This window comes from Dendropsophus ebraccatus, chromosome 9 (assembly GCF_027789765.1).
Source record: "Dendropsophus ebraccatus isolate aDenEbr1 chromosome 9, aDenEbr1.pat, whole genome shotgun sequence".
Taxonomy (NCBI): Eukaryota; Metazoa; Chordata; class Amphibia; order Anura; family Hylidae; genus Dendropsophus; species Dendropsophus ebraccatus.
This window is the reverse complement of record NC_091462.1, coordinates 54711742-54826997: the sequence shown is the minus strand read 5'-3', so window position 1 is coordinate 54826997 and position 115256 is coordinate 54711742. Positions and strand designations below refer to the sequence as shown.

The 115256-nt window shown below is 42.0% G+C and overlaps 1 protein-coding gene and 1 long non-coding RNA gene across 25 annotated transcripts; one reads left to right on the top strand and one right to left on the bottom strand.

Annotated features, from left to right (window-relative positions):
* Positions 1–25203: 25203 nt before the first annotated feature.
* On the bottom strand, positions 25204–113024 carry ABI2 (abl interactor 2). 24 transcript variants are annotated; one of them, XM_069983380.1, is made up of 13 exons: positions 112632–113022; positions 77030–77197; positions 73154–73330; positions 67687–67704; positions 66823–66920; positions 63395–63544; positions 60935–61056; positions 58429–58611; positions 54165–54323; positions 47105–47209; positions 27665–27751; positions 26738–26911; positions 25204–25541 (listed from the first exon to the last, which is right to left on the bottom strand). In XM_069983380.1, exons 1-13 carry the CDS (start codon positions 112746–112748, stop codon positions 25366–25368), a joined length of 1734 nt encoding a protein of 577 aa, XP_069839481.1. In that variant the 5' UTR covers positions 112749–113022; the 3' UTR covers positions 25204–25365. The 24 variants fall into 24 exon arrangements, with proteins under 24 accessions (XP_069839481.1, XP_069839480.1, XP_069839487.1 ...); XM_069983379.1 differs by having other exon boundaries at positions 60935–61059; positions 112632–113021; XM_069983386.1 differs by lacking the exon at positions 63395–63544 and having other exon boundaries at positions 60935–61059; positions 112632–113023.
* Positions 113006–114970, top strand: LOC138801014 (uncharacterized). Its single transcript, XR_011364552.1, has 2 exons — positions 113006–113157; positions 114630–114970. It is a non-coding gene; the product is annotated as an uncharacterized lncRNA (long non-coding RNA).
* The last annotated feature ends 286 nt before the right edge of the window (positions 114971–115256 follow it).

Here is a 115256-nt window from a genome sequence, read left to right as displayed (position 1 = left end):
CTGGATATCTGCACCCACATAAAAGTGTAATCTTTACCTACAAAAACTTAGTTCATCATAATACTTAAAAGAATCCAGTCCTTACCAGAAATCATCTGATATTTCGTATATTATTTTGAAAATTATGAATTAAAATGCAAACTCGTTTTGACTTGTGCTGCCTCCTTCCCAGTTTCACCCTGAAAAGAAACAGTCTTTATCGATGTTAGAATGATGTTATCAAATCTATATATATATATAAAACTTTATGAATGCTAAACATAACTTTTACATGAGCATGCTGCATAACACTAAAACCGTGGAAATACAAATTATAAGTTCTTGTTTCCACTGTCACTGGGGGGGTCATAAACAGCAGTTTTTATAGCAGACAACTACTTGCTGTTCTTAAACGTGCTCTAGATTGATCAAAGCCAATTGATGATTTGATGCTTTGTGTCAATGCACATTTGCACCTTGTTGATGCATAATCACCACTGTATTAGCTAAATCTTTAAATACCTATTTAAGGCGTATGTACAGACACATTTATGTCCAATTTTTAAACTATATTTGCAGGTAAAAAAAAATTTTTTGCAAATGTATAAGAATATTACTGCACATAGGTGCAAAAGAATATCTAGATTACTCATTGGTACTTTAGGGCCAGTTCAGATAGGAGTTTAATCCTCCTGGGTACAATTTACAGGATCATATTGCTTATGTGCTGGGTACACCTACACATTATATGCACTTTTTGTTGTGCGAATGTCTGTAGGTGGATGAAATGTCCATGTGACAGGACCCTTAATCTTATAAGGAGCAGAATGCTTTCTTATGATGCTAAAATTAAAGTGACCCAGTAAAAGGGAACTGCAGCTACAAATGAATTGTTACATTAATAAAGGGTTTATCCCACAGTTTACATTTTTCACCTGTCCACACAGCAACAGTGATAAGTGTCTGATCGCTGTGGGCCCCAATGGTTGATAGAAGAGGAGTCCAGTGCCCAGCCAGAACACAGTTGACCATTGCTCTATATGGAAAAAAAAAAATTAATCCCCCCAGCGACCATACATTTATTACGTATACTGGGGATAGATGATAATTTTTAAGTGTGGGAAAGGCCCTTTTAAGCCCTTTTTTAAATAAAATATTTTTATTGTATATAAATTTAAGTAAACATTTGGCTCTAGTAATGTTGTGGGAAATGGTAACTGTTCACTGTTGCTACACAGTGTAATCTCTCTATTGCCCTGCATATTCATTTAATATTGCTGAAATATCTGCAAGACTTATACAATAAATATACACAATGACAGAATAGAACATGTGTCTTGTTGTCATGATGTTTCAGGTTTCACCAGTGAGATTGATTTGGATCTGTTTAAGGCAACTCACTGCTGTATTTTATTTGTTAGCATGGCACCCTCTGTCTACAGGGTGGCCAATGCTCCATTCACTAGCTGTGCACTCTCATTATCTGCATTGGTAGGGGTCACTGCAAACTCTACTTAATTGTTAGTACATACCTTCTCAGAATGTGTTTCGTTACTTTTAGTTTTTGTTTTTTGTTCCTGAACCTCCTTTGTTGTCCTGTTTTTGAGTGATTTTCATTTCAGCTCATGCATCTGCATGTATATATTATATATGTTTGTATATTCTATCTGATATATAATGCACTGCCGCCTCCTGCTGCTTCAAAGGCTTCATTAAGATCCCCTCCTTTGTCACCTGCTCACCTTAGTAAGTGTGTTGTCTCCAAAAAGACTAAAATAGAAAAGGCACTGCATCCAAATGGTGCACGCAACCACTGATATTGTGCTGTGCGGCTTTCAAAGAATACAATAGACTCATGGCTATAGAAATCTGTATTCATGAGTACAGTGCTTCTACTAACCCTGTCAATAATGATTGATGGGCTGGGGCTCTCACTGGTGGGAGGGTTACATAAGAATGCTTCCCTCCTGAATATAGCAGATTCACAGTTATGAGTCCGCTGTATGCCTTGATTATTCTGGCAATATCGCAGGGCTATTGGTTAATGCTTGGGGGCTTGGTTTCAATCCTATGCATTTCTAGGTATGTGAGAACATGGCCTTGCTCCACTTCAAACGTCCAGTCGGGAAAGAGGAAGAGTAAAAGTTTAGAATTGTGACTTTGAACAGAATTTTTGCCAGCTCACCTCTCTTGTGAATGTTCTCTTGTTTGCACAGATCCACTTCAATGTTAAGCAATGTGATTATCAGTAGTAGAAAAACAAACGATCCAGCAGACTTGAATGTAGCAGAAAAGTTTCACATCCCATTTATTAATAATAAATCACCACATGGTACACAGTCCCCCAGCACAAAAACGCCGACGTGTTTCGAGTGTGGTATTTGCACTCTTACTCTTGGCTATCTTTACTCTACTGAGCCGTGATATAAATCCATATAGCCCTTTACTCAATCAAGCGTGGCTGGTGTGATTCACTCCCACCTACCACACGTGCAGACTACATCTAATCAGTATCTAATCATTAGCTCACTGTGGAAAACAACACTTAACCCTATCTATACTGGTTAATATCTTAATCATATAACAATGCATAAAATAATACGTAGAATACCAACAACAGGAAACATAATTGTACTTAGATAAATATAACAGAGACACATATTTTAATAATGTAAAAATAATTCTATAATTCTATTATATATGTATTTATATCACGGCTCAGTAGAGTAAAGATAGCCAAGAGTAAGAGTGCAAATACTGCACTCGAAACACGTCAGCATTTTTGTGCTGGGGGACTGTGTACAAGTGTACCATGTGGTGATTTATTATTAATAAATGGGATGTGAAACTTTTCTGCTACATTCAAGTCTGCTGGATCGTTTGTTTTTCTACTACTTTGAACAGAAGTTTGGCTAGATTTGGCACAAGATACTAATACTCAGCTAATCACTGGCAAAGGCAGAACCCTACTGTAGCCAGTGATAGGCTGAGAAGCAATTTCTCATGCGTGCACCAGTAAGTGCTAACAAGACGAGACAATATAAAGACTTCAAGAAGAAAGGGGGGGGGGGGGAGGGAGACACAAAAAGGGCAAAAAAGAAGTCATGAGGGAGATATGCATGACACTAAGTAGTTGTAGTCTGTCTAATATAGAAATCATCCCAAGCAGACCAAACTTTGGAACAGTTCCACACAAGTCCTGTTGGGCAGAAAGGTACTCCAAGCGCCTAACCTCCTGTATTCAGTTGCTGAGTTCCACGGCAGTTGGGATCGACCTATGTTTCCAATAGGTGGCCAACAGACGTTTTGCCGCTGTCAGCATGTGTAAAAGTAGCCAGGTCGCATTCTTGCGCCAACCCTTGGGAGGAACATCCAGAAGATAAAAGAGAGGGGGTCAAGGTGGACAAATTGGCCTAGCACTGCAACCAACCCCTAAAAGCCCTCCCAATAGGACTTCAGGAGGGGACAATCCCAGAAAATGTGAGGGAGCGTACCCACCCCTGAGAGGCAGCTCCAACATACTTGGGGCGTTGCAGAATAGAGGCTATGGAGAAGGGCCAGGGTGTGATACAAAAAGAAAAAGATTTTATATTGATTCTTTTTGTACAAGACCTCCTCCCATTTTGTCATATAATGGTGTTTCAGTTGAGAATAGAATAGATACAGATGCCATCATGTGTAGGGGCAGCCCTTACATAGCCTTTCAAAAGATTGGTTTTGGAAACGGCCTGTTGCCTGTGATTACAGATGCAACATAAGGAATGTGCTCATAAAAGGCCGCTGCCCTCAGTGGGAGATCACGTCTATCTCTGAGGACTGAAAAGGGTAGCACACGTCTAGTAAAGGGATCCACCACTTCATCATAATGAAAGGATTTAGACGCCTGCCATGGAGCAATGTGCTCTCTAGTACAACTAGTATAAAGAAATGGAGTAAGAAGGGATGGGTTGGACTTTAAAGAGAAAGTTTTATTGGCACTAAGCCAAACGTCCCTCATATGTTTCATCAGACTAAGCAAGACAACCGGTGGTTTAGGCGTCCCTTGAGACCATATCAATTTACTAGGATGTATAGGGGCCATCCATAATTTTTCCACTTCTGTCCACATCCAGGGAGCGCGGTCCAACAAGGCACGCGTCGCAGATGGACAGCTAAGTAATACTTGTGGATGCCAGGAACTGCTAAACCACCCCATGTCTTGCTGGCATACAACACTGTTTGGGATACCCTGTGACGGCCTCCACCCCATATGAAGTTAAGAATATCCCAGTGTCTCTAGGAGGTAAAGAAAGCAAAGCAATATGGTCATTTTAACGGCACTAATCCTGCCCAACAATGACCACTTAGAGAGCTGGGCCATGATGTCCCAGAACAAGGAAGGGAAATTGTGAGCCCATAAGCTACGATATATAGAGGAGTGATGTTTGTTCCAGATAACAGAGAGAGTTGACCTGCCAATTATATGGAAGACTGGAAGTCAGCAATCAATTAATGTGGGAGATTTATAGGCAACACTTCTGTCTTATGTGCTTTGATTTTATATCCCGAGAGGGTACCGTAGGCATCAGTCAGGGAATGCAGGTTAGGGAGTCAACAAAATGTCATGCGCGAATAGCGAAAGTTTAAAGTGTCACTGTCGTTATAACTTTCAAAATCTAAATCAACAGTAGATGTGATATAAAGCAAGTTTGCAATTTACAGTCACTTCCTGTTTTATGATTTTTTTTTTTTCCTCAAAAAACAGGAAACAGTCAGAAAACAAGAAGTCCTATGTATCTCAGGTCATCTGAGTGCTCACAGAGAGAAGGCAGTCATGTGATTGATTGACACACTGAGCTGTGACTCTCTGTACTGTCCGGAATTCCTGTTTTTAGTCAGTTTTTTTTCAACCAGCACAAGTCAGAATGTAAATTGCAAACTTGCTTTATTTCACTATATCTATCATATATCTACTGTTTATTCACTATATCTATCATATATCTACTGTTTATTCACTATATCTATCATATATCTACTGTTGATTTAGATTTTGAAAGTTATTACAACAGTGACACTTTAAATTCTCTATTCTGAACCTGCACCCCCTGAACATCAGGACGGGGTGCGCGGACACATAGTCCACGCGATTCATCATTTTTTTAACTGAAAGATACGCCGAAAATCTACTCCACCTTTCAGGTAGCGTAGGTTTTCGGCTGTGCGCACCGATGCGCACGGGATTTATGTAGAGGCAGTACGCCTCTACATAAATCTCCATAGCGCCGGAGATGCGGGGACATTTATAAGTCTGGTGTAAAACACGTCGGACTTAATAAATGTCCCCCTATGTGTCTTGGGTTATATTGCATCATCTGGCTTAATTCTGTCCAATTCTTCCTCCAATCTCCTCTTCCCATTTTTTTTTTTTTCGCAGTATTAGTATAACTTGGTGTAAAACCGCCAATTCCCTTTCCTTACTCCTATCTATTTTATCCAAAACTTGAAGTAATTTGTTCCTAAAATACTCCTCTGTTTTCTGTGCTTGTAACACGTGTTGTATTGCTCTGTAACATAAAAATGACTATCTATTAGCCCAAAATTGTCTCTCATATTAGCCTAACGACTTCACCACAGATGTAGTGCTATAACCACATCGGCCAGGGTCTTATTAGGTTTTACCTTTTTGACAAAATACTTCTGATTTTGGAAAAAAAAAGTCTATGTTGGGACTGTTATGTTAAATATAAAGAGTAATTTTCTTGTGCCTCTTTCAGCAGTAATAGGCTGTATCCATGTTTTCCAGGCAGTCCTTGGGCTGCATTCACCTGTTCCAGGCAGCAGGATTTAAATGCCGATTGTTTGGGTTTGTGAGAACCTAACATTTGGCAAGTTCGCTCATGACTAGCTTATGTCTAGCTCATATATATGATTTGCCAAAACTGAACATATGAAAAACAGCTTCCATAGAGGTCATATAAATGACTAAAAAGCATAAGAATAGCATCCTACAGCAGTGCGCTTTCATTGGAGCAATAATACTTCTGGTGCATTATTGCCTTTCTGGCGTTCAGGTGCATGGCGTCGCTCCCCTGAGCACACTGAGACTGAGGAGGGGTTGCGCTTTTTTTTTCAAGCCTAAATTCTGACTGGGTTCTTTGCCTGCGGCCTTACTGGCATGCAATCCAAGCCAACCTGTTCAGCCCAGGTACTCCCCCCATCACAGGAGTTCATCCTCGCCTCTCCCCAGATTGTCCCTGAGAGAGCCACCAGAGGCATGTACTTCTACTGGGCTGTTGGAAAGAGGCAGCAGCTAGGGAGGGGAAAGAATGGAATGCCGACAGCAGCGTAGCCCCTATAATTTCTTTACTTCTCCAGCTACAGAGCTGTGTGAGGGCTCATTTTTGCACTGATTTAAGATGATTAGGGGATTTTTATAAGAAATTTATGTTATAATCAATCATTAGGTTGCTTATACTGTTAGCATTACAGGTCCTTCTAAAAAAAATTAGCATATAGTGCTAAAGTGCATTATTTTCCATAATGTAATGATAAAAATTAAACTTACATATAGTTTAGAATCATTGCACACCAACTGAAATATTTCAGGTCTTTTATTGTTTTAATACTGATGATTTTGGCATACAGCTCATGAAAACTCCAAAATCCTATCTCAAAAAATTAGCATATTTCATCCGACCAATAAAAGAAAAGTGTTTTTAATTAAAAAAAAGTCAACCTTTAAATAATTATGTTCAGTTATGCACTCAATACTTGGTCGGGAATCCTTTTGCAGAAATAACTGCTTCAATGCGGCGTGGCATGGAGGCAATCAGCCTGTGGCACTGCTCAGGTGTTATGGAGGCCCAGGATGCTTTGATAGCGGCCTTAAGCTCATCCAGAGTGTTGGGTCTTGCGCCTCTCATTTTTCTCTTCACAATATCCCACAGATTCTCTATGTGGTTCAGGTTAGGAGAGTTGGCAGGCCAATTGAGCACACTAACACCATGGTCAGTAAACCATTTACCAGTGGTTTTGGCACTGTGAGCAGGTGCCAGGTCATGCTGAAAAATGAAATCTTCATCTCCATAAAGTTTTTCAGCCGATGGAAGCATGAAGTGCTCCAAAATCTCCTGATAGCTAGCTGCATTGACCCTGCCCTTGATAAAACACAGTGGACCAACACCTGCAGCTGACATGGCACCCCAGACCATCACTGACTGTGGGTACTTGACACTGGACTTCAGGCATTTTGGCATTTCCTTCTCCCCAATCTTCCTCCAGACTCATGCAAAATTTGCATTCATCAGAAAAAAAGTACTTGGGACCACTGAGCAACAGTCCAATGCTGCTTCTCTGTAGCCCAGGTCAGGCGCTTCTTCTGCTGTTTCTGGTTCAAAAGTGGCATGACCTGGGGAATGCGGCACCTGTAGCCCATTTCCTGCACACGCCTGTGCACAGTGGCTCTGGATGTTTCTACTCCAGACTCAGTCCACTGCTTCCGCAGGTCCATCAAGGTCTGGAATTGGTCCTTCTCCACAATCTTCCTCAGGGTCCGGTCACCTCTCCTCGTTGTGCAGCGTTTTCTGCCACATTTTTTCCTTCCCACAGACTTCCCATTGAGGTGCCTTGATACAGCACAATGGGAACAGGCTATTTGTTTAGAAATTTCTTTCTGGGTCTTACCCTCTTGCTTGAGGGTGTCAATGATGGCCTTCTGGACAGCAGTCAGGTCGGCAGTCTTACCCAAGATGGCTGTTTGGAGTAATGAACCAGGCTGGTAGTTTTTAAAAGCCTCAGGTATCTTTTGCAGGTGTTTAGAGTTAATTAGTTGATTCAGATGATTAGGTTAACAGCTCGTTTAGGGAACCTTTTCATGATATGCTAATTTTTTGAGATAGGATTTTTGGGTTTTCATGAGCTGTATGTCAAAATCATCAGGATTAAAACAATAAAAGACCTGAAATATTTCAGTTGGTGTGCAATGATTCTAAAATATATGAAAGTTTAATTTTTATCATTACATTATGGAAAATAATGAACTTTAGCACTATATTATCTAATTTTATATATAATATATATATATATAATATATAATTTTTTTAGAAGGACCTGTAATGCTTTGGTAGTAAAGCCCGGGTCAGCCTCTGAGCAAACCAATTAGCACCTGACAATTGAGTTTGGTTTGGTGCCAATTAGACACCAAATACTCATGTCACCTGTCATTTAGCCATTTAAAGGGAGAGACTGCTATATATTGCACCATTTAAAGAGTCAAATGACTAACATGACTGTGATAACTGATTTCAGTCATTAGTGGTGAGTGCTGCAGATAGCATCCAAAACTTTGTGTATGGCTGTTTGTAACCTAAAAGTAAAGATGGTGGCTGATCAGAGGTCACATGACCCAGATGCAGTTATTAAACATGTGGACACAGTAGTACTGTGATGAAACATGATGTAGGAATACTGCTGAAGAGGGTATATTATATGGGAGGAGGATTATGGAAGTGCTTCTTTAATAAACCCTTTTGGACTCCTTGTTGAGCAGCTTCTGAGTGGGGATGTGTTGTTTGGTTACCCTGTACATGAATCTGATGATTGCTAAATGTTTATTTGACAAAATTAAAATATCTTTATTTTGTGTTCCCAAACATAAGTGAAAAAATTATCATACAATGGTGAAGATCTTGTGTAATCTAACTGGGATAACTAGATAAAAGTGGATCCTAGTGTAAGATATCAGTATATAATGTGAATTCCAAAGTGAAAGCCTTTTCTTACACCCCCCCCCCCCCCCCCCCCCCCCCTCAGGTACAGGTTAGAGACAGGTTAATTGTTTAGTTGATTTATTGCTAATTAAAGGGGTTGGCCACTTTACAGTAAAATAGGTCAGTACAAAGTATTAGTAAGTGTGCTCAATGTATATACTGACAGCAGCTCCCTGTGTACCTCATAGAGCTAAAATCAGACTCCCCTTTACCAGGCTGGGCTGCCCTGTTCTGTTTTGTTTCAGTCTACAAAATGGCCGACATGGCATGTGACCAAGCCCTGTCCACTGTGTTCTCCATAGACATATATAAGCTCAGCGGTGGATACTAGGGGGTGGGGCATGTTCACATGCTTCTCCGTGTAAGCAATCTTATGGACCAAAACACCACATAGCAGGGCAGCCCAGCCTGGAGGAGGGGAGTCTGATATTAGCTCTATGAGGTACACAGGGAGCTGCTGTCAGTATATACAGTGAGTACGCTTACTAATACTGTACACTGACCTATTTTACTATAAAGTGGCCAACCCCTTTAAGTATCCACCTTCTAAAGCAATCACCAGACCAGGAACCACTGTATTTTTCTTTCTTTCTCATCTAAGGTTCTGTCTGAGACGGGTTGTTCTGACCTGATTCGCGAGTCTTAAACATAAAACTAAAGAAAAGGGTGAAGATTGCTTTGTTTCACCTCAGCTTGCTTGTCAAAGATGCCTTGGTGTATCTACCACTAGGGATGATCGAATGTCGGAAAATCTTAGGTTAGATCTAACTCAAACCTTCCGCATTTGATTCCTGATCCCTTCCCAGTCCTTGAGGAAGGAGGAGACAGCCTGGGTACTGCCTGCAATTCCAGGATTCAGCCTATTACCCGAGCTGTCTCCTCCTAGCCCACGGACCAGGAAGGCATCGGGAATCAAATGCGGAAGGTTCGAATTTGATAAGATTCGAATAAGATTTTTCGATGTTCAATCATCTCTACCACCGCAGAGGCTGTTTAAGAAGTTGTTCATTTTGGGCTGGCTTGGTAAAGGTTAAAGGGGTACTCCGGCCAAAGTTTACTGTCTTTGAAGCTCTGCTGCCGGAAGTCTTGTACTCGTGGTAAGGATGCTTTCATCATGGCTGCGTTGCAGAGCCACCATTTTGTGCTGTGACATCAGCTGCAGTGGGTGTCTCAGGATCATATATGTGCCACCCTCCTTTTCAGATGCAGGGCTTATGTGCCTACAGCCTGACAAAGCAGACCCATTGGCTCCGCCTCCCCTGTGACATTCTTGGTTACATCACATGAACTCATTTCCTCCTGGCTTCCTGTTATGTCATGAAATGGGCGTTTACTACCTGACCCATCTGATGGATTGCCTGCTCAACCAATCAGTCAGTGACTGCATAGGTGTCCTGGTGAGCAGGCAATCCATCAGCCAGGTCATGATTTTACAGGAGGGAGAGCTGGAGGAGGCCGGTAGGGGTCTGGGAACGGTAATGCAGCACTGTGGGAGCATGGGTAAATATACATTGTTTACATTGTACATTTTACATTGTTTTTTCTTTTTTCTTTGAAACTAATTGTACAAAATATTAGGACTCGTTATCAGGACACTCAGATGGCTTTACAATATATAATCAGTATTAAAGGGGAACTATCAGCAGGTTAGACTAATATAACCTGTTAATAGCTCAGCATTGTGCACGGGTGGCTGAGGATGAAGGTATGTCTCTTACCTTTTATCCTTGTTTATCCCTGTTCCCATGCAGTTTGCAACAGTCCCGTACTGTTTGTAGTGTAATCTCCAGAGGGTGATAAGAGGTGTCTCCTGCATAATAGGGAGCTCTCAGCAGGTTAGATTCACCTAATGTGCTGAAAGTTGCCCTTTAGATTGTGCAGACCAGGAAAAAGTTGCAAATTTTGCCTTTTCCCCGGAATGCACAGCACTCACCAAATAGGTAGGAAGGAGGCACAGCCTCCCCACACACCAAATTTGCTCTGTAAAGTATACACCCTATTGTTTCTATAATCGAACTGAGGAAACAAGTGACAAATACTGTTAAGAAAATCATCTAATGCCCCTCTCAGACCATTCTTTTCACTTGGCAGAGGAATCCTTTTATTTTTGCATGTCCCCTCAGGGGAGTGGATAATCAGAAGGCCGAGTAGGAAAATTAAAATTAGATGGTAATTACCCTGTTAATTGGATTTTCGTAGTCTCCATGACAGCAGACTTGTTATTTCCTCCCTAATTGTAAATATAAATTTGGCATAAAATTCTACATTTTCCCTGTGTTCTCTGTTACTGACTGAGGATTACAGTGAATATTTTCCATCTCATGTTTAGCCTATTATTTAACTACTTTCAGGTGCTGAATGTTAATGACTGAAGGGGTTGTTTTAATATGTATATATTAACTAAATTGCATATTTCCCTTACAGTTTTCCTCAGCTGCCAGATGTGCCATTACATTGAATGTGTCAGCTGTAACTATTGTGCAAAAGTTGGGAGTACAGACTTTTGTGTGTATTTAGGATGTGTACATATACTAAGTTAATATGGATACACAATTTAAAAAACATACAGTGGTGCCTTGGATTACGAGCATAATTCATTCCAGGACCATGCTTGGAATCCAAATCACTTTTAAACCAAAGAAAATTTTGCCATAAGAAATAATTGAAATGCAGAAAATTTGTTCCCCACCCCAAAAATATATATTTTTTTTATTCTGAATAACTTGTAAAACAAATGAAACAAAGATTTAGAAACAACTGAATATGTGATATTATAAGTTACTGTACAGTATAGCAATCAGCATGTGAAGTATAATAAGTACATAAACCTTAAAAAAAACAGCAGCAGTTTGTAGACACAGGATGGAACTGCAGTAGTATAGTACAACAAGCTAGAACAGAGAAGCAGGGCTGCTGTCAGAGGTCTGCGTGGTCACATGACAAAAAGAGGGATGGGGTGTGTGCAGCATGGACTAATCAGGAAGTGAGAATCACAGAGCTGTGCAGGAGGAATGTGACAGAAATTTCTTTATACAGCAGTGTGAATGCCTGAGTGTAAGTGCAGGCACATTATAGTTGAAACTGAGAGGATGGGAAACAAGAGGGATGATAGACACTGCAGGGAGCATGAAGAAATGAGCAGGGCAGATGTGGACACACAGAGGGGTTACAGCTATGAAGAGATTATCTCCACAGTCCTGTCCCCTGCTCCAAGCCTCAGCCTGAGATGGATCTGCCATTTGGTGAGGGAGATTTCCTGGGTCAGAGTACAGTGCTGTAGACTCCTACAGTGGATGTAGACTATATTTCCTATCATGCATTTCCCTGATTGATCCATTTGTGTACTCACCCCCTTAGCTTTCTTTCCTGCCCACTGCTGTCATTACTATTGCACAGTTAACACAGGACTGTCATTTTACCTGATTTTGCATCACATCACCCCAATATGTATTCCATACTAGCTGTATGATGTAGCAGAGACGAGCGCATGGTGTAGCTATGTGCTGCATAATGGGCAACTGTTTACCCGGGTTAGGGGTGTAGTGTAGATTTAGATCTCTGCTTGCTGACTGTAAATGAAAACATTATAGTTCCATCCAGACTCTAAGAGCATCGATAACACAATTTGCAGAGCTGTGACACAAAGACAGGTACATATGCCTGCATTCACTGTCAGCAAGCAGAGATAGAACTATAACTTTTTATATTATAGAAAACTAGGCTTAGGGACACATATAAGTCTATGTAAGCAGTACAGGTGCATGGAGATTATGCAGATAATGTCTCCTGGGGTTCGGTTTACTAAGTCAATAGCCAGCTAACCCAGCCCCCAGAGAGGGGATCACATGTCCTGTGACTACAAAGGGAGGGGGGAAGAGGGAGTTGAGTGTGGTCACAGTGGACCCAGAGTAGAGGATTTTAGACATCAAGAGCAGATAAGAACGAGAAAAAAAAAAGGGAAAGGGTGCAAAGTTATACATGTATATTAGACATAGGGTGGTATTGGGAAGGTGGATTGTTTAGAATATTGTTTTTGTTACTCCGATAACACCTTTAAATATAATAAAGAACCATAAACTGAAGTTGTGTAGAGCTTTCAGATTTGAAGTTAGAAAGGAACTTGGCTTCTACATTATGAAGGAATTTACAGTATTAAAGGGAACCTGTCACCCCTCGTGCCGGGGTGACAGGCTCCCGACCCCCCGTTAGAGCCCCATATACTTACCTAATCCCGCCGGGTCCCGCTTCTGGAGGTGGTCGGGTGACGGAGATCTCAGCCGCTGCAGCCCGGCGCGCGCTGAGAGATGAGTCCGACACCCATAGAGAATGACAGGAGAGTCCAGCGCTCCGTCATTCTCTATGGGTGTCGGACTCATCTCTCAGCGCGCGCGCCGGGCTGCAGCGGCTGAGATCTCCGTCACCCGACCACCTCCAGAAGCGGGACCCGGCGGGATTAGGTAAGTATATGGGGCTCTAACGGGGGGTCGGGAGCCTGTCACCCCGTGCGGGGGGGGGGGGGGGGGGGTGACAGGTTCCCTTTAAAGCAAAGCGCTTTGTTAACTCTGTTTACCAGTCGTCTGACGTTGAGCTCTGTGCCGCTCTTCCCCAGGTACCTGAAAAAGCTGGATCCAGTACTAGGAAACTTCTCCTTGCTTCCCAGGACTGGATTCAGCTTTTCCTGGCACCTGGAGTGGCACAGAGTTTAAAGGCATCTCTAGGGCTTTACTCTTGATCAGTGTAATAGGGTAATATTTACTGCATGGCTTTTTGGGCAATAAAAAAAAAAAAAAAAACTAACAAAACACTGCAGCCAGATCTGGGGCGGGCATCAATACCCGTAAGGAGTTTTTGAGCTTTTTTTTTTTTTTTTTTTTTTTTTAAGTTTTTTTTTTTTTTTTAAATCACAGAATGCTTGGTATAGAGTTGTTCCTTACACAGACTTCTACTGTGTGTCCCCAAAGTGTCTTATATGAATGTTTGCTCCCATAGATGCGCTAGGTCTTATTTTTCCATGAAGAAGAATTCACACATAACATGCACAGCAGGGACAGAGTTATGGTTTGGTGGCTTCCGCCAGCAGGGGGAGCTCCCCACAACACATGGGTAGTGTACGGTATGGCAGCAGGTGACAGCTTAGTGGCAGACTGCAGCTCTACATCTGGTGGTAGGGGACAGGCCTCTTGATGCCTTGCCTGCACATTTACAAGTGACATCCGTGGAGAGGAACCTCAGGCTTGGCGGCAGGCGACTGTCTTCAAGTCCTACATGCAGCGGCTCTGCAATGGATGGTAAAGGTAGGGGACAATGGCAGCGGGCTAAAAAGAATCACAGCTGCGGGCTCTGGTATTCTGTTCTGTGGGCATGCTTCCAAACAAAAACTTTGCTAGGTCGTATTTCGGGGGAGGTCTTATATTTAGCAATTCAGCAAAACCTCTACTAGGTCTTATTTTCGGAGTTGGGGGGGAGCATGTAAGGATGTTGGCAATTTTTTTTTTTTGCCTCAATAATTCAGTAGAAATCCTTGAGTCACATGATGAAAGAATCACATGTGATAAAAAAAAAAAAAACATAGCATTATGTCAAGAAAGCAATTTAAGGTATGATTTTTTTTTTCTCTACTGTCAAAAGTATCGCACCTAAAATACTTTGCCATTTCAGGCATTAAAGTTTTGACCATCATCTGGATTTTGCTAGCCACTAGAGATAAGTGAACCTATGGGGGGAGGGGGGGGGGGAGATTTATGAAAACTGGGGTACTTAGTGAATCCTGCTGCAAAAAGGGGGTGGGGCTTAATATAAGAGACGTATGCCTCTTAGTGAATCTGGTCGGTCTTCCGAATCTGCGTCCGGCATACCAAATCTACTGCTTCCAGCAGGTGTAGATTTGCTTCAGGCGAAAATCATGATAAATGGGGCGTGGGAGGAGGCCACGCCTCCTCCCCACCTCATCACGCCCCCGCAAGCTCCGCCAGCAGGAAGGGGTGAATCTGCACCTTCTCCCTGGCGTATGTTTTGTAAATCCCCCCCCCATAGTATCTAACTTTTTTCAGGCACCCTGAGAGAAGTTCAAAAGAAGGAGCCTGAAAGCAGACAGCCAAGCATAACAAATGGTTTTGCTTAGTTACTGCTATAGATTCACTCATCTCTAATGGTACAACACTATCTGTTGCTATATACCTCTAATAGGTAAATCCCTTTATATCTCTGGAAGGCATACAATTACTGTCGCCATAATGTGTCACAACTACAATAATCCTAAATACACACAAAACAGCAAACTGTGCTTTAATACTTTTTATTTATTTAGGACTTTAACAGGAGTTCTTAATACACAGCAATATTCATTCAAAGAGTGAGGGGGAACAGTTCTCCATGTCACTTTGAGGTGATTTATTGGCACGTAGTATAAACAGAAATTGTGGCAAAAAGCTGACCAAATCTTAGCAAGAAACCGGTCTCCTGCTTTGTACATATTAGGAGAAGAAATATCATGCCAGTCTTGTGAAGGAACACCAGGAAAAAGAAAATGTAATGGAAACCCAAGATCTAGTGCTGCTCGGTGTAGCATTATCTTGTCATCGGTTCAATGCTTCAGTGTATTCTATTACAGTTATAAGCTACTTCCACCCTTATTGTTCTTGTGGTATAATAACTATAATTAATATAAATCTACCTTACCTTCCAAAGCCACTGTCAGCTTGATAATCCCTCACCACCCCAATGTCCCAGCTGCATTACTTTACAGTTCTTTAAGAATAGCTCTGATCACTTGACAGCGCTTTTCAGAAACATTTTCATGCACACAAATCACTTTGTATTTAACTATTGTATGGTAAATATTTACAGCTGTTACCATCTGGATATATACTTTCTTCTTGGTACATCTATGCCCTACAAGTAAATCACTGTAGGACACTAAAAGGCCTGTCATAGTACAGATGTGAATAGAAGCCGACCCTAACACACTTTACTAAGTCCACCAATCACATCCATTAGGCACTTTGTAGAACATATTAGTTGCACTTTCTTTAATAAAGAGATACAGTTATATAGAAAGGATTTTTTGCCCCAGTCTCACCCATTAGTGATTTCTGTAGGGGTAAAGTGTGTGGAGAACACAATTCTACATCAGGCTTTGTAAACTTGTAGCATGAATGCATGAGGTGAAGGGGAAAAAAAACACATTTGTTCATTAATTCAAAGATAAATCAGATGTACAATTTACTGTCCTCTTGAGTAGTCTCAATTACTGTTTTTTTAAGCATGTTTAACTTTAATGAAGCTACTTTCAACGTAGTGTCTAGTCTTGTATACATCACGTTGCGGCTGATTTATTTTTGTGCATCTGGAAACATTTTCATTAGAAATTGTGGTGGGGTTTAAGACTAGCATTTTCCCCTTCGCCACAATTCCATTTCTCTTTTCTGCTTTGATAACAGAGGAACAGAACCTAGAGGATCTGTCACATTCCCCACTAATGCAATAGCTTTTTATTGTGCTCCGTTTTCAGCAAAACCATCAGTGTTGTTTTTTTGGACAGACCAAATTTGTTCATGCTGATTTCTCATTCATCAAAAAAAAAAAAAAAATGTAATTTTTTTTTTTTTTTTTTTTTTTACACATTGTAGTTCATAATTACTGATCTACATGGAAGGTACTTCCGTTCATGTCCATTTGAAAATTATTCATCATAATTTTTTTTTTTTTGAGCATGTGCAGAAGTAGTGAGAAACCAGCAAGAAAAATAAACAGATGGAAACTGAAGCAAACTTAAGCACGAAGGTCTGTTTATGCCAAAATGCAAACATAGCATTAAAAAAAAAAATCCAGATAATTTTGCAATCCGTCTGCACTCATCTATTCATTTAATATAGATTTATTCATTCATGAATAAGGCAGGGTAGGTTCTTACCTGCGTTTGTCTCATGAATGGATCTGCCCATTTTAAGTGAACAGATAAGCTCAAACCGATTGCAAAACAATCTGTTTTAATTATTATTACATTTTGGCTTTGAAAACTTTTGTACATCAGTTTGCACATCAGTCCTTCATGGTTTCTAACTTCTACGCATGCTCAATAGTATAAAAAACGAATGACAGATAACATGCAAAAGGACGTGAACAGAAACACCTTTCATTGATATCTTATCATTGACTATAATGCTATACAGTATTTGTAAAAAAAAAAAAAAAGGGTGTGAGGAGAATAGACACCGTTTAAGTGTTTTGTACAGACAAATAAAAATTAAGCATGAACAAATTATATGTCTATCCAAAAAACTCACAGATTTGATTAAAATGGAGCACAAAAAAAATGCAATGAAATTAATGGGTAATATGACTGATCCGGTAGGTTCCATTTCTCCATTATCAAAACTAAAAAGAGGAACGAAACTGTGGCAGAAGGTAAAATTTTAAGCAAGTCAGAAAGTTTTTATTGTGCAGATAAACAGCAAAACTAAAAACTAGGCGTAGATAGGTGTTTACATCTGCCCCATTATTCCCTGTTTGCAGCAGACAAGTGCAGTTCTATCACTGGCTGTAAGAACTAGGACTGGCTGTAAGAACCAGGACTAAAGACCCTATTCCACCGGACGAATATCGTTTGCTTAATCGTTAACGATTAATGATCTCAAACGAACGCTATTGCGAAAGACCTGAAAATGTTCACTTATTTCCATGGAACGATATTCGTTACTTATGATCGTAATTGCGATCGTTTTTTCTTCGCTATTTATTCGCTATTGCGTTCGTATCTATTGTGAACGACCGCACGATGTCTTATTCAATGTGAACGATTTGCGAACGTTTTGCGAACGAGCAACGATAAAAATAGGTCCAGGTCTTATAAAGCGATCAACGATTTCTCGTTCGGCCGTTAATCGTTAACTGCATTTCAACCGAACAATTATCGTTTGGATTCGAACGATTTAACGATAATCTGAACGATAATCGTCCGGTGGAATAGGGCCCTAAGGTTGAGTAGAGATGAGCAACCCACGAGCACACTTGGGTTCGTCCAAACATGAACGCTCTGCATTTGATTGGCTGAAGAAGTTGGATGCAGCCTAAGGCTGCCTGGAAAACACGCACAGACCAGTAAAAAAAAAAAAGTCACACATTCTTGAGCAAAGCCCTGGCTTGTCCACTCTGGAGAACAAACCAGTGTGAACCCCAATGTAAACAAACTGTTGTAGTACTTGCCTAAATCCTGTGGCTAATAAAGGGAGGAGTCCAAACTAAACCCAATACTGATTGTCTATCCTCAGGATTATATGCATGTTTTTTTTTAAGCCAAAAGTGTGACTAAAGCCTATTGAAAAAAAACATTCCATAAAAATGTAAAATATTAAACAGACTTGTACCTGTCCTTTCTGTACAGCTGGGAGTGTTTTGAAAATCAGTAATTTCTCCATATATTATAACGTATGATGTACCACAATTATTAATCCTTCTTCAATAGTCACCATACTGTCCATTTCTGCCAGTTAAGAAACTGACTACTAAACACTGTGCTTTATATTACAAAAGATGTGCTTAATAAAACTAAGGACATTCTGCAGTACATCATGTAGATCGTAAATGAGCTGAGACACAATACTGCATATGGAGAGACATAATTGCCAATATTTTATTTACCTAGTATGTGGCTTACCATGTATGCTTAATAAGAAGCAGAAGACACAAAAGTAATCCTAAAAAACAAACAAACAGAAAAGTAGCCACAGGGGGCAATAAGGCTTCCCTAAAATTTTGCACAGCATTCTTTTAGGCTAAACAACCAACCAAAAGACTACCAGCATTTTTCCTTCTTTATTACGCACTCTCTAATTTTAGTGTATATTAGTATAGGCTTTTTATTTGGATAAAAATGCCAATATGCATGTAGACATGAAGTTTTTACAGCCCCTTAGAAAGACCAAAAACACTCCACAAATGCTCTTTACTTGCTGCAATTTTGCAAAACTAAAAAGCATAATGACACCAAAATGCCCCCCCCCCCCCCCCCAAGGAAAACAAAACAAAAAAAAAAAAAAAAACACCCACCAAACTCAAATGTGGGTATTTTCTTTTATGCTTCCCTATTGACACACTGGCTACACTGTAATAAGAAGAAGAAAAAAAAAAAAAAAAACAATGTGCCAATTTGCCATTTTTATTTGCTTCCAAAGTATGATGCTAGGAAACTGTATGCTCTATATAAAATTAGTCCTTCATTTACACTATCTTGGGTTGGGAATACATTCAATTTATTAACATTGATACATCATGGTTACCAAAATATTTATGTAGCTGTATTACCTTTGGGGCCTTGTGCTACAACACTGCTAGATTCTCTCAGTTTTTTGTATGTATAACAACTGCCTAAAACTAGGGCTGCTGCTATCACCATGAAGGAACTCTAGCAGAATCCTCAACATGTAGATGGTTTATCTCTTATATTGTGATGTGCTATTGGGTCCACTCTTTTATATCATATAACATACTGCATACACGCCATAGAAATCAGGGAGAGGCACTCCCTGTTCCCTAGGCTCATAAAACAGACTACATAAGGCGTATGTACTGTGTACTACTTCTATTGATGTGTAACAGTGACAAAATATATTTTGTAATGAAACATACATGATTTAGGCTACCTTTCCACAGCAGTATTTTACACCTGTAATTGTAAGCCAAAACTAGGAGTAAAGAACATAAGGAAAAGAAAAAAAATGTATGTCTTCCATATTTTCGACCCCCTCCTAGTACACATTCTGATGCAAAATACTGACCTAAATACTGCTGTGTGAAGGTCGACTTCAAATGATAACCCTTAGCTTAAGTAAAAAAAATAAAAAAAAATCTTTAACCTTCAAGTTCAGTGAATCTTAAGGACCCTAAGTTCTTTAGAATTTTGCCGGCTGTACCCATGGGTTTGGCTATCGGTATAAGGGGCTCTCCTGGCTACGCTGTGACTATATTGTATCTGCTTAATTTTTATATAGTTTAGTGTTTGATTACTTTGTCACTTTAACAGGTTAGTTATGAAGGCACCTACAGACTCCTATAGGAAATAACCAAAAAACATAGGCCTCAGAAGGAAAGATTTAGGCACAGTGGTTGTGTTATTGGACATCCGTGGTTTCAATACAACATTTAACTCCCCCTTGAAATCAAAGCTTACTTTTACTACTTTAAGTGTAACTGTCATTTAAAATATTTTTGCAGAAATGAATAGTACAAGAGATTTTAAGAAACTAACAGGTTTCATTAGGCATAAAAGACACAGCCCGCACCGCTCTGGGAGTTGGGTCGTGACATCACCATGTTATCCAGGAAGTGAAGCATTGATGCAGTAGTAAGTGCAGGGAAAAAAAGCACTTTGGGGGGCATTTATTAAGTCCGGTGTTCTTTACGCCAGACTTAAAAATGCCCCCGCAGCTCCGGCGCTACAGAGATTTATGTAGAGGCGGACTGCCTCTACATAAATCCGGTGCGCACCGCCAAAAACCTACGCCAGCTGAGGACTGGAGTAGGTTTTCGGCGTATATTTGGGCGGAACAGATGGTAAATCGCGCGGACTCTGAGTCTGTGCCCTCCGTTCCGCCCACTACACGCCCCCTTTCCGCCCCCCTGGCGTACTCGGCGGAAAGTGCCGATTTGCGAATATTTTATTCGCAAATCGGCCATTTGCGTATAAAAAAAATACGCAAATCGGCACTTTCCGCCGAAAATCATCCACTCGCAGGATGATACATGTGGCCCTTTATGTGCATTTCCTGTAATAAAGCGTATATTGGTAATTTGTATAACTTTTGGGGGGCAATACAATACTTGAATAAAAAGTTTCGCTGAACTTCTCCTTTAGGGTGGGTTCACACTACGGAATTCTCGCGGATAAACTCAGCGGAATTCCACGCGCACGGCCGCGCGCCTTTCCGCCGGCTCCATAGACACCATTCTATGGGCCGGCGTATTCCGCTATCCACTGAAAGTGTCATGTCACTTCTTTCGGCGGATAGCAGAATATGCCGGCCCATAGAATGGTGTCTATGGAACCGGCGGAAAGGTGCGCGCGGACACACAACGGAATTCCGCTGAGTTTATCCGCGAGAATTCCGTAGTGTGAACCCACTCTTAAGCATTTTTGTTGATTTTGTTTCTAATTTTTCATGTTACTATCTATATTTTAACATAATTCTGAAATCTTAGTTTTTCAGTCTGACCACTAAGCCTAAAAATAAGATGACACTTCCTGTTCTGGTGATCTCAACAGGAGGATTACAATGACAGATGACATATCACAGGATCCACTCATCACAATGGGGAACATTTATCAAGACTGTTGTACCTGTATGCCAGTCTTGGCAAATCTGATGGGGTTAATGAGGACGGGGATTTTTTTTAAGAGGTACAAATCTCTTGGTAAACCGAGCGGGACCTGACCTGTGCCTGTTGCATGGACAGATGCCAAAATCTACACCAGCTCCACAGCAGGCGTACGAGGGCTCTCACTGATAAATGTCCCCCAATAGGTATAGGTCACAGGACCTCTCCCCCCGGTCTCTGCACAATGACATAACTTCTGCACAGAACAGAAAATATTTCCATAGAGGTCACTTAGAGTCACCTATAGTTCATTGTTTTTTATGTCCATGTAGCTGTTGTAAAGCATCTCTCTAAATGCTTTTAACAGAGCAGGTCAGCTCATGCAATATGGCTGCCCCATGATGATAAAGTGTTTCATGTTACAAATAAAAAAAGGTTTCATTTAAATTAAAAAAAATAAATAAATCACAATCTGAGAATGAAAACTGACTAGAGGAAACCAATGTTTCAGGATCTGGCACTTATCAGCAAAAATAAATACATATTCTAGGTGACACATTCCCTTGAAACATGAGAGAGAGGCCACTAATAGTTTTGTAATGTATGCTGTTGTATGACCCATTTGTTCCTGCAAGACTCTGATCTTCTCAATGTTTGCATTTATTGAGTTTAATAATAATTATAAGCTTGATCATATATGGTACCTCCCCCCAGGGCCGGCGTCAGCACCCGGCTAACTAGGGCAAATGCCGTGGCCCAGTCCCGTCTGTTACTACATTTTTTTTGTTAGTAAAAAAAAAAAAAAGTGTAGTAACAAAGGGGACTGGGCCCCTAGAGGCAACATGTGACAGTTAGGGGCCTGCCGATACATACTGGGGTCCCCGGGCACCTGTCTTCCTTCACAAATCTTCCCTACAGCCGATTAGGAAAGAGAAGGACCTTTGAGTGTGAAGGACCTTTGATGATGTCACGGGTCATGTGATCGGACACCTGACCTGATAGAGGGCAGCATGGTAGGCTCTGCAAACTGATAGTGTTCTGTATGTGCTGGGGCTTCTAGTTGTTTTGTGTATAGAGGTCCTGCTGTAATATATACATCTATTACAGCAGGATATATATATTACAGCAGGACATATATATATATATATATATATAAAAAAAAATTTTTTTTTACAGCAGGACCTCTTTACATAAAACAAATAGATATCTGTATCTATCTATCTATCTCCTATCTATCTCCTATCTATTTCTCTCTCACCATGGTCTCACCATGTTCATATAAAACATATATATATCATGCTGGTGCTGCTAGTTCTCCTGTATACAGCTCCTGCTGTGTGTGTGTGTGTGTATGTATGTATATATACACATACACACACACAGCAGGAGCTGTATACAGGAGAACTAGCAGCACCAGCATGATATATTATATATATATATATATATATATATATATATATATATATATATAATCCTGTGACTGGGTCTGACTCCTCCAGAGTCCTGACTACCACAGAGATCAGGAGATACAGGAGGAGAAAGATATGCAGCAGCCGCATGTTTCTTTTGCTGCAAATCTTTCCTCGACTGTCTCTCCATGATTTTCTCCTCAAAGGGGCCCGCCGAGGCTCTGTCGCCCAAGGGCCCACAAAAAGCTGGAGCCGGCCCTGGCATCAGTAGATCTCAAGGAAAATGTTGGATTATAAATTCCCTTAACTTGGCTGCTACTGTATTTGCAGTGGATTTACCACATGAAACATTCTGTGTGAAATGCCAGAGGCTGGAGAAGGTATCCTCCTGCCATGTGAGCAAAGTGGTAGTGGTACCACTACCTTAGTGGTAAGTTATAGTTACTATACAACTAACTGCAACAATACCAAGCATCGCCGGCAACTACTTTACATTTGTCACACCAGACAGGAGGTTAAACTTCGAGAATACTGAAACATTTTCAGATACAGGACTCTGCTCTATGTTACAGTGGTGTTATAATATAAAGTGGTGTTAAAAGGATGATTTCCACTTTCTACAGCAGAAACTTGATATCATTAATGAAGTGCAACTATACTGCCATCAAACTGTATCTTCAATATAATTAAAGTACTGACATGTATATGGGAACTGGCCTTTAGCCATAGTATAAAAAAGGGGGTCATTTCTACGGAGACTTAATTAATAAGTCCCCCTGGTGTTTATACTGTTCATAAGGATTTTCCAAGATTAGAAAAAGCAAAACTACTTTAATGCAAAAACAGCATCATCCCTGTCCTCAGAATGTGTGTGGTATTACATTTAGGCTCCGTTCGCTTCAGTAGAACTGAGCTGCAAAACAAACACAGAAACGTAGGGACAAGAGTGGTGCTGTTTCTAAGCCTGTTTAACCGCTTTAACGTAGTCAGTACAATAATTATTTCTGCAAAACTTGAGCCCCAATGTTGTTCTAGCTTCAAATAGGACATTATTCATGTTGTTGTCGAATATACTTTGCTATCAGATAGCGCATGTAAATATAGAACTGTGCTCATAAATATCAGCAGCTATGTAGGTCTCAAAGATCTGTGTGCTGCATAGATGTCACACAGCCCTGGGAGTATTAGTCACACTGCAGGAATAGCTAGCCTCCTTACTCCACATACAGCATGTGCTCCTTTCTATCCAATCACAGCCCAGCTGGAGGCCTCCGATCGGCTGCACTATGTCACCAGCCTAACCCAGCTAATCTGGAAGCTGCAGGGTATGCATATAAATACTGCAAGGTTACTTAAATTACACAGATAGGATGCAACCTACAAACTCATTCTGAACATTAACTATTATCACAAAGAAATGTACCAGTTCCTAGAATGGATGATTGATTAATATGTGACAAATATCGACTTCCACAGCCACCACCATCTGCAATTACTTTAGGCTGAAGAAAGCGATAAAAAGGCAAATGATTCCTGAGGTCACTACTAGGCTGCAGACACCTGGCAAGTGTTAGAACAATAGCAAATAATGCCAGGTCGGTTTCATTATTATTATTTTTTTGCAAATCTTTACGATTGTCTCTTATGCAATACCAGGAGTGCCACTAGAAATGGCCTGAGGCACAATGAAAGAAGGTGAAACTATTAGGTCATCTCCTTGAAGAGTAGAGCATGATCTTAGAAACTTTTATTTGGGTTCTATCATTTACTAAAAACACCTTTATTAATAGTTGTTACCTGAATCTGTAATCCTGCAAGAATGGAGCCATAAAACACTGCAGAGATCACCAACTGGAGAACTCATCTGATTAAAACAGAAAGTGACAGGTCATGAGCTTCTGTTACTTATTTCATTGAGGACTGTACATTAATTTTATATAAGATGCGTCTCTTCCAGGAGGCATTCCAGCCTTCAGCGCTCACATACACATTCCAGAAGTCATCAGTATTTTAGAGGCCAAAACAGGACTGAATACAAAAGTAGAGTAGTTCATCTCTTGCCATTATATTTCACTTGGATTTTAGATCCAGTCTTTGTTTTAGCTTACAAATATGGAAGCATGATAATGACCAAATCTGCAATGTGGCAAAAAGGCCTAAAGTAATAATTTACTTGTAAATTACAAATCTATAACACTTGATATCCCAGCACAAATTCATGCTGCATTAAAAATATGTTTCTATTTGTGCTGCAAAAAATGATAAAATGAAAAGCTAAAAGTGTGCTTAGGTTTTGTGGGTCATTGGTATAAATGGCTGATTATCTTTGGGTTGTTCCAACTCAATTCAACAGCTGCCAATTTCTACGATAACTTGGAGGAAGAGCTTAGGACCCTTGTCCTAGGTTCTGGTTGTAAAAAGTTCTTTGGTGTTCTCAAGGTAAACACAAATGACCTATATATCCACCCCTAACAGCTGAAGGTATATTATCACAAGCTTGTAAGGTAGTTAAGCTTCCTTCAATTTAGAGGGAAACAACCCTAAACATTTTAAGAGTTAAAAACACTACATACTTGACATTGGCAGAAATGAATCTCTTTACTTTAGATACATATACATGATCATAATAAGGGGGAAGTTGAGCTCATAAATGTCATAGACCCATTCATTTCTTCTTGAGAAATCCTGTGTCCAAATTAAGTCAATTAGCCAGAACTGCCCCGGAGCAGCAGGAAGATCACATCTGATCAAACAACTTGTATCACTATTTCTTTTAATGGTCAGAAACAAAAAGGAACAAAATGAAGTATCTCAAATGACAATGATCTTCTTCAGTTTATAGGGTGGCCCCCCAGGGGCTCATGGAAGTCTGGGAAGCCTCAACGGATCTGTTCAGGGACATGTGTGTTCTTGGGTCATCATTCAGAATAGTGCATGATTGACTCCACATAGTTGCCTGGGAAAAGCCCTGTCACCCCATTCATGACTCCCTCGTACCACCCATCGTCATTCTTCTTAATGACATAGATGATGGCTCCTTCCTGAAAGGAGAGCTCGTCTTCTTTATCTTTTGTATAGTCGTAAATTGCCACAACTAGGAAAGAAATACAAATAAATATCATATCACTTGGGTATTGTAAATGGGATGAATTTACTTATGCAGATAGTATGTGAAGTCTGAAATAGTAGTCTTCACTAGTGTCCATAAAAAAATAAGTAAATTATAGACCCCACTTTGACCTTATACATCAACCTTCCTTCAAGGACTGATACTGGATTTATGTTTTTATGATTAAATGGAATACGTCAGCTAATGTGATCCACACAAGTAGATACAATAACAACCATAAAAAGAGCTCTAAGTTCTGTGTAATCACATGGCGCATCTTCCCTCTCTTGAAAATGACCATGTGATGCTGTTTTTGATAAATTTTTGTAGCTGTTGGAGTGGCTGAGAGGATGCATGTAATACACAATGTGACTCCACAGTGATTTCTTTCACATTTTCAGTGGGATATTTTGCAAAAACAATCTGCAGGTATTCACAGTATCAGCAAACCAGATGTGATTTTTTTTTTTCTTCAAATTAAGAAACACACCTATTATTGAATTGTATTGGTTTTCTAGTTTGATCCTTTCCCACCCTGGCAGCTTTAATGCTCAGCAATGCACAATATCTGCCTGTGATCACACAAATTACCCTCTTATCCACATCCTGTCTTCTTCGCAATAATAATAATAATAATAATAATAATAATAATAATGTCAACAGCGCCTTAGAATGTAGTGAGCCAACATGGATTTCATCCTAAAAACTCATACAGTTTTTGTGCTATGAGTGAATTCCAAGGAACTGGAAATATATAGGAAAGAATTATACTTTGTCCTTCTACCCAGCACTGGGGCTGGCAGGTTCCCTTTAAGGACAAAGTATAATTATTTCCTATATATTTCCAGTTCCTTGAAATTCACTCATAGCACAAAAACTGTATGAATTTTTAGGATGAAATCCATGTTGGCTCACTACATTCTAAGGCGCTGATCTCTCCGTCCCGGGACCGGCTCCAGGCGCAGGACTTAGAGAGAAGGAATAAGTATAAGGGTCTCTAGCAGGAGGTCGGGTGGCCTTCACCCCAGCACAGGGGGTGACAGGTCTCCTTTAATCCGCTACTGGTTTTGTCTAAAATGATAAAAGCTTTTCAGTCAATGCTTAGTCTAGTGTAAATGCTACACTAAAGGTTTCCCCTGTGTATTGGAGGCAAGAAACGTAACAAAAATCTTTTTATATACCCTTCTCTAAGTAGGTCCTTGGTGCCCAAGGTGGGTCTTCTTCAGCATATGGGTCACTGTACTCTACTACAGCAGCTTCCTCCTCTTCATAGTCTTCTGGAGGTGGAGGCGGTGGGGGAGATTCATCAAATACAGGCTCTTCTGCAGGAGGGGGTGGAGGTGGAGTCTCTGAAACTAAGCAAGCAAAATACGAGATCAAATATCAAATTGGGGGATGGGTAATTTAATATAATTGTTATGTAAATCTTAGCAAAAACTGATTTATCACAGGATTTTTGACAACTCCGGCATATGTAGACTGTTAAGCCTAAGTTTTGGCCAACTGTTATTTAGCTAAATTAACTTTAGAATTGTGTGCCAACATTTTGGCACATTTAAAGGGGCTATCCTGCGTTAGAAAAAGTTTTTTTTTATGGATATATCTACAACACCAAAAACTGGGGGAGATTTATCAAGACTGGCATACACATATGCCAAAAATAAGTAAAGACCAGCCCCCTCTTCTCCAGCCGGATTTAGTAAGAGACAAACACCTCCTCATAAAGCTGTCCAGCCCTTTGCCTGGCGCAGGCATTGCAGAACAAATCTACACCTGCCCAAGAGAAGATTTGTATCTAGATTTCCATACATGCCACAGGAGTCAGTGGGAGGGCAGATTGGTACACAAAAGTCTACAGGACAACCTCCAGTGCACCAAACCACCTAATTTACAGGAAGAAAAAAAATATCATTAAAAGGGCAGCAGACTCCCTGTCACCTGCTGTATTAAAATCTCTCAGCAGGTTAGATCCACTTAACTTGTCGTTAGATTTACTTTAAAACATATTTTACTTTGTGCTATAAAAAATAAATAAATAAGCGGTTTTAAAAAGAATTTAAAATTGTTGACAAATTACTGAATGACGACTTCAAGGCTCAGATACTTACTGTTTTCTTGAACTCTAGCCACAAATCCCATAAGAGGTAACTGTGGAGTCACCTGTAGTATAGAAGGAGGTGGAGGCGCATGTGATACTGCAAGGAAAGGAGATGCTATTAGTGAATGCTATTTATACTAGACCTGAGTATATTGAAGACATTACTTAGGTCAGACATACCAGCATCAATAAAGGTTTTCCAGGGTAAAAAAAAAGGTAAAGTATGCTGCTCTTTAGCAAGCTACATGGCATTTTACCACCTAGGAATTGCAACATGCTCTTTTCTACAAATAATAATGTACATTATTAATGTACTCTTTTTTTCTTGTTACTTTTTAATTTTGCAGAAGGGGGGGAGGGGGGTCCTTTTTCTTTTTTTTTTGCAGTGGCCCACTGAATGGGAAAATAAAACAGTATTCTGCACTCTTCTGAACACCTGAATGGTATACTGCAACAACAAAGGTGAAAACTCTTAAGTCGCTACAAAATGAAACAAAGCCTATAGACATATTTAAAATATGCACAAGGAGCTTTTCCCTGCATACACCCCAAATGTAGGACACTGATGCACTGTGCACATAGCCTTAGGGAAAACTTTGTTGGTCTCTGTTCATGAATGGATCCTTCTATAACAGAAAAGCACAAAAGATGGGCAAACTGAGCAAAATTATTATTATTTTTTTTTTAAATGTTCCGTCTGCATTTTGGCTTAAAAAAAATGGACTGTTTACAATTGTTTGCCCCCGTTGGCATCCGTTTGCATATCAGTTTATGTTCCTTTCTGGTTTCTCACTACTGCCACGCATGCTCAGTGAAAAAAAAAACCTGATGGTGACAGATACGGCTATGTTCACACTGAATTTTTGCTGTCTATTTGACATATACTGTATGCTTAAAAGGAAAAAAAACACGGATGCAAAACCGTGCTAAAAATGGATGCTGATGTATGCAATACTGCAGGATCTGTAACCCATGGACTTACATTATAAAAAAAGATGCCTTGAAATTGATCCTTTTTTGTTTTTGTCTTTTTAATGTACACAACGATGTGGTTGACCATGTTTTCCTGTATGTTAAAATTAAACGTACTGGAACATATGCAAAAACACAGTGTAAACCTAGCTAAACTTGAAAATGTGTGTGAATGAATATACCTTACATTTAAATAAATAGTCATTATCCCCTTCACGTCAGCAATCTGTATATATACGTTCCTTCTGCACATGCCCCATGCAGCAGGAGCGTATATATTTACGTTCCTGACTGTAAGGGGCTGTTAGATAAGTGCAGGATCGCTGCAGTGAGAGCGGTCCTGCACGCATCAGTGTGTCAGGAGCGGGAGATAATGACAGGCAGTTGCTGCCTGTCATTAACCCCTAAACGCAACTATCTATAGCGTTCGCGAAGTTTAAACGGAACGATTGTCATTTGAATCGTTCGCATTTGAGCAAGAATCGGCTTGTGTAAACACAGTAAACGATCAAGCAACGAGTGAGAAATCGTTCATTTTGAACTTTCAACATGTCCTCAAATCATCGCTGGTCGTTTGCTAAAAATTTGCAGATCGAATCACCCTGTGTATGAGATGGGGTTAAGCAATCTTAAAACGATTGCAATAACAAATTTTCCAAACGATAGTGTTCCGTCTAAAAGCTGATCGTTATAAAAAACACATCATTACTTCAAAATCGTTATTCGTTCGATTGTGCGAATTATCGCTCCCTGTAAACGCAGCATACGGTAGACAGTGACAGGACAAGCACCTGTCACTGACTGATTGGGACAAGCCCGATGGCTTGTACTGACGGGCGGGGGTGGGCCACTCGCCTCTGTCCTGTATAGGAGAAAACCACGGCACTTGATGTTGCAAGAATAAGTGAGAATTTTTATTTAGCAAATAGATACAAGGTATTTACTTCGACCGTACATAAGAAATGCAAGATATGAGACCAAATAACATATGGTGCGACCCTGTGACCCTTCTCCCTGCATACAGCACATGAGAGACCGCATTGCCTGAGGAAGGTCCATAGCGGACCGAAACGTCGCACCATATGTTATTTGGTCTCATATCTTGCATTTCTTATGTACGGTCGGAGTAAATACCTTGTATCTATTTGCTAAATAAAAATTCTCACTTATTCTTGCAACATCGAGTGCCATGGTTTTCTCCTATACAAGACTTATGGTTGAAGAAACCAGTTACCACTGAGCACCGGCTTTACAATTACAGGCAGAGGTGTGCAGCACTGATCCTACACAACTCACCTCTGTCCTGTCGGATGGGTGACCTGTGTATAGAGTCTACTCTCAGGCACACTATGAACAGATTGCCGATAACACAGATCTATGCTAGATCAGTATTTGCAATCTAATGATTGCATGTTTTACAGTAAAAAAAAAAAAAAGTAAAAAGTGTACTTAATTAAAAAAAAATTTTAAAAGTTTTAAAAGCCCCCCCCAAAATAAAAGTTTAAAATACCTCCTTGCCCATTACAAAAATAAAAATATGTAAAAAAAAATTTTTAACAAACACTACATATCGTAGCGTGCGGAATTGTCTGATCTATTAAAGTAGAACACTATTGATGAAAAATTTTATAATGGTGAATTTGGCCTTTTAAATTCAAAACTTTGTCAGCCCTTAATTCCACAAGAAGCATTTCCTGACTGTAAAAAATTATTACAGGAGCTACAAATAGATTCTGTGAGGAGACAAAATGATTCAATGGATTTAAGACTAAACAAAACATAACGTTTAAAAAATAAGAAAATATAGCTCTGCATACAAAGAATTGCTAGCAACCAGCCATTTAAATCATCACTAGTCAGCCTAACATCATTATGTGTAAACAAAAAAATGCAGCCGACTATAATGAAGTAAATGGACCTAATAATAATCAAGCAATTGTTTGTGTGGCCTGGCTGCACAAATAATTGTGCCTTGTTAGGGCGTGTTTCTACATATGTATTTGAAATGCCTTCTGAACGCAGTAGAAACCACACCACATTTCTCCCACAATATCCACACAATGTTGCTGGGATGATTGGTACCATCACCTGACTACATGGGGCACAATTATAATGGAAAAATTTGTACAGCTTCTGTGTTTTCGACCCACAGTTTTGGTTGAAAAAAGGCTGACGGAAATACTATGTGTGAATATAGCCTTAAGGTTGGGCTGTGTAATAAAGTCGAGCTCAGTCTAAATGAGACAATGCACCATATGTAAAAACATACAGTGTACAGACCAGAAACGGAACACAAGAGCTATAGAAATAAATACAATGCACAATAAGGAAAAAAAATTGCATTCAAATGTATACTTTGCCTATATTTTGACGCCAACATTTGCACAGTAAATCCATCACAATATGTAAAACACTCACATTTTGCAATTTTATAATTGTAGAGTTCTTCAGGTGGCGCATTTTTTCCCATATCAAACTGTACGCTCTGTAAGTGCTCAAAAGACTTCTCCAAAACAGTAAAATAGATGGGCACCCAGCTGCAAAAGCTATTTCTCGGTAGCGGAGAGGGCTGCGCACTAGCATTTTACTAGAAAGATTCTATGCGCTTAGCAGTCATGGAGAAAAAAAAAAAAAGGCAGTTTCCCAAAGGAAAAAAGGAGTGTATAGCTTTTCAAATAATAAAATATACATAATAGGTTGGAGCTACAACCGGAGACCTCTGCACACAAGGTTCAAAAGTTACAGTACCCGCTCCAACAAAGAACACAACACTTATGGTAAGCAGAGCAGTGGAGTCGGAAAAAATTTACCGACTCCAACTTTACCAAAAAAAAAATAAAAAATCTTTAAATATAAATTTAGATTTGAGTTTTGATATGAATTTTTTTTATATTTTGTTCATCAATATATTTTACTAGAAAATGTACCCGGCGCTGCCCGGGTATAAAGTGTCAGTGTGTTAATTAGATTTGTTCTAAGGTGCCCAGGAGGCCAAGCTAAAGGTATTGTTTATCAGTGGAATTAGTGTATACCTGTAGTGCATAGTTGGAGGGGTTCTGTATACCCACAATGTATAGTTTTTAGGGGTCTCGCATATCTGTAGTGCATAGTTGGGGGGGGGCTGTATACCTATAGTGTATAGTTGGGGGGGGTCCTGTATACCTGTAGTGTGTATTTGGGGGGGCTGTATACCTGTAGTGTATAGTTGAGGGAGGTCCTGTATACCTGCAGTGTACAGTTTGTGAAGGTCCTGTATACCTGTACTGTATAGTTCGGGGGTCCTGTATACCTGTACTGTATAGTTCGGGGGTCCTGTATACCTGTAGTATATAGTTGGTGCTGTATACCTGTAATGTATAGTTGGTGGAAGTCTTGTATACCTGTAGTTTATAGTTTGAGGGTCCTGGATACCTGTAATGTATAATTGGTGGAGGTCTTGTATACCTGTAGTATATAGTTCGGGGGTCCTGTATACCTGTAGTAAATAGATTGAGGGTCCTGTATAACTATAGTATAGAGTTGGTGGAGGTCCTGTATACCTGTAGTGTATAGTTTGGGGTCCTATATACCTGTAGTATATAGCTGGTGGAGTTCCTGTATACCTGTAGTATATTTGGGGTCCTGCATACTTGTAGTATAGAGTTGGTGAAGGTGCTGTATACCTGTATTACAGAGTTGGTGTAGGTCCTGTATACCTGTAGTGTATAGCTTTGAGGTCCTATATACCTGTAGTATATAGTTGGTGAAGTTCCTGTATAACTGTAGTGTATAGTTTTGGGGTCCTGTATACCTGTAGTGTATAGTTTGGGGTCCTGTATACCTGTAGTATATAGTTGGTGGAAGTCCTGTATACCTGAAGTATATAGTTGGTGGAGGTCCTGTATACCTGTAGTATATAGTTTTGGGGTCCTGTATACCTGTAGTATATAGTTTTGTGGAGGTCCCGTGCACATGTAGTGTATAGTTTTGGGGTCCTGTATACCTGTAGTGTCCTGTATACCTGCAGGGTTGTATTTACCCGTATGGCAGTGTTATTCAGTCACAGTGTGTCGGTATTCGTCAGGTCTGGTATGGCGGTGTTATCCAGTCACAGTATGGCGGTATTGGTCAGGTCTGGTGTGGCGGTGTTATCCAGTCACGGTATGGTGGTATTGGTCAGGTCTGGTATAGCAGTGTTATCCAGTCACAGTATGGCAGTATTGGTCAGGTCTGATATGATGGTGTTATCCAGTCACAGTATGGCGGTATTGGTCAGGTCTGGTGTGGCGGTGTTAGCCAGTCACAGTTTGCTGGTATTGGTCAGGTCTGGTATGGCAGTGTTATCCAGTCACAGTATGGCGGTATTGGTCAGGTCTGGTATGACAGTGTTATCCAGCACATTATAGCGTTATTGGTCAGGTCTGGTGTGGCGTGTTATCCATTCACAGTATGGCGGTATTGGTCAGGTCTGGTATGACAGTGTTATCCAGTCACAGTATGGCGGTATTGGTCAGGTCTGGTGTGGCAGTGTTATCCAGTCACAGTATGGCGGTATTGGTCAGGTCTGGTGTGGCAGTGTTATCCAGTCACAGTATGGCGGTATTGGTCAGGTCTGGTGTGGCGGTGTTACCCAGTCACATTATGGCGGTATTGGTCAGGTCTGGTGTGGCAGTGTTACCCAGTCACAGTTTGGTATACCTGTTGTGCCCTGTATATACATGTACTGTATGAATGGAGTAGGGGGCCCTGTATATACATGTAATGTATGGATGGAGTAGGGGGTCCTGTATATACATGTACTGTATAGATGGAGTAGGGGGTCCTGTATACATGTACTGTATAGATGGAGTAGGGGGTCCTGTATATACATGTACTGTATAGATGGAGTAGGGGGTCCTGTATACATGTACTGTATAGATGGAGTAGGGGGTCCTGTATATACATGTACTGTATAGATTGAGTAGGGGGTCCTGTATACATGTACTGTATAGATGGAGTAGGGGGTCCTGTATATACATGTACTGTATAGATGGAGTAGGGGGTCCTGTATACATGTACTGTATAGATGGAGTAGGGGGACCTGTATATACATGTACTGTATAGATGGAGTAGGGGTCCTGTATACATGTACTGTATAGATGGAGTTGGGGGTCCTGTATATACATGTACTGTATAGATGGAGTAGGGGGCCCTGTATATACATGTACTGTATAGATGGAGTAGGGGGTCCTGTATATACATGTACTGTATAGATGGAGTAGGGGGTCCTGTATATACATGTACTGTATAGATGGAGTAGGGGGTCTACCAGTTATTACTGTGGATGTTGTGAGGCAGCTTCCCTAGCAACCATTGCTCCCTGTGAAAATGAAAGCAGTAATCCTATTGGTTGCTAAGGCTCCAACTGCCGTGTCTGCTGCAGCTAATTATATCACCTGTGTTTGCAGTGAGGAGATTTTCCCATTCATCTCTATGGGGCGCCTCTCTTTCCCCTCCCCCTCCCCTCCTGTACATCTGGCAGGGACGGGACCTTCGCAATAACCTTCCCGGGCACCCAATGTATCTGTGTGCCAAATTTGGGGTCAAACGGTTCAGGCGTTTGGAAGTCTATAGAGGACAGACAGACAGAAGGACAGACAGACAGACTTTGATTTTTATGATATAGATGAGCAACATTCTAATTGGACACTGGCCCTATTAGATAAGGGTGGTCGGGGAAAAGTTGTCGGTCACTATTTGGCAGTTTGTTTCTGAGCTGGAAGAGTCCATTGTGTGGGGGGAGATCTGTGCTGTTCTCTTCCTGGATGCTGGATGACTGTATATGAGCAGCAGTGTAATATGAAGATATCCTGTGTAATATAGAGGAGGAGGAGAAGACATAAGTAGTGTAGCAGTAACCTCTGTCCTCAATGTGGTGTTTTTTGCAGTGTTCTATGGTGGCTGCAGCAGTGTGTGTGTGTGTGTGTGTGTGTGTTTGTGTGTGTGAGATTAAAAGGAGAAGTCCAGCAAAATTTTTTATTAAAGTATTGTATTGCCCCTCAAAATTTATACAAATCACTTATATACATTCATCATGGTAAATGCACAAAAAGTACTTTTTTCCCTGCACTTACTGCTGCATCAAGGCTTTACTTCCTGGATAAAATGGTGATGTCACGACCCGACTTCCAGAGCTGTACGGTCTGTGGCTGCTAGTAATGATGGCAAGGGACACTGAGCATCCCTCTGCCATCATCCTCTCCAGCAGCCACAGCCCGCACTGCTCTGGGAGTCGGGTTGTGACATCACCATTTTATCCAGGAACTGAAGCCTTGATGCAGTAGTAAGTGCAGGGGGGAAAAAAGCACTTAAGTGCATTTCCCGCAATAAGTGTATATCGGTGATTTGTATAACTTTTGGAGGGGCAATACAATACTTAAAAAAAAAAAAAAATTGCCAGACCTCTCCTTTGAAGTGGTATTCTGGGCAACATTGAAAAATCCAGGGGGGGCAGGGGGTGGTTGGTTAATAATAAAGTCCTATTTACCCATCCCCGTGCCCCCAAAGTACAACGTGCAATGCGCTCCCAATCCTATGATGTCATGACCCCACTCAGCCAGTGAGTGAGGCAGGACACAGCTGTATTCAATGACTGGCTGAGCGGGTAGTTCCTGTGGGTCCGCGATGATTCAGGAGCGCGGAAACTGACAGAGAGCTGATACATTTGGGCCTATGTCTAACCTCTATATCACTATGTGTGACCCCTCTATATCACTATGGCTGAGTCCTTTTTCACAGGTATCTGGCATTGTTAGCAGTGTTTCTTTGTGTATGGTGAATATTTAGTTAGAAACATAGAAGACTGTCGGCAGGAAAAGACTACCTGCTCCATTTAGTCTAGTTCTGAGTTGTTCAGGACATGGAGGCTTGAGACTGGCTGCATCCACTGCATACACAGGAGAAGCTGCTTTATATCTTTCTTTATTCATATAGAAGTCACCCCAGGATCATGTAGGACATTATACAGAAGCTGCTGAGCCAGTGTGATAAATAACTCCCCTGGTATATGACTGGCCATTTATGAAGGAGAAGGATTCAGAGTTGGGAGTCAGTCCTCATAAAATTCAGGAGTCGGATCTGCAGCTTACAGACTCCACAGCCCTGATGGTAAGCATGCCGCAGCACACCGTCTGGTGTGGAGTTTAAGCTAGACAAAACAATAAGTAAGGCTCGGTTCAGACTGCTATTAGAGGTATACATCAGCATACTGGCAAAAAGGTATGCCAACACACACTATAGCAGGCCAATTCAAATGAATTTAACAAACATTGTCTGCTAGTGACTGCGACTGGGTTATTTCCTGAACATATACTTTTATTCTTTAAGACTCAAAAGCACAACAGACCACACATTCAAATCCTAAATATCAAAAGCATAAATTTAGGAAAGGAACTAAACATAGTCACTGATAGATAACAATTGGTGCATAGACCTGCCATGGTTTGCAGGTATGCCTTATACAACATATACCCTGGGCATAGGAAATTAATACGGTCTGAGGGCAGAAATCAGATTGAAACAATAAAAAAATTTTTAAAAGTATTCCAGCATAAATATTGCATACAACACCATAGAGCACCATTGGTGTAGATTTAATAAGGCTTCAATGGTTCTGTCAGGGGCTACCATTTCAGATGCTGATTAAAAAAAAACAAAAAAACCTGGTCAAAATGGCACAGCATTCAGTTCTATACCGCCAAGTAAAATGCTGCGTATTGTGACTGAAAAAGACAGTACCTATTTAGTGGGGTCTGTCCGGACTGCGTGTCCAGTATGCAGGGTATCCGGCACTGTTGTTTGTCTGTGAGCAGTCGGGCCCCCACAGTGCAGTGACAACAGTAAGTCTCTGGCAGACATGTATTGTGTGATGGGATCCCACATGACAGGAGTCAGCTTTTTACTTTATAGTGTTTATAATTACAGTCTTATATGATTTTCTCCTCCATCTACAAGGGGTGTTAGCAAAGAAACATCACACTCTTGAGAACAGGCAAAACTAAAGTTACAGTTACATGGTCAGTGGCTTTTTGTGAGGCTTTCGGTTGATAAGGGTATTTTTACTGGAACAGAACAGGGATCATATAGTTTGCTACCATATTAAGAAGGTAAAAGCTGTAAAAGTTCGGCAACGTTATCCAAACCCAAATGCTCTTCGTTTCATTCCCCGCAGCTGCAGAAGTTGGATGCCGCCCTAGAGCTGGAAAATATCGATACAGCCAAATGTGAACTGTCAGACCGCAACCGATTAGGAGAAGTACTGTGGAGAGGGTATACCTTTCTCAATATCCCTCATTAAAAATATTCTATTCTATAATTTTATTAAAAGATTAAAGTTTGTAAACTAAAAGTAAACTAAATGTGCATGGCTTGGGTATGCTTCAGTATACTTTGGCATACCATTCTGCTGGTATGGCAACATACAAATCAATTATAGTGTGCGTCTTGAGTGAGAAATACACCTTAGGCTGGGTTCACACTACATTTTTCCTATCCGATGAAAAAGATGGATGCATATGCGTGCATCTGTTTTGATCTGCTTTTCCATTGACTTCGAAGAGAGGATCAAAGCGGATCGGTTTTTTTAATGTACACAAAAACGTAGTTTACCTGATTTTTGTGTCCGTTAAAAAAACTGATCTGTTTTTATCTTCTTTTTTTTTATAATGGAAGTCAACGGAAAAACGGATCAAAACGGATGCACGAAAAATGCATCTGTTTTGAAAAAAATGGATAGTAAAAACAGTGTGAAACCAGCATTAGAGAGAGCAAGGGGTTAAGTTGTACACAGTAGATTAAAAAGACAGAAGGGTGACAATGCTTGTAGAGAAGCACACACCGACTGTACAAAGGGAAGAAAGCACAGAGAAGGCAGTTTGCAGAGGAGAATCTCACAGACTATGTACCAGAGTAGAAAGACGACAATGCTCATTCACAAAGCAAGACCTCACATCCAGCATGAGAAAAATCATAATCTATGAGTAGGCTGCAAACAGAGTAACAGTGTCTGAAAAATATAGCCTGACTAGGGTTTTCTTCTGCAATCTGAAGGCAAAAAAAAAAGCTGAAGAAGGACTTAAATATACTATTTCACAATAGGCATAATGCTGTGAACTGCAAGAGGCAGCCACAATTACAGATTAACATGTGGTTTATGTCTTAATTTATTCTTAACCAGACAAAATTGCATAATACAACTTGTGATTCATGACATTTAAGACTATGGTACACAGCAGATTTATTTGTGGGTAGCTTGGACCTACACTGTTTCAGCTGTCCCTGCAACAGCACATAATCCAGCCATAGGGAACACCAACTTGGTCAGAAGTAGCTGGACAGATATGGAATCTGTTTTTAATAAATGTATCACACAGCAGACACCTTCAGACAGGCTCAGTGGAGACCGACTGCCAGTACCTCCTGGAAATTGTAGTTGCACAGAGCCCATCTTAGTTATCAAAACAATACAGGCACATGGAGAATTAGTAAGTCTATGGGGCCGATTTACTAATGTTGTCCCATGAGAAAAATCCCAAAATGTGGGTGTGTACTTGTCAATGTGTACTTGTCAAAGTGTCAATGTCGTTATAACTTTTAAAAATCTAAATCAACAGTAGATGTGAAATAAAGCAAGCTTGCAAATTAGTGTCATTATTTATTTATTCAAAAGAACACAGCACTTCTTTTTTCTTTTCTTCTTCAGAAAACAGAAAGTCCTGTGTTTCCCTGAGCATTTACAGAGAAGGCAGCCATATGACTGATGGACACATCGAGCCATGACACTCTAATAGCCAGAATTCATGTGTTTAGTCTCTTTTTTTCTTTTTCAACCAGCTCAAGACTAAAGAGCTGCCTTCATGAGACTGGACCGGGATTTCTGGTAAATATGGCTCTGTTTTACAACATGATAGTAAAAAAAAAATAATAATAAATGTACATTGCAAACTTGCTTTATATCACATCTTCTGTTCATTTAGAAAGTTATAATGACAGTGACACTTTAAACCGACAGATTTTGACAGATTCTCTCTTCTAGAATAGAGAACAGGATGGTGGGATTTTAGCAATATAAATACCTGTAAATTAGAAAGGAAATAATATAACACAGGCTACAGCAAAACTAGAAAATGGATGTTAGTAAATGAGGCCCAATAAGCTTCAAAGGGGTAGTGCGGCATTTAACATTTATTCACCAAACAACTCACATTACAAAGTTATACAACTTTGTAATGTGTGTTATTTAAGTGAATGGCCCCCTTCCCTATGTCCCCCCACCCCACCCCGGAAGTGTGGTGCATTATACTCACCGACTTCGGCCACCTTCTTGGGTCGACAACGTCATCTTCGGGAGGCCGGCCGTCCCCTCTGCCGCGTCATCAGCTGCTCAGCCGCGATTGGCTGAGCACAGTTATGCACCACACTTCTGGGGTGGGGGGAAAACGGGGGAGGGGGGGCCATTCACTTAAACACACATCACTAGGCTGGGTTCACACTACGTATATTTCAGTCAGTAGTGTGGTCCTCATATTGCAACCAAAACCAGGAGTGGATTGAAAACACAGAAAGGTTCTGTTCACACAATGTTGAAATTGAGTGGATGGCCGTCATTTAATGGCAAATATTTGCTGTTATTTTAAAACAACGGCTGTGGTATTAAAATAATGGCCGCTATTTACTGTTATATGGCGGCCATCCAAAGTGTGGTGAAATTGAAAAAAAAAAATTTCTTTTATTTGGGGGGGGAATGTGTTTTTACGCCATTCGCCTTGGGGTAAAACTGACTTGTTGTGCATGTTCCTCAAGTCGTTACGATTAAAACGATATATAACATGTATAACTTTTCTTTTATCTGATGGCCTGTTAAAAATTCTAACCATTGTTAACAAATATACGTTCCTTAAAATCGCTCTATTCCCAGGCTTATAACGCTTTTATCCTTTGGTCTATAGGGCTGTGTGGGGTGTCATTTTTTGCGCCATGATGTTTACTTTCTATCGGTACCTTGACTGCGCACATACAACTTTTTGATCGCTTTTTATTACATTTTTTCTGGATTTGATGCGACCAAAAATGCGCAACTTTGCACTTTGGGATTTTTTTGCGCTTATGCCGTTTACCGTGCGAGATCAGTAATATGATTAATAGTTCGGGCGATTACGCACGCGGCGATAGCAAACATGTTTATTTATTTATTTACTTTTATTTAAAACCTGGGAAAAGGGGGCTGATTCACACTTTTATTAGGGGAGGGGGCTTTTTACTAATAACAATATTTTTTTTTTTTTTACACACATATACTAGAAGCCCCCCTGGGGGACTTCTAGCATATACACTTTGATCTCTCATTGAGATCTTTGCTGTATAGTTATACAGCAAAGATCAATGAGATCGGCACTCGTTTGCTTTCGGCTGCTGCAGCCGAAAACAAACAAGTGCCGATCCGGGGACGGCGCCATCTTGGTGCGGTCCCCGGCCAGCAGCAGTAACGGAGATCACTCCTCCGTGACAACGATCTCCCCCACTAGGCACCAGGGAAGTGCTGCATCCGGTAATCAGATGCAGCTGTCATGTTTGACAGCTGCATCTGATTACTGTATTAGCGGGCAAGGCAATCAGCTACAAGCGGCACCCAGGACCGCGGTGGTTCAGAGCGGGGTCGCCCCGCAGCCCCGCTTTGAACACCTCTTACGGGCGCATGATGTACCGGTACGTCATGCGTCCTTAAGAGGTTGACGTTTCACACTCATTAAAAATTTTTTTTTGCAGAAATCAATAGTCCAGGCGATTTTAAGAAACTTTGTAATTGGGTTTATTAGCCGAAAAATGAATTCTTATCATGAAAAAGCTGTTTGAAGCTCTCCCCCTGCCTTCATTGTTCTCCTATGGAGAGAGGGAAATGAGACACCAAATCAGGACAAGAGTTAATCTCCTCTGACAGTCAGCACTGACCTCTTAGACCTCTGAATAAAGCTTTCACCCAGCTCCATGCTTGTAATTCTTTGTTCTCTGCTCTCTGCTGCCGACTCATGTCCCTCCTCCCCCCTTCCCTCTCTATAGAACATATAGGGTTGTGTCTGATGCAACACGTCACAATTTTCTGATATTTTGCTGTCAATGGAAAAGACGAGAGGAGGGGGGATGCAGATAATAGCATATTTGCCTAATAAACACAATTACAAAGTTTCTTAAAATCGCCTGGACTATTGATTTCTGGGAAAAAAATAAAAATAAAAAATACGACAGTGACTCTTTAGTTGAGCTGGGAATACCCCTTTATGCCAGTTTTATAATACAGTATTGCAGCGGATTTTACACTGCGAGTTCTGCAGGGAAATCCACTGCAATACTAATCAATATACAATTTACATACTTGCAGTGGATTTTTCACTGATATAACCCCTAACTGAAAACTGAAAAAAATAAAATAAACATGCTTCCTAGGCTGTCCAGGAAGGATCTCCAAGTTACCAAGGTGTTTCCTAGAAGATTCTCCCCACCTCTGGATGACCTTTATTTATAGATCTCCCCCTATTTGCAGGAAAGGAAAAAAAAACCACTGGGGCTGCCTTGATGACTTGATGCCCTGTTTCCAGCCAAGTTTCTAACTATGATTCCATGACACTGAATCTTATACATGATTGTGCCCAAATCTTTTGATCGCCTGGGTCTTCACTGCTGTGGTAGTAGTGTGCTTCACTTCCCCACTGTCAAAAATCTCTGTCCAGCTGCCCCACTATACTTGGAGCTACTTAGACAAAGATTGCTGCGAGCCAGGGTATGAAATGCTTAACCCCTTAAGGACGGGGCCCATTTTCGTTTTTGCGTTTTCGTTTTTTTCTCCTTGTGTTTAAAAGGCCATAGCACTTGCATTTTTCCACCTAAAAACCCATATGAGCCCTTATTTTTTGTGTCACCAATTGTACTTTGCAATAACAGGCTGAATTTTTGCAACCAGAAAAAAAAATTGCAACCAGAAAAAAATTCAAAGTGTGGTGAAATTGAAAAAAAAAAAACGCATTTCTTTTATTTGGGGGAACAGTGTTTTTACGCCATTTGCCCTGGGGTAAAACTGACTTGTTCCTCAAGTCGTTACGATTAAAACGATATATAACATGTATAACTTATATTGTATCTGATGGCCTATAAAAAATTCCAACCATTGTTAACAAATATACGTTCCTTAAAAATCGCTCCATTCCCAGGCTTATAACGCTTTTATTCTTGGGTCTATGGGGCTGTGTCAGGTGTCATTTTTTGCGCCATGATGTGTTCTTTCTATCGGTACCTTGATTGCGCGTATACGACTTTTTGATCGCTTTTTATTACATTTTTTCGGGATTTGATGCGACCAAAAATGCGCAATTTTGCACTTTGGGATTTTTTTGCACTGACGCCGTTTACCGTGCGAGATCAGGAATGTGATTAATTAATAGTTCGGGAGATTACGCACGCGGTGATACCAAACATGTTTATTTATTTATTTGTTTACTTTTCTTTAAAACCTGGGAAAAGGGGGGTGATTCAGACTTTTATTAGGGGATAGGGGATTAGGGATTAGGGGATTTACTATAAACACTTTTTTTTTTACACATATACTAGAAGCCCCCCTAGAGCCGGGGACAGCGCCATCTTGGACGAGTCCCCGGCCGGCATCAGTAACGGAGATCGCTCCTCCGGGACAACTTCCCGGAGGAGCGATCTCCCCCACTAGACCCCAGGGAAAGGTTGCCTCCGGTAATCGGAGGCAGCTGTCAACTTTGACAGCTGCCTCCGATTAGCTAATTAGCGGGCACGGCGATCAGACCGTGCCCGCTAATAGCGGCGGTCCCGGGCTACACGCGGCACCCGGAACCGCTGCGCTTCAAAGCGGGGTCGCCGCGCGGCCCCCGTTCTGAAGTGCTAATGAGGACATATGACGTATGGGTACGTCATATGTCCTTATAAGGTTAAAGGACAACTACGGCAAAAATCTATTTTGTAATATGTTATTTCATAAGCATATTTGGACAAATCTCTAATATACATTAATAATGGGAAATGCACATATACTGCTATTTCCCTCAATTTAGTAGATCAGGCAGGCTTCAATTTCTCAACAAAAAATAAAGTGATGTCACGACCTGGTCCCAGCAGGGGGCATAGTATGTGCAGAAATTACATGTAAAAAATTATAACAGGGCCCTTCCTGTGCTTACTGCTGCAAGGCCAGGAGCAGTGACGGGTGCGGTAGCGCAATCATGCATACATGTTCAATAATCCCGAGTCCTGGAGACTAACAATCTGCTCCTTACTTGCTATTATCTAATCAGTCTCCTTCCACAAGTTCTTAGTCTGCTGCGTTTTCCTATAGACATAGCAAACTCTTTCTGAGCTGTTCTGTTCATCCCCTTTGGAGATGACTCATGAAAAAAGCGCCCCAGACTGCTTGTCTCCCCGTCGGAGGTCAAGTAGTTGGCCACCTCACTGTGATTAACCCGGCATCAGAGAGCAGATACAGCCGGCCAGGGATGCTGTTTACATGAGTATCGCCGGAGAGAGAGGGAGCTCAGGCACAGTTTTTAATGTCTGGAGCAGAAGGCAGCCGAACGGGGAAGGAGAATGATAAGATAACACGTATGGAGCAGACTGTTAGTCTCCAGGAGGGGGAATTATTGAACATGTATTTTACCTAACCAGATAACGCTTTTAAATTTTAGTCTGACTACCTAGGCAGCAAAAGCTGTTAAAACGATCCTGATAAAGTTTTGACCATTATCAAGAAAACTGGAATCAAAATGTCATGTATTTAAAAAGGTAGTATAGTTTTAACGAATACCACACCTGAAGTGTTAAGTATGGAGCCAAGGAAAGCGGGAAACCTTATCAGTAATAGGACATATATAACATGAAAATTGACCCATCCAAGCAGTTAGTTTGTTTGTTTAATTGAAAAAAATATATATACAAATTATTTTTTAATTTTTTTTTGCAGCTGTTAAATGACGTCACTGTAACAAATCCACACTGTATGGCTAGTACATAGCTTTTCTCTTCCAGATTAATACGACAGCACTCTAAAGGTGGAAATGAGTTTACACTATGAAATATATAAGAATTCATCAGGGAGAAGCTACGCTTGTGAACAAGTATCTGCAGAAAGCAATGGAAAAATAACTAGTATGGACTAGATGTTTGTTCAGAGAAGAAAAATGATTGTTAAGATGGCAGAAGTGAGAAGTCTAATTATTTAGAAGCAGTTAGAACTATTTTAGCACTAAGACAATCTATAAAGGCTATAGATGCTTTAGTGTAGCTTCACACATACAGGATCCTCAGCAGATTTGATTGTGCAGATCCGCCACAGATTTGACTAAATAACTGAGCATAGCATTTAATCTGCGCCATCAAACTGACTGTATTCACACTGCATTTTTGCAGTCGTTTAATGTATCCGTTTTTAAATGGTTTAAAGAAACGAATCTCTGTTCTGATTTTTTTTTTTTTAATAATCAACGTCAAGGTAAAGACGGAGCCAAGTGGATTGCACAAAATTGCATCAGTTTTTTCAGCCATTTTGTTTCCATAAAACATATACTTTGAACAGACTGCAAAAACGCAGTGTCAACCCAGCCTAACTTGCTGAATTAGATGCAAAATGAAGCAACTTTCTAGACAGTCCTAACAAAAACTTTGCCACCATATTGTGGTGGCTCAGAGAAGAAAAATCAGATGTGCATCCTACTTTCTCAGAATATGGTGTCAAAGTATGGGAGAGATATCACATGTGATGGCCAATGGTAGTATGATTTTGTCTGTGAAACTGCTGTATCATCGGCAAAACCATAGTTATTGCCCATTACATGCAAACTGGATTTGGTCCACATGCAACAGCTGTGTCATGAGACTGTACCCTCTGTGTTAGAGGCTGCAGCCTAGAGAGAAAGGGGACTTACACAGCAGATCAAAAAGTGTGGACAGATTGGAAGGCATACATGAAGGGCAGCTTAATAGGCTGTACATAGGGAGAAATGTACACAAAAGGCAAACTCAGGGCTCCTGAACACAAAGCCACCCAACACACAGAAGAAACTGAACATAGCAGCAGTTTTCAAACTAAAAGTCAGGTGGTCTAAAATAAATGGAAGAATGAAGATAGGAGACCCAAATATAGTTGCATTTTTCCATTCCAAAATGTACTTATAGCCTTCAATGTCACTGTGCTAGTACTATGTGGCACTATAGATGAGCTGTAATATTTAGCAAACAATGTCTAACACCACAATGTGTCTTTATTACATATGTTGAGTTTCATAACATTTTACTGCTAGATTTAAGTATTTGCTATGGCTAGGGGCACTGTGTGTGCCTGAAAACCAAAGACTTGTGTATGTTAACCTGTCTGGATTGTAATCTTGCACCATTACATAAAATAATGTGAGACCTCTTTAAATTTATCACCTAGGTTTTCTTTTACTGATCAGAAAGAGATACTAAATCTTGTTCTTTTATTCGAATCGGTTTCTATTTTCTGAATATCCTTTCTTTTATTTCACCTTTTGTACATTGTTATGGTGGCTGCCATCTTGCTTGAGCTGTGTTTACAGGAGCCACCCCATGGCTGGGGCCTTCCCGGAGAGATATCCTGGCAGTCCTGTGTTTTAAGACTCTGAAATGAGGCTCCACATGCTCTTTTTTTAATATTTGTATTTCCTAAGGAACAATGCACTTGGAATTTCACTTTACTGATCTCTTTAACTGGCAGCCGACAGTGTTATCTTTGGCTGGTCTCCCTTAGATCAGTGATATACTAGGCATTGCTCCCACCTAGTCAGAATCCTGCTCCACACTTATGAAGGGCAACACACCGAAACAGCTGTATGTGGATGGATACCTGGCCTTGGTTTTTCCCTTGTCATTACATTGACTTACAGGGCCACTTAATATGGTGGTTTTGGTGGTTTCCCTACAGGTGTCACCCCTTGGCTGGGCCCTTCCCAGAGGGATATCTGGCTAGTCCTGTGTTTTGAGACTCTTAAATGAGGCTTCAGTGGCTCATTTTTGAATATTTCTATTTCCCAGGGATGTACACTGTATGCACCTAGGATTTCACTGTACTGAGCTCTTTAACTGGCAGCCAATAGTATTATCTTTGGATGGTCTCCCCGAAATCAGTGATCTGTTTCCCGTAGTACTCCTCTTATCACCACAGACAGAACAGGAAGTCTCAGATAAGTTTTTACCCCAGTGTTAAGAATGAAAACTGCAATATTTTAGGATTATTTTATAATATAGGTAGTAACAAGGAAAATTAGAAAACACATAACCAAAATACTTAAAAATATATGTTTAACATAAAATCATTATTTATAAATAGGTCATTTTCTAGGGGGGTTGGCCACTTTATAGTAAAATTGTTCAGTGGACAGTATTAGTAAGTGTACTCACAGCACTTACAGACAGCAGCTCCCTGTGGCTTATTAAGGATAGGGCTGCACGATTATTACTAGCAATTTAATGGCCACATGATTATCGAGCCATGTAATAGCAGATTAGGCCATCTAATATGCCTTTTATACCAATAGACAGATAAAAGGTGATGGTCAGAGCACATTTTCTCACCTAACCTGCACAGTGACCTCTGCAAAGGTCCCGAAGCATAAGTCAATAGGATCCCCTCCAGTCTGTTCTTTTCTTTTCCCATGGGTTTGCTGTAAATTATCTCTCTAAATGCTGTGCAGAAAGCTAAGGCAATATATCTGCATCTGCCCTCATAATTATGAAGAACAGATTTATAATTACAAAATAGAAACAGATTAGAAAACAAGCATTTCAGTATCTGGGTCTTATTGTTGAACAAATGTAAGGGCCATGTTTCCTTTAGGCATATGTTACGTAAGAAAACTACTCCAGAGAGTGCGACACACTGGCAGTGAGAAGGATAAATTTGGTGCTCCAGTGCACTCTTACTTTAGACTAGCATAAAAAAAAAAATCAGTCACGATAAATTACCCCCTATGTTCCTAAGTACTGTGTTTTTTTCAGTTCCCTTTAACCTCACTTACTCTACCCTTTATGTATCATTACTTGCCACGCTAACTATTCCACCACCCTATGCTGCAAACCTTCACTAGACATTCTGAATCTTGACCAAAGAAAATAGAACAGTCACCAGGGCTGATGTCAGCGGGTTTTTAATCATCGCTAATTGCAGAATAAAGGCTCTTCAATGTAAACCTGAAAATTGGAGGCAGCTGTCTCTTCACACTATGTTCAGCTTGCATAGAACTCCTACACAGGCTGATATAGTCACACATATCCTGTATCATGCGCTTAACTTGCTGCATAAGCATTTGGTCATTTTTCATTTTACTTTTAGGCTTATGTTTTCACCAGATAAGAAATCAGTGACATAAAACTTATAAAGCTTTAACTTATTTTAGATCACACTGGTATTTTATATGACTGGTCAATAAATCGTACTGACCTAGCACTTTTTTCACCCTCACATTTCTTGCAATTGCTGGCTGCTTCATGTCCCTTTTGTTTACCAGTCTGACAAGCATTCCACAGAAAAGAACAGGTGGTCTATCTGTGAGCCAGAAAGTTAGAGTAATATTAGAGAATTCAGAGGTCTAAAGAGGGGTTAACAAAGGTAGAGCAAGACTTAGAAGCCAGGCAGAAAAATGTAGAATGTGGTGGATGGATACCCTAAAATGAAGGAAAACAAGAAAGGGAATTGTTAAAAAAAAGTGTACAGATCTATATATCAATGTGAGATTGATTCACTGACAAGATGTGCATGAAGGGGTCTGAGGTCTTTAAAATACATAAAGAAAGTTACAGAGACCATAACAGCAACTTGACCAGTAATGGCTGCATTGCTTCTAAATGTTATTCTGAACCTGGGGCTCTATATAGCACATCAGTGAATCAAGCCCATTGTAACATTTAGTAGCAAAGTCTATACGAACATTAGCTGAATGTTATTAAATGTGTAAGTAAGGGTAGACATACAGTGTGTGAACTTTAGCATTTAAATGGGTATTCCCATATCAAATAGCATTGTTTAACTTGTAGGACTCATTTATCTAAATACATTCATTTAGCAAACTTGTCTCCTTTCCCTAATCTGCTGCTCTTTTCCTCTCATTGTTGACAACTCGTTGTCTGGGTTAAAGATCACCATTTTGCTCTCAAAACAGTGGTCCAGTATAATATATACATTATACGGCTATGTTCACACTACATAAATTCTGTAATAATCAACAACGCCCGTGATTACTACGGAAGTTACATTGTGCTACCGTGTATGGAATCCCGGCCGGAGTGTATACACTCCAGCCGGGATCCCTGGTGGCACCGCAAAAAACTGACATGTCAGTTTTCTGCGACCGCTATTCACTGAATAGCCACCGCAGACAACCTCTCAGTGCACACAATGGAGCGTGCGGCTCCCACTGCAAGCTCCATTGTGAGCGGTGGCAAATTGGGATGTAGGCGCGCAAGGATGCACCCGCATCCCAATTCATCAAGAGTAAAGATCATTCGGGTGGTAGTGCAGTACCAGCCGGGATGATCTTCTCTGACACCGGCCAGGTCCCAGAATGGTCGGTGTCTTACAAAGTGGGAACATGGCCTACTATAGTACTATATACTATATATTATACAAATGTTTATATATTATATACACAATATATATACACAATGGGGGAGATTTATCAAACATAATGTAAAGTGAAACTGGCTCAGTTGCCCCTGGCAACCAATCAGATTCCACCTTTCATTTTCTTAAGTCTGTGAGGAATGAAAAGTGGGTTGCTAGGTGCAACTGAGCCAGTTTCACTTTACACCATGTTTGATAAATTCCCCCCAATATCTCTATATGTCTACATTATAGCTATATATACAGCAGCCACACCACTATTTTTAAAGCAGAGTGGTGGTCTGTTACCTAGACAATGAGTAGTCAACAATGAGTGAAAAAGAGCAGCACATCAGGAGAGAAATGAATGTAATTGCAAAAACATTTAACTTGACTATCCCTACAAGTATAACTATGAGATGGGGATATCCCTTTAATTAAAACCCACGGAATAGGATTTCACAAATAAAATAAAAGTTAAATATAGTAGAAAGAAGGGAGCGAGGAATTATACTAAATCATAATATTATACACATCAGCGACTCCAACAAACTACTTGCTAACTACTACTACTGTGCTAACACAACACTATAGGGCTTACAATTGAGGATCAGGAAAAAATATTATGTACCTGTTTATTTAGTATACCAGAAAAAAGAAAACAGATGTGGCAGCAGAAAAGTAAGAGAAGGAAAGGGATGGGGAAGATAAAGGAATAGTTATAGTGGTGCAGTCTACATGCAAGGTTCTAGGTCACATCATTCCCAAAGATTGTGGTTTGCAAAGAAAAAGTTTCACGTGGCGCAGTGACAACAGTGACAGTAGTAAAAAGTGAATCTAGTGAGAACAGGTAAAGGTATGCCAGACACTTCCACACATCGGATCATCAGTGGAATCATGCTTAAAGTTCTGAGATCCACCAGCATTACTCCAATCTGTACGGGTGACAACAGGGAGGTAAGGTAGTCATACAAGGGTAGATGTTTAACAATCTATGAAAAGGAAAGGGCTGGGTTACTGCGAGGAGATTTCCCAAACTGTATGATGCCAGAAGTTGTGTTTATTCATGAACAACTCTGGGAAGATTCAGAAATCACCACACTAGAGGATAATCTCCCTAGGTTTTCACTACAGGAGAGCGCAACTCACTCATGCTCAAGTCCGATTGGTCGGTGGCTAAAGTTGTTGGATGAAGCCCTAGGGAGTCCTGAAAGATATGGATACAGCCATAGGCATGCTCGAGTTGGGCTCATCTGGTTCACATTGTGTTTTTGCAATCCCTTTTTTCCATCCATTTTATGCAAAAAAAAATGGATGAAAAAACAGATGCATTTGAGCACATGCATTTTGATCCGTTTTTACATTGACTTCCATAATAAAAAAAAAGGATAAACGAAATCCTATTTTTAGCGCAAACAAAAACATGTTCGACCACATATTTGTGTACGCTAAAAAAAAGGATGTTTTGATCAGTTTTTTTTTATAAAATGGAAAAATGGATCAAAACGGATGCATTCAAATGCATCTGCACTCGCAAAAAAAAAAACAGACTGCAAAAACGCAGTGTGAACCCAGTCTAAATATTACAGATGTGTCACAATACATTGTCTCATAGCTGAACATTCTGCTGCATAAACCATACCTCCCTCAAATAAAGGAAAATAATTGTCATTGATCACAAATGCTTTCCAGATCAAGTAGAGGGAAACATGACGTCAATTCTTTGGGCGGACGGCGGATTAAGCTTTAAAATATTACTAAGTCTAGAAGAAAGGCAGAATTTGGACACCACCAGGCGGACTCCACTTGAAATTTCTTCCCAACTTCCAAACTGTGCACATACGCATATATAGTGGAAATTAAATATTCTATGCAATGAAAATGCCATCACGCAAAGCTGATCTGTTATCTTTGGTACCGGCTTGGTGAAGAATACAGTTTATTATTAGTAAAGTCTGTGCCTCAAAAGTCTGATAAGTAATAATTAGAATATATTTACTAATGTTTCCATCATTTCTATTTTCTTAACACTGAGTGATTCCATAATTTTGTTCTTCCAATTGATCAGGAAAACATCTGCATTGGTTAAAATAATCTACATTGTATGAGGGGTGGTTTATGGACCCAGAAAGTTCAGCTATTAAATATTGTTTTATTTAGATATGTGATTTATCAACTTGCTACAGAAAACACTGCTGTATGAGCACCTTTAATAATGTTTGCCAGTGGCCAAAAAATATGGCCCTATATAGAAAGACTAAGCAAACCTAATATAATCCCAATAACAACCTCTAAAATCTGATCAATAATGCCAAAATCTCACTGCAGCTTGATATTTAAAGCGTACCTTTTAGTAAAGAAACTGCTAAAGTGCACAGCTAAAGGACTTCACTTCACATGTACTAGCAAAGGCTGAAGCCAGCACAATGACTTCCATTATCAGCCATTGTCAGACCTTCATCTTGTCTCCGCGTCTCATGAAGGAGTAACTGCATACACTAGCATTTTTTGAGGGAATATATTGGTGTAAATAATGTTATCACTTTGCCAGAGGACTTTTGGCCCTTCCAAGGAGGAGACTGTATTGGCAGACTGGCCAAATTTTTCGGGTTTCGGCAATGTTCTCCGAACCTGAATACTCGCCATTTGACTCCCTGCATCTGGAGGTAACCATATTTTCCAGGACTCCCTATTGCTGCATCCGACTTCTCCAGGCAGTGGAAGTCAAATGCTGAGCAGTTGGTTTCAAAGAACGTTGCTAACCCTAAACAGTTCGACAAGTCTGCTTAACACTAAACCTAATTACAGCTAAAACTTCTTTGCAAATCTAACCAAGATCAGCAATATTCACTTTGTACTCGGGCCTTCAGGTAACTGCCCAGTAGCACCTAAACATTTGCGCTGTTGTTGTTCTTAAATGTTTGCTTGAAGAAAAAAAACCTTCACACTAGTTAATTCCAGCACAGTAATATACAGCCAAAGCACATAGCTCTACAGAGCCAATGTATTATACACTGGATACAGGATAGGTTCAACAGAAGGTGTAAAAGGTTAGTGAAGCCAAGTGTAGAAATGGTTAAAAGCATACGCCTATCCCATTTCTAGTCCAGGAGATGAAGGGATCGACAAATATTGATTTTGAACTTTAGGTCAGAGGGGTAGGTGAACTGAATTTGGGTGCACATAATACATATTTCACACATTTTCTTATGTACATACATATCCCGATACACATGCAGAACAGGCAAGGTGAGGAAAGAACATAGCATTCATTGATGGGACAGCATGCCCTATTGAGAACATACGTACTGTCCTTGTTGAGAACAGAGAGCATGCCATCTCTGCAGAATTATACGAGCATTTCAGGGAGCAGATTATTTCCCATGTGACTGGCACAAATAAAAGCGTAATGCCAAATCCTACAGGCCGGTAACCCGACAATGCATCCCGAACCAGGATCAAGTTTCACAGTAATATTTATCTTTGCATATTTATGACTAGAACTTTCATAACAATAAAACTGAAATCTACCTATGCAGTAAATTAAAACATATGGTATTGTCAGATAGAAAACACATGGGCATCTGCCAAATGAGGGAGACGTGAATGAAGAGAGATCATGATACAAGCTGTCAGACAAAAAACAGAACTGGGAAGGAAAGAAGAGGACAGCAGCACAGGACACCTCGGTAATATGTTGCACAGTTGCAATTAATTTCTTGTTTTTCAGTTTAGTCAGACTTGGTTCACAAACCTCAGTACAGGACAGTAACTGGACCCTTTGCGAACTAGGTAACATATATTTATGCTTACAAACCCAGTAAGATGCAAATGACATCATACCATGCTGCCCGTGTAAAGTGTGGAGTGCTGTTACCCGTCCTGACATTATACATCCTACTAAACTAAGCAATAATCCAGATCAGTTATCTGCTTACATATACATCAGCATTGTTCAATAATCTGGAGAATTATTCATTACCTTTTTTATAAGAGGCATTTTCAATAAAACAGGATTTACAATAGCATTAAGGACATGTAATTAGCATTTTAAACAGTTTACAGAAGTCTGTACCAGATAGTACAACTAAATAACACATCTAATTATAAGCAACTTTGAATAAAAATAAAAAAAAATCATACTTTTGTGCATTGATGGATAACCCCTTTAAAAGGGGATTGCCAAGTCCCACCCACTTGGCAAACACCATAAAGCTGTAAAAAATAAAGTCACAAAGCTTTGTGCAACATAGGGGGTTGTGCACATATTTGCATTTTTCCGATATGGTTGATAGCCTCTCCCCTCTCACAATGTTTTAAAAATGAAGTCTATCAGCAGCCCCTTAAAATGGGTAAAGCAATTTAAACATATCACAGTGAATGGCACTGCTACCTGCGTGACTATAACAAAAAAAGTTGTAATCACCTTCACAGTGTGATCACAAGGGAGCCCCCATCCCGTCCCTCTGCGCTTCAGTGCAAGCTCTGGCTTCTACCCGGGAGATCACTAGAGTCTGGGACACTGCACAGAAAGGCGCTGCCCAGATGGCACCTGTGATCGCACTGTAAGGGTGCGTTCACACCTACAGGATCTGCAGCAGATTTGATGCCATGTTCAGTTATTTAAATAAATTATCTGCAGAAAATCAGCTGCAGATCCTGTAGGTGTGAACGCACCATAAGGGGGATTAAAATAGGTTTTCCTTGATCATGCATGCTGTACACCTCACCTAAGAGTTCTCGGCAGGTTTTAAAAGGTTACAACTGCTGTGCTGCCAAAATATCTAAAAACACTTCCACCTAGTTTCAATTCAGTGAATAATCTGGATTTTTTTAAATATACTTTCTTCCCTCATAAAATGTTGCCTCCATTATCCAGTCAATAACTATACTTTAATATGTGGATAATAACCTTGATCACATGGGATATCTAACAGAGCAGCTTCATGCTGTGTGAAAGCAATCACAGACTTTACTCCATAGTAAAATCCACATGAAGTAATAACATATGGGGAATGCTGCTTTAATTGTAAACCAAATCTTTTCTAGAGTCGTCATCTTGTAAAATGAATATCTGGGCAAACTATGACTTGTTTTAAACAACTAGGTAATTACCTAAGAAATAAACATGGTTATCATGTCTGCAACTTTTCTGCATCGCCTGCAGCTATGACTAATGTCGGCTGTCAACATGATCATTGTGTTTATATCACCAATTACTGTCAATGTAACACAAAGCAGCTGTCATCCATACCTGTCATACAATTAACAACCTATTCTGTCTAGTTTTAAACTTGGTTTATTTAGTGTTTAGACACATAAAAAGGTAGATCACATAACCAAGCAATGTAAAGATGTCCCCCGCTGCTCCCTTTACAACTAAACATTTCCAGCCAACATCTTTTCAGATTTCTACAGCATATAAAGAAAGATTTTAGCTCTATGAGGTACACAGGGAGCTCCTGTCAATTTTACTATAACGTTGCAAACCTTTAAACCTTACTAGGCGAACTGGCAATGGCTTTCACTCCATACCATAAGGCTGTGTTCATACATTGCAATTTCATTGCATTACTGCATCAGTTAATTGCAGTACTTAATCCTTTCATTGCGTTACTGCAATGAAACTCCAATATGTGTAAATATAGCCCAACAAAAGCTCAGTATGTGTTATGGTACTAATAGATTTCTTTTAAAAATCTTAGCTGCTATCAATGCACATTTCTACAGCTTCACTGTACACAGTGGTAAGTAGGCATTGTATATATTGTCTAAAAAAAGGGGGGGGGATAGCAGTGCCCTGAATTTTGTGACCTCTAAACATATACACTTAATTAAAGGGGTATTTCTATGCGTAAAATAAAAACGAATTCAACCTTCAACATTAAGAACACCTTCGTACCTGGATTTTGGCTATAAAAAGGCCCTCCATTAATCTGGTTCTGAAGGCTTGGCTGTGAGGTCATTGATGGAGGACGCCGATATGGAAGAGAGCCTCCTATAGTTGGCGGAGTGTGACGAGATACTGGTCTGTTCATACTGTAGAACTGAGCAGGATGGCCTGGAGGACAGAACAAAAAAAGAGGATATATTGACTACATTTTCCTACTGAAGCCTATTTTTTTTTTAAATAGGCTGACTGAGCTCTAGTATAACATGCAAGCTGCACAAGTAGCAGAACCAGCAACAAAACAAATACCTTGCTGTGGATGACTAATATCCAGAAAATCTGAATATTCTGCAAAATCAAAGTTTAAAGGGACACAGTTTAAGTTACTATCGGTCACAGCTCTATTTCCAGAGTTGGGAAAAGAACAAACATTTTCTTCTTTTTTTTTTAGGGTGCGTTCACACCTACAGGATCCGCAGCTTAGCCGCAGCAGGTTTGATGGTGCAGATTTGATGCTGCGTTCAGTTATTTAAATGAAATCTGCTGCAGAAAATCAGCTGCGGATCCGGTAAGTGTGAAGTGATCGGTAAGTGATCAGCAGCTTTGTGCATACAAACCTGATAGTTCCCGACAACCGCTTACCTGCTCTTAATGGCTCCGGTCACCTGGCTCTTGTGAGTGCAGGCGTTTTCATGTAATTTAATGTTATAAAAATATGCAAATTAACCGTTTAGGAGCACTGAGTGTTCCTCTGCCCTCCAGAGAACTGTTTGGCCCGCCTGCTGGCTCAGATGTTCACCCCTACTTAGGCATAGTTCAACCTGTCTGCTCATGCATATGCATAAGTAGGTGTGAGCATCTGAGCTGGTGGGCAGGCTGAACAGTGAACGGCCAGGGAATACCCCCAGTGCTCCTAAAGAATTTGCATATTTTTAGGATTAGTTTACATGAAAACGGCAGCACTTACAAGTGCAAGAAAACTGGCGCAAGTAAGAGGAGGTAAGCAGCTGCCGGGAACTATTAACAGGTTCGTATCCACGAACCTGTTGATAATGTTTAAAAGAAGCTATGTCCTATAATGGACAGAATAAATAACTGTTCTATAAAAGCTACTGATTAGGACATTGTCTTCCACAAAATTAGCATGGAAATGAGACAAATATTTATCTGCGGTTCCCATGACACACACCCTATCTGAACAAATGCATGTGTGACAATACAGTTCTTACAACAACATATGGGGACAGCTTCAATAAAAGGCAAGTCGCATAAATATCACATAAGATTTGTTTGTTTTTGATAGCTGACCTAAAAAAAATATACCAAAATATACCAGCTTGCCAAAGGCCAAACTACATTTGGTAAATGGAAGCCTATGGACACATTTATGGTATGCCCCCTGAACTATGTAGTAATGGAAGATCCACCGCTCCAATGCAGTAAGAGTAAACTTTATTTCCACATCTAAAACATGATACAAAATTATAAAAACACAGGCGTGTTTTTATTATTTTGTATCATGTTTTACATGTGGAAATAAAGTTAACTCTTTTACTGCATTGGAGCGGTGGATCTTCCATTACTACAAGGTTCCTGCTCTTACCTGCCGGCACCAGGTGTTCCAGACTGCCTGCTCCTTCCCAGGATACCTCTTCATACAATTGGGTCAAGCACAAGCTACAAGGGTGAGCTGGTTGCATCCTGCCTTATGCCCCCTGAACTACCCTGGTAAATACATCAGACTGATATGGCAAATACAATGAGAAATCAGCCTTACTGGTGTGGATCAGTCTTCTTGAATTGCTATTTGAGTAAATCACACCAGTTTGAAAATAGATTCTTATTAAAAATCAGGCAAATAATGTGTCTCTCTATATACGCAAAAACTAGAGCTTTCCAGAATTTCTGCACTCTGGGCTGGCAAAGGAAGAATTTAAAGAATTTTAGTGTACTTTGCCATATGTAAGGTCAGCTTTACAGTGACTGAACTGTATGCAACGGTCTTTATTTTACAGAAAGATTGGGAAATAAATAAAAACATCTACAGGCAAAATGTTCAGCTTTCATATCTTTAAACGCCAGAAGGTTTTTTTTATTAGGCAGTTTTATTTATTCCCCAAACTTACGTTCACAATACATTAAAGGGGTTGTCCGGCGATAAAAAATTATTCACAGAATAACACACATTACAAAGTTATACAACTTTGTAATGTATGTTATGTCTGTGAATGGCCCCCTTCCCCGTGTCCCACCACCCCCACCCGTGTACCCGGAAGTGTGGTGCGCTATACTCACTTGTCACGTGCCGACCACGGTCTCTGATCCTCAGCAGTGACGTCTTCTTCGGGCGGGCAACGGATCTTCCCGAGTGCCGGCCGCCCTCTGCAGCGTCATCCGAAGCTCAGCCGCGATTGGCTGAGCATAACTGTGCTCAGCCAATCGCGGCTGAGCTTCGGATGACGCTGCAGAGGGCGGCCGGCACTCGGGAAGATCCGTTGCCCGCCCGAAGAAGACGTCACTGCTGAGGATCAGAGACCGTGGTCGGCACGTGACAAGTGAGTATAGCGCACCACACTTCCGGGTACACGGGTGGGGGTGGTGGGACACGGGGAAGGGGGCCATTCACAGACATAACATACATTACAAAGTTGTATAACTTTGTAATGTGTGTTATTCTGTGAATAATTTTTTATCGCCGGACAACCCCTTTAAAAGCAATGTATGTGTCTTCCAAGGTCCACTCTATTTGATCTATGAGAATATTGACGCTTTTATATACTTATGATAAGCAAAAAAAATTACACACATTAATATCCAATCTACAAATGCATCTCAATAAATAAAAAAAAAAATTGTCAGTAATTCAATTTAAAAAGTGAAATTAGTGTGATTACAAACAAACTTTTTCTAGTGTTTATTTCTGTTGATGTTGACGAAAAACTAAAATTCATTATTTTAGAAAATTAGAATATTATATAAAACCAACTGTAAAAAAAAAAAAATATATAAAAAAAATATATATTTTTTTTTACCAAATGAAAAGTATGTACAGAAAATGTACTCAATACTTGGTCGGGGCTACTTTTGCATGAATGACTGCATCAATACATGGAGGCGATCAGTCTGCAAAGGTGTTATGGAAGCCCAGGTTGCTTTGATAGCAGCCTTCAGCTTGTCTGCACTGTTAAGTCTGTTGTCTCCACTGAGCAACAGTCCAGTTCTTTTTCTCCTAGGCCCGAGTGAGATGCTTCTAGCATTGTCTATTGGTCATGAGTGGCTTGACACATGGAATTCGACACTTTGATACATCTGTGTGGCTCTTGAAGCACTGACTCCAGCAGCAGTCCACTACCCCAAATTTTTGAACGACCTTTTCTTAACAATCCTATCAAGGCTGCGGTTATCCCGGATGTTTGTGCAACTTTTTCTACTACACTTTTTCCTTCCACTCAACTGAATGATCTTTTAGGGTTTACCCTCCTTGTGCATAGTGTCAATGACATCTGTCAAGTCAGCAGTCTTCCCCATGAATGTGTCGCCTACTGAACCAGACTAATGTTTCTATTAGACAAAGCGATTGTTAACAATCGCAAACTAGATAGTTTATCGTTAACCTGAAATTATTCATCATATTACACAGAACAATAGTCGTTAGTTACGAAATTACACTGAATGATTAGTGAACAAATGTGGAATTACAGCGAACGATTAAGGGTCACATCTAAATCAACAACACATGAACGATTTTTTTTCATTGTTGCCTGCAATTACACAGGACGATTACCGTTTAAGTTCAAAGATTTAACGATTTTCTGCACAATAATCGTCCAGTGTAACAGGGCCCTAAGGGACCCTTTTAAACGCTTAGGAAGGTTTGCAGGTGTTTTTGGTTAATTATTCTATTTTTTTAAGTTAAGGAATTATGGGTTTTCCTTGGTAGTAAGCCATCATTGTCAACATTAACAGAAATAAACAGTAGAAAAAGTTCACTCTGTAATGACTATATAATATAGGGGTTTTACTTTTACCTTCAATGACTGTTTCTAGCTATGATTTTTACATTTTACCTCCTATATATCAGGAAACCATTTCTATATAAATTAAAGTGTGTATTAGAACAAATTAGTTATGTATTTCTGAAGCACAGAAAAGAAGTCACTATGCAAACACATATTCACGCATGCAAAGGTGCATTCCTGAAAGGTTAGAGCAAAATCAACAGATTAGATGTGAGCTCCACTTCACCCCATACTGTTAAAGACATTCACACACTCACCTGAAGGAGGAGCAGAGGAAACAGCAGGGGGAGTTGGAGAGGTGAAACCATCAGCAGGGGGTTGGGCTCCTGCAGCAGCATCTGGGGTAGTTGAGGAGGGAGGGGCAGCAGCAGGAGTATGAGGGATAGGGGCAGGAGCGGAAGTAACAGGGATGGGAGGAGTGCCAGCTGAGCCAGCAGGGGCTACGTGGAGAGAGGAAGATGTGAAGTTAATACAGAAAGCATGTTAGGTGGGATCAGAAATGCTTTCATGAAGCTCAGTGTTAGGAACTTAGTAAAAGATATAGGTATTGCCATCATTCACAGCCAGCCACAGATGAAATTCATACAGGGGGGGAAATGTACACATTGTAAGTTTTGTTTTGCCGTAAGAAAAGTGGAAATAGTTTCATTAATTTACCCCAGAATAGATTTAGGTAAAATTGCACATCAGATGGCATCATGTGATGTATTACTGCAATCTGTCACTTGTGCTAGAATTACAGTTACAGAATTACAGTACTTTTTATATAGATTTTTTAAATAAAATAATTCTACTTTAGCATGTCTCATTTATAAATAAGTCCATCAATTCGTTTATGCCACTCAAAAGAAAAAAAAGAAAATGTGTACCTAACCAGTCCAGGGACAGCTTTCTGAAAACAGCTGGGGAGAGGAGGTGGCTGAACATAACAAGCACTTACCTCCCTGGCTCAAACACAGGGGTCTGCTATCCCTTGCTCTGGTTACCCGCTCCCCCTGCCACTTCCTGGGCTGAGCGGGGACCCAGGATGTGGCGAGTCAGGTCCGTTCATCCAGTCAGCAACTGTAGTGGGGTCCCGCCTGGGCCACTGACTAGCTGAGCGAGCCTAACAGGTCATGTCCTGGGTTCGAGCTTAGACCAGGAAGCGGTGGGGGAAACATGAACTGGAGCGGAGAACAGCAGACCCCTGCGCTACAGCCAAGGAGGTAAGTGCCTGTTGTTACATGTTCAGCCACCTCCTCCCCAGATGTTTAAAAAAAAAAAAAAAAAATGTTGGACCCCGGACTTCTCCTTAAAATTTCAGCTATCACTACTAAAACACTAAAAGCATACTAAAGAAAGAATATATTGAAAAGAAAAACATCTCTGCGGGGTTTATATACAATAGTAGATAAAATCCTGCATTATGCAAACAAAATTTGGTAGACTAAATGAAATTTACATATTTTTATCTCTAATAAATAAGTGACACCAGAACTTAAAAGGGGAACTGACAGAACGCATATGCATATATCTGTGCTGCCAGATTGCGATCACACAAGCATTGCATACATACCATCTGTGCTGCTGTGTGATCTGCCATCTTTGGTAAAAAAAAAAAAAAACATCTTTATTTCGCGCTAACATTATCAGATGCAGGTCTGTGACACTGTCGGCAACTGCCCTCCTCTACGGCCGCCACTACTTCCTCCAGAATGATTGACAGGAAGACTTCAGCTGCAAAGGTTTTAAACATCAGCCAGCTGTCAATGATGCATTAGGAACCTGGCAGCACCGATGTATGCATATTCATGCTGTCCGTTTTCCTTTAAATATCATTAAACACATGGTAATGCCAACGCGTTAATTTAGTTTCATACATTGCAGGGGTAAAAGTTTTGTTTGTGGACATCTGAAAGTTAAGCGGGTTGTCCCATGATTACAAGTTATCCACTATCCTCAAGACAGGGTCTGACTGCTGGGATAGGGAGTAATGTAAAATTTTGGCGATGGCAAAACAAACCTTGATATTATGTGCATAGCAGTTTATTTAAAACAAAATCTATAGAGTTTAAAAAATACGAGTATTAAAAAAAGATAAAAACAGCTTATTAAAATATGAAAACAGTGATGCAAAATCCAGTAGTAATGAAAGCAAAAGATGACAAGAAAGAACGCAGGAATGCTACTGCTTATTCAATATGTGGCAGAAGGAGGGATAAAACCACTAAAATGTGAAAATGCTATTCTTGCTGGTATCTACTAGGTCACAAACCCTCTGCGGACAGAACATAGTCCTAAATACATTTTACCTGCCTGGAAAAAGAATACACCTGAAACATGCATGCTAACAACTGATGGACATTAATGGACTGAATACAGAGTATGTACTGGAAACAAGTTGGCTGGTATTAGGAACAAGGCTGTGTTTAGTAGAGATGAGCGAACCGGGTTCGGGTCGATACGAACCCGAACGATCGGCATTTGATTAGCTGGGGCTGCTGAACTTGGATAAAGCTCTAAGGTTGTCTGGCAAATATGGATACAGCCAATGACTGTATCCACATAGCCTTAGGGCTTTATCCAAGTTCAGCAGCCGCCGCTAATCAAATGCCGAAAGTTCGGGTTCGGATGGACTCGAGCTTGCTCGAGGTTCGCTCATCTCTAGTGTTTAGCCTACCCAACCAAGAGGTGCATTTTCACTTTATGTGGAAGAATCCCATAGATTGCAAAAAAAAAAAAAAAAAAAAACGCACATCAAACTACAGTTTATTCATGACTTACTTGGAAATACACTTGGAGGAGATGGAGTGGGGACAGCAATTGGAACACCCACACTTCCACTTCCACTGTTCTCTCGACTACTGCTCCGACTACTAGGGTGGCTGCCACCACTACTGCCACTGCTGCTACGAGAATTAAAAGCAGAGTTAATACATACAAACTGATCTGACAAGTCAGCATTGTTCTGTGACACATCCGGTTTTGTCCTGAATAGATTTTTTTTTTAGTAGTTTATTTAAAAGGAAAACTATCAGCAGTTTAGAAGTATCTTTCCCTGCTGATAGCTCCCTGTAGGGCACGGAGCACTGAGAAAGATGATAAGTTTCCGCAATATTAGAGCTTTAATCCACATGCAAAAATGTTACTTTGGTGCACTGGGGACGGGGCTACCACCCCATAAACCAATCTGCTGATAATCATTACAACATATTGGCATATGGATTAACTCTTAATATCTTGGAAACGGCGCCAAGGATGGAGGTTAGAGATTTTCCTTCATCCTCAACACCCGTGTGCTATAGGGAAAGAAAGATACCTTAAACCTGCTGATATTTTCCCTTTAAATGTCTTAATAGGTATAACAAAAGCAATCTGTTTAAGAACAGCACACAAACAGAATGAAAGTCAATCCAGTGTTCTCATGAAATGTGGGAGATGCTGACAGAATTGTCCCCATTACTATACCTAGTGGACAGCACTGTGGCCGCGTGCTGGAGTTCTGAGTTTTAATCTACCAAAGGTCTATGTTTTCATGGAGTCTTATTGTCCTCCCCACGTGTACGCTGTTTTTCATTTATTTTACACACCTGCTAGAGTAATTGGCTTCCTATAAAATTGGCTCTGGTGTAGGCGTTTCAGGGGTAGAATTATTTCATTATATTATGTTAGACACTTAAAGAGACCGGACCGGTCTCAAAACGCGTTGTGTCGCTGGTATAATTCTTTTAATAAATTTTATGATATTTTATATCACTATTACCTCTTGGACCTGCGCCTGTTTTACCCGCCTTGGAATGGAGGAGGATACTGACTGTCTTTAATACCTGTGGGGATTAGTCGGAAGTGGCTGCGGTTCATTCACATGCTATCAGTAAGAGTTGTGCCTTACATCAGCACAACCTACTCAGGTAAGAGTTCTATGTGCTTACTTTCACCACTTCAGCCCTGTCTGAATTACGCTATGGAGCGCTGTCTTATATTTTGTTTCTAGTACTTGGAAAATGCAAATAGGGGGCGACAGTGTCACTTTAACTTATTTAGAGATATATAGAGATGAGAATTATTATGTGGTCTTCCCAACAGGCAATGATGGGGCTGGCTTTAGCTACCCATGTCATGCTGTGCTGGGGCATCATGGTATTAAAAGAGTTAAAGAGAGAGGATGCAGTTTGAAAGCTGAGAGTCAAGCTGTTGATTGATAAAAGATCCCATGACCCACATACAGTAATGAAATGTATGGATGCAGCAGAGCTGGGATGAAACAGATGACACTGCGCAATTTTACAGGTTGATAAATTTGGGCCTTGTAGCTATTTTACTAGTAAAAGGAAATGTCAGCACAAGAACTGTTCACCAACAGTGTCTAAAACTGGATTTCCATGGTCATGCACTCACAAGCCAGTCTAAGATCACTGTGCATAATACACACCAGTCACGGTTATTAACATGAAAAAGAATTGTAGCAGTCTGGACAATGGTCTTCTCTGTTGTTCACATTGATGCTTAGGTGTAAACACACTTTTCATTTTTCATTCAATAACAGGTACTGGCATTGGTACCTGGTGTATGTCTTCCTTACAGCAAAGAGGAGGCGTAAACTTGTTTACCATTACATTTATGTAATTGCCACTAATAGTTTTAACAAGCACAAATATCTGTACAGGGAAATAAGCAAAATGACATATTGGAAGGGGTTGAAATTACATGCTTTTGAAACAAGACACACAACATGTCCCCAAAGGAACAGACCTGCATGGCACTGGGTATTGAAGGGTCAACATAAAAACACATAAAAAAATATGTTGGTAAAACAGTGGTCACAAAACATTTCTTGAAGCACAGGCAGTGGCCAGAAAACTTCCTGATGCTCTGTAGTAGTGAAGGAGTTCATAAAAAAGGTGCAGATTTAGTATTTTTAGTTTTTCTCAAGAAACAGAAAGAGCACCACTAAGAAAATAAGGCCAAGATAGCGAGGCACAAATAAAAATAGATGGACTCATTTATTAGAAATCTTATTATTAACAGAGTCACTGAAGAACGTATACTATGTTAAAATGTGACTGTTCTCGGTAACTGATTATCAAACTCTAGACCAAATAATACGTTTAGTCTAAAGTCTGCTTTATTGGCTATTTTCCTTTAAATGTGCATTGGCTGAAAGCATCTTACTCCAGTAACCTGAATGAGTCTACTAATTTCCTTTACGACTAGGTCACCATCTCTTATATGTCTTACATATACCTGTATGTGCGGTTCCTCTGGTTGACTGAAGCTGTTCTAACAGGGCTCTGTTGCTGTGAGGGAGCCATGTTACGTGTGGGGCTGGGTACATAGTCATTTGGTACGACAGGGGGGCGCACAGGCTCCAATGTGCGATAGGGTGAGTGTCGCCTTCAAGAAAAACAAAAATAAACAAAAAAAAATAAGCCTCCAAATTTCATCCCAAAGAGTTGGGACATTAGGATAAAACCTTCTTCACCAGGAACCCCAGTCTTCTTCATGTGTGGGGTTTTAATGTGCTCCTAGGTATATACAATTTTGCAAAAAAACAATGAACCCCAAGTTGAAGACTATAGGCCTAATTAGAATCTCTCAATTGTTTTAACCCCTTCACTGCTACACAACTTGCAGAGCATTGGTTGAGACAGCAGGCAACAATAAATTTCACATTAAAAAAGGGGAAGGGGGGAAGCACTTCAAAGAAAGGACCTGCCACAGAAAAAGTAGTGGTGGATGACTTTGACAATGATCTGATGAACTGATTGGTCGACAAAAACTGCTGAAACTGTGTAAACACAATCAACAAATTACACTGTAGGGTCTTGTGATGTCAAAACAAACACAACGGAGGTAAACACACTACTGCATAAATAAATTAACCTTTCATTTATAGTAGAAAGTGTATGTTTAAAAGGTTGCCTATACATATTTAAAAAACTGCAAATTTCAGACAACCATCAAAATGATGATGCTGAGTCACAGCAGTGATAAAACAGCATATATATTTGTGTGTGTGTGTGTGTGTGTGTGTGTGTGTGTATATCCAGTACTGGAAACCGTCATATCTCTGTACTATCCAGTGCTGTATAGATAATGCAGTGGTAAAGTGTTAATATTTTATGCATCAGATATATATGATTTGTGTAGGTACAAGAGACACAAGGCTTCAGAGATAAAGCATACCTCCCATTTAATATTATTTTAAATTCATGCAGAACTACATTTAAAGTAACACTGTCACCCCCCCTTTTTGCATTATGACTTCTCTACACAGGTGTAAACAGGCTGGCCTAAAGGTGGGGCCTATGTGGCGATAACATCATGGAGGGGACAATGGTGCATCTGTGGGTGGGGCTAAGTGACGCTGTTGATGTAAAATATCACTTTTTACTTGAACAAGTATGATATAAAATAAGGTATGAAAACTGCTAAATTTACCCATTATACCTGTGTAGAGAAGTCAGAATGCAAAAAGGGGGTAACAGTGTCACTTTAAGCAAGGCTGCCATACTTCAAATAATACTTTATGATCCATTGTATAGACAGAGCCTTTGCTGGTGCAGCGAAAAAAGGAAGTAAGGTCAGAGATTTTCAGGGATGAGATCTGGCTGGTTGTTTCAATGTGGTTTTTAAAACAGCATCTGGTTTGCAAAATTGAGGAGAAGGCCCATGAGATCCCTCCCTTGCTATTCTATATTCTTACTATAATGCAGGTAGCATAACATTACTTCAGCATGTGCATAAATCCACAAGAAAATGACTGGGCAGAAGCCAGATCTCCTTCGATGTATGCCAGCATGGGTCCAAGCACAGGCATTTATTACCTGCTTAAAGGGGTATCACAAACACATAAAAAAAAAAAAAAAAAAAAAAAGTGTGCAGCCAGATGTTAGCTGAAAGTCATTTTTGGGCTGGCAGTGGGTTTTGCAAGCCCTTTCAAAAAACTATGAAAAATGAATGTGGGAATTATTTATGACTTCATTTTCAGCGGGTCCAGATTGTAAGGGCATACAATGAAGTACTTTATTTAGAGGACTATGTGTATGTTGCTTTACTTTCAGAAGCCACAGCATGGGGCAGGATCTTCAGGGAGCAGTTTATGTAAGGGTGGTATTACAGGGAACGATTATCGTTCGAAAAATCGTTAAATACTTCGGATTTGAACGATAATTGTTTAGTGTAATAGTAGACAACGATTAAACGACCAATGAGAAATCGTTGGTCGTTTAATAGTTTAGACCTATTTTTATCGTTGATCGTTTACAAATCGTTTGCATGTAATAAGACGTCATTCGGTCGTTTGCAATAGCGGCGAACGCAGTGGCGACAACAGGACGGACGCAATAACAATCATAAGTAACGATCATCGTTCCGTGTAATTGGGTGAACAATTTCAGGTTGTTCGCCATAGCTATCATTTCAGTTCATTTATTGTTAATCGTTGATCGTCGAAAAATCGCTTTGTGTAGTACCCTAACGCTTTATTTTCAGTCATATATCAGGGTCGGCTTCACTTTTAGTGGGCAAACTACGTGCCACTTTATTACCAAGGTACACTGTCTGTGACAACTGCATTCCACAGACACAGTGTAGAAAATTATTAATTTTCAGTGTAACTATAAGTAAAGACTATAAAGACTATGGGGGACATGTATCATGTGGCGTATCTTTTTTTGTTCGGCGGAAAGAGACGATTTGTGAATATTTTATCCGCAAATCGTCCGTTTTGCGAATAAAATATTTGCAAATCGGCTCTTTCCGGCAGGTACGCCAGGGGGGCGGGGACTCATAGTCCGCGCGATTCAGCATTTTTTTCACTTAAAGATAAGCCGAAAACCTACCCCAGCCCTCAGCTGGCGTAGGTTTTCAGCTGTGCGCACTAGAGCGCACAGGATTTATGTAAAGGCAATCCGCCTCTCCATAAATCTCCGTAGCGCCGGAGATGCGGGGACAATTTTAAGTCCAGCGTAAAAAACGTCGGACTTAATAAATGTCCCCCTATAGGTAAATACATTGGAGCAGGCAGAGTCAATCTAAAATTATATAGAGTTAACTACACCGCTGGCACCTGACATATACACCCTTGTCACTCAAGAAGGTGTACCCACACCCAGGAGTTTTTGCTCGGCCTGTCATACATACTAGCTGCAATGGAGGCTATGTCCACAAAATAAAAGCCATAGAGTATAGTAGGTGTGTGTAGGTAAACTCTGACCAATTTTAAAATTAAAAATCAAACAGGAGGTTGACATGCAAAGAGTAGGAAAACTCTTTACAGTTTCTTATAAAGGCACTTGACATTAAGTACCATCCCTACAATATTCATGGGGAAGAAAAAATACACAGTGCAAATACTTTTATTACAGACTGCACATTAGAATACTTCATGTCACTGTCAAGCAGGTACTTCCTTTTGTACTTAGAATGGGGATTAGTTACTTGCTAAAAAAAATTTATGCCATGCATTTGTATTGTACCATCAGCAATGAAATAAAATTATTAGAAATGATGACAATTTTTTACAACTAAAATTAATGTTTGTGATGTGGAATGAAAAAGAAATGACAATTAGAGTAAAATAGCAGATCTAATATCTACAGTAACACATGCTGTTAAAGGTATAGTGTTCTAGGCTTACTGTATCACCTATTCTATAACAAAATAGTTACCCAAGGGTTCCTTTGCCAGTCATTGGTGGGCTAGGTGGTTTCTGAGTTGGTGGTGTGGTGCGCGGCAAACCTCCCATCTTCATGTTCTGTGTACTGACCTGTACAAAGCAGAAATCATTTAGCCAAAGGAATATAACACTACAACATATTTACTTTTTAAAATGGTGAAAACGTGAATATGATGTTACGGCATTTTTTCTTAGATGGTAATTACCAAAGCAGTCTAACTTGGGATGGCTACACCAATATCTAGAGTGCTGTTTACAAACAAACAAGATATCATTGTGGCCAAAACGGACAATCCTGTGACAATCCTACATTATTCCTTGCCATCAAATGAACATTCCTTAATTTAACCAACAACATCCTTAATTTAAAAATTAAAAAAATAAATACATAAAAAGGCCACATAATGTCATGCTTCACTGTGTTAAGATACAACTGAAGACGTCACTAATCACTGTACAATTTGTGATCTAGGAGGGAAACAAGCAGCCCAATGTACTAAAAATCTAAACAACCCTTTCCATTGTTAACGTTGTTACCATGTCCTAAATCCTTAGTGGGCAAGGAATTAATGGAGAACAGACTGAACCTTAATAATACCAATCAAAAGGTTCTGTCCACATTGTGTTTTGACTACCAGAGCTGTGCCAGAACAACCACACTGTATACCAATTACCCCAAATAGACCCCATTGACATTCATGTGGTGCGTGGTGCATGGTTCAGGCAGCATGAAACTTCTGGCAGGTTAACATTAAGAAAGGTGTGTTAGGACATTTAGAAGCCATCCACATCCTTCCAGTCATACAGAACTAGCTGACCACAATGAATGTACACAAAGTTACCTTTAGAGTCTTACCTTAAATCTGAGCAACCACTTAATGTACAAAGGAGGCAAACAAAAAAGTAAAGAAAAAAGGCAACTAAGGTTTAATGTTATCATAAAGGACAATGCAAAACAAGTTTTATTAATTGATAACAAAAGTATTAAAGTCTAGCACAAAAATTACCGTAAATATCCTTTATGTAGGTTCTCAGTTTGAAATGCACATTTTCTTTCATCTGAGGTCAAAGTAAGTATACAAGTGCAAAGCTGTATGAGGGTATGTGCACACTACGGAACCCTGCTTCAGACGCTGGCAGCCTCGCGCATCTCCGCTGGCCTATAGGCTTCATTCTATGGTTTGCCAGATTAAGCATCCGCCCGAACAATGAACCCGCTCATTCTGGGATTCCGCAGTGTGGACATACACTAACATAGAAACTAGACAGACCTCTATACAGTGGTGGCCTGGAGTGTGGACACATTCTAAAATGTTCATGGCAGGGCTCCAGATGGCGACCAAAATGGTCGCCAATGCGACTGACATTTTGCAAATGGCGCCCAGATTTATTAATCTGGGCGCCATTTGCGACTGGCCCCGGCGGCAGCGCGCTGTCTCTTTAAGATGCGCGGCTGATGCGCGGCTGCCGGGGGTGTCCCGTCCTATCCCCGGCAGCGCGGCACATCAGTGAGCTGCCTGGGGCCCTGACTTCCGGCACAGGAAGCGCGCGTCAGAGACGCTTCCTGTGTCAGAAGTCACAGCCCCGGCGTACAGGGAGCTCACTGACGCGCCGCGCTGCCGGGGATAGGACGGGACACCCCCGGCAGCCGCGCATCAGCCGGGGACAGCGCCCGAAGAAGAAGAGGATCGCCGGGGGAGCGGGTTGTCAGGTGAGTTTGTGTGTTTGTTTTTTTTAAATATTGCTTAGCATAGAGGAAAGGGGGGGCTTTATAATGGGGGGAGAAGAGGGGCCATATTCAAGGGGGGGAGAGGGGGCTATCTATAAGGGGAGGGGGTATCTATAAGGGGGGGAGAAGAGGGGGCATCTATAATGGGGGGGAGAGGGGGCATCTATAAGGGGAGGGGGTATCTATAAGGGGGGGAGAAGAGGGGGCATCTATAATGGGGGGGAGAGGGGGCATCTATAAGGGGAGGGGGTATCTATAAGGGGGGGAGAAGAGGGGGCATCTATAATGGGGGGGGAGAGGGGGCATCTATAATGGGGGGAGAAGAGGGGCCATATTCAAGGGGGGGAGAGGGGGCCATCTATAAGGGGAGGGGGTATCTATAAGGGGGGGAGAAGAGGGGGCATCTATAATGGGGGGGAGAGGGGGCATCTATAATGGGGGGGAGGAGGGGGCATCTATAATGGGGGTAGAGGGGGTCATCCATAAGGGGAGGGGGTATCTATAAGGGGGGAGAAGAGGGGGCATCTATAATGGGGGGGGAGAGGGGGCATCTATAATGGGGGGGAGGAGGGGGCATCTATAATGGGGGTAGAGGGGGTCATCTATAAGGGGAGGGGGCCATCTATAATGGGGGGGAGAAGAGGGGGCATCTATAATGGGGGTAGAGGGGGTCATCTATAAGGGGAGGGGGCCATCTATAAGTGTAGGGCAAACTGGCTGCAGACACTGGGAGATAGATATATGCACAATTATTATTATCAGGGCCCCTCAGGTGTCTGTATTGTAGGGGGTCACTTGCATTAGTCACTAGGTGAGAGATATATCTATTTATATACACATCTTGTGGGGGGTCACTATGGCTGCAGTCATAAGTCTAGCTCAGTATGTATAGACTGTTGCAAGCTTTTAAAGGGAACCTGTCACCCCCGGTGCCGGGGTGACAGGCTCCTAACCCCCCGTTAGAACCCCCTATACTCACCTCATCGCGCCGGGTCCCGCTTCTGAAGATGGTCGGGTCACGGAGATCTCAGCCGCTGCAGCCCGGCGCGCACACTGAGAGATGAGTCCAACACTCATAGAGAATGACGGAGCGCTGGACTCTCCCGTCATTCTCTATGAGCGTTGGACTCATCTCTCAGCGCACGCCGGGCTGCAGCGGCTGAGATCTCCGTGACCCGACCATCTTCAGAAGCGGGGTGAAGATGAGGTGAGTATAGGGGTCTCTAACGGGGGGTTGGGAGCCTGTCACCCCGGCACGGGGGTCGACAGGTTCCCTTTAAGTTCAAGTTCAGAAGAGTAAGCCTCATTAAAAGGCTAGCCAAGTGAGTCAGACTGTATATGGTTGTCAGACTGGATATGGTTGTCAGACTGGATATGGTTGTCAGACTGGATATGGTTGTCAGACTGTATATGGTTGTCAAGTTGCAAGTTTCCATGTTGAACGTTTTCAAACTAAGAAAAGAAAGGATCTAAAGGAGGAGGAGGCTGCCGTGGCCTCTGCACACAGTAAGTCCCATTTAACATAACATTAATTTTACATGGTTTAAAATGTTGGCGACCAAATATTCTATTTGGCGCCTAAATTTTTCAGGTTAGGAGCCAATGGCTCCTAGGTACATTTTTTAGTCTGGAGCCCTGCATGGTTTTTCAACTCTGCATTGTCATAGAAAATGTTCTGTTTCACCAACTCAGGAGATCAGGAGGTACACTACATATATCTCAATTGTTTGTTTTTTTTAATTCTGCATCAAATACTCTTGGGCTGTGATTACACACTGCAGTACTGTTCCAAGACTGTTGCAAGACTGTTGCAGTACTACATAATTTCAGTGAAAGCACTGCAGTACCATGACAATGCTGCAAAGAGATGTGTGTAAACACAGCCTTATGAAATCTAAACATTTGCATTTAGTGTAAAATGACATGTTCTAGAAGCATGAAAATATGCAAAACACTGAAACACTTTTGTCCACCACTGTATTTTTGTCAGCATACATAAAAACATATACAGCTCAAAACAACCGTGCCTTTTAACTGTACTCATGATCCATTGTAGAAATAGTATATAAAAGTAAGTAGTGCGTGCTTTAGATAGTTTGTAAACTAAAACTCTCTCTCTTACACACAGATATAGAAAATTAGTAAGGCCTTAAAAGGGCATGCATCACCAATATTTTTTTTAACTTAGAAAAAAACATGTTTTTGGCTTTAATCTATTTCTATTATGTAGTGTTATGTAGGTAGAAGACCCTTGGTAGGTAGACTAATTGGGTCTCCACGGTGACTACTACAGACATATACATTATTATGGTGGCATCAAAATACAAAACAGGAAGTAAATATATGGCTTAGTGGCCCAAAAAAACTGCAGGCATCCCTTCTGCATGGCCTTAATATGCATAATCCCGATGTGCAATACATGACGGAAAAACACTCTAATGCCGAGTTGCTGGGGTGGATTTCCAGTCTCCTCTGCAACATGGGCCAGCATTCTGGAAGCAAGCATTGAGGCCCATTGTGGCTTATACCATAAATAGCGTCGGTGATTCTAGTTAGAAGGAAAAATCTGGCAAAATTTTTTATTTTATTTTTATTTTGTATTTTATTGCCCCCAAAAAGTTACATAATAATATACATAATAATAATATACAAATCCCCAATATACACTTATTACGGGAAATGCACATAAAATGCTTTTTCTCTGCACTTACTACTGCATCAAGGCTTCACTTGCTGGATAAAATGGTGATGTCACGACCCGACTCCCAGAGCTGTGCGGGCTGTGGCTGCTGGAGAGGATGATGGCAGAGGGACACAGGGCACTGGAGGGACAATGAGCATCTCTCTGCTATCATTCTCTCCAGCAGCCACAGCCTGCACAGCTCTAGGAGTCGGGTCGTGACATCAATATTTTATCCAGCAAGTGAAGCCTTGATGCAGTAGTAAGTGCAGGGAAAAAGCCAATTTATGTGCATTTCCTGTAATAAGTGTATATTGGTGATTTGTATAAGTTTTGGGGGGCAATACAATACTTTAATAAAAACTTTCGCCAAACTTCTCCTTTAAGCTATGGCCCCCTGAGGAAGAATTTGTTATGCAAAAAACACGAGAGAAAAATCTGCTTGGTGTTGCAATGGGTGAGAACTTCTTTAAAGTGACCCATGTACAATGACAGTGTGTGAGGCTTATTATTTTCTGTTATGAGAAGGCTGTACATGTTTATAGAGAATGCTTGCAATGGAAGTAAAATGCTGGGAATTTATGTCATACTTTGTCCTACTTTATGTGATGGTTTATGAAATATCCACCCTTATGAATGAATATTTGTCCATGCCTGGCTGGTACTTTGTAAGATCTCCTGGCACACTTAAAGGCCAAACTCAGAGGAGTGTGACCTCTGCTTGCAACACATTTAACATTTTCCACCGTAAAAATATCAGTGAAAGCTACACCAGCTCTGAGCTGGCATAGGTCTCACTGCGTGAAAAAGGAGAGGCACCACTTCACACAGGCTTTATGTATAGGCATTGAGGCATATATGTAGAGTCATGCTTGAGAAAGGCTTTCTGCTAAGCCAAAATGTTGCATTTGTGATGTGGAGTAAAAGAAAAGTTTTTTCTACTGAAAGTGCTGTCTCCTGCGTTTATTTATCTACATAAATCCAGTGGAGCCTCTGCACCAAGGGGACATTTTTAAGCGGTGGCGCAAGAAATTCCAGACTTTAAAAATATCAATGTTCACAAAAAGTCAGAAAAAAAAAAAAAAAGAAAACAAAAGAACGAAGCAAAGAGATCAATACACAAATATGAAAATTAAATTCAAGAAAAGAGAAAGTCACATTTAGTCTCATTTGGATTAAACTATTGGTTACACACATAATTTGAGGTTTGGAATAATATGAAGATATGGGAAATGTCTGTAAAGTATACTAAAAAATTATTATACATATCTACATCTAACAACCTAGCCATCTATAAAATACTATAACTCTTACACACTTTGATAATTCCACCTATAAGTCTGTAGTAAAGAGAGGCTGGTGTACACCGCCCATGACCAATCCCAACTTTCATTTTCCCCATTGCTTTGGTAAAATAAAAGCTACGCTCTGACTGATTGCTATGGGCAACAGAGAAAATCCTACTGCAAGACAGCTTGATAAATTTTCCTTTGTGTTGAAGTTGGGCATTCCACAACATTAAAGGGGCTGTCCAGGAAGCAGAAAAGGTCTCCCCTGTGCTGCTCCCTGATGCTCACTTCCTCTCTCTCTTCACTTCTCGAAGCACAGAGGCAACAATAGGCAGCTATTAGACATCACATGTGAGTGGTTTCATCCACATGTGATATTCGTGACGTGACATGCACCCATTCCCCCTCGTTTTGGAAGGTATACTTATACTGAGACGATCTAACAAAGGAAGCGAGTGCTGGGGAGCAGACCAGGTCAACCTTTTTAGTGCAATCAAACTATTGCTAGAAACAAAGCAGTTCTGAACAGATACAGAAATAATTCAAACAAAAATAATTTTCTTTCAAAAAGAAAAAAAAAAAAGAAATAGATTACATACAATCTCAGCCAAAATGTTATAAATACCTTCACACCGTGTCCAGTGTCATCAAGAATTGTATAGTCAATAGGCTTTCGAATGTAGCGAACAGGCCTCTCCAAATTAGCTGGAGCAATAATTTTGTGCGTTCTAGAAGTGTTTTTGTTAGTTGTCAAGATCCCAATTTCTCTTCTTGCAACTTTTTCCTTGTGGATATCCACTGTCTAGAAATTGTAGTAGTTTATTGCAAATTTGTTTAAGCTTGTTTACATTTAGAAGACAAAAACATTTGTTACATGCGCTTTGGTCATGAAAACATTAGGTGAAACACAGATATTGTACAATGCCCACCATTGAAGAGTAGCACGTCTTCCCAAGAATAGGTGTAAAGTATAAATAGATCAAGCTTTGGTTCAATGCCCCACCACTGATTGGGGCATGGATGGAAAATCTGCCCTAAATGTGTCTTCACATGTACAGTATTGCAGCGGATTTCATGCTGCAAGTTCCACAGCGAAATCCACTGCAATGCATTGTCCTGTTAGCCACCGCCTACTTAACCCACCACTGCCGGGCTAATACATTACACCTGTCCGTGCTACAGCCAGCTTCTCAGGCTCCCGGCTCCCTGATGTCCCGTTCAGCCAATCAGTGGCTTTGGCGGAACTTCAGGGAACCGTAGAAGCATGAGGGAGTGCAGACAGGTAATTTATTAGAAGCCCTGGGTTAATTGGGCAGGTGCTACATTCTAAAAGCGGAATGTAAATCCACTGCAAGAATGTAGAGCCATAGGGAATGACACTACAGAGTATTGCAGTAAATTTTGCTGCGGAACTTGCAGCATGAAATCTGCTGCAATATTGTACATGTCAAGGCACCCTAAAGGTAAAACCAGCCATAATAATCTGCAAAAATTTCTCATCAAAATCCACAGGTAGATTTGGATATTGCTCCGAGTTTCACACTATGTATGGCAATGGGTGAAGTGAGCAGTGAAAAACAACAGTTCTCTGACAGATCTAACATAATGGGATCAATGGCTAAATGTGCACAATGTTTTGTTTTGTTTTTTTTTATCTACATACACTGTACTAAAGACTGCACTGTCAACGCAGCTTAAATAGAATCTGTCATTAGAATCCATGCTGCATTTAACGAGTGCAACACAAACTAGTGATAGAAATACTAAACAGAACGGTGTATACATCATTCTGTTCAGCCGTTCTCCTCATAAGCAGGAGAATGGGCTTCATGCCCAGCCAATCCCTCCACCCTCCAGCTACTGATTGACAGCTGTCTTCCTATAAAAAGTATATATACACAGTATACATGGACAACTGCCAATCAGTGGCCGGTGGGTGGTGGGAGCTGGTGCTCATGAGTATTGCGGACAACTGAGCACATGCACATAATGGAGACGACTAGTGTGTGGTGCGGAGTCTTCAGTATTCAGAAGGATCTCTCTGAATTACAACCTGCAGAGAACAATTAAGTGATAAATCATTCTGTTCAGCTCCTCTATCACTAGTTTATGCTCCCCTTAGATAGGGCAGTAAAAAACCTACAGGCAGAGTCTCTTTCAATTGGCACAGTCATAAAAACAAAATTTGACACAGGGACATGTCAAAAGTTTAGATCTTAGAAATCTACCCACCAATCAGGAGAACAAACCAGGAGAATTGTGATGCAACGTAGGTAAAACCTCAAATGCCTAAGCAGTTTCATTATCTCTCTATGGGCTGCCTGAACAGATATGATTGACAGCAAGGAAGTGCTCGTATTCTTGATCGGTGTGTGTCTCAGCAATGAGACTCCCATGATCAAAGCTTTGACATGTCAAAAGTTTATTTTAACCCCTTCATTCCTCCATAGTGCTTGCATTTTTTCACCTACAGACCCATATGAACCAATTATACTTTGCAGTCACAGACTGCAAAAATAGAAAAAAAAAATGTGTGGTGAAATTGGGGAAAAAAGTTATTTTATTTTCATTTTGCAGAGTTTCATGTTAACACTGTTCACTCTGTAGTAAAACTGACATGTTATCTATGTTTGAATAAGTACAATTACAACGATAGGCAACTTCTATAACTTATTTTACCTGCTTTTAAAAAATTAAAACCTTTTAAAAAAAACAAAAAACTAAATGTTCTTAAAATTGTTCTATTCTGATCCTTATAACACTTTTATTTTTTTTGTCCATGGAACGATCTGATTTTTTGTGCCATGATCTGTACTTTCTATTGGTACATTGCTTGTGTATATGCGGCTTTTTGATCACTTTTTATTAAAATTTTTCTGGATGTGATGTGACCAAAAAATCAGCAATTTTGCACTTTGATGGGTTTTTATGCTTACATTGTTTACCGTGTGACATCAGGAATGTGATCATTTTATAGTTCTGCACAAGGTGAAATCAAATATGTTATGTTAATATGTCCATTTTTGACAGCGGCTTTTAAATGCTTACTTAGCCAGTGCAGCGATCGGGCCATGCCGGATAATAGCCACGGGCCCCGACTACTTATAGCAACCCATGATGACGTCCCTGGACGTCAAAATGGGTTAAGGGGTTAAAGAGGACCTGTCACCCCCCGTGTCGGGGTGACAGGCTCCCGACCCCCCATTAAAGCGCCCTATCCTCACCTGATTCAGCCGGGTCCCGCTTCCTGATCCGGTCGGGTCACGGAGATATGAGCGCCCGAAGCCCGGCGCACTCACAGGAGAGTCGGATGCCCATAGAGAATGACGGAGCATCGGATTCCCCATTCATTCTCTATGAGCTCATATCTCCGTGACCCAACCGGATCAGGAAGCGGGACCCGGCGGGATCAGGTGAGTATAGGGGGCTGTAACGGGGGGGTCGGGAGCCTGTCACCCCGACACGGGGGGTGACAGGTCTCCTTTAATGACAAGTATGCTTTAAAGCTAAATTTTCATGGAGCAAAGTACTTGCAGAATAGATACAGATTCCATTGAAAATCCACAAGTATAGTGCATACAGAGGACATTTTAACATATCCTTTTTTCTATGTGTTTTAAACTTTACACACACTCTGCATATAGATAATAATCAAAGTACACAAATATTTTCAGGAATGTGCATGAGCATATACCGTAAAGGAAATAATTATTTGATCCTTTGCTGATTTTGTAAGTTTGACCACTGACAAAGACATGAACAGTGTATAATTTTAAAAGTAGGTTAATTTTAACAGTGAGAGATAGAATATCAAAAATAAAATCCAGAAAATCACATTGAATAAATCTATTTGCATTTTGCACAAAGAAATATTTGATCCCTCTGGCAAACAAGTCATGTACCGTAAAATCCTGAGTGACAACCTCCTTCGCTTTGCCAGGACTTTAAAAACCTCATCAACTACTACAAAAAACGTCTGACTGCTGTGCTTGCCAACAAGCGTTTTGCCACCAAGTATAAGAGCGAATGTACCACTAGGTACATAGCTTGGTGTTTTTTTTTTCATGAACAGACCGGTCCTTTTTTTGAACCGCTGCCCGTTTCCCATACACGGCGTTGGTCAAGTACCGGCCAGGCATGATTTACTGGAGGCGGCTCCGCCGGCCCAGAGTGTGACAATCTCATTCATTCGCTCATCACACTGTTCATGTCTTTGGCAGTGGGCAAACTTACAAAATCAGCAAGGGATCAAATAATTATTTCCTTCACTATAGATTCACAATAGAAGAAACACAAATTCGTGGGATAATCTTTGCTTGTTTAGGGTAACAAGATGCAGATTCAAGATGTGTTTATCTCATGCGAAATGTCTAAGCTTGGCGAATACTCAGAGGGCTTCAGTTTATGAATATGACATGAAGTCAATAGGAGGAATCATTATCTGAATATAACGAAAAATTTGAAAATCATTTTTGTAAAGAAGAATCAGTACTGATCTCACCTGTGATATATGATTGATCGAGGACTCCATCCTCCTGAGTTGAGAAGCCTGAATATCCAGCATTTGAAGGACATTGTTGGCTAAGGTGTTGATGAGATAAGCCACACTAGCTAAGGACTGTGTTGTATAGGCTTTGGTTTCTTCTAAAGCTCTTTGCTTATCTGCAGACTAAACAGAGAAAACAATATGAATTAACAATATTTTGGGTAGCACTCAAGGGTCCTTTTAGACCGATATGGGGCCGTCTGTGGAAACAAGCAAGCACTAATAAGTGATAATGGTGCTCATTTGCAGTCCCTTTACATGTCACTAATCGAGCGTCTGGACCACAAGAAAGATCCGTGCATTTTTCATTTAAATATTTTCATACATTGCCATCAGCCGCACGTGCCATGTTTACCACAGAGAGATACATGGCCAGTAAATGAACATTTATATGCCTGCTCAAAAGATGTGATCAGCCGACGAGCGGGTGTTTTTTTCGGTTCCTCTGCTGATCGCTGGCACTTTTACCTGGGACAAATATAGGCCAAATGAGCATTTCTAACAACACTCGTTGCCAATAATTGCCCATTGTGAAAAAGCCCTAATGGTGCGTTTACACAGATAGATTTATCTGACAGATTTTTGAAGTCAAAGCCAGGAACAGACTATAAACAGGGAACAGGTCATAAAGGAAAGACTGGGATTTCTCCTCTTTTCAAATCCATTCCTGGCTTTGGCTTCCAAAATCTGTCAGATAAATCTGCCTGTGTAAACGCACCATAACGTCATACACGTACATGATCTATGGGTGTATTTTTTGCAGTTTCTGCTTTAGCTTTGCCCTTCGAGGCATGATGGGAATTGTAGCTTTGCACACCTCTTGATCTGCAAGCTTGATACCCCTAGGATAGAAGGAACAGGCTCCCACTGGGACCCCATCAGTAGCCTATATTTACAGGGTGCGTAGGTGATACCATGGCACCTAGGAGCCAAACTACGACCCCTAGGCTTCTTATGGATGTATTCCTCTTTGGCCTGTACTAGACAGACTGCTACCCAATGCAATTGGCCATCAAATATATTGCTGCTTGATTGGGCAGCCTACCATATAGATAGGTAAATTGCAAATCAGAGTACCCAGAGCTAACATACACAAACACAGAGAGAGCATAGAGACTTCTTGCTGATGCTGCCCTTCGTGGGATATGAATGCAGGATTCAAATAATGCAACACTACTAACTGTGATCCAATATGTCACCCCCAAAAAAATATCCCAGATGTTGGCCATTTTGTAAATTAATCCATGACCCCAGGATTATATAACATTGTGCCACGGTGTGTGCCACAGAGCTGACAAAATGGTCCATTTAACACGGATTCATTTCTTTCAACTACATAACACAAACACACACACTATATACATATATTATTTATATATATATATATATCCATAAGAATGAACGTACAATTTCAGGTCAGAAAGCTAGCTTATACTTTAGGGGCTTGCCATATTCGTGCTATATTGTTTATACAGGACATGTTAAGGTCGTCCAATCTACTCATTAAGAAAAACGCACTCAGTATGTCATTAATTAAGACGCAATCAATTAGCTCCTCTATAAAATCCCAGCACGGGAAGCTTTCAGGATTGTCTGCATGCTTCTTCTGTATCTGATGTAACACAATATATACCATTAATGAGAATATTGCCTCAGTTCAGGATCCTGGCCTGCTGCAACTGTCCTATTATTGCTACCAAATCTCTCTAAACAGAAGAGGTGTACTTTTTGCTCTTCACTATCCACACTCTACAAAAATTACTGTTACTATCTTTTGATTGTAGGAGCTGTGACTTTGGGACTGTCGATTTAGCTGGGTGCACACCTCCACCAGGGATCCATCCGGGGAGCTCAATCAGAAGTTCTGTTTATTTTGCAGGATCTGAGCAGATAAAAAGAATACTGAAAGCAGCATTTTTTTGTCTACTCAAATCCTGCCAAATAGACATTGGGATCTCTTGGGTATCCGTCTATTAGTTAGTGTTTGTTCTTGTACAGAACGCCCAGCTCCATTCTGTGATGCCAAATGAACACTCTTACTGGGCCAGAAGTGTGGACCTAGCCTATATATTCTTGCCTATATAGATTTGATACTTGCATGCATCAATTTCTATGCCTAAATTCCTATAGGATATACAGGTGGTCTACTTGTATGATGATTTGGCCAACAACAAAAATGCCGCAGTCTCCACAAACCATCCCAATGTCAGAAATTTAAGCGATCCAAAAGCTTGACAGAATTATAGTGGGGAAAAAGGAGAGCAGGCATAAGTTGTAAAGCAAACGAAAGAGGTTAAATGAGAACAATACTTCCCAGGATGGAGTAATGATATGAGGCTGCTTTGGTATAGTAAAAAAAAAATGCACTGCGAAAAAATTCAAACCAGTTCTGGCATTTGGATCTAACTCATTTGCTCTGAGGCTATTCTGTTTACACAACTCCTATTAAACGAGTGGTATAACTTACACCTATCAGAAATTTATGGGATATCCACTGTATATTTCAAAAGAAAAATCCCAGATAAGAATTCCACTTTGAATAAGGACAGGGTCACAGGTTTTCTTACGGGTGGGTTTAAACTAATCTGGGCGAATAAACTGCTGCTCGCACCATAGACTCCTTTCTATGGTAGGGATGCACGATGCACCGAAATATCGATACTACTATCGATATTTCGGGCCAAAAAATGGTTCGATACCAGGATTTCATGGTATCGAAACTTTAAGTTAAGCTGAGAACACGGTGGGCGGCTAGCTGAGCGCCGGCCGTGTTCTCTATGTGCCTCCCCCTGCCGTCTCCTCCTCTGCTCTCCCTCCCTCCGCTCCCATTGGCGCCAATTTCAAATAGCCGGCACTTAGCTATTGCTAGTGCCGGCTATTTAAGTATATAGATGCCGCTGTCACACTGACAGCGGCATCTGACCCCTCCTGAGCCCGCTCCATATACAGCGGGGGTCGGCTACTGTGTGTAACAGACCCCCGCTGCTGGTGTCTCTCTGATAACAGAGTCCGGCTCCGCCAGACTCTGTTATCAGAAAGATGATTTATGCAGAGGAGCCGGAGCTGCACGGAGGAGAGCGGCTGGAGAGGGAGAGCGGGAGAGGAGGACGGAGGAGAAGGCTGGAGGGAGAGCGGGAGGTCCGGGAGAGAGGAGTACGGAGAGGGAGAGCGGGATGTCCGGGAGAGGAGCCAGAGCTGCACAGAGGAGAGCGGCTGGAGAGGGAGAGCGGGAGGTCACGGAGAGAGGAGGACGGAGAAGGCTGGAGGTGGGGAGGATGAAGAGGTAGAGCGGGGGTCTGTGAGATCCGGGAGAGGAGGCCGGGGGAAGTGCAGCACATGTGAGGATCCAGCCGGCTGGCAGGTGGGGGAGGTGGCCGGGGCTGAGAAGAGCAGATAAGATCGGCTGTAGTGTGTGGGATCCTGTCTAACCTCCTCTTCTCTTCCTCCGCAATCTTGGTAACTGGTGCAGCAGAGCTATCTTAGTGGTGGGTGGTGCAGCAGAGCTGTCTTAGTGGTGGGTGGTGCAGCAGAGCTGTCTTAGTGGTGGGTGGTGCAGCAGAGCTGTCTTAGTGGTGGGTGGTGCAGCAGAGCTGTCTTAGTGGTGGGTGGTGCAGCAGAGCTGTCTTAGTGGTGGGTGGTGCAGCAGAGCTGTCTTAGTGGTGGGTGGTGCAGCAGAGCTGTCTTAGTGGTGGGTGGTGCAGCAGAGCTGTCTTAGTGGTGGGTGGTGCAGCAGAGCTGTCTTAGTGGTGGGTGGTGCAGCAGAGCTGTCTTAGTGGTGGGTGGTGCAGCAGAGCTGTCTTAGTGGTGGGTGGTGCAGCAGAGCTGTCTTAGTGGTGGGTGGTGCAGCAGAGCTGTCTTAGTGGTGGGTGGTGCAGCAGAGCTGTCTTAGTGGTGGGTGGTGCAGCAGAGCTGTCTTAGTGGTGGGTGGTGCAGCAGAGCTGTCTTAGTGATGGGTGGTGCAGCAGAGCTGTCTTAGTGATGGGTGGTGCAGCAGAGCTGTCTCAGTGATGGGTGGTGCAGCAGAGCTGTCTCAGTGATGGGTGGTGCAGCAGAGCTGTCTTATCGCTTGGTATAGCAGAGCTGTCTCAGTGATGGGTGGTGCAGCAAAGCTGTCTTATCACTTGGTATAGCAGAGCTGTTTTAGTGATGGGTGGTGCAGCAGAGCTGTCTTATCGCTTGGTATAGCAGAGCTGTTTTAGTGATCAGGCTATTTGGAAGAGCATAATTGTATTAATGATAATGACTAGTGACTATATTTCTACCCCTGTGTTTTTTATTGTTTTTTTTTATACTTTACTAAGTATCGAACCTGTATTGAGTATCGAAAAAAAAAAGTTAGTATCGGTATCGAACTCAAAATTTTGGTATCGTGACATCACTATTCTACGGTCGGGCGAATTCCACCCGACCATAGAATGGAGTCATGGCATGGGCACAGATGCACGCAGGCAAGCATAGGAGTCCGTGGCGGGTCATCCACCCGAATTCCGTAGTATAAACGCACTCTTAAGCTTCAGACGCTGTATGAGACCGGCCATTCCTCAAAAAAGATCATCCCAGCACTGACATGTAAGATTCTTGCGGCGCCACTAGGGATCCCGGACGGAGTGTATATCATGTGTATACACTCCAGCCAGGATCCCCTCAGCCTACAGCACTACGTAAGTACCGCAGAAATCACAGCTGTTGTAACAACGGCCATGATTTCTGTGGAACTTACGTAGTGTGAACATAGCCTTAGAGTGGAATTCTCACCAGTTTTTTTTTGTTTGTTTTTTTTATATATGGAAGGAGAAAACGGAGCAGTCATAAGGAACTCACAAGAACTCACAGGAAATGTAGTGTCAGTGTGGCTGGCAGGTGGAAGTACAGAGTGGGCAGATGAAGTACCAGCTCAGCAGGGACACATCTGTGGGCAGTCAAACATTCAAAGGGCCACCAGTAATGGGCCTATTCCACCGGTCGTTTAGAGGAGCAAACGAGCGCTCTCAGTGCTCGTTTGCTCCTCGGTCCCCGCTCGCTGCCGCCACTATTCAGCGCGGCTGCAGCGAGCGGGTGAGTGTGGGAGGGGGCGGCGGGGAGCTGCGGGGGGGCTGCCCGGGGGATCGCTGATTGTCCGGGCAACCCATATGATATAGCAGCGTCTGCTGCCGACGCTCCTATTCAATGGAGTGACGGCAGCAGATTGCTGCTATATCAGTGGCTTGTTTTTCAACATGTTGAAAGACAAGTGACTGCAACGATCAGCCGACATGAACGATGTCGGCTGATCGTTGCACTCTATTCCACGGGACGATTATCGTCCGTAGTGGCCGATATCGGCCGAATACGAACGATAATCGTCCCGTGGAATAGGGCCTTAAGTGATGGCCACAGGATTTGGTGTAATTTAGTTTTTTTTCTTTGAAGCTAGTCAGATAACCCCTTTAAACAAGCAGAGGGGTCTGGAAGATAGAAGGTTTCCAGTTTCAAAATGTCTCTTGACAGGAAACATTTTATTTTCATTGTATATAAAGACTAGATGAACAGATCAAAGTGAATAAGGACAGGGTCACAGGTTTTCTTTACTTTGTTCTGTTCAACGAAAATAAAAAGTTTCCTGTCAAGAGACATTTTGATCCTAGAAACCCCTCTGCTTGTTTAAAGGGGTTATCTGACTACAATATGTTCAAAGAAAAAAAATAAAATAAAATTACACAAAATCCTGTGGCCATCACTTACTGGTACCTCCTTGCATGTTTGACTGCCCACAGACCCAAGTCCCTACTGAGCTGGTACTTCCATCTGCCCACTCTGCACTTCCACCTGCCAGCCACACTGACACTACATTTCCTGGGAGTCATTGTGAGTTCCTTATGACTGCTCAGTTCTCTTTTTCTCTGCATAATCTGTGCACTAAAGAGTCAGGTCCCTAGAGAGGAGTCATGTGGTCTGAGGCCCTATTACACAGGATGATTATTGTGCAAAAAATTGTTATATCGTTTGACTTGAAATGATATAGTTTCGTATGAATGCAGGCAGCATTCAAAAAATTGTTGGTGTGTTGTTGATCCCATCTTTTGAGCTAAACCTAAAATCATTGTTAATTGTTCGCTGTAATTCCACATTCGTTCACTAATTGTTCAGTGTAATTCCACATCATTAGTAACGATCGTGGTAACAATCATGACTATCGTTCTGTGTAATACGCTGATCGATTGTAGGTAGCACTCATTTGCGATCGTTTATCATTAAAAAAAAAAAAATCACTTCTTCTAACAGGACCCTCAATGTGTGTGTGTGTGTGTATGTGTGTGTGTGTGTATGTGTGTGTGTGTGTGTATGTGTGTGTGTATGTGTGTTGGGGGGGGGGGGCTGCAGCAGTGTCCTGCGGTGTCTTCAGGTCCCCTGCTGATCAGACCACAGTCTCTGCCACATAATGTGAATTTGTTTCGGGAGTAACAGCCCGCTCGGCCAATCTCTAATGGCAACGCTGTCCTCTCAATGATTGGCTGAGCGAGCTGTCACTGCTGTGGCAAGTTCTGTGGAAGTGGCTGAGAATGTGGCCAGCAAGAAGACCCCCGGGGAGGGCATCAACACATAAATTTTTTTTAAAGCAACTCTGTACCCACAATCTGACCCCCCCAAATCACTTGTACCTTCAGATAGCTGCTCTAAATCCAAGATCTGTCCTGGGGTTCGTTCGGCAGGTGATGCAGTTATTGTCCTAAAACACAACTTTTAAACTTGAAGCCCCGTGCCAAACGAGAGTATTTGTGCCCTAACTTTGCACCACCCCTCCGTCCCTCCTCCCCACCCTCTTCATCATTAGGAATGCTCTAGGCAGATTGTCTCCTATTCCCCACCTGTGTCAGACCGGCACATGGGCTGGATTGTTAAGCAGCTGTGCAGTGTTCAGCATGGAGAAAATGTTCCAGTTGCATTCCTAATGATGAAGAGGGTTGAGAGGAGGGACAGAGGAGTCGTGCAAAGTTAGGGCACAGATACGCCTGTGCCAAACGGGAGTAAGATTAAAAGTAGCTTTTTAGGACAATAACTGCATCACCTGCCGAACGGACCCCAGGATAGATCTTGGATTAAAAGCAGCTATCCAAAGGTACAAGTGGTTTGGGCGGGGGGGGGGGGGGTCAGATCGTGGGTGCAGAGTCGTTTTAAGCGCTGGATAACCCCTTCAACACTGAAAACGTAAATAAAATGGTACCACATGTTTGATCCTTAGTTCATTAAAATGTCAGCAATAAGCTGGGTGATAGACCGCTACTTGTAGCATAATAGCTGCCATTATCACTTTTATAAATACTATAATCGATCTAAACAACCCAACACAGCTAAACAGTGTAGTAAGCTGCAAAAGATGTCACATTAGGGACTCACAATATTAGGTACTCAAACACATAAAACATAGGACCTGCTAAGAAAATAGACTACACTATACATGGTGCTGAGCACACTTTCCAACATGAGTGACAACGATTTCAGTCCAATGCCAGGAACAGCATTCATTTTACCCTTTCATTTTGGCAATAACAAGCAAGACAAGGTCAGCGATCCCCTTAGGGAGTGGATAGAGATTTCTTTGGAAGAACAATACAGGAATTCACAAATTAATGTTCACAATATACGTTCAATCACAGGATCCTAATAAGTCTCTAAACACCATAAAGTGGTTGTCCAGGAATAATCATTTAATTATATTTTAATAAGGCAGGGGATGGTGTAAATATAAAAAATAAGTCATATTCACCACCTCTAAACCCCTATTGCTGCCATTCCAATGCTCCAGGTTCTCGTTGTTGTGTAACATAGACCCCACAGGAACTGCCCAAAAAGCAAATCAGAGGGCAATTCCTGTGGGGTTTGTCACCATGGCCAAGGATTGGCAGAGCAAGGCAGTTCCTGTAGGGTTTACCTGTCACATGACCTCAGAGGGAGCAATGACAATAGAGGTCCTGTAGCACCAGAACGGTAGCTGTATGAGATCAGAGGAGGTAAGCATGACAAGTCACAAATGCATAACCCACTACACACTACAGGGCACTTGTGTGACCACTTTTACCCTGGAGACTGGAGGCACCAAACCCCCCCCCGCCCCCCCCCCCCCCCCCAGCATATGTACTACAACACCACACTTCCTACAACACGGCGCATCTCACTTATTTCTATTCTAGGCTGCAGGCTAAGAAGATTATAATATGGCTGGTCTGGGTGGCCATTTGGACCACACATTATAATCCGCTCCCACGTCTGTGGGCCAGAGTCCGTGCCATCTGTAGGCCCGCACATGCAGGATTTTTTGTGGTAAATCATTTTATTGAAACAGAAATAAAGTTCCAACAAGGACAACAGGATGAAATAGCATCCGACACATGAACACGTAAATGAGATAAAGTGAGCCCTGAGTACATAACAAGGAAACCAAAAACTGGGTGTTCCACGATCATAATTCTTGCCTCACATGAGAACAGTCCAAGAGATGAAGTCCAACAAGGGGGACCAGGTTAAGGCACTTTAGAAAAAGAGGAACACTGCCACCAGAGATCTGGTACTATGACATCATAAGGTATAATAACTAGTTGGGAAACTACTGAGAGATGTGGGCGAAAAGCTATCTATAAGCCGGAACACCGGCGAGTAAGACAACACTTTACATCACATAAGACATCACTGTAAGTCTAGTGAACCAATATGACCAAGAAAAAGTAAGAGAAGGTGAGATCGGGCATAATGCCCTTTGAGGAAGCAGAAAGAAAATAGAGACAGGAAGAATAGAAGCAGAAAAAGAGAGGGAGGGGGGTAAGAGGTTCAGTGGGGGGGGGGAGGGGGAGAGGGGACAGGGAGTAGGGGAAAACATGGAGGTCCACACCGCCTTGGCCTTACACTAACCAGGCCTGGAGATCCGGAGTAGACCTGAATGTGTCCCAGGCAAACCAAGTCCTATCAAATAGGCCTGGTCTATCGGAATCGTCCGCCACCAGCTCCTCCATACGTCTGATCTTGTTAAGAGTTTCAACCAGCTCCACCCTAGAGGGGGAACAGGACTGCTTCCAGTACCTCGGAATGACCGTTCTGGCGGCACCTAAAAAGTGCCGCAACAGGCCTTTCTTGACCAGGGGCAGAGAGCCCGGGAGGAGAGACAACAGGGCGATCTCAGGCGAGGCCAACACGGATGTAGTGATGTCACGATACCAGAATTTTGAGTTCGATACCAATACTTGATTTTTTAGTTCGATACTCAATACCAGTTCGATACCTCGAAAAAAAATACAACCCCCCCCTTATAAGATCAGCCCCCTCCTCTCCTGACATCCTCTGTGCTGCCGTGACCTCCCCATAGATCAGCACACTCCTCTCCTGACATCCTCTGTGCTGCTGTGACCTCCTCTATAGATCAGCACACTCCTTTCCTGACATCCTCTGTGCTGCTGTGACCTCTCATAAGATCAGCACACTCCTTCCTCTCCTGACATCCTCTGTGCTGCTGTGACCTCCCCTATAGATCAGCACCCTCCTCTCCTGACATCCTCTGTGCTGCTGGGACGCTGTGACCTCCCCTATAAGATCAGACCCCTCCTCTCCTGACATCCTCTGTGCTGCTGTGACCTCCTCTATCGATCAGCACACTCCTCTCCTGACATCCTCTGTGCTGCTGTGACCTCCCCTATCGATCAGCACACTCCTCTCCTGACATCCTCTGTGCTGCTGTGACCTCCCCTATAAGATCAGCACCCTCATCTCCTGACATCCTCTGTGCTGCTGTGACCTCTCCTATAAGATCAGTCCCCTCCTTTCCTGACATCCTCTGTGCTGCTGGGACCCTGCAACCTCTCCTATAAGATCAGCCCCCTCCTCTCCTGACATCCTCTGTGCTGCTGTGACCTCCCTATAAGATCAGCACCCTCATCTCCTGACATCCTCTGTGCTGCTGTGACCTCTCCTATAAGATCAGCCCCCTCCTTTCCTGACATCCTCTGTGCTGCTGGGACCCTGCAACCTCTCCTATAAGATCAGCCCCCTCCTCTCCTGACATTCTCTGTGCTGCTGTGACGCTGTGACCTCCCCTATAAGATCAGCCCCCTCCTCTCCTGACATTCTCTGTGCTGCTGTGACCTCCCCTATAAGATCAGCCCCCTCCTCTCCTGACATCCTCTGTGCTGCTGTGACCTCCCCTATAAGATCAGCCCCCTCCTCTCCTGACATCCTCTGTGCTGCTGTGACCTCCCCTATAAGATCAGCCCCCTCCTCTCCTGACATCCTCTGTGCTGCTGTGACCTCCCCTATAAGATCAGCCCCCTCCTCTCCTGACATCCTCTGTGCTGCTGTGACCTCCCCTATAAGATCAGCCCCCTCCTCTCCTGACATTCTCTGTGCTGCTGTGACCTCCCCTATAAGATCAGCCCCCTCCTCTCCTGACATCCTCTGTGCTGCTGTGAACTCCCCTATAAGATCAGCCCCCTCCTCTCCTGACATCCTCTGTGCTGCTGTGACCTCCCCTATAAGATCAGCCCCCTCCTCTCCTGACATCCTCTGTGCTGCTGTGACCTCCCCTATAAGATCAGCCCCCTCCTCTCCTGACATCCTCTGTGCTGCTGTGACCTCCCCTATAAGATCAGCCCCCTCCTCTCCTGACATCCTCTGTGCTGCTGTGACCTCCCCTATAAGATCAGCCCCCTCCTCTCCTGACATTCTCTGTGCTGCTGTGACCTCCCCTATAAGATCAGCCCCCTCCTCTCCTGACATTCTCTGTGCTGCTGTGACCTCCCCTATAAGATCAGCCCCCTCCTCTCCTGACATCCTCTGTGCAGCAAGGGACCAAACATTGTGTTTATTGGGGACAGCATGGGGCGGGGGGGGGGGGGGGGCAGTAGTGGGCGGATTGACGGGGGGGGGATCCAGGTTGGGTGAACAGCCCAGGGTACATTTAATCCGCCACTGGGTACAGACTACAACCCCCACACTGCAGGGAGCTGGTGAAGGCTGCCAGGTCTGGACAGACAAGAGAGGGTTACTCTGCCTGGCAGGTCAGTTCCTGTCAGAGGGCAGGGGTGTAAGGGCAGGAATGTTAGGGGCACACCAGAGGGCAGGGATGTGGGGGGCACACCAGAGGGCAGGGATGTGGGGGGCACACCAGAGGGCAGGGATGTGGGGGAGGGCAGGGATGTGGGGGGCACACCAGAGGGCAGGGATGTGGGGGAGGGCAGGGATGTGGGGGGGGGGCATACCAGAGGGCAGGGATGTGGGGGGCATACCAGAGGGCAGGGATGTGGGGGGCATACCAGAGGGCAGGGATGTGGGGGGCATATCAGAGGGCAGGGATGTGGGGGGGGCACACCAGAGGGCAGGGATGTGGGGGGGGGCACACCAGAGGGCAGGGATGTGGGGGGGGGCACAACAGAGGGCAGGGATGGGGGGGGGGGGGCACACCAGAGGGCAGGGATGTGGGGGGGGGGGCACACCAGAGGGCAGGGATGTGGGGGGGGGGCACACCAGAGGGCAGGGATGTGGGGGGGGGGGCACACCAGAGGGCAGGGATGTGGGGGGGGGGGGCACACCAGAGGGCAGGGATGTGGGGGGGGGGGGCACACCAGAGGGCAGGGATGTGGGGGGGGGGCACACCAGAGGGCAGGGATGTGGGGGGCACACCAGAGGGCAGGGATGTGGGGGGGGGGGCACACCAGAGGGCAGGGATGTGGGGGGGGGGGCACACCAGAGGGCAGGGATGTGGGGGGCACACCAGAGGGCAGGGATGTGGGGGGGGGGCACACCAGAGGGCAGGGATGTTTGCAATGTCTGCACACATCCCCTACTCTCACTGCGGTACCACTCAAAGCATGAGGCTTGTCAAAGCAGAGGGGAGGGGGGATTTGTAAAGGGAGTTTAAGGTGGAACAGACAGCCTGAACCTCGGCCAGCAGGAAGATTAACCTTTGCTGCTGGCCAAGATTCAGGCTGTCTGTTCCACCTTAAATTAGCTCCCTTTACAAATCCCCCCTCCCCTCAGCTCCGGGAAGCTCCCAGCTGTCAGGCCTCCGTTCCTCCGTGCATATTCATGTGTGCACACTCAGGCCGGTCAGGAACCGCAGCCACCGAGTGTGCACACATGAATATGCATAGGAACAGCTCTGCAGATGGACGGAGGGCGAGCGGGCATCAGTCAGTCTCACTAACCTCACACTGAGTGCAGCCCTAGACGCAGCTCCTCACACCGGCTGCTGCATTCCAGGAGGTGCAGGAGGCTGCGGTGTGACGGGCTGCAGGTCATTAGCAGCGGGGGTCTGTTACACATAGTAGCCGACCCCCACTGCTTCTGGAGAGGCTCAGGATGGGTCAGAGGCCGCTGTCAGTTGTGACAGCGGCTTCTGCACAGTTATATAGCCGGCACATGCGATCGCTGTGTGCCGGCTATAACTTCTCACTGCAGTGAGCGGAGGAAGGGGCGGGCAGAGGAGGAGGAAGTGACGGCAGGGGGCGGCACACAGAGAACATGGCCTGCGCTCTGCTAGTCGCCGGCTGTGTTCTCTGCTCTATACTTTATGTTAAGCTGCGTTATTAGGCAGCTTAATATAAAGTATCGATACCAGGAAATCCTGGTACCGAATCGTTTTTTTGCCCGAAATATCGATAGTAGTATCGATATTTCGGTGCATCGTGCATCCCTACACGGATGCAGAACAAACCTTATTATATAGTTGGAAGACCGATGACCAGAAAGACTGGATAATTGGACAGTCCCACCAGATGTGGATATATGTACCTTGCGCTCCACCACACCTCCAACACAGGGGGGAGGCAGAAGGGAATATGGCATGCAACCAGTCTGGGCATCGGTACTGTATCCTGCTGGAGATAGACGTTTTGTGAGTAAGAAGGAAAATCCTAGAGAGGTTGTCTTCCGAAAACGTCCTATTTAAGTCAGTTTCCCACTGCAGGATAAAGGAAGGTTTCAAGTCCGTCTCCGCGCTGCCCCTGAGCGCTCCATAGATCGAGGAAATAGTGTGAGCAGGTGGGGTGGACTGGGTGCAGAGGTGTTCGAAGGGTGTGAGATCTCTATGAATCTGAGATGTGGGAGAGAGCGTGTTGTAATAATGTTGTAACCTGGTGCGGGAGAGCCAAGCCCCAGGGGAGGGTGTCGGGTCAGTTGTGAGAGAGCGCAGCTGGGTGCCCTCAAGGACCTGATGGAGGCGGGGCTTGTCATGTAAGGTAATACACAGGATAGAGCGAATGTCCTGGTCCCAAGCAAGTTGGAGGTTGCTGTATAAAGGAGTCAACGGGCCAGGCCTAGAGGACAGTCCCTGTTTGTGGAATATGCGGTCCCATATAGGAAGCAGTACCCTAATCACGTATGGAATCAATACAGAGGAGGGTCTATCGGACGGGGGCAGCCAGGGCAAAGCAGAAGGGCATATTGGGGATAGAGCTGACTCAAACGAGACCCATCGCTTTGTAAACCTGTGGTGACAAAGGTCCAATATCCTTGTAGCTACAGTCTAGTAGTAATAAAATAAGATGTTGGGAAGGCCCATGCCTCCCTTGTCCTTAGCCCTAGTCAGAGTCTGGTATTTGATGCGGGGTCCCCCCGGGTCCCATATGAAACGGATCATGAGAGACCTGAGTTTATCTAGGAAGGCTCTAGGGAGTGTAATAGGTAGGGCCTGCATCAGATATAAGAGTGTTGGCAATATATCCATCTTAAGTGCTGCCATTTTACCGAACCACGAAAGTGAAAGGCCTGTCCAGGCTTTTAGATCACTTTCTATGATGCGGAGCAACGGGGGGAAGTTGGCCTCAAAAAGGTTGTTAAGGTCTGAAGTGACTTCAACCCCCAAGTACCGTAGGCTACTATTCTGGACCTTGAAGGGGAATTGGGTGGCAATCCACTGGAAGTCCTCACCTGGCATGGAGACATTCAGGAGCTCAGACTTATGAGCATTCACTTTGTAATTGCTAAGTGAACCGAACTCCTCAAACTCTGCCAATATCGCAGGCAGAGAAATACACGGAGAGGTAATGTATAGAAGTAGGTCATCCGCGTAGAGGGAGAATTTGTGAGAAGTTCGTCCGAAGGTCAGGCCTGGGATAGAGGCATTCTCCCTCAGAGCCACCGCCAAATGCTCCATCACAAGGACATATAGAAGGGGCGAGAGGGGGCAACCCTGCCTCGGCCTGTTGCGAATGGCAAATGGAGAAGACAGGGCACCGTTCACCCTCACCTGCGCAGAGGCGCCGTTGTAGAGGGCCAGTATAAAAGAGAGCATAGTGGGTCCCATCCCCAGGCCCTCTAGGGCCAGTCTGTATAAGATTTTTTGGATAGAACTTACTCATCTTAGCAACATGAAACAATGTGACTGCAATATAATCTGTATACCTTATCTATAGGGATAGACATAAGGATCCCTAAAATTTCCATTTTTAAATGGTGCTTTTTTAAACATTCCCTCATGTATCATGCGGACAATGGTGTAAACTAGACTGCAGTCCTGATGTACACGTCCAAAAAAAACCTCAGGGATGAATGGGATGTCATCCATGGCAAAATACCAACAAATAAAGGAGACTATTTTTTACTACAAACATGAAATCCTACCGGCATGTAATGCAGCAGGCAGATGGGCTCCACAACACATGACAATGTCATCTTCAAAGCATGAAAAGCAATAACTGGTAAATTGCTGCACAGCTCATACAAGAAGTGTTATGCGGTCAGTCAGGAATCACTGTAGCTCTGAGAGCTATAAGGCTGCAGTAAATTGGTGGCTTGGTTGATTCATATTGCTCTTTTAATAATGAAGGTCTAATGCCAGTTACAAAACTGCTTTTGTAATAACAATAAAACACCTTGCAGCACGCTGCTGTGCATGTTCCACCTAAGTCCTCCCTACTGCTCGCTCAGATGCCTCCTTCTCCCCAGCCGTTCAGAACTTTTTAGAAGTGCGACCATGCTGTGTATATGTAATAGACCCTACACATTAACCAGCAGTGGTAAAGCAGAAAGCTGCACCACCGTCTATAGCTGACAAATAAACGTGTGTTCGATTCCACAGACATCCCGCATTAAGAGCTACAGCTGCAACAAATTATGTTTCATAAACTGTGTGAATACAAAGTCACAACTTCACAAATGTATCATTACATAACATTACTGTGATTTTTTTTTTTTTTTTTTTTTTTTTGCTTAATACAGGATACATTTCAATTTTTTTTATATACATTGCTCCAAAATTTGGAACATGTTTACACCAAAACCATTGATAATTTCCCTCCACTGTCTTTATTTCATAGCAGCATGCATGACAAAAAGGGTGCAATGTGTCACCTACACATTAACATATTAAGAGAGGTAGCCATTATAAAAAGGAGTAATGTAATGGCAGCCATCTCCTTGTAATTCAGGCCTGATAAATAATATTTTAGTTTGAGATTGAAAAAGCTGCTACATTTTATTCATTTACAAACACTAAAAGAAAAATATTTGTATCATGGTTTACAAATATAGCAAAATACTCCATACTAACCCAAACCTGAGTTTACTTACAGACAGTAACCAATCACTATGTACTTGATCTGTAAAGTAGAACGTAGTTTTTTTTTTATATTGGGGTATGTACACGATAGGCGAGGAAAGCGAAGGGAAAGTAAAAATTTAGAGCCCCAATGACTTTTATGGGATTTCTGTAGCGGAATCTGACCAAAAAATTGACATGTCAATTCTTTGGGCGGAAAGTGGATCCGCAATAGAAAAATCCACGTGTTCACTTCGCCATTCGAACAGCAGAGCGGAAATCCCATTGAACACAAGGGGACATTGCTCTGTACATATTTTAAAAGTTCCTTGCCTATTCAATACCCTTCAATCCTATATGATTCAGAAAAGAAAACAATTGTGGGCATCTCCGCCAGATGCTACCCATGAAGCATTGCTTTTAGGGGAGAACAATATGGTGGAACGTAGAATACTTGTTACAGTTTTTTGGGAGGACTAACAAAACATGGCAGTCTTTTTTTCACAAGGGGACTTGACAGTACAGTAGGTCGCTTACTATAATACACCACACTAGGCCTAGAGCAGTGCATTAAAGTGACACTGTCACCGCCTTTTTGCATTATAACTTCTCTACACAGATGTAAAGGGTACATTTTTTATATCATACATCATGGTCCTTGTTTCAGTTAAAAGTGATCTTTTATCATCTGCGGATTGTGCCACCTGGGCAGGGCCCCGCCCTCTCTATGGCCATTGGAATGGGCCAGCTTAAAGGTCTTGGCCCCACCCCCTCTAGGTCAGAACATAAAAATGGTCAGAGGGGCGGGGCCTATGCAACAATGACATCACAGGGCCTACAGTGGTGATATGGGCGGGGCAGAGGCACTAACTGTGAAGCCCCGCACAGGTTACACAATCCGCAGATGATAATTTACCCTTTATACCAGTGTAGAGAAGTCAAGAAGAAAAAAAGGAGGTAACAGTGTCACTTTAAAGTGACTGTACCACCAGGCCCAGGCTGAAGCACTGGAGGCGGCCTATCCACCCTTAGTGGGAGGAAACCCTAGCCCCTCTATCATAGGGTTCCATTGATTCTAATGCAGTCACGTAATGGAGGGGCTGGAGTTTCTTCCCACTAAGGGTGGGTCGGCCCGCCTCCAGTGCTTTAGCCTGGGCCTAGTGGTACAGTCACTTAAAGCATAACACTGATAAGAAATCAGGCATCCTCATCCGCTGCCATGGAGACCCATCAGAACAGGAGATTATGTCCTCCGGATGCAGATAGGCAAGTAAAGTGCAGAAGATTCCTTACATGTTGTGGTCACAATATGACTGTAAAAAGGCAGCGGCCTAGAATAAGTACCCATAATGACCACTGTAAGCAATTATCAAGGGGTTAATGTTTCTGTGTGCAGTGAAAAAGGCAGCATACTTATCATCCCTTATCCCACATCACAGCTGTTTTGATGGCACCCAGGCACCATTGCTGTCTGCTTCTTCCGGGCTCCTGTGTTTCATTTCCACATGAAATGCCGACTCAGCCCCATTATTAGCTGAGCGGACATTTTTGTCAGGGACCAGAAAGCGGTTCAGCTGGGACCAGGTGACGTCAAAAAAGCAGCTGGAGATTGGGGTAAGTGAGAATGCTATCTTTTTCATTTTCTCTGCACAGAGGCTTACAAAAAATACTTGACTTTTCATTAGACAACCTTTATTCACTTAACCATGACATTTTTAAATATAATACATTTCCCACATTCTCTTCTAAATTTTACTTTAGCCATTACCATTAGACAATAATACAATTTTTACTAACCAGCACTCTAGATTTCCATTGTTACAGACTATTCTGGACAGGTATTATAAAATCAATGTTCAGCAAGTTTTATTAGTAGAGGAACAAAAAAGGCTTTTCTCTCCGCACTGGCCACTGAAAGCTCTGTACAAAAGACCTTTTCAGCAGCAGATTATTTAACAGCTGTCATCGGTACCATCCCCAAACTGTTTCTAACTACACTTCTAACATCTATTAGGAAAACTGCTCAGATACAGAAAAAGTAAAGCCATTCTTTGTGGCACAGGTTTTGTTCTGTCTGCATGACTTTCACCAAAACACTTCACTATACAAGACTACAAAGCTAACCCGAAGCAGAGATGTCAATAAATATATTTTCTGTAAAGTTCTACCTGACATACAGGGAAAAAAAGACCCTAGATCACCTGTAAAAGAAACATTCTGGCAACAATGTGAAAAAAATCTGATAAAGACCACCAAGAATAAGAGCAAAAGCAACTTTTTCAATGCATCAAGTTTATAGGCTGCAATGGGGTTACTTCTGAACTTCTGATTTACCTTAACAGAGCAGAATAACTTTTCTAATACTGTATATTTGTAAATCACTTCTTTATTTACCATTTACCAGTCTAGTGCTCCTTCTCTAGGACTAGCTGTGTCATGGCAGAGAGGAGGGGGGAGGCATTATAGGTAGGTGTTCTCCTGTGATTGGCCAGAGAAGCAAGGGAAGGGACTAGAAGTCCAGGAGTGAGTACTGCTGGCAAACAGCTGAGCTCTGTCCTGGCCCCTGAAGTGAAGAAAATGAGTAATATCTGTGCACCATGGAGGAGGGTCTCAGAAGCTCAATAACAGGATTATGAGCCCAAAATCACCTTCTCACCGCTTTATTAGAGTTTACTGTAATAAACTTTTTTAAAGTACTTGTACACTTAAAAAAAAAAAAAAAAAAAGTCAGACTTGGAGAATGGATAAACCTGTTTACTGTAGAGCAAAAAAGTGGCTGCAAACAGTACGCTAGATATAATGCAAACCTTACTAGCCACTGCAGTTTTATCCCCTGAGGTTTCCAATCTAATAGGATGTATTCTGTCAACAGAGAGGATTGAAAGGTCAATCACAAATGAAGTTTATGGATACAGCAGCAAAGGGTAAATTCATGGACATATGAACAAACAGGATACAAATCAAATTCACCTTCATCTAAAAGAAACATCCACTTATTTGTTGCACATTTGTTAATTACATTTATATAATTGTAAAGTATTTTCAAGAATTTTCCTACATTTGGAAAAAACATGTTAAAAAAGGAGGGTTTTGACAATATAAGCTTTTTTTAATCTGTAGTTTCTCTAAATTCAGATTGTTACATAGACTGCCATGCACACAAACTAAAGAGGTGTATGACATGGGGATTTAAAAAAAAAAAAAAAAAACTATTGGGAAATTAAGTGCGGATTCCGCTTCTAATTCCTCACTGATTCTTGGATAATTATTGCTCTGTGTAATAAAGACAATGATCAGCCGATGAAACGAAGCTAAACCTAAAATCTTCGGCCTCCATCATGATGACAATTGCACAACAGTTAATCCCGTGACCGCCATGGCCAGTGATTGGCTGAGCATCTTGTCAGCTCAGACAGGCTGCTCTGAAGCCACAGTGCACGTTGCCAGGACACATGCAGAGTGCAGGAGAAGACTGGGAGCATGGGCAAGAAAAGTATTAACTGTTTGGGCAAGGGCTGCACATACATCTGTGCAGCCCTTGCTAAATGATTATTGGGTCGTGTAATAGGCCCAGTAAACGAGTGCTGATCAGGCCTTCATAGGCCCGTGTAATAGGACCCTTAGTCCAATAGACAAGTCACCATGAAACTATAAAAGGTATACTAGGCCCACTGAGATCTCACAGCAGTTGTCCACTTCAAAATCGTAGCTGTATTACTTTATTTTATGCTACAGAGGATATATCTAACCTTACAAATGTCTTCTCAGTACTCAATCACTGAAGAACCTACATAACAAGGTACTTGCACTTTGAAGAAATAGATTAAAACTATTCCCAAGCAAACTTACAAATTCACTGAACATATTTCAGTCATAAAAATATTTTTTTAAAGAGAAACTTTTCTCGCCAACAGGGAAATGAAACTTTTCAAGGGAAAAAAAAACTAATTCTGCTTTGCCGACACTTTTCAGACAGATTCTGTGATGATTGATTTGACTTTTAACTCTCAGTTCTAATTATAAATCCACTGATCTCTGCAATATTGCACTGTGAAATACATGTGCTTTAAAAAGCAAAACGTAAGAACAAACTGAGTATTTCTTGCCCTCAAAAACATTATATAGTCAGTCCTTTCCATGCGGCTAAATGTTAAACTGTACATGAATCTTTCTTATAAGCATTTGACAAAAAATTTAATGTATCATCTGAAAAAATTTGAGTTTTGTGAAAAATCTTTTACAAGGTCTTATTTCTTGTAAAGTCAATGGTAAATGGAGTGGATTATTATAAAATAACAAAGGAAAATGTAGTTCATTCTAATTCATAGTGTATAAATATCTAAATATACATAAATACAGATATACATATAAACATAGTTATATCACTTTTTTTTTAATTATGGCCCCCCTATATGTCATTTTTTTAAATGCCATAATACCAATTCAAAAACTCAAAAGTACGACCACTCTCACACACAGCAGGGTTGGCTTATGGTCAGTCACCAATCAAGAAATGTTATGAATCAGAATTAGTTTAGTCCTACTATCTATATACCACTTGAAATATCATCAGTATGGCATATTCACCAAAGTGATTTCTATACCATCTGTAATACAGTACTGATTGGGCAGGTGTACAAAAAATGCTGCAAAGTAAAAATGCTTTTAAAAACAGAACGGTCACTATTAGAGATGAGCAAACCGGGTTTGGGTTCGAGTCCATCCGAACCCGAATGTTCGGCATTTGATTAGCTGGGGCTGCTGAAGTTGGATAAAGCTCTAAGGTTGTCTGGAAAACATGGATACAGCCAATGACTATATCCATGTTTTCCACACAGCCTTAGGGCTTTATCCAACTTCAGCAGCCACCGCTAATCAAATGCCAAACAATTGGGTTCGGATGGACTCGAGCATGCTCGAGGTTCGCTCATCTCTAGTCACTATTGTTTCAACTTACAAAATCTAAAACAGTAGATGTGATACAAAGCAAGTTTGCAATTTACATAAATTTTTTTTTTTATAGTTATGGAAAACATGGCACTTTGTTTTTTGACTTTTTTTTGTCAAAAAGTCAGAAAACATTAAGTCCAGTGTATCCCAAGCCATCTGACAGCTTACAGAGAGAAGGCAGTCATGCGATTGATGGACAGCCATGACTTTCTGTACTGGCTGGAATTGCTTTGTTTAGTCTGTTCTTTTCCACCAGCACAAGTCTAAAAATCTGCTTTCAGGAGACTGGACCTGGATTTCTGGTAAGTTCAGCTTTGTTTTACAGCATGATAAAATAATGAATGTACAGTGGTACCTCGGTTCTCGAACTTAATGGGTTCCAGAAGGCAGTTTGAAAACCAAGCAGTTTGAGAACCGAGCAGTGTTTTCCCATAGGAAATAATGTAAATGTGTTTAATTGGTTACAGCACCCACCAATAATTACCTACAGTACCCATATATTACATTGATAAGTGTCCAGTGTAATCTCTACATTACGTTACAGAACAGCACTATACTGTGCAGGACATTATACACAAGAATCGTTCAACAAAACCAGCAATTATATTAGACTAGTCACTAACTCCTCACTCATTCTTTACTGTATAGAGGCCCCCCCATCCCAGTACATCCCAGCATGGGAGATGGTGGTGCACTGACTGTACTACTACTGTACTGTATATGCACTCCAGCAGTCTTATACAGTACTGTACTGTATGTGAAGCCTCACCAGTGCTAAACTCGCCAGTTACAACCCACCATCCACGCACAGAAAAATGTTTAGATACCTAGTACTTAGATACCAAGACTGTGAGCCCGAAAAGTGTTTGAGAACCAAAGCAAACTTTTCTTGAAAATACAGTTTGAGTTCCAAGCAGTTTGAGAACTGAGCACCACTGTATATTGCAAACTTGCTTTATATCACATCTACTGTTCATTTAGATTTTGAAATTTAATTTTTTTTATGAATTAGCAAATTTTTTATGAATTAGCAAATTACAAATTAAAGAGAATATAAACTTAAACTCACATCAATACTTGGATATGGTGATAGGTATTCGCTACACCTTACAGATGTGTATGGAAAACCACCTACTTTGAGTGCACTACTGTCTCAGCGCTAGGAGAGTACTAATGAATAAGAAAAAGTAGTAGGCTCTCTAGAAGAGGGTGAAATGATATTAAAAGATGATATATAAAATATATGCTTAAATAGATCTAAATTGTGATGATATAGACCATGTATATATTAAAATAGATCTGGATTATAATTAAACATTATAATACTTAAAAATACATGAGATGATTAGTCAGTGTCCGAATGACCAAACCCAACTATAGATGTACTTCAATATCAGACTCATGGTCAATACACATGGATTCATAAAAATCAGATTGAGATTAGTCAGTACCACAATGACCAAATACAACCAAAAATGTATTTGATATATTAAAATCTTACAACATATACTGAAAAATATAAAAAATGTTAAATATAAATGAAAAGGTAAAAAATTATTAAAAAGTAGAAAATATATAAGAGCCCAGTGGTGTTTGGCTGTGCCGGGCCCAGCGCAGTCAATCCACACAAGTGTATAGACAAGTGATCCCAAATCGCTGTACCAAATAATAGTTCGTATCGGCAGTATGTAGTTATCGTAATCTCAGCTGTGAAATGATAGATATAGCCTATCTTGCAAGTCCTATGTATTTTATAGGCTAAAATAGCAATATGATCTAAAGAGCTATAGTACCTGTGAGATGTATAGTTAGCAAGTAGTGTGGCAAGATTCCCTCTTGCCACACTACTTGCTAACTATACATCTCCCAGGTACTATAGCGCTTTAGATCATATTGCTATTTTGGTTTAAAATTTTTATTGAGGATACGGAGTCCTCAAGATCTATATAGCCGCATATTAGTCACCTTTCTGCAGTGCAGCGCCAACGTGTGTTTAACTTCACGGAGTATACACTTTTTTGTTTTATTTTATAGGCTATTGCAATACAAATATCTCATAGGCTCCGTAGTGATAGAAGGCTGTGATACGGGCCGTGATCCTCACAGTCAGGAAATGTCTTTAGATATACATAACTGTATTTGTAAACATATACGATAAATTGAGACAGTGGCGGTGGAGTAATCCACCCCTCACCCTTTTGAAGACGGCTCTCACGGACCGATGTGGTCATGTCATAGTGACCCGACCATAGATGGATTTGGTCTTCCTGGGGTCTGTGTAGACGTACTTTGGGTTAGCACAGTGTGCTGTCTTGTGTGGAGTATTCTCTGAGCCTTTGCGGCGTCCGTTTGTCAGTGAGCGCGCGCTCTTTCAAACGGTTATTTGAAATGAATGCCGTGGAGAGTACGGCTCCGATTCGGGATCTTTTTGGCAAACTTGAATATAGTGAATGGCTCCGTTATCCTTTGTTCTTAGGACGCGTTTCAGGAGGGCTACTTGCTCCTTTCTTCAGCAAAGAATTTTGGATAACTATGTTGAGATGGTATCAGTTCAGGTTCTATATCTGCTCGGAACCTCTTGTAAGACCCGTTCTGGATCGTTCCGGATAGTCTTTCCACATTTTCAGATCATTCAGTAATCCATAGTTACTTTTCAGATGATTCAGTAATAAATAGTCACTTATCAGCTTTTTAATAGTTATATATATGTAGTATGTAGCTGTGTGGACAAATCTCATAAGGCATATTAGTCTAGTTATTATCTGACACATTACCAGATACTTATATTGTTCAGGTTATATGTATAGGCTACAATTAGTCCAAGGCCATAGAGGAGTATATGCCTCATATGTGTGTATACGCTGTTGTTGGATTTATTTTGTGTTCTTAACCTCTAGTAGGTATAGGGGTGTATACATTGTATACAAACGGTACACCGGTGTGGCTTCTCCCCTGTGTGATTTCGATAGTAAAATGTGGCTTCTCTTCTGTGTGAATTTACAGTCCTGTAGATGCATACGTGTATCTGAAACTTTGTGTATGGAATGTATATGGCAATTTATATATGGGTAATCTTAGGAGACTGCGTTAAAGGTTATGTTGACTATAAAGGCCTGGCAATATAATGTATGGTATATGTAACTCTACTGGTATAGATACATGTAGAGTCAGTGCTATCAGAATATTGTTAAAATAACACTGAAATAATATGATAAAATAGAATATAAGAAACAGATAAGAAATGACAGTGTAATATAGCATGGTGTCAGGGGTCTCCAAGGGGCGGTCCGGGCACTGATCAACAGTCTGGCACCGTACCGTCGTCGGTAGCACCCCCAACAAACATATTCCATAGGGGACATGGTATACATCACCCAACCTATCTATATCACTAGACCTACATCATAGGGGTATACTCTCCCTCTAGACAGAGGGACCACATAATTGTGGCTCATTCTGTATTGAATACATACTCAAATTACGACTATACAATACGATAACTTACGGGTATACCCTCCCCATATGGGTATACCCTCCCCATATATGGTGAAGAGGGATCTCCATAATGTCATGAACAGTTCTATATAACATTGGTGTGACTGCATCAATTCTTCTAGGTATACTAGTCACTAATCACGGATCTTCTGTGAATGTCGCTGCTGATTGCCATGTTCACGCAACGAATTTCAACTGCCATTATTTGATACACAAAATTACGGCCATTGTTTAAGGTACCAAAGAACGGCCGTGGTTTAGCATGTTCCAACGGCCGTCATTGCAATAACAGCCTTTGAAACATTATGCTAGTTCAAAGTCAAAAATGGCCCTTTTGGGTGTATCTTTAACCCCCTAAGGTCAATGGCAATATTGTTTTTTGCGTTTTTGCTTTTTCCACTTTATGTTTAAAAGGCCATAGCACTTGCATTTGTTCACCTAGAGACCCACATGAGCCCTTTTTTTATGCAAAACCAATTGTACTTTGCAATGACAGGCTGTATTTTCCCATAACATATGCAGCAAAACCGGAAAAAAATCATTTGCGCCGTCAAATTGAGAAAAAAAAAAAAAGGAATTTGTTTTCATTTCAGGGAGTTTCGTATTTATGCCGTTCGCCCTATGGTAAAACTGACATGTTATCTATGTTCCTCACATCAGTACAATTACAACAATATGTAACTTGCATAACTTTTATATTATTTGATGGCTTTTAAAAAAATGAAAAAATGGGCGGACGGGCTCTGCACCAGAATGCCGGGTGACAGGTTCCCTTTAATCAGCTGCATGATTAACCCTTAGAAGACCTGGCCAATTTTCATTTTCGCACTTTCGTTTTTTCCTCCTCGTGTATATAAGGCCAGTGACTAGGGCGGGACATCACAACCAGGGCTGTGGAGTCGGAGTCGTGGAGCTAGTTTTGGTTGGAGTCGTAAAAAATGTACCGACTCCAACTCCAGCTTTAAAAAAAATCTTAGAACAATTTAGAATTGAGTTTTGATATGAATTTTATAAGTTTTGCTCATCAATATATATTGTGCGTGTGTGGGGGGGAGGGGGGGGAGATCTGTGTTGTTCTCTTCCTGGATGGATGCTGGATGACTGTATATGAGCAGCAGTGTAATATGGAAATATCCTGTGTAATATAGAGGAGAAGGAGAAGACATAAGTAGTGAAGCAGTAGCCTCTGTCCTCAATGTGGACATGTATCTGGCATTGTTAGCAGTGTTCAGGACAGAGGCAGGAGACTGGCTGCATCCACTGCACACACAGGAGAAGCTGCTTTATATCTTTCCTTATTTCCTCAGAAATTGCCCCAGGATGTTGTAGGACATTAGGGAGAAGCTGCTGAGCCAGTGTGATAGATTACTCCCCTTGTATCTGACTGGCCATTTATGAAGGAGCAGGAGTCGGAGTCGGGAGTCGGTCCTGATAAAGAGTCGGAGTCGGAGCTGCGGCTTACCGACTCCACAGCCCTGATCACAACTTGTAGAAAAAATGGGGGGCATGGGGACAGGTAAGTACTTGTTCCTTATTGTTTTCGCCTCTTGTCAGATTTTTTATAAAAAAACAAAATCTCAAGACTTCTTCTTTAATGCTGCAGATTTCATCTATGTATTTATATTGGTTAGATTTGAACCATCAAATCTGCAGCAGATCAAGCAAGTGTGCACACTGGCTGTATGTTTGGGGTCATTGCTACAGAAGAATTATTTGGAGCCAATCAGAAGCCTCCCGAATGGGGACGTGTTAGGGTGGTATTCCACTGGCCGATGTGGCCCGATAAACGAGCGCCGATCTGCTAGATCGGCGCTCGTTTACTGGGCCTATTCCACGGCCCCGATTATCGTTAAACAAGGGCTGCAAGGACATCGTTTGTCGGCCGATTATCGCTCCGTGGAATAGGGTCCTTACTCTGCAGCATTTTTTCACAGTACTATACATTCATTTTACAAACACAGACCCATAAACTCACAAGACGTAGTGCTAGGTGTCTATAATATGGAAAATGATTTAGCTTCACTAGCTACTCTTACATTTATGGATTCTTGTTTGTGTAAAAATACAGGGGCACTTTACTAAGCTTTTAAGCATGACTGAGTTTATCAAATGTTCTGCCGCTATGAGGGTGATTTTAAGTGCTTTGTAATCTGCCACCAGTTCAATGCCATAGGAGCCTGGTTACAAGAGCCAGTGTGAGTTTTTACAAAAGTCACACATTTTCTGGGCAATGAAGTGACTACGCAAACATTTGTGACAATCTGACTGAAGCAGCCATATGTGAATCCTTCGTAAATTACCCCCTTTTAATCTGGAGGAAAGTAGTGTTTTAAAAGGGGAACTATTAGCAAGTTAGATGAATCTAACCTGCTGACAGCCCCCCTATAGGGTAAACTCCGCTCTGGAACACAGTCAATGGAGGGTGTGGGCGAATGACTTGGCAGTGCTCTGGAGCAGAATTTACCGAGACTTAAGGCCCTACTTCACGTATTCGGCCGATAATAGTCTTGTGTAATAGAAGGCAACGATCAGCCAACATGAACGATGTCGGCTGATCATTGCAGTCGTTTGTCTTTCAACATGCTGCTGGTGCTCCGTCAAGTAGAAGCTGCACACACCGCTGACATCTGCTATGGGCTGCCCGGACGATCTAGCGATCACCCGGGAAGGCCCCCCCCCCCCCCGTACAACTCTGCTCTGCGCGGGTAGTAGTGGCAGCGGCAAGTGGGGAACAAGGAGCAAGTTAGGGGCTTAACAGAGCAAAAGAAATACTTTCCTCCTCTGCGCAATTGGAGGGGGGGGGGGGGGGTCAGCAGGTTAGATTTGTCTAACCTGTAGATAGTTCCTCTTTAAGTCAGAAACTCAACCCAAGAACTGAGAACACAAGCTGGAGGTTAGCTGAGGAAGAGATCAGGAGCAACAACAGAAAAAATTTACTTTACTAAAAGAGTAGTAGATACTTGAAACAAACTTAAATCTACAGTAAATGAATGTAAACATAAAATAACAGAAAATATTAGAAGGACAAATAGAAGATTGTCAGTGGAAAAATCCTTGTATGTTTTGATGGTAACACAGCAAAGTCAGCAAATCACTGACAATTATTGCCCTTCAGAAGCAGCTGTGGTAGCCATTTGAACACAATGTTAATGGTAAAAACAAGCAGTATGTTTTCTCAGCTGCTCCTTTCCTCAGAAGGTACCTACCATTCTACTCACACAGCAGGATACCTTTTCAAAACTCCAGCAGTTCTGCATTCCACTTCTAAAGTGAGTGTGCAACGTCCCCATTAAAGAGGACATGTGACCATCACAATGAGTTTACTTTAATAAAATATTCTTAGTATTCTTCAAGAAAACATTTTGTAGCATCTTTCTTTAGAACTGCAATGTGCAATTCCTGTTCCTGCAGCACTCTTTTTGCATGTTTGCATTTGCATTGCAGCCATGGCACCTGTGTTTTTATTTTGTTTAGAGGTGCTGACCAAAGCCCAAGAGGGGAGAGTTCAATGGAGCGTAAAGTTGCGCAGTGGGATGATAGGCCTCCCGGTATTATGTATGATTATGGAGCGCTAAAAGTGTTTAGTTTTTTGTTTAAAAAAAAAAAAACAACACATGTACATATCCCTAATCTATACTGCCACAGTATTTAGAGACACTACACTGCCAGCAGCAAGGTATATACAGACTCTATATATACTGTGGCAGTGCAGTGTCTTTATATACTGTAGCAGTCACCTCCTTGTACACTGTGCCAATCCTGGTGCTGTGTATAGCCCTGCTGCACAGAACCACAGCCCCCTCCCTCCCTGGTCCCTAGCCCGCTAGCACCTGTCAGGCCTCCAATGCTGCTTTTTGCCCCAGCACGCCTTCAGTGGCAGGGGAGCAGTCCCTACCCTGGCATGGAGCTGTTATTGGTGTCAGAGTGGCGGGGGAGGTCAGTTGTGTCCAGCTGGACACCAAGCTGTTCCTGGCTATGCGATCTGGAGGAGCTTCTGAAGGCTGGCTCCCCCTGCAGGCAGAATGCGGAATCAGAGGCGAATCAATCAAATTTGATTAATCGACCAGCTCTAATTCAATGTCACTATTATTATTTATTTTTAAAGCACCCTTGGTTCCAGAGCACTAGTTCATATATCTTCATGCACTGCTGGAAGTTTGTATTTGCTTTTGGATTGCAGTCATGGCAGCATGCATTTATTTTATACTGTCTGGAGGTTCTGACCATTTTTGTTTTTAGACAGACATATCCCTTTGAAAGGGGGAAAACGGTACCACTCAGTCAATGTAAGAACAACAGAACACAGAATTATGCCCCAGAATTATTTCATTAGAAGCATTTACAAAAAAAAAAAAAAAACACGACAGACTTGTCAAAGGAGGCATTAGATGCACTTTAATTGTCTATATGACATCCTATTGTAAAGGGAGTCATTCGGGTAATAGGTATACATTAGATACATAAAATTGCACATAAAGCAGTTCCATAATATGTTAATGTGGATCCAATTGTCGAGCCAATTATTCAGTTTCAATATAAAATGGAAATAGGCAAGTTGTTCCGCAGGGATCTAAATAAAACCAGACCAGATTGTGGACTGTGAAGCAAAACCACCAGATAAGTTGGCTCTGCAATTATGCCCACGGATGTGTCTGTATAACGTAATGTAGAAAATACAGCGAGAAGTAACCTGCAAGGACGTGTTACCCCAGCACAGCTCCTGCCCTGTAATTTACAAACTATAGAAACCTTGCTGCTTGAGTCAGTAGCGGCTCACATTTATTTATGGATGATGTAAACTCATTTTATGGAGATCAGACTATATAATCACACAAAGTTCTGGAATAAAGAAAAAAGCTTTTGTAGAGCTGGTAAATAGACCTCTAATAATATCCTTCAGTTCAAAGGCTATACAAGACAATACCTGTAGCCTGAGAGTAAACACTATTTATTCACAACAATTACCTAGAACTTCCTGACTAAAGCTACAAGGCAGTCATTCAGTGCGAGACATTCCAACCTCCTTCTTAAAGGAGAAGTCCGGCCAAAATTAATTTTTGATATGTTGTTACTTATGAAAAGTTATACAAATTTCTAATGTACATTAATTATGGGAAATGCACATATACTGCTATTTCCCTTAATTTAGTAGATCAGGAAGTGTTAGAAATATCTCTGAAGAAGTGACGTCACGACCCAGGGTGTAATTCCTATGGAGTGTCCAGCAGGGGGCGCTCTCTATATAGAAGTCTATGGGACTTTATTGTTTCTATGGGTTTCTATGTAATGTAATGTAATGTAGTGTACAGTGCTTTATTGAATGAATACATCTATGGAATACTTTGGGGAGCAAGTGTCCTTGCTCCCCAAAGTATTGCATAAATGTATTCATTCAATACATTCAATACACAGTAAGCCCGCCGATCCGCCGCATTTCCGCCGAATTTCCGCCGCATTCCCGCCGATCCGCCACACGTTGATCCGCCGCATTCCCGCCGATCCGGACCATATACATTGAACTACAGCTCCCATCATCTGCTTCTAGTATGAACAGGTGATGGGAGCTGTAGTTGGGTAAGGGATATCACATGCCGCCGGGCGCAGGGGGGAGCCGCTCAGTACACAGGAGCGCTCCCCCCTCCTCCTCCTCCTTCCGGGATAACTTCCGCCTATACCAATGCTGAGTCCCTGCCTGGCCGCCGCTTTCCGCTCACATATACCGGCTCCCGGCATCAGCGCGGACACCAGGATGCATCGGGAGCCGGTATGTATGGGGGGAGAGCGGAGAGCGGCGGCCAGGCAGGGACTCAGCATTGGTATAGGCGGAAGTTATCACGGAAGGAGGAGGAGGAGGGGGGAGCGCTCCTGTGTACTGAGCGGCTCCCCCCTGCGCCCGGCGGCATGTGATATCCCTTACCCAACTACAGCTCCCATCACCTGTTCATACTAGAAGCAGATGATGGGAGCTGTAGTTCAATGTATATGGTCCGGATCGGCGGGAATGCGGCGGAAATTCGGCGGAAATGCGGCGGAAATTCGGCGGAAATGCGGCGGATCGGCGGGCTTACTGTGTATTGAATGTATTGAATGAATACATTTATGCAATACTTTGGGGAGCAAGGACACTTGCTCCCCAAAGTATTCCATAGATGTATTCATTCAATAAAGCACTGTACACTACATTACATTACATTACATAGAAACCCATAGAAACAATAAAGTCCCATAGACTTCTATATAGAGAGCGCCCCCTGCTGGACACTCCATAGGAATTACACCCTGGGTCGTGACGTCACTTCTTCAGAGATATTTCTAACACTTCCTGATCTACTAAATTAAGGGAAATAGCAGTATATGTGCATTTCCCATAATTAATGTACATTAGAAATTTGTATAACTTTTCATAAGTAACAACATATCAAAAATTAATTTTGGCCGGACTTCTCCTTTAATCTCCGGCTCTTACTGGGTTTTAATGGATCCCAGCTTACAACTATGATCATCAATGAAGAGAAAACTAGTAATGAATGTACAGAATATTTGTTGTTACATGGTAATCATGCATATTTATGTCTTATGTATACACGGTCTGCCGATGTATACTAATAATGTTTGTTGTAAAACACAACAGTTGTTGTTACTCCTGTGTTGGTTGTATTATTTTAACGCCTGGCATTTCTGTGCATTCGGTAGACACAAAACCAATCAGCCATAGCTATTTATTCTCCTACCTGATGGGCCCGTGCACACTGAGAAAAAGAGGAGGAATTTAGGAGTGCAGTCCGCACGGTGGATTCCGCTTGAAATTCTGCCTGTCCTATTGCTTCACTGGGATTTCTTCTGCACCTCCGCTCAAAGAAATTTAGGACTCCGCTCCTAAATTCTGCCTCTTATTCTGCCCCCTTTTGAAACTACCAAAAATACATTTGTTTTGGGGAGGTTTGTTCTGTACTGTGTTTCTGTACTTCCTGGTTGAGCAGTTCACAGAATGCAATGCTTTCCCTCAGCTGTTTATCACAGACCTCCACCCTGCCCATTCCCCATCCAAATCTGTTGCAGAACATCTAGGCTGTGTTCACACATTGCAGTTTCATTGTGTAACTGAATTATTTGCAGTACTTTATCATTTTATTGTGGTCCCACCCACACAGCACGCTGTATTCTCTACCTGTAACACCACACAGCACGCTGTATTCTCTACCTGTAACACCACACAGCACAGTTACTACCTGTAACACCACACAGCACACTGTATTCTCTACCTGTAACACCACACAGCTCACTGTATTCTCTACCTGTAACACCACACAGCACACTGTATTCTCTACCTGTAGTACCACACAGCACGCTGTATTCTCTACCTGTAGTACCACACAGCACACTATATTCTCTACCTGTAACACCATACAGCACGCTGTAGTCTCTACCTGTAACACCACACAGCACGCTGTATTCTCTACCTGTAACACCACACAGCACACTGTATTCTCTACCTGTAACACCACACAGCAGGCTGTATTCTCTACCTGTAACACCACACAGCACACTGTATTCTCCACCTGTAACACCACACAGCACGCTGTATTCTCTACCTGTAACACCACACAGCACGCTGTAGTCTCTACCTGTAACACCACACAGCACACTGTATTCTCTACCTGTAACACCACACAGCACACTGTATTCTCTACCTGTAATACCATACAGCACGCTGTAGTCTCTACCTGTAACACCACACAGCACACTGTATTCTCTACCTGTAACACCACACAGCACGCTGTATTCTCTACCTGTAACACCACACAGCGTGCTGTATTCTCTACCTGTAACACCACACAGCATGCTGTATTCTCTACCTGTAACACCACACAGCACGCTGTATTCTCTACCTGTAGCACCACACAGCACACTGTATTCTCTACCTGTAACACTGATATTGGATGAAGTAAAGAACTTAAAGTGACAGTACCACCAGGCTCAGGCTGAAGCACTGGAGGCGGGTCGACCCACCCTTAGTGGGAAGAAACCCCAGCCCCTCCATGACGTAACTCCATTAAAATCAATGGAACCCTATCATAGAGGGGCTAGGGTTTCCTCCCACTAAGGGTGGGTCGGCCTGCCTCCAGTGCTTCAGCCTGAGCCTGGTGGTACTGTCACTTTAAGTTGAACCACACAATAAGGAGTTTATCCAATACTCTCTTACATGGGATATACTGTTTATGCCTTGTTTTTTCTCCAGGTGGGATTGGCAATGCCGGCTCTGATCCTCTCTGCCGCTTAGCGTCATTTTTCATATATATACGCAAACATAGGAGTACGGGACTCCTATAGCTATATAGCAGCAAGCAATAAATCTGCAGTACAGTGCCGAGTTATGTGATTTCTTGTTCCAGGAGATACATCACTACTTTCATTAACCCTCTAAGTCATGTAAGTTGCATAATAGGGCCTCCATGGATCACTTTTTTTCTTGCACAACCCACAGACGTTTGATGGGGAATATGGAAGCCAAGTAAACATCCTACATGCTCTCCTCAAACCATTTCTGAAAAAAATCCCTGATGAAGGCCACTTCTATTAGCAAACAGTATTGCCATTAAGGGGTTTACTTGGTCTGAAACCAAGCCAGGACACAAGTTTACCAGGAGACCATAGCCTGGAGCCCCACAATGCCTCCATCAGTCTTCACCCCGATGCCTAGGTAAGCAACACATTTACATCCAGGCATCATTATGTAAAATAAACATGTTCATGTTCTTGTATTTCTTTGTGTGTCGGTTCTCATGATCGCATCTTTAGACCAGGGTTAGCATGCCAGTATATAAGTACATCCCCCATATGAAGCAATGCCTATTCTGATACCTTTTTCTTAAAACCAACATTACCTTTTCAGCAATTTGTGCTAGAGCAGAATGCGCAGAAAGTTCAGGCGGAGGCCGCGCAACAGAAATGTCTGTTTCTGGGAACATACCCACAATGAGATCAGCCCAATCGGCTAGACTCAGGACAGCCCAAGGCCATCTGTTAGCAAGTGTCGGCTCACGTTTAGAGCCTCTTCACAAGCACGACTAATAAGATGATAAATTATTGGTCAGACAGCATATTACTTGCTTCACTATTGAATAACATTGCTACTGTTCAGCCCCAGATCCTGTATTATACCTGGGCTCTTGACTCAATAGCAGGGATTTTAAAACTTTCTTTAAAAAAAACTATGTAAAAAAGCAGTATAATCATAGAAACAACTAGTCATTGCCATGCTACCTAACACATCTGAACACAGAAAGAGAATGAGAAGGCCTTGATCACATTCATCACATTTTATGTTATGTTCTATCAATATGAAATTAATCAAGCATCAGATTATCTACAAGGACTAGCTGAAAATCGTATGGCTGTCCCCTGGCTAAAAAGGTCAATGACATTAACACCCAAGCTATACAGACGCATCTAACAATACAATCATGTAACAGAAACCTTCTCACGTCACATTCAGGGCACCATCGATTACCATGTACGTGACCACCTTACCCTGCATACAAAGTGAGCAATGGGATCTCCCCCTCCTGGTGTGCACAGTGCATACCACACCAGCATCGTACATGAACAAAATTATTAATATAAGAGTGCAAAAAAGATCTATAAAAGACTATACTACTTACAAGGTGTGGATAGGTTACTGTACATTCAGGGGCTAGGTATTTTGCTACTGCAGCCAAAGTGCATTTACTATATGGCTACTGAGATTTGTAGTTTTGCTCTAAAGATTACATAGAAGGCTGGGTGCCTTCTTAGGCAAAGATATGTCAGCAATGGAGTGGCATGAACCCTATTCATTTCAATGGCCAAATTTAGTCAGCCATTTTTCAGACAAAACGTGGACACCCTCATATTCTAAATATAGTCTCTTTCTGATGTCATTCAGGTCAATAAAAAGAGTGAGGACTATGTCTCATGACTAGAGATGAGTGAACCGGGGAGTCCATCCGAACCCGAACTTTCGGCATTTAATTAGCGGTGGCTGCTGAACTTGGATAAAGCTCTAAGGTTGTCTGGAAATATTTTCCACATAGCCTTAGGGATTTATCCAAGTTCAGCAGCCACCGCTAATCAAATGCTGAAAGTTCGGGTTCGGATGGACTACAGCATGCTCAAGGTTCGCTCATCTCTACTCATGACACATCAACATCTATTTTGCCAATGTACTAGACTCCAGCCTTATAATCCCCCAGCTATGGGCAAAATTCTATAGCTTAAAAGTGCATAGGACTACTAAGGCCAGTGACTGGCTGCAAGGCTCCATTCTAAGAGTACAAGGACCTCGATGGGACATTCAAGGTGGTGGTGTTACATGACCGGAAGCAAGTGTAAGGATGTGGATTTTATACATATTATCCTGAATATTACCTGGAAATTGTGTATCATTCCCTGACAACTGCTTTAATCCAGCCCATGGGTCATTTAAGAGCCCAAAAAGAAGTAATTTAATATACTGCAACCTAAAAAGTGAAGCCCACAGACAGGATTGTTGGAAAGAACATGCCCCCGCCTCAATTCTTCCTAGCGGTCAGTAAATAACTGGTCAATTCCTTTTATCTTCAGCATTGTGCATATCTGCAGAAGGCTGCTGGGCACAATCCGAGGTTCACAGCGTGTTATAGTCTCGTATCCGGGGGGGTCTTTGTCTGTAAAATTTGACGAATGTCAGTGCGTGCCCTATATATAGCTTCCAGCATTTGCCCAGCACTGATAATTCTACTACGTTCTTCCCATTGCCTATTCAGACATATGGATGTTAGGATGTGGTGATGGCACTCTGTGAGCTGATGCAAAGAGTCACTCCCACGCTGTCAGTGCAGCCATGGATTACAGGGCCACCCATTCATGGAAACTGGCACCATGACATACATTTCCCCTGCCTCGACCCCCCTTCCTCCATAGTGACGGCTACATCAGGGGGTCTGAGCAGTGAGCCCCGGACCACTACATCCACACGTGTAGATTTCATTGGTCCCACGCAGCAGACATGGCGGAGCGACACTTTATTTAGACATGAAGCATTTGCGCCACACTTAGTAAAGACGATAGGCAGCGTTACTGAGATATGTCACACTATGGTATAGATTCGGCTGTGCCAATGCATCCGAATGGGCACAATGATGCAATATGGAGATGGTCATCACATGGGCAGATAACTGGCATGGCTTCCGGTAAATAATGACATCACGCTTACAGCGCCGCACGCCATGGACAGGTCAGGCGGAGTATATAGCTACAGGTGTAACAATGAGGAGCACAGGCAGGGGTACCACCTCCTAATATACGGTAATGGCAGTGGGCAGCGGCCCCCACACACAGGCTGCTGGCTCTATCCCTAACACAAGCTATAAGTCAATGGGCACAGCTATAATCCCATTCATAACCCCCCCCCCAGCTGGGGGTGACAATGGGGTCAGCAGTGAGGTAATGTGGGCACAGCATCACTCACCCGCCTCCACACACCCGCAGCCAGCAGCGCTCCCCAGGGTCGTCGTGTGTATTCCACACACCCCCCCCACGGCGCTTCACCTTCTCCATCCCTCCACCCCCTCCGCATCCATCCATCTTCCCACGGACCTGGATGTAGTTGTTCTCGCAGTAGTCGGCCACCCGTTCCAAATTGGTGTAGCTGTCCAAAAGGGCCCGCCGGCCGCCGGGGATCTCCTCCTCCAGCAGCATCTGCAGCTCCGCCATGTTTTTCCTCAGCACATTCTTCTCCTAGAAGCCCCGCTACACTGCGGAGGGATCAGCTAGGAAAGACAGGCTCGGGGTCGCGCACAGTGCAAGCGAATGTGGGAGAAGCGCGTCCCCGCCGCAGCACACTCACTCAGCAAGGGGGCGTGTCCAGAGGGTGCGCAGCCCCGAGCTCACGGGTGAGTAACCTGAGAGTGCGCCTGCGCGGCCGAGCTAGGCTGAACTTATCAACGCGCGCTCCCCGGGTTCTTCGGTTCATCGTCGCTTCGTATACGGTCGCTTAGCAACAGAGGCACTGAGAAAACTGGAGATGGGAGGGCGAGGGCTCATGTGACCCGCGCGCTCTCCCTGGCGGTGACGTCATCTCTGTCATGGTTTTGTGCTTGCCAAAAAAAAATAAAAAAAAATGGTAGAGTTACCTTGAAATTGTTTACAGATGTTTCCTAGTTATGGGAGATGCTGTCATCACGCAGATCCTAGAACATTACCAGCCTTGCTTATGTTACATACATACCCATCACACTTTTAACCCCTCAATGAACAGACCTTAAAGGGATATTCCCTTTAAGCCAAAGGAAATGCCATAAATGCCAGCTAGATGAGGGTCACACACCGGAAACAGCAGACATTAAAAGGATGACTACCATTATGTGCTGCCACAAGCTCTGCACAGTTCTGCATGAGCAAATTCTAAATATTAGGGCTAGTGGACAGGACCCGCCGGGCGTGGTACCGCTGTGCCTCCAATACAAAGGGTGGAGAGCACATGGCAGTGACCCTTTAACTTCAACGGGAGTTACATAAACCACATGAGACAGCTGTTTAGGGCGCATGCACTGGACATAATGCAGAGCTGAGCAGGGACTTTATTAAGAGCCCCAAAAAATAGTGATATGTGTGGCCCCCCTTATTCCACTGAAGTCAATGGGAGTGGGGTTTAAAAAGCTGATGCCGCATGGTTTCCGATGCAGAAATCATTGCCTTTTGGGGGCAAAAAAACACATGTGAACATGTCCTTAGGCTTCCTAATAACCTATGTTGCCCATAAATATGTGGGAGGGGAGCTTTGTTCTTAAGACAGGTGTGGGTCCGAGAAGAGGGCGCCACATCTATCTGGCTTCATGACGGGTGCCCCCAAGGTACAGGTATGCCAACAGAATCTCAGAATCGTCACTAGTCGGCACCCAACTTTGAGATTTCACAGACATATCCATGCCTCAGAGTTGGGATGTGAACCCATCTGTATTTGTATAAGGATTTGGAGCTATATTGTATCATGTCATATGCTTTTTAACTTTATTGGAGAACAAAGCAAATTTCACTGCCGATTCAGTTGTTTTTATTTGCATTTATTTTCATTGTCCATTCACGTATATTTCAACCAGGGCTTCTACAGTTTACACATTCATAATGGAGGTGAGCTTGGCGCTCTTTCCAATCTGCCATGCGACATTTTGAGGCATTAACCTTTTTTGTGAAGCCAGCCTCAGACATTTATGGCATATCCTTTGGCTTTGTGTGCCAGCAAGATATAGCTAGATTTTTTTTTCAATTTTTCCGTCTTTGTATTTCAGCTGGCATAACTTTTTTTTTATATGAATGTGATTATATGAGGCTTTGTTTTATGCAGTAGAAATGTTTTTGCTTTGCATTTTTAGTTGTTTTTTTGTGTGCTTAATACAAATAATGTAATTTAGATATTTTGAGAAGAATATAGAGAAAAACATTCTGCAACTTTTTTTTTATATTCCTACTAAATAATATGTGCAATTATTCCTCAAGGTATTACAGTTGTGTGGATCAAGTGTAGTTCTTTTTGTTTCTGTGTAATGTATATGCACTAATATATGTACTTTAATATAAAATAATTGTTTTTTCCAGATACAGAGGAGCAAATTTACAGCAAATCGCTTTGTTAGCTCAGCAGTTGGCTTGTCAGCTGGCTGCCTTTGAACTCAGTGCCACTCCGGGTGCCTGGGAAACCTGGATCCAGTCCTGGGAAACTTCTCTCTCATAACATCTGGTGGTCTGTTTCCTTAAGGCTGCGTTCACACAGAGCAAAAGGGCTGGATTAGGCAAGGAACTTCACACAGCACACAATGAATTCACTGAATTGCAACTGCAGAAAACTGACATGTCAGTTCTTTGCGGCGCTGCATGGGACCCCGGCCGGAGCGCATTACTATATCAATAAGATAAATAAATAATTTATTTTTCATGTTCTTAGGAATCTGTACCCACCAGTAATCCCCCCAAACCACTGGTACTGTTCATTAGCTCTCACAAAGTCCTTTCCCGGCCCAGGGTTCAAATCTCTCCTGGTGATGTCTTTTAGCTGAAAAACATAGTTTTATTCTGGAGAAAAAGTTTCAACGCAATGTCAAATGTGCTAAATTGGGTTGGCACAGACAAAGAGAATCTTGCCTGTTAAAGTGGTATTCCCATCACCTAAACTTTTGTTAGGTGATGGGAAATGCAGAAGAAAGCAGTTTTCCAAATCATTAGCAG

Bases quoted from the DNA above. Each gene is read 5' to 3' on its own strand.
- ABI2 (XM_069983379.1), bottom strand. From the start codon at position 112,748: ATGGCGGAGCTGCAGATGCTGCTGGAGGAGGAGATCCCCGGCGGCCGG. The intron at 63,545-66,822 runs GTAACTATTTTG...TTTTTCTTGAAG, and splicing joins ACTGGCAAAGGAACCCTTGG to GCGACACTCACCCTATCGCA. The intron at 61,060-63,394 runs GTATATGTAAGA...TAATTCTCGTAG, and splicing joins CAGAGGAACCGCACATACAG to CAGCAGTGGCAGTAGTGGTG.